Source organism: Rhamphochromis longiceps, linkage group LG6, assembly GCF_057381845.1.
Source record: "Rhamphochromis longiceps isolate RC_006_pf linkage group LG6, R_longiceps_female_GT1.1, whole genome shotgun sequence".
NCBI lineage: Eukaryota > Metazoa > Chordata > Actinopteri > Cichliformes > Cichlidae > Rhamphochromis > Rhamphochromis longiceps.
In genome coordinates, this window is record NC_140562.1 from 29,798,840 (window position 1) to 29,908,668 (window position 109,829).

A 109,829-nucleotide genomic window follows, 5' to 3' on the forward strand; every position below is an offset into this window, starting at 1 on the left:
GAGCCTATTGGGATAAATTTCTCAAATATGACACTTATGCCTGGAAAATGTTAAAAGAACATAGTCAGCAACTATTAGACAGCAACAACACTAGGAATGAATTTGGCTGAATTTATTCAAATTCATTTCAATTTTTTTGTCTAAAGTCGTTAGATCTTTAACAGTTTTAGGACATTGCTGACCACGAAAAGGAGGTTTATTTGTTTGAGCTGACACAGATGTTTTTTCCCCAATGATGATAATGATTATTCTGTTCTTTTGATAATGTAAGAGCCTTTGTGGATATAATGAACAAAACATAAGTCTGTTATGTAATTAAGTTTAATCCGCAACCTTACCTTTGGTAAAATTCTGCCAGATTCCTCTGAAAATAAAAAAGAATCCAATAATCAATTGTCAGAGTTTATGCTTAGAGTGGTTAAATTACATCAACATGCCCCAGAATGAATGAGCAGCTTGTTTTACTACCGTAGCGTTGGAGGCTACAAAGTTTAAACCATTATAACAAATTTCTTTCTCACTGTGGCAAAATGTTCCTTTTCATGCTCAATTTCACAATGAAGCTTAGTGTTGGGAACTCTCCGTTAGTAAGCGACTTATTATTCTGACTTTATGAATTTCAGGGGTTTCTGTCAGTTATTCTGTAACATAGGTGGTAGAGTCATGTGTGCAGGTAACAGCTGAGCCTGTGTTTCTGTGTCTGATCAGTTAAAAAGCAGCATGCATAAACTGAGTTAATGACTGAGGTTATTGTTCATTTAGGCACAGTAATAACTCCGTGGGAATGCCAGTTACCCAAATCTCACTGCCCCCTCATTACAAAACACCCGGCCTGACGTTAGCCAGGGTACATTTCATAATGGGCACTGGATAGGGCATTCAGTGAACACACTAATAAGCTGCTTATTAAACTGGTATATGAAACAAAACAAATAATGTTCTGGCTTGAAATCTTTTTACATTTCGGAAACAAGAAAGAAACCTTGAGTTAGTATGTGTGTCTTAACTGGAAGCTGATAATAATGTTAGCCCAGATACATCAAACGCAGCTGGAGATTGGCTTCCCAAACCAGTTTCTGTCATATCTCTCATATCTCACTGTTTCCTCTCCCTGATCTCATACTAATTTACCCGCACTAGGCTACATTGTTCTGCTGTTGCATCCACATGTTCACCCAGTATGCCACAGCGATCCCCATTCTTCCCACCGTGTCCTCATGCTGTCACTCCTTATAATCTGTACACGAAGGGGGTGTACCTCATTTGTCCGTCCGTCCCAGTTCATCAAAGACCCTTGATCCCCAGTGCTGTGGTCTACATTCCCCTAATGATCAGTCACAGTTGGAGTCCAGCCTAGTCAGAATGGCTTGGAAGTGATAATAGTGATGGGAAAGGGAGTTTTTCAGAACGCAAGCTGAACAAGAGATGACAGTGTGTGTGTGTGTGTGTGTGTGTGTGTGTGTGTGTGTGTGTGTGTGTGTGTGTGTGTGTGTGTGTGTGTGTGTGTGAGAGAGAGAGAGAGAGAGAGAGAGAGAAAGAAAGAAAGAAAGAAAGAAAGAAAGAAAGAAAGAAAGAAAGAAAGAAAGAAAGAAAAAGCAATAATACAGATTCAGGGCAAGCTTGAAATACAGGAGTGTGTATTAAAGAAAAAGAGATATTGGATGAGTTGGACTCCACTTTAGTCAGTATATCCCGCAGACAATCCTATTGTCTGCATGTGTGTGTGTGTGTGTGTGTGTGTGTGTGTGTGTGTGTGTGTGTGTGTGTGTGTGTGTGTGTGTGTGTGTGTGTGTGTGTGTGTGTGTGTGTGTTACTGAGCCATTTCCCAGCCTGTAAGCTGATTAAAGAAAAGGTGTGCTCAGCAGAAAACTTTAGTTAGGCTCTGCACAGAGTAGTTGCCACCTTACAGCCAAAGTCAGGCACAGCTTTATAAACACCCTGCGTGTCATATAATAACATAAGCGCACTAAAGCTGCCGTTAAAGAGAGAGAAAAGGAATGCAGTACACTTTAACTGGATTTGCAGTGCTCTAATCCAACACAGTTATTTAAGCATATACAGAAGACAGTAACAAATTAAAAGAGATACTAGTCCGCCATGCGCCCCAGAACAGTTTTAGTGATCTTTGCTCAGATGTCTGGATTCATACAATAAAAAAAAAAAGCACCCCTCCACAGCAAAACCCATCTGTTCTTTGATTGGATAGGTAAATTTGTGATTGACATGACATTGGCCAATCAGATGAAAGGAAGAAAAATAGAGTCAAAATTCGTACTTGTAACTTGAAACTTGAGTGCAGACTTTCTCACATAGTTTTTTGGCTAAGTCCACACACAAATTCTTTTTACACATTCAAATCCTGATTTACAAGTACAAAACTGATTTACAAGTACAAAACTGATTTACAAGTACAAAATATTTATGACCACAATTTGAGCCCATACAGATGAGTGCAATGAGTTCTGAGGACTGCAGCGTCGTCTGATTCATCCTCATTTTCATACTCGTATGGCCTGTTTTTAGATGTCATCACTTCAAGTATATTCCATTTTTTCTTTCATTTGTTTCTCACTTGCATAATAATGAACATATATTTATTTTAAAAAAAAACCTTTATACCATTATTTTTTAAAACCTCTGATAGCTGAAAGGGAAACAGAAGCTGACATTATCTTTTAAAAACAACAAATCCTGCTATGCAAATGCCAAGTGTCCTAACATGTTTTTTTCCCTCTTAACAATTATTTAAAAATGTTCTTTCTTGTCTGTTCGCTGTAGTATTTCAACAGAGATGAGAAAGAGTTATGAAAATACAAATGAAAACATGTCAGTATAGCCCTCAGCGTTTCGCACAGTGAAAACAGACAATGATTCATTGCAGCAGTAATATGAATGAGTTGTTTGAAATGCTCTAAAATATTAGTGTATAAAATAAACAATGCTAAACAATGTCAATCACTCTGCCATTCCCCTCTCCTCCATCTGTGCTCTTTTGCTTTCATTCAGACTGACTGGCTGGAGGCCAAACAACCTGACTGCTCCAAACACTTCTACATCAGCAGACCTGTCACCATGGCAACAAGACCCACGGCCTGGCAGGAGCAGTGCCCTGTCAACTTACTTGACGAGTCGGTCAATGAGTCTTGGGCGAGGGGTGACAACTTCCCTCTGAAAGGCTTAAAGGCACCCAAGGCAGAACCCGAGGAGGATATAGACACCCTGGAGCCTGATGCTCAGGTCAATACTCAGCGGGAGAAAGAGACTATCTCAAAAATCAAAACAGCTGATGCGACTAAAATGGAAAATGAAGGAGCTGCGAGAATAAGGGAGACAGAGGAAGCAGTGATGGGATCAGAGCAAGTTCCTAAAAACCTATCAGGAGGACTAAAGACTCAAGAGGAACCTGAAGTTGAGTTATGCGAGGAAGTTTTCCCGCCTACACTTTCCTTGGGTGCCTTATCAGCAGGAGTACACCGTGACAAAGAGGGCTTTTCCAGCCCTGAGGGTGAGGTGGCAGAGTGTATCAGTGATGTTGATGTCATTTCAGACCCAACAGAAGACATTACTTCTTTAGATAGCCAGAATAGTCGAGAATGGTTAAAGGCATCTCAGATGACTGAACCAGCTGATCAGAAGACATATAAACCATCTGTAACAGATGTAATAAGTACCGGTATAGTGGAAAATAATGTGTTACGACCTGCTCACCCTTCTTGCTCTGACATTAACATTACAGATGACGCGCATACTGTGAGTTCCCCTCCTTTTGCAGATGAAAGTGAGGAAGAAGAGGAAGTGGGCATTGCTATTATGGAACTGAACACATTAAATATCAACAGCAAGTCTTTCCAACCTTTATATTTAGCTTCCACTAATCAAGAGACAGACTCAGCTTTGCATGCAAAACCCTCAGATAAACACCAGGAGGGGCTGTTGTTAAAGAACCAACGTGAACCTGCCCTCAGAGGTGTAAACCAGGAAGCAGGACAACAGGTGCCTGGCCAGGGATCTCCACCTTTGTCGACCGTTGCCATGGAGCCGTCCAATCCAGGTGGGGCTGCTTCTGCTACAGGCTTTGCTTGCGTTGTTGCTGTGAGAGAAAGGCACAGCAGGGCGGGGGAAAGAACAGAGGGAGAAAATGAGCAAACAGGTGGGGAGGAAGGGCAGAAAGAGAGCGGACTTAAAAGGAACAAGCCAGCTGGGCAGCAACACAGCGGGGGACTGTTGAGATATTCACAAACAGTCCAAATACAAGAGCCGGAGATAGAAAAATATAGCTGTGGTGTGTCTCTGAAGCACAGCAACCACACCAGGATGGAGAATGACTCATGTGACGATAGCCAGAGTGACAGTGGCGTATCAGCTGATTTCTCCCCGTCCAACACTTTGGAGAGCTTTCCATCAACTGTATCCAGAGAGACTCCCATTGAGAGGGAGATCCGAAGGGCTATAGAGCGGGAACATAGCCTGAGAAGATCCAGAGGGCTTCCAAATCTACGCATCACTCCAGAGTATGTAGAGGTTCCCTTAAGAAAAACTGTTCTTTCCAATTCAGTAGCTGCGAAGACTGAGTGGTGTCAGGACAAAGATAGAGAGTTTGCTGGCAAAAAGATGCTGTATGAGATTCAAACGGAGACCCAGAGGGAGCAGGATCTGGTCAAGCTTGGGAAAATTCCAGGTTTTTATGATAAAGGCACAGTTCGACAAATAAGGGAGAAGAAACAGATCTATGAGACCTTTCAGACACCCAGTGACTCAACTTTTACAGCCTCAACCAGTCGCAGGGCCCCATCGGTTTCTTCTGTCAGCAATGGTTCAACTCCCAAGAAGCAGGAAGACATCTCATCACAGGTGTCCACCACAGAAGACACACGTGTCGAGAAGAGACACAGTTTGGATCTTCTTAGCCCGACACAGACCCCAAACTCTCCCATAGGACGGAGTGTAACCAAAAACACTCTTCAAGGACCGGGTATCTCACAGGGGACAAGTCGACAAGTCATAATCTTAGAGAACAACCTGAAGAACACAACACCGAAGAAACACCAAGACAAATCAGAGGGTATTACTGTTGTCGACTCTGGAAGTCCTTACATCTTATTGTCACAGAAAGGAGGGAATGAAAAAGTAACAGAAAAAAGACAAGAAAAGGAGGAGGTGGAGGATTTAGTACCCAAGGAGAACCCCTTTTTCAAGCTGCGCTCTTCAAATAATTTAGTGAAAGTGAAGGAGGATATCCAGGAGGCCCAGAAGAGGGAGAAGGAGCTTCGCAAGCAGAGGATTAGTCTGTATGGGGGCAGTGGTGGTGTTGGTGGTACACAAGGACAAGGAGGGGGAGAAAGAGAGGGAGGAAGGCCAGTCAGCATGGAGTTAAAGAGTCCTGTGCTGTCATTAAACGGACTGTCCGTTGCTGACGCACCTGGGTCATCATCCAAAGGAGAAACTGGACCCTCAGCAGGTTAGTGTAGGCCTGTGTTGGTCTCTGGGTGAGCATGTGTGTAAGGGTGTAATTGATTCTGTTTGTGCCCGCCTGCTCACATAGGCTGGTGTGTGTGTATGACTGGTTGAGCGTGGGTGTGTGTGTCATTTTTATATCCGTGGCTAGATGATGAAAACCCCCTGAAACAGCTCAGTGAGCACATTATTTCATTTTCCTTATGGTCAGTGGAAAACCTCAAAACAGCTTTCGAATCTACTGTTAGCTATTATGAGCAATAACTTTGCACCGGAGCCCATAAGCTGGCCGGCCAGAAAATAAAATTCTGTAACTCAACAAAAAATGTAGCACCTAACCTGTCATATTAATTGTGAAAAGCTGAGGCAGGGAAAAACCTGGCTCATATTTCAACGCTATTGTGTCAGGGAAGAAAGGAGCTGGCTGAAAGAGTCCAATCTGGGAATTAAGTCCGAAATCAGCATTCAAAAAGTGGATATAATCTGATACAGAGTTTGTGCATGTGTGTGCGTGTGTGTAGACTATTGCTGCCTATAGTGTATCTCTGGGAAATTTTGTTTGCCTGTATTATACAGTAGTGATTTCCAGGTGGGGTACTTGCTATTGTGTCAGCAATCCAGGGATCTTTATATGCTTGGTTTAAATAGTCAAGTAAGAAAATGGGCTAAATAGTTTAAATAATAAGTTAGTGACCTTAAATAAAGGGAGAAAAACAACTGCTAAATAGCCAATTTAGCCAAAGATAAATAGCTGAAATCAATACAGTTACAATAAAGATGAAACATATATTTATATATTTATAGATATTTATATATTATTTTTAAAGATATGGGTTTCGGTAGAGAGTTTAGTTTTGAGCTATATATATGTCTGTAACGTACATCTATACTATTAGATGGGTGGATATTCATATTAAACATAGTTTGAGTTAGTAACGTTAGCTTATAGCTTTAGCTAAGATGAAAGCTAAGGTTAGCTTAAAGCTTTTCCACCTGAGCCAAAATTTCAGGCTCCTCTGAACGCTTGATTTCAAACTTCTGTTTTTCCTTCTCCAGCTCTGCATGATGTTAAAAACAGGATACTGTTATATGGTCATTTCAAAACCAGCCCTGGCAGTGAGCATCGCCCTGCTAACAGAAGGCTCAAACCTTCTGTTGGGGCAAAGATTAAGATAGAGAATAAGGATTATTTTGAACTGTGAATGACGCAAAGCTACTCCAGTAGAGTCCAAGAATAAAAATATGAATAACACAAGTAGAGATTTATAAAAACAGTGCTTAATAATTCAAATTACAAACATTTGATACATGATTTTGAAGGGCATTTTGAAAGAGTGCTTGGCTGTGATACATCAGAAAAAAAAGACTGGGAGGCGTTGCTCTACAGTATGTTTCAGTGTGTTTTTTTGTCTGTGTTGTGTTGCCATGAAGGCTGATTTGTGATTACGTCAGAATGAATGACTTAAAACATTGTTGGTTTAACAATGAGTGACATAAACTGACCAGGGTGTGTCCACAAAGCACGCCGGACGGTAACTGAAGGTCGTGCAAAGTGCAGCTGCATATTGCTTTACACATCAGGCTTTATTGCCCTTCTGTTTCTTAATTACCGCTGCCTGCTTTTAGTTTCTGTTTCTCCACGTTCATGAACAGATTTCTTTCCGTCTGTTCCCTCTGCAATCCTCTGTCTCTTCTCATTTCTCTCTGCTGCCTCACGATGTTCAATCTTAATTTGATTCAGTGTTCACACTGTGGTGCTCAAACAACATCACAGGGGCACTTCTCCCTCACTGCTGTTCTTTCTTCATCTGCTTTTCTCTTCTCTTCCAGCACGCCTGTCAGTCAGCAAGTCATTTGTGTGGCCCCCGGTCCAGGCTGAAGACGAGAAGATTAACCGGCCAGAGGTGTGTCAGTGTTACAGTGTTACATTAATTTGTCACGCATCTGTCTGTTTAAAACTGCTCTGGACTGTAATGTGTCAAATGGAGAAAGTCTTGTGGGAGGATGTCAGCATCTCTTTTGCACCAAATATGGGACGCAAATATCTGATAACATGCTGAACACACAGTGAGGCTCTTATCTTTATAGATAAGGGATGAAGGCAAACAGCCCTGAGACTGAGAGAGAGCAAGAGAGAGAGGGAAGGAACGTGTCTGTAGAGTGTGTGTATGTGCGCACACTTGAGCAGTCAATAGCAGGCAAAGAGGAAAGTCAATTGACAATCCCACTGATTTGTGTTACCTTCCTTGTGGGTCTTGCATCTCTTTGATACTCTGGTATCTCTGATTAAAGCGGAGTGCTGCTTCGTGGCTTGAGCTGTTTAATTCAGTTTGGCATTGATGTGCTGGGGTTTAGCTGCATGGTTCAGTCTGACATTAGCAGCATTTTGCCCTCTTTCCTCTCACTTCCTCATAGACCCTCCCTCTCTTTCTCTCTCTGCTGGTTGATTATCTGTGCACAGACCTAGTTCCTGATTAAAGTTCAGAGATACATGAAGGATTGCAGGGCAAATTGGCCTCACTTGTTGACTTAGTCATACAGAACATGGCCTTGGATCACAGTCGCATTAACCTTCCTTTGACTTACAGAGCTAATGATGCTCATCCAAAGATATGTCCTCAAGAGGAAGCAAATTCATCCCTTTCTTTTCGCTCCCTCCGTGTTGGCTTTTTGGTTTGGTCTCCCACTCCAACATACTTTTGAATTCTCTTTCTTTTTCTGCTCCTACTCTTCCAACTTACTGCCTGCCTCTTCTTTTACCATGCAATCACCACTTACTCCTGTTCACTTTTTGTTCTCCTTTTCATTCAGCTCCCCCAGAGTCCTCGTACCCCTAGACAGAAGTCTCCTCTAGTGCTGCGCTGGGAATCAGGTCTGATCAATGGACACAACAACAAGGATTTGGACTGAGAAAGGTCTTTTTACAGAGACCTGCAGATGGGAATAAGGAACAACGATGAAGAGGAAGAAGGAGGGAACGTGGAGTGAGAAAGAGGTCAGGGATTGAGGCTAGAAAAGGGGTCGGGAGTATTGGGAGCAAGGAACATGATTTGTGGTGGACTAAAAAAAACCCTGAAGAGTCCTTCAGCAAAGAAGCGATGTGAATGGAGAACGTGGGGCACCTATAAGTAGATAAGCTCATGGCCTGCTTCAGGTGCTGAAAACCCTTAAGACTAATGAATGTAAAAAGACAATAAAAATAAAAATAATATGTAGGAGAAAAGAAGAATTTAGGAGATTTTCAAACAATCAGGAACTCCTTCATCTGTGGATTTCTTATGTTTTGAAAAAACAATGTGTCATCAAGAGTCTTATGTGCTTAACAATATCTACATAGAGGAAATAATTTGGTTTATTACACATGTAAACACCTTATGCAATCTGATACAACAGCCATGTAATAAACCCTATCTTTGCCTAGCTCTGTCTCCTGACTTTTTATTGACTCTGTCAGAATGCTGTTGGTTTTTTTTATTGAACTCTTTGGCCATTTTGAAGATTGCAGTTAGAGACCAGTGATATTTGATTGCATTATAAAATAATTACTTCAGCAATATATTTGCAATGACCAATCTTGAGCTAATCTACATGGCCACTCTACTGGGAACTCAGGATTTACTGGGATTTTTTTGCTGAGAACAGAATTTTCCAGTTCTACCATGGTTATCCAATACCCTTCAGAACACTGGAGCTTAATCATTCTCTCGACCCTTGACGAGTTCAAAGTACTGATAAAATATTATGTAACCGAAGAGTGCAAACTGCTATTCTGAATTTAGATTTCATATTTTGTACAAGTTGTACCTCCTTGGTTTTAATGTGCTCAAGTTTTCTGTTTTTATGTGATTGATTTTAATTTCCTTTTCATCTTTTTTAATTGAATCCTTTATTGAAAATATGCAAGCGATATAAATTAGCACCTCTCAGTGATAATTTGCTACAGGTTTATAGGCAAGGCAAGGCAAGGCAAGGCAAGGCAAGTTTATTTGTATAGCACAATTCAATAACAAGGTGATTCAAAGTGCTTTACAGAGACATTAGAAACAAGAACAAATAAAAAGCATGATTTAAAATTGATTAAAACAAGCAAATAAACTAACTAACTAATTAACAAACAAACAAACAAACAAACAAAACAGTATATAAAATCAAAACAGATAAAATCAGAACAGTAGATAAAATCAGTAGTTAAATGTAAGTTTTGAAATTTAAGCTTAAAAGTATTTGATTACATACCCAAGGGGTTCCTAGTAAATTGCTAACTAAAAAATGTAGTGTGCATAGACCAGTGATCTGAGTCAGAGGTGGACTGAAACAATAAGTCTACCCAGACAACAGTGCTTGCAAACCAACAGACTTCTAATTTCAACACTATGTTGTGTTTTGAATGGGCTGTTGTAATATCAGAGTGTCATTTTGTGATTATTGTGTCCAGGTTTGACTTTAATGATATTATTGTAATTGTCCTTTATCATCTTATGGCACTGAAGATACAAGTGAAGGGAGGTGTAGCCTGGGTCTGAATCCCAGCTGTCAAATCTCACAGTTATTGTCAATACAGGTACACAGCGCCAACCTTGGTGCTATTTGTTCACTATTTACATAGGATAAAAGTCATTCAGTTTACAAAAGCAAATATTTGGCACTAACAAACCTCAACACTGAGTTATTAAGGTATGCTGAGCCCTTAATGAGCCTTTAAACACTCAGGAATACATCAAACAGAGCACGTACTACACAGATGTAAGTCCAGACATCAGAAATTTTAAGGCCAAAATGTCCCTTAGGCCACAGGTAAAAATATCTACGACATTCCTCCAGCAATCTATTTTATTGCACCAAATATCTCACTCACATATAATTTTTCTTGTTACTATTCATGAATAAGTACTGGAAGCTGAATTTAAGGGCAAAAAAAAGCATGTTTATAAAAAGTAGAAAGTTGTGAGTTTGTGAGCTGAATTATGACATAAAAGTCATTCACTGATGAGAGGACAGTGGAAAGAAAAATACTCAAATACATGTTCAAATACAGGTGTTCATTGTTCTACATGCGCATGCAAATTAGTCTGTAGTTCATACAAAACTTGTTCAAATTAAAGGGATTAACTGGTAAAGTGTCACGGTTAGCTGCTGTTTTAAGAATTTACCTGTCTTATAGGAATGCTTGGCATTTTCCGTTCATTTAAAAGGCCATTTTCTTTCCCACATTACCCTTATTATTCTTTGCATGTTTAAATCTGTGAAATACAATTTTAAAAATCTGTGAACGTTACCCTCTGTACTGCTCATCTATTCTACTGCGTTCATCTTCTTAACCCGACATGCCTCATAAATGCCAAAGAACTTCTGGGTTTGGAAGATCTTTTCTTGAATTAAGCAGCACGACTGCCCTGGTGGACCTTCCTGTGGGTGTAGATGAGTGTAGATGAGCTGAGATCATGCTTTAGTGACCTTCCAGTCTCCTTTAAATAATTTATCACCTCATTCTGACTGGACGCAGCCCAGTGACATTGCGGGCACATTATTATGGTGGAGCCACGGGAACTAAAGTGCTCAAAATTATTAATAAGTTCAACTTCTCACTGTGCTGCACAACGCTGGAAGAAACTACCTGATGTTATTTTAAATGTCTCAATCATCTGTACATTATTAAATCATAACATTAAAAAAATATTTTTCAATCTGGATGGTGATATATAGCCATTAATATTACTTATTATTTTAATCTATGTGTTGTTTTCGTTCTTTAAAGTGCTTTTCTTGTTTTAAATTTAGTGATCAAACTTTCTTTATTATAAATCTTTCTTTCACTCTTCTATATGTTATTTTTTTAAGTATAATTATTTCACCTTTATACTTTATTCTAGTTTTTCTTATCATTATAAATCTTATTTATTTTTAATTTTGGCCTCTTTACCATTTCTTGTCCTTACAGGTTTTAGGCTTTATAAACATATATTTGAATTAATGTGTGTTAATTAATTCTTTTTTTGCAGTATGCTCATTCTGCCTTGGTGTACGGAAGGCACTCCACAAATAAAACCTTGCATTGCTTTGGCAACTTTCCTTGTTTTGCCATGTTGCCAAGCTGTTCTGGCGTATTACCAAAGGCTATGGTATTGAACTGAGGAGAAAACCTCCTACAAGATCAAAGATCAACACTATAATTAGATTTGTAAAACACAGTTTGCTTTGCTACCTCAGAATAAAAAGTAAACCATCAAAGATGTTTCTCTCTATGTTATGTGAAAGCGTCAAAGCCGGCCAGGCAAGTTTCATTTTACATTTTATCAGTCATTCTGATATGTAATCTGACTTTTTCGAAGTTGTGCTGCATACCCATGTATCACAAGCTCATTATCAAGTCATTTCCATGATATTTCGTTATCTCTGGCTTCCAAAGTCCTCTTGGCACAAAGTCATCGTGGCAGCATTGTGTGAGACTGTCCATGTTTAGAGGATTAGTCACTGCTCTTGTAATAACTCTTTGTCAAGAGGACAAAAGTATAAGAAGACATGAAGGGCATTATGAGCTATTTACCTTGTAAGAATTTGCTGCTTTATGCCCTTTAAACAAAAGTTTTTACATTTTGCCATTCATAGTTTTAGACTATGTCAAGTTTTCACACAAAATGCGATTACCTTATAGAACTGTTAGAAATAAACCCAGCCAATACTACATGAAGTGAACTTAGTCTAGACTAGCAACAACAATATTCCAGCTGTTTTAAAGCAAATCTATGTATTTAGTTCTTTATTAGCTCATCCAGCCAAATGACCCATACGCTCATGCCACAGCAAGGCCTTTAATAGAAGCCGTGGATTTAATCAAACATGCACACAAGGATCACCAAATGGGTTTTCAATCAAACTGCCCTTAAGATCAAAGTAAAATTTGTAATTGTACTGACAATAACAATAATAGATTCCACCTTTGCCTCGTCTTTTCTTAACAGCCCCTGTGGCTGTAGTCATGGAAAACATGAATTTACCTGGGTAGGATTATCCAGTGGGCATGGGTCCATGCACAGTTTGGGCCCACTCAATAAGCAAATTCTCTTAAACTTGAGATCTTGAAATCATATATTATTATTTTTTAAAAACATAGATATATTTCTTTATCATAAGAAAATTATATCATGGGTACAGTTGTTTGTATTTCATCTGCCTCTTTCTCCCCTGCACTCCCGAGCTGAATAGTTTCTCCCAAACTCAGCCGTGACTGGTAGAGTGTAACCAAAATGAATGAAACAAACAAAAATCAGATTTCCAAACTAGAAAAAATGAAAGCTTTTGTGGAAATTGCCATTTTTAAAAAAAATCAGGATGCAAATTTCCAGTTTACTTTAAAGGTGCTGAACACTTTAGCAGCAGCTCACAGTCACTGTGAACATCACCTGAGACTTTGGTTTGAGCAAGAGCTGCTAAGTAATGACTCTGGTTGGAGTGAAATGAAGAGGCCAGCCTGCCCTCATCAGTGGAAGTCCTTCTGCCCTTCACAACTGTAGGAATAAATATCCGGGGAGTATTTCTCTCTTTGTTTATTCCATTTCTAAGTGGATCCCAAAATGCTGCTTTTTAAGAGAAAAGCTCTCTGAGGTCTACTTGCACGTGAATAATTGTTTAAACACTTGAGGCTGTGAACATGAGCAGATTGAGGGAAAGAAGAGCTACTTTTCCTGTTAGGCAATGTGTAAACCACTACACTTTGGAAAAGCTCAGGCTACTTCATTATCCAATCATTGACCACTTTAAAGCATACTTAATAAACACTTTAAAGAGTTCAACAAAGGTGTAACTGTTACTTTTTTGAGAAAAATACATTTATGACTATTCTGTATTGGCGTGGGCCCACCACACATTTTTGGCCAGGTTTGTGTAACTCGATGACCCGGGTGTGGACCTCACATGTGTACCAATTAGTCAGTTTAATACAATTCCCAATTCAAACACAATAGCGGGCGTTTGATGACAGATACTGGAGTCACCAGGCACAGTCTCCATGTGTCATACGTTTGTGTACCATGAATAGATAACGCAGAGGTTTCAGAAATTATTCTCCAAGGTTTGGAGGCCTATCTCCACCCACCACCACTTCCCCTGCCGGTGGCGGACTCCCTCAGGTGTCGGTGTGTTGGTGGTTCTTTGTGTCTGGGGGTGGGCGTCCGGGTACACACCGGCTCACTCCTTGGCGGCCGCTTGTCGGGGCCTGGGGCCTGGGGCTCGCTCGGGCCCCTTTGGAGGTGGGGTGCCCCCGGCCTCTCGGCCTGGGGCTCGGTCACTCAGGCACAGCTGGGGGCCGGCGGAGCTCACGGGCGCGTCACTGCAACTCCCCCTGACTTCTGCTCCGCGGCTGCTGGGCGAGCCCTCATCTGGGACTCTCCTCAGCTCTTACTGGAACAGTGGCGCGGCTGCCCCTCTGTTGGTCTTCCATGGTCTCTTGTGTTCTGGGGGCCTCTGGATGTCTGGAGTTTTGATCTCCTCCATACCCGCTTCACACCCTGGAGGACGGGGCTGTGGCCCCCCCACACTCCCTAGCAGATCATTACATGGAGAAACCTTTGGAATGCAAGCATGCTGATCCACACAGGTATGCACACATGGGTATTCACAGACGCGGACTAAAGCTTTCTTGGCTGCTGCCTCAAAGCACACTGTGCGCTGTCTATCTTGCGTGCTGCACAATATCGTTTATTATTTAGTAAATATTGATATCTATGACTAGCTAGTTTATTGTGATGGTGCTTTGTTTTCTCTATTATTATGTTACTCTTTGTTGTTTGCTGTCTCCTCTGTTTGTTTTTTTTGTTTGTTTTTTTTTTTTCTCCATACAGGTGACCCAGGAGTTCTTTTTTTTTTTTCTCTCTCTTCCCCCCCCTTCTCACCGTCTCTTCTCCCCTTTGGTTTTCTTTCTTTCTCTCCCCCTCTTTCTCTCATTCATTCCCCCTGTCCTATTTATTTAAAAAAAAAAAAAAAAAAAAAAAAAAAATGACAAAGGATGAACTGAAGCTCTGCCATCACGTAATGTCGCATACTGCTGTTTCTGATGTCATTTAAAAAAGAAAAAAAAAAAAAAAAAAAAAAAGAAATTATTCTTTTGATTTCATTACATGCGGGCCTTTGGGTGGGTGTGTTCCATTGTATTGATGTTTGGGAGAGGAGGGGATAAATGGCATAGCTGAGTCACAGAGAATAAACATTTATTTTACACCTTGATATTACATAAACCCACTTGATTTCGTTCCGTCTGTTTACCGAGAGGAGGAGTGGACCTATTTAATGTGTGTTCACTGCAAACACATCTCAGTCTTGAAATAAGATAGTCTTCTAATGAATGAGCAAGTAGGCTCATTACTCACGGGTTACTGATTAATATCTATTAATAAAGTTCACTGTGCTGTCAGTTAAAAATACTTTTAAAGGTTGTGGAATATAGTTAGGCTTAGCGACTCACATTTGCCTTTGGACTTGTAGCATACTGTAAAACATTAAATAAGTTGTGTTTTTGAGTGTTCCCATGAGTCACTGAAAGATACGGGTGAACTGGCAATCACTGGCCTTGAGCTAAATTAGTCAGAAAATGTCAGAAGCAGCAGCATATTGTTTTGGAATAATCTGTTGAAGGTAATCATGCACCGCTTACCTTACTTTACACCTCAAATACATATCAAGTGCATTGCATCACATTAAATGAAAATATGAACCTAAAGCTCCCTCATATTTGGTCCAGCATCTCCGAAAGGACAAATATCATCAGTATCAAGATTCAGGATGTCATTTCATATCAGCCTGACTCATAATTCACAGTGTTACATATGGTAACAAGGTGAGGCATGTGGGCAATTTAAGGTGCCACTTAAGTTCATGACCATGTTGAACTGGCATCACTGAGGCATCGAATTGTTATTCTGCCTCTCATTTGAACAGATTTGCTCAATGCTGTTGTCTGGATCTGAATATCTAAGCTGTACATGCACGCGCTTGCTTGTGACCACACGGGAGTAAGGTATGACTCAGATATTAATATGAGCCGGACAAACAGACAGCGTTTTCAGCCTTTGAGTCCATCCTCGCTTCTCATGTGTGTTTCCCAGGGTGCATGAAGGGGAAGTGAAATGATACATTCTCTGCTCTGTGCACGCTGTGGTAAAAATGTAATAAAACTAAGGTCTAAGACCGAGTTGGCTTCTCACCGCTTTCTGAGATACGGTGACAGCTTGTCTGTGCCAAATTATTGTCCACCATAAAACCTGCATAAACAGGTGAGAGGTGTAGCTCCCTCCTGAGGCCTTTTACTTTCTTGCTTTTACTTACTCTCAGCACGCTCACTCTCAAACATATATATGAGGGCTCATAATGATCATAGCCCTCGTCCTATCGTCACATGCCATAAAAGTAAGACTTGTAGTTCTCGAGTTACATGAGCGCTTGGCTTCATGCATGTCAGGCTCATAACCGGTCACATAACAGGTCCCGTGTTCGGGGACCTGTTATGTCACCATAAAGGAGATCGGCTTGACAAATTTCAGTTGTTCTGTTGTCCTGCAAGATGATTTAAACATTGAAAAGTTACAGAAACAGTGCCCTCTACAGAACATCTAACAAAACTACAGCAGATCAGTTAACTTTTTGGTTGCCTTTTCCTTCACACTCATTATGCAATGTATCATAAATACATGCAACACACCATTAGTCCGTGTCCTGACCTGTACCCGGTTATAAATGCAGATATATAACAAACCAAGGTTGCAAGATTAGGCAACCTGCTTGAATTTTTTACTTAGAAAAGTTTTGAGGATTTGGTAAGCTCTACACAAATAAACACCTTTTTTGAGAAAGTAAATATTGTGCTGGCATATACTGTAAGCCTGTCAAATGCACTATGAAATGCTGTAAATTATAATAAACGTGAAGCCTGTGCAGTCGGACACGGAAGATTATTATAAGATGACACAGATACACATGAGACATGGCATCTGTCAAAACAATCTCATATGACGAGCTTGAGTTTTAGACTAAACTCCATCTGATGGTGAAGATCCTGTATAATAATTCTAATCTCCAGAGCACTTTCCAAACAGACCTTGACGTGAGAGTTTTCTGTCAGCGGCTTTTTTCCAAGATCAAGGCTAAACTTTCAACGTAAAAACATCGCAGCTTGTGAAACAGTCGTGAGACGATATTTGTCAGTTTCTTTTATCATTATTATCATTATGATAATAAAAGACACATTTAAATCTTTTCAGTTTTGCTCTTATTTTATTACAATTATTTACAACCAAACATTAAAAAAAAAAAATCAAAAATGCTTCCAGAAGAAAACAAGCCTCATAACAGCAATAATAAAATCGCTATTTAGACTGGCTCAGTTATTAGAAACATTAAACAAGCATCACATCCTGTCTAATTGTACAATTACTGCTGCATTTGAAATAGGAACTGAGGAAATATCCTTTCCTGTCTTGCTGTGTAACCTTCAACTGATGCTACATCGATAAACTATGATAATAAACACACACACACGCAGGCACACTCACACACGCGCTCACGGAGAAAGAGGGGGAGGGGTGGCGGCAAACATTTCTAATGGATCTGTGTTGTGAATGTTGAAAGAGGGTTCCAGAGAGGGGCTCTGGATGTCGCTTCGGTGTCCCTGCTGACCCAGTCCTGCGCACAAACAAACACCAACAGACAACCTATTAAAGATCTAAGCTTGATGTAATTTCCTGTGGCATAGTTCATATCCTATCTACTGCTTTCACTGCTAAAAATATTTTCATGTTTGCTCATAGCTACCAGCAACTTAGCATGTCAGGATGGCTAAAACAGCACAACAAACACCTTAGGTGGTTTCACAATGGAATATATTATATTAGTCATTCCTCCAGATATAGTCCTCTTAAAAACCATATGTGGTCTGGCACTTTGTTGAATCCTGTGTAATTTGTGTTGTTTTCTTACAATCATTGATCTTTTCTCCTAAATTTGATCTTAAAATTTAAGAAAAATAAGGACAGATTTACATGAATATTTTACCAAAGTGACTGACTTATCAGACTTCCAGATTGTGAATTTTGTGCCATATATTTCACAAGCACATATCACGCTGTTATATTAGAGATTTCATAATTTTTAGTCAGTTATACTCCTAAATCCCAGGACTAAACTCATGGTGTGGAAGGAAATGTTCAGCCTTGGTGGAGTTACGTTCCTTGCTTGTTCCTCATTTGTCCCTTGTTCTATCCCATGACATTAAAGTTCCCTTTTTCACAGTTTGGAACGTAGCCATATTTCAGATAAGCTGCTTGTGTTTTTGCAGTTCTGTGTTTCATTTCTGTCTTTCAGGCCTCCCCTCCTCCAGACTCATAGCTCCTTAGCTAATGAAACAGTTTCACATCAGAGGATTCTGACCAACATGAAATGATCATCTCTGTCTCGTTGTGCAGCAACAGAGTGTAATAATATGAGTCATAATCAAAATATAATACAAAAAAAATCATTTCTGAATCCTGATTAAACTACTGCTGCTTAAGAAGCAGATGAGATGGAGACACATCTCCTTTTTGGTAATGGTTGGTTACTTTTTGCATCATCTGGTGACAGCCGCATTCTGTCCTCTTAGATGGCTTCGGCGCATATCAGCGAGAGCCTGGAGAGAGACTTTAGCCTGATGAGAGCCCTTCATTAAGCTAATTAATGAAAGTGATTGCAGCTAATGAAACACATGCTCAAACACAGTGTAACAGCGCTAATGAGGAATACTGTAGGTGTGGGTTTGAGGTGACAGCATGCTTGGGAGGGGGTGTTGTTGATTAGCTATAGTGTGTGTGTGTGTGTGTGTGTGTGTGTGTGTGTGTGTGTGTGTGTGTGTGTGTGTGTGTGTGTGTGTGTGTGTGTGTGTGTGTGTGTGTGTGTGTGCGCGTGTGTTTAAAGCGACCAGATTCTTGAAGTTTACCATAGTTTGTCAGAGTAAATCTAGAGCAGAAACAAAAAAGTCCTGGAAATACCAGAAATTCCAAAAGAAAGAGGCAGAACTGCATTAGAGAGAGCTGAGTCTAAGGGGCAGGGATAGCTCAGTAGGTAAAGTGGTCGCCCCATGATCGGAAGGTCGGCGGTTCGAATCCACTTAACGGCTACCCTGAGGTACCCCTGAGCAAGGTACCGTCCCTACACACTGCTCCCCGGGCGCCTGCTTAGTGGGCTGCCCACTGCTTCACTGAGTGAATGGGTCAAATGCAGAGAAAAACAAGTAATTTCCCCATGGGGATCAATAAAGTATCCATTATTATTAAACTGACCTATTTCTACGTCCCTGTGAAGGTTAGCATGAAGTTTTGCTATTGCAAAGTCTACCATGATTAAAGGATTGGTTTACTGTGCAGTACATGGTATAGTGTATTTTATTTTTGTTAATAAATCCAATTTAAAGTATCAGATAATTCACATTTATAACAAACTTCATAGGTGTGAAAACTTGTCTCTATAAAAGCAGAAGTTTTGACTTTGTGTGGAGCATTCTAGTATGTTAACACAATGTTCCCAGCAGTGGAAGTCCCAGCAAAGTCACCCCAAGGTCAGACCACCAAAAGCTTTTCTACAGATCTCAATTGGCACATATGACTTGTTTGGAAGGGTTCATGGCATGGCTGCACAGCTTAGATTTGTTATGTTGCATCTGAAAAAACAAATGAGACCAAAGTGGAGATGTCTGACCATGGACAGCACCATTTTTGGCGAAAACCAAACCAAGAATATCAGAACGCACACCTAATACCGACTGTTAACCACAATGATGGAGGGTATATTTGCATATATTTGTATTTGCAGCCATGGGACCTGGACACCTTGGAGTCATTGAGTCAACTATGAATCTTTCTGTATACTGAAGTGTTGTAGAGTTAAATGCGAGGCCATCTGTCTGACAGCCAAAATATGGCTGAAAATGGTTCATGTAACAAGGCAATGATCCCAACAACAAGTGGTGGAAAAAGAAAAGACTCGAGGTTTTGAAGTAGCCCAGTCAAAGTGAAACATTTTGCCAGGCCCTTAAAAGAGCTGTTCATAAATAACTGCACAAAAACCTAACCATACTGAAAGAGCATTGTTAAAAAGAGTGAAACAAAATTCCCCCAGAGGAATGTGTGAGACTGATGAAGTAATATAGAAACTAGTTACTTCAAGTTATTTCTTCCTGGTTCTACGAGTTACTGAGTGAGTTCAGTTGGTTTTTCACAGGAGTGCAGAGTCATGTAAAAACTTTCTTTTTGACATGACAGAGGCTAACTGTTGGTTTGACTAGCGGTTTAACACAAAGCCAGACAACCTTATCGTTTAGCTCACAATCCTCTGACAGAAAGGAAAGAACAAGGGCAAATATTTTTTCCATTTGATGACTCTCCTGAGAATTTATATTAGCAGCTGGAGGTTTAGGTGATGTTAATACTTACCTCAGAAGGGAAGGTTGTACGTGTGAGTGTAATGTCTGAGGAAAAAGAATAATAAACAAGCTCACATTAGTCACATTATCAATCAGTCATTAGTACTCGTCTCATTAAGCTGATTACTCCTGCAATGCTTTGTGCCTGTGAGAATTTGGATGAATGAGACGTGAATAAAAACAGAATAAGCTTGAAATCCTGAAGGGGAAATTTGGTTCTGAAGGGAAATTCTCACCAACTATATGATCCTTCGCATGAACCTGAGACCAGAACTGTGTATCCTCCCTAAAATGTATTACACAAAAATGTATTACAACAATATCCAAGGCATTGTATGTTGCCGTCTTCAAAGAAGTAGCTTTTTTCTTTTGTATTTCTCATTATAACTTCATTTTTAGACCGATTAAGAAAACCAGTACCTTTTCTGTCTTTCTTCTGCTCTTGCTTTCACTTTAAAAGTGGGTGAAATGAATAGGAAAAGAGAAATTAATGCCTTTCACAAACGAAGGCAATTAAATCAGCATGAAAACATAGCTTGAAGCATCAGAGTATTTATAACAAAGCAGAAGCTTTTGTGTGAAATACCTTTCCTGTGCACCACTATGATCACGACTGCCAAAGAACAGAGGATCAACACCGCGGCTGACAAAGAGCCCACAACGAGAGGCCAGTCCAGATTTAATGAATCTGCAAACATCAAACTAGTATTAATATTAAATACTTAAAAAACCCAGTTGTGAAGAATGTAAAGTATTACAACAGATTTGATTTAAAGTGCTAGTATCATTTTCCAATGCAATGGAGAGCTCCATTCCAATGTGAAGAAGAAAAAAAATGTAGTTTTTAGTTTATTGAAAAAGATGCATTTTGTATTTTGATAAATTCTAAAAAATAAATAAATTATAAATGTAATAAATTAAGTTTAACAGATTCAGATTAAATTACATCCTTTCGCAAAAGAACCTGTCGCATCTGCAACAAGCTTTGCAGACATTTTCCTGGTTACCACAGTCATGTGGCCTTTATGGTAATACCATCATGTTTATGGGCTCTTATGGACTGCTCTGCATACTGAAAAGTGACTCTAAGGTGGACTAATGTGTTATTATGTGAGGATCCGGTAGGGAGACCAGTTGAAGTCTTGCAGAACTTTTAGGTATGAGAACAACAACAACAAAAAAGGCATGCTAATAGCCTACCTGTTGATGTTGGTGGTGGGGAATTCCCTTAAATATAAAAAAAGGGAGAATCAGCTGCAGTTTCTCTAAAGGTCAGTCCACTCACATACCATTAGAAGTGTAAGTCCGTACCTTTGGTTACAGTTAAAGGGTTGCTGTGCTCAGACTTGCTCCATGTCTCTCCCAGTAGGACACTGTACTGGCACTGGTATAGAGCCACTGGAGAGTCCTGGACAGGCAGTGGGAAGGTGGCTTGATGCGCGAAAATGTTTGCCTGAAATGTTGCAACAGGAAATTCACCATCCACCAGGTAGAGAGAGAACACAGCGCCGGGGTATGCAGCAGACCCTATGCACAGTAAATGCCACACATCTGTCTGCTGTTCAAGGTGAAGATTGGGCGCCGGCAGGATGTCTGGGAGCACGTGAAATAAGAGCAAATAGTATTCAGATAATTAAATGACTGGATTACTAATTAGGCAGAAAACAAATGACAAAAATTGAATAGATGCAACAATATTTACAAGTCTTAGTCCTCTTGTGTTAATGTTCTACCTAAAGGAATGAATCCATTACCTGAAATACAATTTTTTGGTCTAAAATATTTACAAGTACCACATTAACATGTAAAAAACATCACAGAAGAAAGGCTTCAAAAAGTCATACGTCTTCACCTGTAATGGTGATTGGAACTATGTTGCTCACAGTGGAATTAACCAGTCCGCTTTCTTTGGTCATTTGATAGAGGCAGGTGTACTCTCCCTCCTCTCCTCCCCTGACTGGCCCCACAGTGAAGACTCCCGGCTGCAGCTGGAAGTTTGATACCTGGCTAGCCCGGGGCTGCTGGATAACAGATGCCGTCCCTGTTTGTTTAGCGGTCCTCAGCAAAAGGAAGCTTGTCGGTTTGTTTGACTGCGACTGTGGATGGGCCGGGACTGTGCAGCTGAAGGACAGCAGGTCCCCGCGTTTGACCTCACCTGAGGAAGGCTCTACAGACAAGACTGGAGGTGGGAGGGAGGTGTCTACATGACAGAAAAGGAATGGAGACAGTAGGGGGAAGCCATTATCTCTCCATGTTTTGTTACTAGATTAATTCTAGACTCTCAATAAAAATAAAAGCTGCAACAACAAAAAAAGAAAAAGAAGATAGGCCAGCGTCTGGTTTGTCAGACTTCCTTTTGTAACTGTCAACAGTTTAAGCCGGTAGATATTGTGTTTCATGGGTTTCCGTGTGTGGGGGTGTGTGGTTTCTCTATGAAGAGCAGGATGTAACTACCACTATACACACCCACAGAGAGGAGGACAATAAGAGACCGCAGAGAGCACCTGCATTCAGCAATGTGTTTGCTGTGCTGGAGTGGAAGCGGATGGGAGTGTTTATTGTTTTAAACCACATGTGGAATCACTACCGATTAACCCAGCCGATTAACACAGAAAACGTATTTGTTCCGTTTTGAATACAATGAAAAACGACAGCCTCGACCACATCCGACTCATTGACCCATGTCATCTTAATTCTCCCTTTTTTTAATTAAAAATAAATTCATATAATATGAAGTGTGCGAAGGATGTGTTTTTCTTTTTAAATCAGAACCAAGTCTCTGTTAAAGCAAAAGAAGGTCAAAATCAGAGCTGTAAATAAGAGTTTCCATCAAACACACAAACCATTTTGGTCCTCCAGTTGCAAATATGGACTGAATGCGCTGTAGTGACCCTCCTGGCTCCTGTACAGACAGCAGAAAAGTTTACTCTGGCCTGGGACCCATTCTTGTATCCTAATAGTAAACTGAACTTCTCCAACATGAGAGGGCAGATCCCGAGAATCCACCTCAATAGAATAAAACAAAAAGAAAGCAATAAAATCGCTGCAGCTCAGGAGGAACTCAACACGCTCCAAAAATATGCATTCATTTGAAAAAAGAACATATTAAACTACCTTTTTTCTCCTCTCGTAAAGCATGAACAAAACCCCAGTGTAACCCTCGGGGGCTCGGCAGACCAGGACCACGGAGTCCTTTGACTTCGAATAGATCTCCAGGGTAGGAGCCTGAAGAGTGACCGAGGTCGTGGAAGCAGAAAGTCGTCCTATAAAGTAACAGTAAGGTTATAACATTTAGCAGGAATCAGCTAAATCTCAAAAATGTGTCTTCGAATGGAGCAACAGGTTTCTTAACACACATGGGAAAACACAGCGGTCATTACAAGATGTGTCGACATTCACTTTTTACCAAGCTTGTGATTACAGCTAAACCAAAATCAGTTGTGAAACTCTAGATAGGAAACTCTAGATAGATAGGATGCCTAAATATTAGGTACAATTATAGGCTCGAAAAGACATTTTTGTGTGTGTCAAAACTTAAAAATTTAATGGAAATCAAACATCGATTACTTTTTACTCCTAGCAGACATTTAACAGATCTTCTACCAGGCACATATCATAGTGATTGTTAATCTTAACAAATCAAAATTTGACAAAAACACTATACTAAGAAACATCTACTGCGTGAAACTTACCCCAAAGTTGGAGAGAGACCAGTAACAGAGTACATGCCCAGGATGATCGTCCACCACTAACTGAGTGCATCCTTAACGCATCAGCAAGACCGACTGAAGTGAAGAAAACACCTACATAGGCTATGTATCTCTCTCGCTCCTTCTTTTTCTCTCTCACTTGGCCGCTCTGTGTTTTCTTAATGCATATGACATCCTCTTGAGAAGCAATGGGGGAAGTAAACACACTTCCTTTTTTAGACTTCACAGATCACATGTGTGTTGTGATGGGAAGAAACAGCTGGCCAGCAGTGCAGTAAACCACAAACTTAAGAAGAAAATATCTCTAGGTACATAAACTGAATCCTCAGAAATCGAATGTGACGAGGATGTCAAGGGAACAAAGCACACAGCTGCTACTACCTGTACTAAATGAAGGTTGTGGTTTCGGTGAAGGTGCTCCTGTGTCACAGAGTTTCTATTTCTGATATTACAGAAACAGGTGTTTTGCTAATCTGATGCTGAAAGTCCTAAAACTGCTGCCAGTGAGAGAAGTATAACAGAAGGGACTTTGGGACCAGAGTTTTCCATCTGTCCACCAGATGGCCCTGGACTTTTATCCCTGTTTAGTCACCTGACTGCCTTCTCAAGAAGCAGCAACTACTGATCTCCTGATCTTATCTACCCACTAACACAGCTGTTCCCAGTTTTCCCTGTTATCCCTGTTTGTGCTGCTGTCTGTCATAAAACTCTATTCCTGCCACTTTGCTATGTGCTTTTACTGTACCTATTTGAACAGGATGAATCAAAGTAGCCAAAAAAAAAACCTAGCCTAAAAACAGTTTAAAAGTGTGGGGAGAGCTTTGAACAGCCACATCTGCAGATGATGGTAGAAAAGTGATGGAGGGGGGGATTAATCCAAGAAGTGCAGGAAACATGATGTTTATAAACTGAATCAACATCTCCAAACTTGACTATGTTAGTCACGGAAGAGCCCTACTTCATTACTCATTCGTCAAAGGAAGATTAGGCCTGCTAACATTTCATACAAATAGATATGCAGGAGCAGTAAATGCATTCATTCAAAACGAAGAGTCCTGAACAGCAGTTTAAACTTTTATTGGTGTTCAGTCATTTTTTTGTCTAAATAAAACACAAACTTCTTTGTTTACTGGAAGGTGAAAAAACTGTCTCTTCCTTGTAGTATAAGTGCAAACTTGCACTCCAGTTTGTCTGGCGTAGCAATTTATAAGTGAGTGTAGCCATATTGTGTTACTTGGGGTATGTTGTAACTTGACAATAAATTTATAGACAAGAAGAAGAATAAGCTACACCCTTATTCACAATGGGTAATCCTGTCACTCCTGATGCAGAACCATAGGGATGTGTCTCCTTCCAGAATCAAACCAGGGACCTATTGCTTGTTAGATACACTATGGAGCCACTGGCAGATGACTTGTATAATAAATTTAAACTTCATGAATAAAGTTGTGCTCTTCCCCTCACCCCGTTCCTTTAGTAGAACTGATTCACGAGGGAGAGAAATTCCACCAAACTGTCCACCACCAGCATCGCTCGTCCTCTGCGTGCAGCAGGCATCGACATCCACAAGGTTTGCGTCACACGTGGACATGCACTGCTGCAGTTTTTCAAACGATGTCGTGTGTCTGCTGTGGATCAAATGAAACGACAGGAAAGAACAAAGACAAAAACGGACAAAGAAGTCAGCCTGCTGATATTTGTGAAGCAGCTCAAAGAGGTGTTTGAAGTCTGTGACGAGGACTCTGACATGTTTTATGTGCCCTGAACGCCTGGTTCAGCTGGCTACTGAGTGTGGGTAAGAGGAACAGGCAAAAACAAGTGATGTGGAAATTACAGGAAGTGTATATTTTGCATTTATTCTTTTCATTTGTTGTGGGAGACAACCACCATAATAGTCTGAGCTGTATATCATATTTTCTGTCTCAAAATTTTGGACTTATGTTCAATGGAAATAATAGAATAACTAAATGACCGAGAGAAAGTACAGAACGTTATGCTCCTTAGAAATTCATTTCAGAGTCTTACAAGCACATAAATTTAGGTTGGAGAATGAGGGTGCAAACTGATTCCCTTTTTAAGTCTCTTTAATTTAACTGGAAAAAAAGCAATAATGAAAGGACACGAGCTGACGCAAACCCGCTGAGCTATGTGCTGTGTGATTACTCTGAATTATCCCAGCAGGCAACTATAAGGCAATAAAGAACACTGCTTCATCTAATGATTAGTTTGTCGTATATTAATCTGCTTATAGTAATAGAGATATACTATATACTATAGATATAGATATACTGTATAGATACACTATAGATATAGTATAGATCAGTTTTACAAGTCTGTTAACATCTTATTATTTCCAGTGAACAAAAAACAGTGACCAAACCTATTAAAGTATTGCACGTGTATTGATATAAGTGTTTGGCATTTAAAAACAAGAAACTGCAGCAGTGAAAAAGCATAGGGAGGCCGTGTGTGACATCAACACCACAAAATCTGATAGTGTTTGTGAGGTGGTGAGGCAAAGAGAAGAGAGAACAATGTACATAAAAACAGGAATGAAAAGCAAAGTGAAAGAGAACAACGAGGGGTGGCTGTGGCTCAGTAGGTAGAGCAGTCAGTGGTTTGATCCAGTGTGCTCCAGCCTACCTGCCTGAGTAACCTTGGGCAAGACAATGAAGCCAGAGTGTGAATGTTGGATAAAGAAAGCATGCTGGGTGAATGAGGTTTGTAGTTAGAGCTTTTTGAGTACTTAAGCAGTCGTATTATGTGTAACGTTTGGGAAAATTTCATCTTCTTTTTTACAAATTGTGTCCATACAAGAGCGATGACGCTTAATCTTTAATAAAGATGTTTATGGATACTACAATATTTTTTTTTTTTTTTTTTTTTTTTTTTAAATGACATCAGAAACAGCAGTATGCGACATTACGTGATGGCAGAGCTTCAGTTCATCCTTTGTCATTTTTTTTTTTTTTTTTTTTTTTTTTTTTTAATAAATAGGACAGGGGGAATGAATGAGAGAAAGAGGGGGAGAGAAAGAAAGAAAACCAAAGGGGAGAAGAGACGGTGAGAAGGGGGGGGAAGAGAGAGAAAAAAAAAAAAAAAGAACTCCTGGGTCACCTGTATGGAGAAAAAAAAAAAAAAAAAAAAACAAACAAACAGAGGAGACAGCAAACAACAAAGAGTAACATAATAATAGAGAAAACAAAGCACCATCACAATAAACTAGCTAGTCATAGATATCAATATTTACTAAATAATAAACGATATTGTGCAGCACGCAAGATAGACAGCGCACAGTGTGCTTTGAGGCAGCAGCCAAGAAAGCTTTAGTCCGCGTCTGTGAATACCCATGTGTGCATACCTGTGTGGATCAGCATGCTTGCATTCCAAAGGTTTCTCCATGTAATGATCTGCTAGGGAGTGTGGGGGGGCCACAGCCCCGTCCTCCAGGGTGTGAAGCAGGTATGGAGGAGATCAAAACTCCAGACATCCAGAGGCCCCCAGAACACAAGAGACCATGGAAGACCAACAGAGGGGCAGCCGCGCCACTGTTCCAGTAAGAGCTGAGGAGAGTCCCAGATGAGGGCTCGCCCAGCAGCCGCGGAGCAGAAGTCAGGGGGAGTTGCAGTGACGCGCCCGTGAGCTCCGCCGGCCCCCAGCTGTGCCTGAGTGACCGAGCCCCAGGCCGAGAGGCCTACAATATTTTGAATAACTAAATTTATTTATTCTTGTGTGTTTGCGATCACTGTCTTTGGTTCCTGAGTGTTGGAACATTGTGGAGACAGTGATTAGCTCCTGCGGGAAGCCTTTCACTGACCTGGATAATGGAGTCGAAGGATGAAGTGATGCAATTTATAACTCAATGTGGGTACAGACATGTGGGTACATTCTGTACAAATACACTGCACCCTGCAGTCCATAATATTTCACAACTGTGATATGTTTTCAGTCACTATTTCATAAAATTGCTCTGGGGTTTTTTTTTATATATATATCAAGATTTGACCTCGAAACCTTTGTAAAGAAAGAGAATTTGACACAACACAAAACTGCATCTTTTTATGATCATGTTATCAAAAACAGATATGCCACAGACGCGAAGACATGAATCACACATATTCTTTTAAAGGGGGTTCACAGTGCCAGGAAGTTCTCAGTTTCACTGCATGTGTTATTTTCTAATGTCACTGGCCTATATGAATAAATCCCAGCGGATGCTTTGCCACAATCTGACCTACTATTGTGCACTCTTGGTGACTCTCTCCCTGTTGCACTGTCCCCAGAAAACATGCGCTTACATAATCGTCCAGTTTTCTGACCTCTTGTCTTTCCCCTTCTCTGTCTTTTAACGCTGAGACCAAATGGAATAAAATAATAAAGGACCTAAATGGTTATTGAAAATGACTTTAAAGAAGTGAAAATTGAGTTTGATCAGAGCAGACCTTGCTCTTGCCATTCATATCATTTTTTGCATTTGTTTATTTCAACGTAATGTTTGTTCCATGCATTTGTTTAGGTTTAAAATGACTAAACTTTATTTTTATTCTAGTCTGCAGACAAACTGACTCTAAAGCACTTCTTAGAGGTAGACCACTGCTTCATTTGTTCTTTCGCATGACCCCTGTTATTATTACCCCTGCTACCCCTAATGTACCAAAAATAGAATATCACAGTTATATTATTACTGATATGTTGTTGGGTCAAGGAGTTTTAACAAGTGTTTGTCTCATTCTTGTGATATAAAAGCAGTAAACCGTCATATAGATATCTTTGTTTGTGACAGTAAACGTGCAGTTTTAATATTTTAACATCACGTATCATTTTGTGGGGTTTTTTTTCTTTTTTTGATTGACAAAACAATCATGTAATCATGCACTGCACACAGTAGTTAGCTCCACATTTGAAAATTAACAAGACAATATTTTATGCATGACTAACGAAACCAGCTCGCACTGGAACGGTTCGCAGCCGAGTGTGAAGCAGCGGGAATGAGGATCAGCACCTCCAAATCTGAGGCCATGGTTCTCAGCCGGAAAAGGGTGGAGTGCCCACTCCGGGTCGGGGATGAGTTCCTGCCCCAAGTGGAGGAGTTCAAGTATCTCGGGGTCTTGTTTGCGAGTGATGGGAGAAGGGAGCCGGAGATCGACAGACGGATTGGGGCTGCAGCTGCAGTAATGCGACCCGGCCTCGGATAAAGCGGATGAAGATGGATGGATGGATGGATGACTAACGAAACCAATGGAATATTGCTTTTGCCCGTTACTCTATAGTTCATATTGCTGTTGATACAGAGAACCTTTACAGTAGTTTGCTTCCCTATGAAGAGCCCTGGTGCCATATTGAAAGTGAGGATGAGTCATTTACAGATAACAGTATTTATCAGCCACCTCTCTATCTGGGAGACCAAATGGTGAAACATTTGGCAGTGGGAGGCAAGGACTTGCATTTAACACACAGAAACACACTGGTGCAAACACACACATGCAAATGCATCCAGAAATTACTGAGGTTGTTTTGAATAGCACTTGATATCATAGGTGAAATTCTTTGCATTTATATATGCAATCTGTTATCCGACCGCGGCTGTAAATAACCACTGGGTAACGGATGAGGAGGACCGAAAACCTTAGAGTTTTTTTAATCAACGTTGCATAACATTGTAACAGAGCTAATTATTCTAATCACATCTGTGCTTTTCTTTTCTATACAACAACATTTTTGCATTTTTTTGTACTTTTTGCATCCACTTTCCTTCTGCACTTTTTCCCCACAAATTATATGCAACTTCATTTTCCAGAAAGCAGGTTTGTTGCCCCTGAGATGAGGGGAAACTGTTTTTGGTTCAAGAAAGAGAGCTAAGGCAAGTTGGGCATAACATGTTTTCAAACTTTAAGTCTGATGTCATGCGCCTACAGCTGTCTGGGTTTCATTTCCTCGCTCACACAGTCAGTGTCAAACCACATATCGGAGCACACAACTTTCCCAGTCTTTACGAACATGAAATCCCAGTTAGAGATTTATTTTTTGCTATGAGCACTTGTCGAATCAATCAGTGAGGTAGGGCCATACAGGAGATGGTGATCACTGGACATCGCAGAACCATTTTTAATATATAGGCTATGTTTATCTTCTCTGGACAGTAAGGCAGTGGTAAGATTGTCAGAAATTTCCTCTGCGCTGAACAATTTACTGTATCAGACAGTATTTAAATGCAGTTAATCCAAATGAAGCTTAAACACTAAACACTATTAAGTGGGCTATCATTTGTTATTTTGTGACTGGTCACAGTGATGGAAAAATGCTTGTCACAGTTAATAATAATAATAATAATAATAATAATAATAATAATAATAATAATAATAATAATAAGGGATTGCATTTATATAGCGCTTTTCAAGATTGGGATATTGTTGGAAAATACTGGGAATATTTGTGTGAAGATGAGCCTGAAACAACTTTAAGAGTTTAAATTTAAAATGAGTGTTCGAACACAGGGGCAGTACAGTGGTTAGCACTGTTGCTGCACAGCAAGAAGGTCCTGAGTTCAATTCCACCCATGCAAACTCTTTCTGTGCGGAGTTTGCATGGGTTCCCTCTGGGTACTCTTGCTTCCTCCCACTGTCCAAAGACATGCACTTAGTTGGGATAGGTTAATTGATTAATCTAAATTGCTCATAGGTGTGAATGTGAGTGTGAATGGTTGTCTGTCTCTGTGTGTTAGCCCTGCGACAGACTGGTGACCTGTCCAGGGTGTACCCCTATGACAGCTGGGATAGACTCCAGCTCCCCCCCCGACCCTGAAAAGGATAAGTGGAAATGAATGGATGGATGTTTGAACACAGTGTCATGGTACGTGCTCTGTGGTATGTAGGACCCAAATGCAGGACACTCAGATGGAGGAATAACCTCAAAATGCAGCTTTATTTTCTGGAGACACTTTTCAAGAACTTCACAAACCCAAAACCTCAAGAAACTAAAAAATAAGGAACATGAGCTAGAAACCACAACCAGGGGCCCGTTCTTCGTACGTCGCTTACTACATCCAAGATCAAATGACACATCCAAGATCAAATCATCGCGCTAACCGTGAGCTCGCTAATCCGGTTCCCCGAACACACCTGCTGTTGACGATTAGTACAGCTGGACGCAGTAATGTGACATCACTGGGTGTCGTAAAAGGGGCTACGCATCGATAGTAGAAACATTGATCGGCAACCCTCTGATTGGTCGGCGAAAATGTCGAAGGAGCGCGCTCGGCTCGGTATTTTTCGGCAGCAGAGCAAGAACTCCTGAGTGAGGGATTTCAGGAGTTTCAGAGTTTAATCAGAACGCAAGGGAACACTGCAAAGGCTGCAAAAGCAAGGAGAGAGGGCTGGCAGAAAGTTGCTGACAAATTAAACTCGTAAGTAATTTAATAATAATAATAATAATAATATATTGGATTTATATAGCGCTTTTCAAGGCACCCAAAGCGCTTTACAATGCCACTATTCATTCACTCTCACATTCACACACTGGTGGAGGCAGCTACGGTTGTAGCCACAGCTGCCCTGGGGCAGACTGACAGAAGCGAGGCTGCCATATTGCGCCATCGGCCCCTCTGGCCAACACCAGTAGGCGGTAGGGTAGATTTATTATATTACACTATATTATCCAATATTATATTACATTATATTATATTGTTATATTATATCCTCTTTCACATTAGAGCCACAACAGGACCCACTAGAACATGGGAACAAGTAAAAGTGAAATATAAGAATATTCTACAGAATGGTAATATTTATCACTTATATTGCTTTTCGTCTCTTGGAAAGAGAGCCTGAAATAATCTGTTTGTTTGTTTATAACAGCAACCAAGAAAAGGGCAGAGCAAAAAAAGACAGGTGGTGGTCCTGCACCCCCTCGTCAACAAGTTGGTTAGGTAAATAATATCCTCACGGGAAAATCGATATCTCTCAATGAGCACACTGTCGCGCTGAGCTAAAGGATCCTGTCTGTCCCGCAATATACGCTGAATTCTGAGGACTCTCCTTATCAATCTTGCACCTTCCGCAATGGGTTGGTCGCGTATACGGACAGGACATGGCTGCGACAGGCTTCCCAAATCCACCTTCGCTTTTATAGCCGTGGTCTCTCATCTTGATTACACGAAGTAATTTACAATTACTACTCTGAAATATGAATTACATCTGTAATAATCACATACATGTAATAGAATGTTAATAGTACATTTCCCTTTTTTAGGAAATGACCTGTATGTATCTGTGTGACATCAATAAAAGGATCAAGTGCTGCATTATCTTCAGTTACATTGATGTTATTTATTTATCGCTGTTGCTTTCGTATAAATGAAGCGGACATACCTGCGTGGCCGCGATCTAATCCTGTTTACATAAAGTAAACCTGCTCCCGAGCAGGTTTACGCTTACGGCTCTGTTGCTATGACAGCAAGTCCCGGATGAGCTTCGGGGAACCGACTGATCCAGGATCACGCGAAATCGTCAACAATCTAATCCGGCTAACCTACTTAGCGAGGTACGAAGAACGGGCCCCAGGACCGCAGCAAGAGAACACACGTGTGCGTGCGTGCGTATGTATGTGCGATGGTTAACGACAAAACACAGCACAAGGAAAACAGGGCTTAAATACAAACCGGAGTAATCAGAGAATGAGCCACAGAAGGAGAGCACAGCTGGGAGTAGTCAGACATAACGGGACCAAGGGGAACTAGATACACCGCACGCAGAACTGGGACTATCAAAATAAAGCAGGAAACATGAGACAATTCAAAAAGATCTGGACTTGACACTGAGAGACAGACTGAAGCATGTGACACTAAAAAAACGAAACTAGAAGCAAGAACAACAAATATAACATGAACAGAAAATTAAACACAAAACATTGGGTCACAGACCAGTGCATTTTACTCTAAAATATCTTCACAGATTGAAACCAGGTTCAATTCTGAAGGAAGGTTTATAAGAGTGAGCGGTGAGCCCTGTTACGATGTATGGTTCAGAGCTGGTGGCTGAGCTGAAGATGCTCAAAGTTTGGGAGAGAGCAGGATGGACAGTATTAGGAATGAGTTCATCAGAGAAACAGCTCAGGTTAAGCAGTTTGAAGACAAAGTTAGAGGCCGAGATGGTTTGAACATGTGCAGAGGAACAAGTATAGTGCATTTATTGGACAACGGATGATGAAGATGGAGCTGTGAGGCAGGAGGGAAATATGCATAGGGTTGGCGTGACAGAAGAGGCCGTGAGAAAGTCATGTCTAGATTCAGATATTTATCTTTTTCTTTAGCTGTATTTTCTCCCTGTCCCTATCCCCGGTGGATTCCAGCTTCTCTCATTAATAAAAAAAAAACCTGAATGATAATATTTTTCGAGTGAACTATCATTAAAAATATTTTTTCCCATCATGCTTTTTAAGATATACAAATGGTCCACATTGGCATGCATAATCCGCTCTGAGTTTAGGGTTAGACTCAGAGTTTGTTGAGCATATTTCTTTCTCAGTATAAACACTTTGTGCTCATTAGTCTCCATCCAGCACTGAGTGAGCTCTGCATTCTTTGGCTGGACTTTTACACTTAGTGACCACTTGATACAAGCCATGTTTAAGCATATATTCATACACTCAGTGCTGTGTTCTGTATACATTTAGTGTGATGGCATGCCACACATGGTAAGCTCCACACCTCATCACCCGTTGATTCACTTTAGTTTAATTTACAGTCACTACTTTAAAATATTCTATTTATTGTTCAATATCGTTTCTTTATTAAATGTATTCATTTTTCCATCACACCTTCCAATGTTTATATGGCGTGCACACATATTAACCTTGCAAGGTCAAAGTTCTGTTTTATGTTATATTAATACATCTTTCTTTGTTTGAGTTACCTGGGGGTTGGTGTCTCCTCCTGTCTGGCAAAAGGTGTGGCAAAGGGCTGGGAGACCTGAAGTACTGCTGACAGCCTAATTGGATTGCACCACATGCTTCATTGCCTGGGGGGTGTTTCATGTTTGTTTAAATGTTTTGTATTAGTTGGTTATATGGCAGCCATCTTGTTTTCCCCCGTGTGTGTCATTTGGTTTAGCTAAACCAGTATTTAAGTCCCCCTGTGTGTCATTTCAGCAGGTCAGTTTACCATATGTTTGTTTGAGGTTTTGTTAATTATTATCTTGAGTTTAGTCTGTTGAGTTGACCTCTTTTATTGGTCTGCCTGTTTAAGTTTTGGCTTTGTTAAATATATTTTCATATTTTTGGGTCAATAAAACCCGTTTTTTGAATTAAAACCACCGGTGTCCTTTATGCTTTACTGCTTGGTCCCTGACATTTAGATACAGAACAAAGCCAAGTGTCACATCTTAATATAAAAAGTAATACAATTATACAATAGTTCTTTTTATTCTCTTGAGCACATACAGATTTTGGCATCATGGGTAAAACTGGTTAACCTCTAATTTGACTGTTCACTCAGATAACATTTGTAAAGTGTTTTTTAACAAGTCGTCTTTCCCGTATGTTTCTTCAGGTTAAGGCGTTAGGAAATTCCTGCTCCCTTTATCTCATGGAAAGCTCAACTTCGAAGACTTCTGTTATGAAAGGTAAGAATGACCATAAATATGACACCTGCTGGACTACATTAACGTACGTGTGTGTGTGTGTGTGTGTGTGTGTGCGCAGACAATAGACACACACACACTGCTACCTCTGTAAATATAACATAAATATCATTTTACATTTAAAATAAGAAGAAAACATTCAGATTTGCAACTATTCTGCAGTGGATTTAATGTTGCTGTTGCTTGTACTGCACAGTTCTGTCCACATGGTGGCAGCCTTCAGTTGCACGTGCTTATGGTAGACACATGTGGAAGACAAACTTTCTGTCAGCATCACTGGGCTCTAAGATTAGCTTAAATCCTTTCACCTGTTTATTGGTGTTTCTAAGTTAACTATTTGAACAAAATTAAACAAGATAAAAGATAAATGGGTTTAGAGGGCAGCACGGTGGCATGATGGTTAGCACTGTTGCCTCACAGCAACAAGGTCCTCAGTTAGACTCCACCTGTCTGCAACTTTTCTGTGTGGATTTTGCATGCAGACATGCAGTTAGTGGGGTTAGATTATCTGGTGATTCTAAATTGCCCCATAGGTGAGAATGTGAGTGTGAATGGTTGTCTATCGCTCTGTGTTAGCCATGTGTCAGAGTGACAACCTGACCAGGTTGTACCCCGCTTCTCGCTCTATGGGATTCCCCCCCACAACCGTGATAAGCAGAAGAGATTGGATGAATAAAACTGATATGCCATTGCATTTTTATTTTATTTATTTTACTTCCTCCTGTGAGAGGTGCAGTCTAATTGCACTCAATTACGTTTAGATTTTTCATTTGCTCCTTGTCACTTTCATTATTGTTCACTGTCATTTCTTTTGTTTGACTAAGTCTGAAGCAGAGGCCTGGAAACAATGCCATATCCGGTGTATTTGTTTACTGACTGGAAACTGAAGGGAAACCTGTTGCACTTTACTCATATTTCACAAATTCCTGTTTGTACTACCAGTCTCTGAAGCTCTAACAACACGGGTGCTTTCAGTTCCAATGTGTTGTATGTTGTTTCTTCATTTCAATTGACGATTTTTGTCAAAGCTGACTCTTTTGTGTACGTCATGTAACTTGATTCCACAAGTTTAGGGAAGTCCTGTCATTGCTATCAGTAAAGTATTTCAATAGAGAAGTGCTCTTGAAATATTCACACTGTGAAATGCAATACTGTGGCTGCGCTCGGTTTCTTTGATGGGCAGCAGAAAAGAACTTCCTTTTTTGTTGTAAATGCTGTCTCATTGCACACTTCTCTGTAAAGCTTCTCTTATAAAGGATTTCCTGCCATACAGTTTGTGACTCCAGGAAGACGTTTTATTTGATCCACGATCGCTTTGCTTGTCTTTTGGTCCACTCAGTGACAGGTAGGTGTGATTTGCTGTTTGCAGGTATGGTTTGACCATCATCATACCAAATTATCATTCTCAGGTACGCAAGTATTTGTTGTTGTAGCTTTGCATTGTAAAGGCAAACAATAATTTTTTTTAATCTTTTTTCTTAACGTTTATTCTTGCATTATATTATTCACATGTACACTTTGAGGTGGACCAACTTTAAAAATATTTATTTTTTATTTGCATTGATGTAGCACAGAAATATACACTATCACGGCCATGAAAGTCATGCCACACACCCACACAGTCATCACTGCATCAATTAAAACTGTCACAGATATTATTATACATCTGTCAGAGGAACAGGCTTTGCACAGTATTAGGTGCACTGTACTGGAAACCACTTTTCTCCAATTTACTGTTAACTCATATTTATTTTAGTCTTTTGTATACTTTTATATGCCTTCTCTTTACCCTTTACCACATTTCGGTGCTGTTTGAGGGTCTGTTTACAGTTGCTGAAAGGAGAACAACTTGACAGGCCTGTATACATAATTGATCTGATGTAAGGTAGAATCGATCCCTCTGAGCAGCACAGAAGCTCGCTTACAGGCATCTCAAGATGAGTCTTTGCTGTTACTACTGAAATATTATGTTTTACACAAAGAATCTCATCTTTTTACGCTATTTTAATGTTTTTTTTTTTATGTTTCCAATGAAATAAATCCCTTTAAATTTTGAATTGCTGCATGAAGTAGCAGCCAGGGCCTTTAGACTCAGTGAAAGCCATAGCAAGTTGATGCTATAGTATTACCTTTCAGTTGTAGTACATATCTGTTTAATCAGCAGGTGAAGTCTCTACTCTATCTATCAGTACTGGTCTGCAATGAGTTTATCTAATTTTCCGATTGAAAGCTTTTTTGTTTCTCGATATAAACAGAGCCATCTAATGTTGTCACTGATACCTATCATCTTACCTTGTTATCAATTTAAAGAGGGACCGTTTTCCTCTTTTGTTCGATAAAAATATATTGAATGTAGTGCTGTCAAGAGATTAAAAAAAAATAGAGATTAATTAATTATGATTTTTAATTAATTGATCTAATTAATCTCTTTTTTAATCTCACCTAAAAATAGCTGAGGAAAGCCCTCAACTTATTGTGGCAGACCAAAAGACTGATATAACAAAGAAAGTGACTTTATAAAGTCATTTATTGTTTAACAAACGTTAAACAGATGCAACCATTTACATACTGTTGTATTCTTTTGTAAAATAAGTGGAAAAATAAATACAAATAAAATCAAATAAATTAAGTGCTGCAAGTTAGCACATCAGAGTTGCTCTTTTCTGAGCAATACAGCACTGAAATTCCTCTGCTTCAGATAATGAAAAATAAAACTGACATTGCAGTGCTGCAAGTTAGCACATCAAAGTATTCTTCCATCACAAAAAAAAGTGCTGAACATCAAGCAATCTATTCTAGTAGGCTACAAATGACACAGCAGCTATGCTGACCACATGTGTCTCATTTCTTCTTCCTCAGCCAGTCGCTAAGACACACCAGCCTGGTAACATTTTCTGGAAGCAAGGCTGCCCTTTTCTTTTGCACTATGTGGCCTGCAAGGCTAAAGAGTCTCTCACAGGGTACAGAGGTAGCTGGGGAGGCCAGGTACTTTTGTGCTAGGACTGACAGCTTTTCATAGACTCCTGAGTGAGCATACCACCACTGCAGGGGACAGTCATCAATACTGATGCTGGGTTCTGCTCTGTAGCGCTGCAGCTCTCCAGACTCAATTCCATCTTCTGAGTCAGAGTCAGACCCCAGAAGGAGTTCGCTCCTCCTCTTCTTCTGAGCTGGTCCATCATCCTCTGTGGAGGGCTGGAGACTATCTGCTCTTCTGGGCTCTGCTGCCTGGAGCATATTCTCCAGAATGGTCCACACCTGAATGAATGAATGAATGAATGATTGTGATTAAAACTAAGTGCTTTTTATTTTATTTTATTTAATCTTGTAAAGAACTTTGTGTTCCATATAATAAATAAAAGTTTGATTTGATAATGAATTGGACTCATTAGTCCAGCTTAACCTTATTGTCCTACCTGTTCCCTCTTTTCTCTTGGAAGACATTTCAAATCCTTAAACCGTGGATCCAATGCTGTGGCCACCTCGAACCATATCTCGTTGCCATTAGCTCGTCGTGCTGCCAGATCCTTCTGGAAGGCATTCTTGAACTTCACCACGTAGGCAGGATCATCATCAGTAATGTCCATGACACGGTACAGATGGCGAAAAGCAGGCAGCACTACAGAGCAAGAGACGTAGGCCTCGCCCAGCAGCTCTGTCACATACCTGCAGAGGTGGAGAGGTTTGCTAAATAAACCTAGCTGGATTCATTTAAATCAAAGTGTAACTGATTTCCAATTTAATTGTCCTTAAAAGTTCCTTGTTATGTTCATTAATTTTGATTTTACACATGTAACAGTAGTTTATATAATTAAAATGGGAAGGTGTTTATTTGAACTTACTTGCATGGTTCAAGCAGGAGCTCCAGCCTCTGCAGTTTCGCCCACTCAGCTTCGGTTGGCAAGACCAACCTGTGGTTCTGTTGGTCCAACGTAGCCTGGACAGCCTCTCGGTTACATAGGAGGCGTGAGACCATTGCGAGAGTCGAGTTCCACCTGGTGGGTACATCCTGTATAAGTTGATCGCTCTTCTTTCCGAGTGCTACTTGTTGTTGGTTAAGTTCTGTGGTACTCGCAGGGCTTTGTTTAAAATGACCAACAATCTTGCGGCACTTTGCCAGTACACCGACAAAACCACTGCTATCGAGACATACCGTGATGGTCCTCTGGAGAATGTGAGCATTGCAGGCGATGTGCTCATATGGAAGTGCTCTCATAGCAGCCAGCATGTTTGCTGCGCTGTCTGTGCCAATGGTGGATATCTTGTTTTCAATACCCCAGTCATTTGCTACCTTGAGGAACTGTTCGGCGCATTTATCAGCAAAGTGCCTGGTTTCTGTTCTCATGACGGTCAGTGCAAATGAGTTGAGGTTCCACTCACTATCAATAAAGTGTCCAGTCACCCCAAAATAGCTGTGGTTGCCAGCTGAGGTCCAGTGATCTCCGGTTATAGCAACACAGTTGGGAGAATCCTCCGCCAAAATCTCAAGTTTGTTTTTCTTTTCGCCGTCGTACATTTTGCTGATTTTGGTCGTTACTGTAGTCCTGCACGGCGGCTTGTATGACGGGTCATTGGACGCAATTTGCAACACCTCTGTCAATCCTTCGTCCTCTACTATATTTATCGGCCTACAGTTCATCGCTATCCACTTGGCAATAACATTAGTCAGCCTGTCGGTCGCAGACTTGCTCATACGAGGGGTATTCTCTAGTTTTGTTTGGCGAAAAGCTTTGCTCTGGCTTGCTATATTGCTAACGTCTTCACTGCTAGCTGTTGCTGCACTCGCGGCTGGGTGCTTTGCGTTGAGGTGATAGGCCAAACTTGAGCTGCTTCGGTGGTAAGCAAACTCCTTCTTACACTCTAGGCAGACCACTTTACCTTTGTCAATGGTGCCGTCGGGGCGTTTATGAAATACAAATTTCCCGTTCATTGGGCCAACAACTCTCAGATGCGCCTCCATATCCACACTGTAAGCTAATCACCACTTCTCACCTTGACCTCACGACGTGACTCCACCCCCAACAAGTCAAGCACAAGGAGCCCAGCACATAAAAACGGATTTTATAACATAGCAACTCTCATACAAAATCAATGACGTCAAGAGATTAAAAATTAGATTAACGAGATTAAAAAACATAACGCGCTAAATAGCATTGTAATTAATTAATCGCAATTAACGCGATAATTTGACACCCCTAATTGAATGTTTGTGAAATTTTATTTATGATCCACAAAAGTTTAGATATCTTATGGCCTTATGGGCAAAAATGTTCACGAGTAAAGTTTTGTTCCCATAACATGGAGAAAGACCAGAATGCCAGAGCTCACCAGCCTGTGTGTGTGTGTGTGTGTGTGTGTGTGTGTGTGTGTGTCTCAGGAGAGGAGAAGGATGGAGGAAAGGTGAGAATTGTGTCATTATTGCCAGAGACGTTGTAGGAAAGGATTTATTAGCCTGTTCTGTCCAGCTCCTCTGGCTCCTTGGCTTCACATACTTGGACGTACACAAATGTGCGCACCGACACACACGCACACACATACACATACATGCACACAGTAAGTAAGTGTCCAACCAGGTGCTTAGTGTTCCACTTTAATCTGTCTATGCCATGTTGCCAAATTCCATTTCAGCACCTGCTTTGGCCATGCTGAGTCTTTGCCCTGCAATCAAATTGTGTGTGTGTGTGTGTGTGTTTTGACTAAGCCTATATGCTCAGCTTGTGAGCGAACGAGACAGAGATCAGGATCAATAGAGCAAAAGCTGGGTGAAGCCTATAAATAACACATTTAATGGAACGGAGCAAAAGACAGAAATCAAATCACTTATTTAAACATGTTGTCTCACTGCAGTATGCACGAACAAAAGAGAGTGAAAGCATGATTATAAATATAAATGTCCAAATAATAATAGTGTTAGTGTTTTGCAGTAAGCTATAAACTTATTCCTGGCATGTTACAGTGGTCACGGTTACTGCTTTAGGAAGGAATACCTTTCAGCAGCATCTCTGAAGAAGTGCTTAAACTAGTTCAATTAATCAACTTGTGTTGTGAAATTGAAATTTCATTTGTATTTAACTGAAACCTGATTTCTATAGAAATATTCTGCCTGTGAATATAACACACCAGATTATTGGTACAGGAAACGTTTTGGTTTTGATTGCATGCAGTACTTTGACTTCGAGAGCAAATTTTCTTATCTTAAAAGAATCCTGAAAGCACTGGTTACAACTTCTTGTTATCTTTTTCAAACATATTCATGCTCTTAAAAAATGATGCACTAAATAACTGCTGGGTATAAGTCCAAAAATAATGCCAGCCGAAGAGGCTAAGTTGATGGTTTTTCAGACTGGTTGCAAACCTACCCTGCCATCATCCTCTTACAGTTGCATTCAGGCATGTACGGTAAGCCTCAAGTACAGTACAAAACCATGTTGTTAGCAGATACAAACAACAGCTCTTTTAACCAGCAGGAAACCTCAGAAACTCATCTTGAAAATGTGAGAAAACTCTGTTCTGGCCCATTTTTTGCCAAACGACTGCAGAAAAATAATCAATTATTTACCCCTCCTGTGTCGCCACATGGAGCGATGTTAATTTTTTTCTGCTCAGGGTTCTTAGCAGGTTGGGGGAATCATCTGTGCCCTATGCCTCTAATCCACTTTCCTGTCAAAGCTCATCTGCTCTCTCTCTGCGTGTGATCGATATCTCCTGCCTATTTTGTTTGATCAGTGTGCTGTTGGTGATCGTGCATCCTGCCTGTGTTATCGTCTGAGAAAATTATCTTTGAGTGTGTGTGTGACTGTCTAGGCTCCAGAAGTGTGGTTTGCAGGTCAGATATAAGCATGAAATTTGTTGCGTCCTGTCACCTTCTCTCTAATTTATTTTTTACCCTTAATTTTTATCGCCTGCTCTTTGCTTGATGCATGAATTATCCATCACTCTGCTGCACTTCCTGCTGTTTTTTTCATAATTTGCTCTTCGCTTGTCTCTTTCTCTCATTCTCTGTTATTAATTGCCTCGCTTCCTTTTTTTCTCTGAACCACTCATTTCCCCTCGGTTTTCCCATTGCCTCTCCCCGTGCTACATCATTTGATTTCTCCATCTCTTCCCTCATCCATCATCTTCTGCCTTTCCTTCCCTTCTCCCTCCCTCCTCATTAGCACTTCAGATGAACACTGAGAAGTAGATAGCCTTGCCAGTATGTGCAGTCATTTCATGGTCTGATTAAAGAACTGAGAGAAGGGAGGGAAGAAAGGGAAGTCGGGCAGGGATGCAATATTAGAGAGAATCATTGAGAGAGCAAAAGTATCAACTGCTAAAGTTGAAATACAAAAAAGGGGGGGGTCTAAAATGGGAATCAGGAAGAAACAGAGAGAAAGTGAAAGAAGATATTTGTTTTTGAACATTGCCCGTGCATGATGGGAAACCTATACAGAAGCAACGTCTCTATCACTGTCTGCAATATGCACACTTCCTTCTAACAAAGCGTCACCTTCCTCTGAGCTGTTTTGGGTCTTTGTTTGTGAGCAGAAGTTTGATTAAAGGTCAGCACCACCTTCTTCACATTGTGTTCATGGTTTTGTTAATGTACCTTTTTTTTATATCCTCCTTCGAAATCAGCAGATCAGTGAAGCAAAAAGCTTGTCATTCATGAGCTTATCACAGTGCAAGAGAATAGACCATGAGCATTTTAAGTGCTGAATTTGACTACTACGCTAATGCACTGTTTAAAGGAGCACTAGACAAATGAGAACTTTGCTGACTGAGATTGCTCTTGAAAAAACCTAATAGTTGTTTTTACAAATGTATGACTTGTAAAGGGTTTTGCTTGACAAGAAATTTTTGCGGCCATCGAAATTACAGCTTCCCGTAAAAAGCTAAAGTAAAAGTATAATGTTGTTTTAACACCTCAAAGCCTGTCAGGGAGGAGCTCATTATGTGAGTTTGGCAAGAGAGCTTGCTTTTCACACACATGTTTCAGGGGGTTTTTTAGTCTAGAAATGCTTGTTGTCTGTTTTTTCATGTTATGTTATCTTGGTTCTAAGTGTTGTTGAGGTAATTATATATATATATATATATATATATATATATATAGAGAGAGAGAGAGAGAGAGAGAGAGAGAGAGAGAGAGAGAGAGAGAGAGAGAGAGAGAGAGAGAGAGAGAGAGAGAGAGAGAGAGAGATCCCTTTTCTTTACTCACCTTTGTCACTCACTGTGTGTTTGTACACTACTCTGCATAATCATTAGTTATTATTTACCCTTCCTCCCATCACCCCTAATCAGTTGAGGCAAATGGCCGCCCCTCCCTGAGCCTGGTTCTGCTGGAGGTTTCTTCCTGTTAAAAGGGGGTTTTTCCTTCCCACTGTCACCAAGTGCTTGCTCAAATAGGGTTGTTTGATTTAGGGTTTCTCTCTCTTATTGTAGGGGGTTTACCTTACAATATAAAGCACCTTGAGGTGCCTGCTGTTGTGATTTGCTGCTATATAAATAAAACTGAACTGCATTGAACACTGAATTGAATTTTCCTGCATAAATATAACTGTAGTTTCTTTTAAGCAAGATCACAGTCATTCCCTCACCGAGAGGAGCAAGAGGTTGGGTGGTTAAACTTACTTGTACTTGGACCAAAAGCATCATAAATATGTTAAAGAGTTATCATACATGTTGAGTAAGGCACTGACAAACGCTCATTAAGTGAAATGCATTTTCAAATTTTTTGCATAAATATGTAAAAAGCCATTTTGGCTTAAAAACCCATAAAATATAAAAAGTCCCCTTATTTGTCATTTGTCCCCTCAGACTGTCTGTACAAGCCATTCAGATTCAGACGCAGTGTTAGGTGGTTACATCTCCCAGCAGGATTAAGTACACATAGCTCAATATGAGTAGCCAACAGTGTGTAACATAAGAAGCTAAAATGTACAGAATAACTTAATTCTTTTGTCCTAAAGAGGAGTTGGAAATTTGATTTGACTGTAGCTAAAAGTTACAGTGGGTGTGACCTTGTCTAATATTTTCTCATCAGTGTTTATAACAGGACTCTTGTTCTTGTTGCAATATATTAGATAAGGATATAAAAACTGTACTAAAATTATGCTCAGTCTTTATTGCTGATGTGCCAAAAAATGATGATGTGTTTATTTGTAGTGGATGAAACATTTTAGTTTTCAGTGTATCTGAACATGTTCTATGTTTTGGCTCGCTCTCTCTCTCTCTCTCTCTGAGTGTTTTTCAGTGTGTGATGTTAGTCTGAAATTAACGTTTTCTGACCACATAAAAGCCACACCATTGACCGATGAGTGTTCTGACAGCCGTGGGAAGCTTACATTATGTGGTGTCACATTGCGATGCATTTCGCGTGATGTGATTTGATAGCACATTGTGACGAGCTGTCTTCTAGATTTGCATTTTCCTTGTGATCAGAGATCTGCGCCTTTTCTCAGCTGCCACGATTAATATCATTTTTGAATTTTTGCTAAACACAGATGTCATCATGTGCCATATACAAATGTGAAGGGCAAAAAATGCCTTCATGTCATCAAGAGGAACGATTTAAACAGAGAAATTTTAAAAAGATAAAACAAAGATAATTCAGCTTATCTTAAATCTATTGCATTCCTTTTCTTGTGTTAACTTTTTAATTTAATTCAGGTAGTTTTCAAAATTTATACTACTAAACAATTTTTCTTACCAAAGGACATTTATACAATATTTTTGGGGGGTGTGAGTGGGGTTTGCTTTTCTAAGTTGGTCAAACTTAAAGTGATTTGAGGTGTTTAGCTTCCAAACATTTCACAGAAATCAGAAAGCTGTTCATAATGTAATGATGATCGATTGGAATCTCCACTCAACATGTTATATATATTTTTTTTAATGATGCTTTTTTGGCAAGATAGGCAGATCGCCACATATTTACCTTTACCTTTTCAACCACCGACGTTTTTTTGCATACAGAGCTGAGAAAGCAAGCTTGTTTTGACCTCTGGTTTTTCACTTGTCTGTAGCAGTTTTGTGTCCAGGTGTGACATTTTATCTTTCTCTGACAGAAATCCCCATATTACACATTGTTTAAATATTTGGATATTAATATTAATACGACTTGCCTATGATACAGGATTGTTTAGTCTGTAATTTTAGTCTATTGTTAGCTTGTTGCCTCTTTGTGAGCCAGATTTACTTTTCAAATGGTCAGACAGCATGTACCATAACCCTAACTACTTTTTTTATCAAGGATTAGCCAACGTATATTTTCCAGCACAATAGAAGAATTTGGTGAAGCAATTTGTCAGTCTGTCAGCTTCAGACAAGATTTCTGAGACCAGAGGTTTTCTGGCTTCACTTTATAGTCTACTAAAAATAATCTGAGTTCTATCGACCAGTTAGTTTGGTACTATGCTTGTAACAGAATATGTGGAGGGCAGAAGTGAAATTGCATCAGTGATATAACTTAGTACAAACCCTTTTTTTCTAAAATATCTAAGTTCAAATACAACAACTGACCTACACACACATCTGTTATTGGTACTAGCTACTGGAACAACAGGAAGATGCAAAAAATTAGTTGTTGTACCCAGAGGCGCAAAAGGATTCTTAGATTGGTTTAAAACACACCGATATTCATCTCATACGGCTTAAAGCTAAAATCTATTGGTATTGATTACATTCATTTGTTTCATTGATTGACTACAGTGTATTGACTTTGTGTGCATCCAAAGGAAGTTATGGAAAGGAGTACGCCTGTGAATGCTGACTATGTGAGCTTGTCTTGGTTGGTCTGCATAAGGAAATGATTATAAGTTGCCTGTACTGGGGAAAAAATGGGATGTATTGGGTTAAGTTTGAATTGATGGATGTGAAGGAATGAAAGTCTGGAAAGAGATAAGAGCATCAGTCAGAAGTGAATTTTTAAAAAAAAGACCAGAAAGAAAAGAAATCTGGTGTGACCTGAGTGGACTTAGAGAGCTACGAGAAGAGCAGAGTCAGAAAACACCTTTATCTAACATACAGTATTAATGAGCCCTTTGGCCTGGGGCTGTGAGTGACAGAACTCATTAGTACAAGTGACACGCATCAGTTCTCACTTCCAAATCAGCCACTGGCTTTCCTCTTGAACCAAGGATATAATCAAGATGAACAATGTGGAGGTCTGCACTGCGGCTGTTTTAGAACAACTATTCAAGTTATTCAAATTTTAAGACTTCCACAGTATGTATTAAATAACACTTCAACATGTCATGAGATCTAGATGCTGAAAGCTATGTTTTTGTCTGCTTTTGACTGACACCTGAAATAGCGTGCCCACATTTTCTGAATTTGGAAAAACTCACGTGATCAAATGGGGAAAAAACACAAATCTTGTATGGAAAACATGCCCATTTTTTTTAAAAACTCATCGATCACACAGCTTCAGAAGTTTGGAAAATATCCTTGAGTAAAGCAGCAAGTTAACACAAACATTGTAGAGTTTAAAAGAAGTACTGCAGGGTGTAATCAATAGATTCCATCAATGAAGAAATGCAGCAGAGCATCCTAATGAAAACAGGCCGAGATGGATGTTGCTGCAAAACTCAACCTGTTCAAAGCATGGCACTCATTGCTCTCACCATTAGACATCATATTCCCAGTAGAATTTCAGTGGGCGCACAATAGGCTGACTAGAAATCAGGGAATTATAAGATGTGGATTAGTAAGAACATGAGCACTGCTGCCACCCAGCTTTTGGCAACAGTGTGTGGGTCTTATTTGGTTAATTAAAGTTTTGAAAGACTCTCGTATATTTGCAAACCCACACATACACACACAATCTGGAATAGAGGCCCAGCAGAGACCCACCAATGACAGTCAAGGACACACTGCCACCAACTCGACATGATTATCCTGTAACTATTCTGCTGTAAGGGAGGACTGCTAATGAACAGAAACACCATGTCTCTGTTTCTCTCCATCTTTGTTTCTCCCTCCTCTTTCTCTCATGCAAATATTGCCTTTTTTCCATGGTCTCACTGACTCGCAGTGGCTATAAATCTTATAAACAAGTTGCACTTGCTCTTTTCAAGCCAAATCCCCAGTTGAATATAGCACATATACCACAGTATATATGCTGTAAATATAGATGTGCTCAATCCTTTTCAACCTCGTTTCTTTTCATTAATAGCCTCATGATTTCTGTTGACTTCTCCATCTTTCTTCTTTCCCCTGATCACCTCCGAAGCCACATTTCACAGCATCCCTATCATCTGGGGCATATACAAGTAATTCTCAACTCCACATTGTGATAAATGATGTGTTTCATTGGGGTTTGATTATCTCAGGCAGTACCAACATATCAGTACTTTGTTTATATGCGTCTCTCTGGGCTGTTTTCACTGTGTTATGAATATCAGAGCTGCAATCTTAAACAAGTTACAAACTCCTCCAAAGATGTTTCAAATGTTTTTAGAGCAACATTCATATCGCTGCAAAGAGAATATCAAATCACGTTGCACCTTAAACTTGAGGCACTTTGGAAGACGACTGCAACCAAGGCAACGAGCGAAGCTAGAGCCAAAGAGGAAGCAGAGCAGTGTGGTTTGATGGCATGTATTTGTGCTGTTCCTCTTCAGCTAGTTATTGTGGAAGTTGATGTGACCTTGTTCTGACTTTGAGCAGGCTCTGAGTTCCTCTCATATGCCGATGTTTGTGTTATGACAGGACCAGACCGTCTGTTAGTAGAAAGAGGTCACCTCCTGCCAGCAGCATCTGGGAGGAGAGCATGAAGCATGAGCTGTTAGACACACACACGCAGCACATTTGGAAGATGCACATATACATTTCGCTTCATACATCCATTGATTTCTGTGTGGACACTGATGCTAAGAAATGCCATGATGCAAGCATGTTGACAGACATGAGTCAGGTATTCAAAACAAGTTGCACAGGCTGTCAGAAAGATTTAATTTTTCACCTTAAACACATCTTTGTAGTGCAATGTCAACATTTTGTGTGTGTGTGTCCAACACTTTATAACTTGGCCCATGACTACAAGTGTAGTTCCCCTGTAGTTAAATAGAATTTCAGTACATTTCATTTGAAATTATAATGTAATTATACTTACCTACAAATCCTTAAGGTTAGGTACACTAGAATAAGCGGGTAACAAGTCCTTTTTTTTTACAGGAAACAAAGAAATAATTATTCTGTTAAGTAGTTTCCAAGGAATTTTATATAACGTGTGAATAACTTTAGCTAGTACATGAGTCATTTTTATTTGTGCAACTTTATGTGTTTTACAGGAAAGAAATGATAATTACATCGGAGGTCATTTTAAGTGGAGGCTAAACTGTAGGTATTTTACAGGGAATGACACAAAAATTATACCCTAAGTAATTTTAAGTACAAAACAAACACATTTCCCACATCTTACATTGTAAGTACGCTGTCCTGTTTGGGGCCCGGGCTCTATTATCGAGTGCATTAACCTTGCCTAGCTTCCAGGCATTTTACATGAAAGGTAACATTTCTTTCCCGTACACTCCTTTTGAAAGTCATGTCTGAACAGTGAAAAGGAAAGAAAAATAACTGAAATAACTTGGCTCCATTATTATAAGGTCACAAGGCTTGTAAATTTTGATGACATTTATTTTTTCTTTTAAGTTGGTAAGGAAAAACAGCCCTCATCACATTGCTAAATAAGGACATTTGAATAATAGAACATTTCACATACACATGGATGCTTGACAGAGACTCAGGCAGGAGTCTACGTTGGATATGATGTTTGCACACTCAACACTGTGACCTGTAGTGAGAGTAGGGAGCAAGCGGAAGAGAGTCTGGAGAGGTGGAGGTATGCACTGGAGAGAAGAATGAATGTCAATAGAAGCAGATGGAAGGAGATGGAAAGGTGAATGATTTGTAGACAAAGTTGGGGAGGCAAGGCTGAAGTGGTTTGTATATGTGCAAAGGAGGTATAGTGAATATATCAGACAAAGGACGCTGAAGACGGAGCTGCGAGGAAGCAAAAAAATGTGCAGATGGTTGAAGTTACAGAAGAGGAGAATGTTATGTTGTCACGAGCATCTGAAAAAAGAAGTGTGTGTGTGTGCACGTCTGGGTCACTTTTATGTGTTTATTTCCAAAAAACTTCTCTTTCTTCATGTTTTTGGGTGATTCTCTCTTTAGTCACTGTAAGGCTGAGGACTGAGCAGACATGTAAAATTGCACAGCCGTTCAGTGTTCTTCTTCCAGTGAGTCAAGAAGAAAGAAGAAACTGTGTTCAGCAAAACCCCAAAACAAGCTTGTGCATGTAAATCATGCATGATGTTGCAACGTAAGCATGGATCTGCTGACCTACGTTCTCATGCACATCTATGTAAAATAATATCTACAGTATTATACAGAGTTGGAACAAGGATTAACATCAGCTATATGTATAAATATCACCTGTATCTACATTATTTTTCCTATATCCACTAAAAGGTTTGCCAAGATAAACGTTAAATTAAATACTGCATTAAGTGCTATAGCATATATGAATACTTGTGTATGCAATACACATGCACATGCACAAGAGTTGACAAACACAATCGAAATACTAGTTCGCTCAAACAGTTTTTTATTATATTTGAATGATACTAACAAATGCGGCTTAGCATTACTTCAAGCTGACCACAAAGTCAGTCTAAGCTGTCCTCCCAGCATATTGGATAATTTCAGTGCCAGCTAACATCAATTGATTGCTTCCTTGATGCCTTTATGAATCCAAATTCTGCCATATAGAGGTATTACACATTACACTTACACAAATATGTAAGTTGTCAGGCCACAGGAATAGACACAATATGCCCTGGTGAGTAAATATAACATCATTTAAACTCCACAGGGTCATTTTGACATTTGAGATTTTGATTTGATTTGATTTGAGATTTCTTCTGATTAGTAGTATGTATGAAGTAGTACATGAAAACACCTTTTTCTTCCAGGCAGCTCACCATATCTTGTAACTGATAAAATTCTGTTAATGACTGACAGCTATTTATCCAGCTTTAAATACCAGTTTTGTTTGTAGTTATTTTAGTTAAGTGATACTGTTTGGCCTCTCTTCATCGCATTTCCTCATTTTGTGGTGATGTTTCCTCCATGAGGTCAGTTATTTCTACTTTTCTAATACCATGTTGTTGTTGTTTTGCTTGTTTTGGCATTAATTCAAATCATTGCGTACAGGTGGCCATACATCCTTGGCCACCTGTCTGTCTAAAAATTGTTGAATGAAACAGTTTACTGTCCTCCATGTTTTCTCCCTTCCCGTGTCAGAGGTCTCGTCAAAGCTTTGTTCAGCCCATCCTCCCTCACTGTGCCCCCATATCTGAGCCAAAATTTCTTATGATGCTCAAGCGCAGTGTGCAAAACATTTCAGCCCTCTCCACGAACCCCTTTTGCTTTACATGTCACTGTGCAGCTCATGTGTGTATAACTTGGTTCAGTCAGGGATTGACTCTACTAACTCTTTAGATCCAAAGATTCCCTCCCTCTCACCCCCATTTTTGTGACTTTCATCCACAGCTCATGCTTTGTGCTTCCCAGTAGTGATCACCATGCACATTTTTTCCTCCATCGCCAGTTTCTTTCTGTCTTTCTCATTTCTCCTTCATTCTGTTTGTTTAATCAGGTCGCAGATTGCCCTGTGATGTGTGGACTGAATAGAAAAGCTGTCACAAGAACTCAGTTCTGGATCAGTACCTCCTTCTCCCACTCTCTGTTTTTTCCCTCTTTCCTACACAACTATAATTGTACACTCCCACTCCCACAAGCCATAGCATTGCATCACACTTGAAGGCTGAGACACTGGAAAAATAATGATAAGAACCAAAAATCTTTAAACAATTTGCACTGGAATTGTTTTAAATTCAGGAAGACATCTGTAAATAAAACTGAATTGCATAATGTAATCAGGTGGTAGCAAAATTAGGGCTGGGAATAGATAAGGATTTAGCATTCTGATTCCATTATCGATTCTCATAGGGTTGGCTCTACTTAGAGAGTCACGACCATCGCTAAGCAGCATATCAAAGACATTACATTTGTACAAACTAATTGCATGCTGTGTGGCCAAATGTTTATGCCTGTTGGAGGTATCTCCCCTCGTTGTTGTGATCAGAGTTGGGGTCATTACTCAAAAAAGAAATGTATTGCACATATTACACAAAACACATTACATAATGAGAAAACACATGCAATCTTTCTCTTAAGCCAGCAGCTCAGGCCAAAAATAAAACCCCACACAAAGAGACTAAAGTAAATCTACTGTAAAAAAAAAAAATGTACAGGTACAGAGGTGCAGCCTGACTGCTCATCAGTTTGTTACCTGTTGAAGTTCAGAGTCTGGCTGCTGGACTGAGGTGAGCAAACACTCAACTTTAATGTCACTCTGGGTTCTTGTCTAGCTTAGAGTTAGCATGCTGTCTGTGGAGTTGCTTGCAAAGAGCTGAAGCTGTGTTAGCAGCATAATACAGTTGTTTTCACTTTACCATTGCACTCTGATCCTTTTGTACAATAAAAATAAAGGTAATGTCCATATCCACACTCAAGACTGCACTGAACTGAAATTTACGGAGCCCCTCTGATGACATGGTCCAAAAAACAAATAAATTGTGGCCACAAAATACTACTTAGTAGGCACGAAATGGGTATAATGTGCCCACGAAATACTTATTTGTGCCCACGAAATACTATTTCGAGGGCATGAAATAGGTATAACGTGCGCACGAAATGCTAATTTGTGGGCACGAAACACTTGACCGATAACCGTGATCCTTCCCAGGCCCTTGCAGTTGGTTGACATTAAAATCTATCCCGGCGTCCAGGTCGTACTTACATCTGTAAAGCAACTGGGTTCCCAATATCCTGTTTAAATGTCTCTCCGTAATAGTGGTTCCTTGCATTGCCAGGCTTTTCAAAATGCATTTGTAGCTCATTCCCAGCCTAAAATAAAACTCAATCATTCTGTCTCTGTCCATGGTGTATAGGTTTAGCCTACTCTTATGCTTATGTCTCTACGCAGCTGTCCAGGAATTGTATCAATATGATGTGCGCACGTTATCTATTTCGTTGCCACAAATGCATAATTCGTTGCCACGTTATACCCAATTCGTGCCCACAAATTAGCAGGCACGAAGTAGTATTTTGTGGCCACAATTTATTTATTTTTTTGGACCATGTCATCAGAGGGGCTCCGTAGAAATTTTTTAGCGGAGGAACAAAATTGAACCAATAAGCAAGGAGACAAAAAATTCCAAGAAATTGGTTAACTGGGAACTGGTACTCTGGGAAAAAAAAAAAACAGTTCTCGATTTCTATCCCTCAACAAAATATTACTCTTATAGTGACAACTATAAAATCCAAGCGATCAAAATACAAAATAAGATTCTATTCATCATCTATACATTATTTTCTTCTTACTATGCAAGTATCTCCATGCCATCACTGGAAGAAATGCCAAGCTGCAACACACAATAAATATACTCATTCGAGAGTAATACGCATTAATCTGTCTATTAGATTTAATTGCTCAATATCCAAAGGTGTCGGAACGCCGTTCCAAACAGTTTTGACTCATTTTAACCTGCTGGTACCACATCCTGGTTTTGCACATTATTAAACCTCAGGTTTGCAGTATAACCGCAAGAGAAGTTTTGCACAATCAGTTTCAGCCGGTGTTTTTTTGTCCTCTGTAGCATCACAACATGGCAGTGCAGAAAAAAATGCAATAACCTCAGTGATGACTCAAATATGTTCTCCACATGAGCAAGAAATATAAAAAGGATTTTCCTTGTGATCACTGCCACTTTACTGTGTCAGCATCCAGGTGTCTTTCAACACCAATACTGTGAGGCTTTTGTGGAAGTAAAAGAAAAACGCTTCCCATGTTGAGCAGACCGAATGATGTCTGTGTTCATCTTTAGGCAGATGCAGAGTGCATACACCGGACTCAGTTCAAGCCGTGCACGTTCATACTGTGTGATGTGTTCGGTTTGTTTGCAGCAACTGTAAAGCACCACAAATAGGTGAAAATCACAGTTCTCTTCATGTTTGATGAAAAGTGTGATAGTTAATAAATTAATATTCATGGGTCACTATGGGTTATGGCCTCTCACCTGACCTGATTGCAAATGTGTATTGGTTTGGTTAATTGGCCACAGTAACCTAAAAATAAAAAAGTAACCTAAAAATCTGACATTGTTACAGCACTAGTGTCCATTTAGGGTAAGGACTAAAGCTCAAAGGCTGTTTGTGTTTGTATATCCACTTCTCTTTGTTCTTCTCTTTCCACAGTGTATTTGTATTCCATGACCTTCGCCAATGACTCCTTTCATGGTTCAGTGTTTTTTTTCCCCCGTCTGTCAGGCTAATTAGCAGCCATTGTCTAGCTGCATTGTTCCGCTCAGTTCGCACCCTCCCTACCCAGAGTAACCTTTAAAAAGAGGAAGTAAAAACCTCCTATAAACACCAAACATCCTTCTTTTTCTGCTTCTTCTTATTCATTTTTGACCTGCGATTCCACCATGGGCAGTCAGTCAGATCCTTCACTTTGTCTCTCTCTTGCTCGCTTTCCTGTAATCAGACTTGTCTGTATCTCCACCTTCTCCCTTCCTCATTGATTCGTCTGTCTCCCGCTGTCCCAGTGGTGTGGCAGTTTGATAGATGGATGGTCAGGACACGTATTGATCATAAGGATTTGATGTGTTGTCAGTCACCTGTTTGCAGGGCCTACTCAGCATACTGACAGAGTATCAGTGTTAGTTATCACTCACTGATAGGGGGGAAAAAGCAGTGACTTTACTTCACCACAGGTTGCAGCGTGTTATATTTGATACATTTTAAACATCCAGCAGTACCATTTCGCTGCCTTCATGCAGGGATCAGAAATTAGAGCTCGAGGTATGAAACCTTAATTGTGGGGCTTGTTAGATGACTTATAATATTATTCTATGTTAGTTTGCACATAATTGAAAGATAGATGCAATAATCCATCCATGTTTTCTGTACAACATACAAATTTTATCAAACCAAACCAAAGTTTTTCTCTTAAGGTTACCTAACTGCCAGCGTAAACATAACTTTAAAAGTCAAATAAAATCTGCAAAGAAGAAGCAGGAATAGCAGAAAGCAAAAGTTTGCTTCCCCTGTAAGCTTTACTTAACAGTTTTGCATTTTTTACTGAAGGCACTTTAACCTGCAAAATTACATTTTTAGTTGTATAACACTGACAGGACCCTGTGACCTACTGAACCAGGACAAGAAAGAGTTTAATGTCTGTTTCCAGGTAAATGTAAATTAGTGCTTCCACTGCAATGTGCAGTCATTTGCATGGTTGCCACATACACTGTCAAAGTGTGTCTGTGTGTATATGTGCAGTTGCATATCTGCATATCTATCCAGCAAGACAGTAAAAATGACCAACTCCTCACCATTTCCTGAACAGCTTTTAATTTACGGTTTTGTACATTCTGGACGTACACTCAGGTCATCCATCGGCCTGTCAGGCTCCACTGTGCCATGACAAATGGATGAATTCTCGCCATGTAAACAGAAATCAATATATCGAGTTTTCCACAGAGGCAACACTGACCCAGTGACCTGATTTCACTCCTGTAACACGTCTGGGTTATTTTCATAGTATTTTAACTGCAGGATTCCTTGAAAACATTTTCAGCGTTGGCTGATCTTTTCTGTGTAAAAGTAATAAAAGTAAGCTGGTAAATTCCTGGTTGGACGTTCTCTTAATATAAATGTGTGGTTTTCATGACAGGAAATCTTCCCTGCGATTTCCTGTCATTCGTTTCGCAGAAGCTTTTGTGACATCGCCAACTCTTTTTTCAACCGATTTTCCAAACCTTATGAATTTATTCCACTTTATTATGCAAAAAGTAAAAGAAATCATTTCCAAGAAGATTAAGTCAAGTAATCGATTCATTGTTTCAACTCTTCGTGATTTAGTAAAAAGAAGGGGAAAAATTAAATATCGTGTTGAATAGCGTCTTTTTCCTGGTGTTTGCATGTGTTTCCTGTGCATGCTGGAAAGCCTCCAGGTCGTCTGCTTTCCTCCCACGATTCAAAGACTTCCATGTTGGATTAACTGGTGACTAAAATGGCCACAGGTGTGACTGTGAAACTGAATAGGTGTCTGCCTCTTTTTGTTAGCCTTAAGATATACTGGTGACCTGGCACCTGCCTCCCGACTCATGAAAGCTGGGATAGGCTCCAGCCCACCACAGCTTCGCAGTCCCAGATATGGCCCACGTGTATGTCTCTGTGCTCTTCTTTTCATGGTTTGGCTTGACTTGTCACGCTCATATTCTACATTTTTATTCACATGTATTCATAGCCTCACTGTTTATATCAGCCCTTCGGATAGCACGAAAATGTTGCAGCAGATTTCATCCTTTTCAGTCTACCATTAGCTCACTCACACTCTGCCTGACCCCTTTCTCTCAACACCTTCTCTGCCAGCATTTCCATTATAGTGACTCTCACAAAACTGCACTTAGTGCTTTAATGTTGTCAGACCTCAGGTTTTATATAATGAACTCCTCCTCCTGTATCATGATAGCAGACTGTTGTGTCTGTAGGACAGAATTAAAAAGGTACCTGTAGTTCTGCAGCATGACCTTAAATTATATTAAAGTTTGTAACAGATGAGTTTGTGATCTTGCACAGGCTTATTTAAATTATTATAATTGGGGGAAAGGGGATAATAATGGGACATCCCCTTGACAGTACAGCAGTACTGTAAATGTGACAGTACAGTAAATTTATTTTAGGATGATGCATGAAAACAGGACAACGGGGCCCACTACCACCAAACAGATGGTCCTTTGATAACATTAAGCAGAAAATAGGTGAGCAGGTTTTAGAAAACAACGTCCAGGCTCACAAACCAGAGGGTGGGGCTCATCTGCGACGGGAAAGTAGCAGTGATAACATAGAGAAACTGGGCTGAAACCGTTTTTAGCATGAAACATGAAAACTCAATAAAAAGAAAAGCTCAGTGAAATATCAATCGGCTTCACTCAGTCCTCATTCTATCATTCTGCGATCAAACCAGACCCGATGTCCACCTAAAGGGACAAAAGATTAAAAGAATGATGGAGTATGTTTCTTTGAAATAAAATCTGAATATCAAAAAATGTTTTCTTCTGGTCTTATGAAAATGTGCCACCATGTCCAAAGCTTGTGTTTCTGCACTTAGCAGCAGAGTTATTGGCATTCAAAGCACTCAGCGCAAATAAGCTGCCCACCAACAACCGCCACCCCCCGCCAAACAGTACTGCTGCCTCGTCTACTTTTCGCGAGCTTCTCGTGCTCTCCTTTTCCTCCCTTGTTCTCCGCACCCTCGTACTCCCTCTCTCTATCTTCTCCACCCCCACCCTCTCCCTCTATCATTCATCTGGCTGCACTGCGAATCCCAGCAGCTGGTTGAGAATCCCCACAGAGCTGTTTCAGCTCAACATACACATTTGTTAGGTGTTAGGTTTGTGCTTTTTTTTTTTTAAAATACCCACAATGTGTTTGTGCATTAGAAATATAATTTGGATCCATACACCACCATATCCCCTTTTCCACCTCCTCTAATTGCTTTACTCTTGCACCTGCTTTCAGTCCATTAAACCCAGTTACAGAAACTAATGTGATGATTTTGAGCTCGATCTTCCCCTTACTAAAAAGTATTACTATAACCATTTGTGAAGGTATGTAGTTGAAACCAACCCTCTTGTCCCTAAGTATGTGCTGCTGAGGCAGGTAGACATGAATAGAATTGTAAATGGCTTCTCTGAAAAGAAGGAAAGGGGCCAACTCTCTAACAAATTGCATGTAAACAAATAGCCACAGACCACTGGCTGAGCAACTGCCAGCATCCTCGAGAAGTAAAGAGGAGAAAGAAGAAGACTATACGGTGCATTCCTTTCCCCATAATCTGATTTATTTGGCTGCTTTAATGTAAATCATATCTATTCTTCTTTTTGCCTCTTTCTGACCACCTCTCCCCTTGTTTTTCATCACTGTGTTATTCTAAGACTACATGCATGGGAGACAGAGAGAGAAGCAAAGTATGAGTCACAAAGCTCACACTGAAACACTGAAAATATGTCAACAAGCAGAAGAGAGAGTCAAAGACAGTGAGGAGGTAATAGGTCCACTGGAATTTCCTTGTAATTTTAGCAGGATTAAGATCTGGCTCAGCTGCCTGCAGCTCATGCCAAGAGCTGCTGAGTCCAGTTACCAGAACAAAACGTGGAGTGGTGAAACTTTAGCAAACACCATACAAACAGAAGCATGCACACAGATACTGTATCACCATTTTATCATTAGAGAATATAGCTTGTCTGTGTAAGGAAATACAGCCACAGGCATTTAAAAATAGAGACACAGAGGACTTGCCATCTTTCTGAAGTTGAATCAGCAGGGGTATTTTTTGTTATAGGTGGCAGTAGAGTATGATTTATGTTTAGGCTGCATGGGGAACTAGTTGGTTATATTTTAGGTAGCCAGCCAGGGAGGTTCTCATGTGTCAATAATAATAATGGTAGTTGTTGATTTGGGCCAAATGAAGCAGCATAATAAAAAAACAGCTCATCTCATCTTTCTTTTTCTTTTTTGTTAAGAAAATGTAGCCAGATAAACTGGTAGTTCAGGCTTTTTTGCTGGATCAGAATAGCACTATGACTTACAACAACAAACACTCAACACATTTTTATTCCAGGCTGTCAAAAACTGTTGTTCTGTCAGTTGCCTCTGACATCTCACAGATTTGGCCAGTGGTGCCTTCACATGCTGGTTATTTCTATATTGCACACCTAGAGATAAAATCTGTTTTAAGAGAGGAAAAAATGATCAGCTTGTTACTTGGTTAGGTTTAAAATAAACCTTGTTTTAAATTGTTAATATGACGCTTAGCCACTGCATTTAAAAATGGACCGCATATGATAATCTGGGAGTGAGAGACCCTTTCAATATTGTCATATCTCTGTGCGTCACAGAAACGACACCTAAGGGTACCTTGATTTTATCTTTGAGACACCAGAAGCTTTGACAAAACAGCAGTATTTGATTCCCTGGGAATGAGAACCGGCTAGATCAGCCCATATACTATAAAGGCTCTGAACTTTGTTATCCTACAGTCAGAAATATATGATTTTTTTCATCATTTGTTAAATATTATGCAATCTGAGCTAATTTCATTACAGTGCTGGTAAGTTTCCTTTAATCTTACTTTGGCATAAGTCCTCTTGGGGACACTGCAAAGTCTTCTGTGCAGTCTACAGAGCAGACTATTGAGTTGAGTTTTAATGTAGAATTACTCAACTATTAAGAAATAAGTAACCAAAAGTAAACAACACACCAGTTTGTTTCTGTATTTCTGTCTCTTATAAGAGACTCTGAGGCAGTGGCCGACTCACAATACAAGTAAGGAGTAAAGCATGGAGTGGAAGTTGTGAGAATGATTCAGATATTCTGTGGAGCTAAGCTAATAATGGTCCACGTTATAGAGAGCCCACTCACAGGCCATTTTTCCGACATATATAGAATTTTTGGAAGTTACATAAGAGAGCAGAGGAAATGGCATGACTGGAAAAAAAATTGTTTTGTCAAATGTTAAAGCAAAAATAGTTTTAGCATAGCATCATTTTTGAGAGGATTTTCTGTGCCGCCAAGCTTTATTTCTTCACATCCCATAAATGAAATGCAAACATGTCAGTCGCCTACACTGATTTTTCTGAAGCCCAAGCCATATGAGGTATGTTGCCTACAATGGCTGTTTTGTCTGACCAGCCCCCGAAACATTCTGTTTAACAACACAGAACTGAGTAACTCAGTGAGGGGTTATTTTTCTTAAAAATTAATTTTCTATCATATAATCATTTTATTGTATCTGCTGTCTGCTCCTCTGCTCGAAAAATACATTACAGCCAAGATATTTCCTGACCTCATTAAGTGAAATGAACAACCAGTGCCTCCAGTTTCTTTTCTATCCCCTCTCTCCTTCTCACTCATGCTTCCTGTGTTAAATTTGATCTTCTTTTCCGCTATGACTAACCAGCACATCTTGTATTTTTGACCTATCTCATGCAACCTGCTGCATCACCGAATGCAAACTGTTTCAGTTTTAGTGACAACCGTCACCTTCCTCCCCCTCTTCACAGCCCACACATGCTCTGGCCTCTTCTTCACCGGGAGTCCGACTTTTAGGCAGGCCGGGCTTCATATGCAAATATAGCCTGAGTGGGCGGCAGCCTAGAGCCGAGTGTGCAGCAATGTGAGAACTCTTACAAGCCCCGCCCACAGCAGCCAGTTGCTAAGCGACCACCTGCAAGGAGGCGGGAGCGAGGAGGAGAAGGAGGAGGGGCCATGAATTCAACAACTGTTGCCCGATCTGAGCTCTCGCTGTGTGAATGCGAGTCAGCCGGCGAACAAGTGAGCGAGAGAAAGTGTGTGAGGTGCAGAGAGAGAGTGTGTGTGTGTGTTTGCGCGTGCACGCGTTTGTCAAAAGAGAGAGAGAGAGTCTGCGCTGGTGCGGGGAAAGCCAGTGCAGTGTTTTTAAAGAGAAAGACACAGCCTGCCTCGCTCCTCTGCCTCTCCGTGGACTATACCACTACCGGGGACTCACCCTTTGGACTATTCCGTCGTTTCCGCCTCCTGCCCTCACACTTGCCTTTGAAGGGAACACCTGTGCGCGTGAAAGCCAAGACAACGGACTTAGCCCTGGTAAACAGGGCGACTGGATGACTTCAGTGGAACACGGTTTGGCTGGTGGAAAGAGGGAGACTGCCGATCATGGACTCCCCGCACTAGTTAACGGGGTAAGAGACCAGGGAGTGCAGCAAGCCTGCTGAAATGTGAGGGTGATAAAAGATGACTTGACAGAATGAGAACAAAACACAGAAAGAGGTCTGCAGGGAGAAGCTGCGGTTTAATGGAAGAAAAGCAGTTTACGCGTTGGGGGAAAGACAGCTGAGTTAAAGGGGAGTTAAGGGGGGTGATGCTTCAGCGGCGGTCCATTGTCCCCCGGTTTGTGTGTTTGAATGTGAGTGTTGCACGTAGTTGACCCTGCCTCACAGCTTGCCTGTCTGTGTTGCTCAGCTATTGGTGTCATGCCTGCACACTCCTGTCTCCTCTCTTCTTTTTCCTCTCTCTGCTTTCCTGTCTCCCCCCTCCTCCTGTCATATTCCCTCTGCTTCATTTGCATCCCAGCATCTCTCCCTGAGGGTAATGGGATTAATTGGAAACTAGGGTAGCTGGAAGGAGACACGGAGAATGACAGAGAGAGGGATGAAAAAACATGTGAAGTGAATGTCCAGGTGTAGTTTATTTTAAAAAGAAAGAAAGAAAGAAACGGAAAGAACAGCAGATAAATGTGACAAAGTTGTTTTCTACAGTTGTGTTTATAAATGTCAAATAAATGTATCTATCTAATCATTATCATCATCATTTTGCGGCATTTCATACTTAAAAATTCCCATCAGCTGATATGAGCCAAAGTTCATTAATAACATCCCACAAAACTACAGATTGCCTGTCACATGACCACTGCACATATACAAACTTCTCTTTTTATACATTTAAATTGTTTGCAAATGCTATGATTTATTTAAGCACGCACACTTAAAATACATGGAGAATCCTTCCTGATATTTTTTTGCACACGTTCGTGTTTGCTGTAACTTTTGAGCGTATTTATTCAACTCTCCAAAAATAGAAAGGCAAGGGGAGTTTTATTTCTATTGTCAGTGGCAACATATACATGACGTCAGACTCTGTAGTCACTTTGAATACACCTGCTGCTCTGTGACTGGACGTTACATAATGTGATTTGCCCTCTCTTAGTTGAGCAGGAAAGTTGCTGTCGATTCCACCCGGACCAAAAGAAACGAAAACATTCTCCGAAGATCTTTCTACTGAAAAGACAAATGTGTTTAAGGGCATACACTTTAACACATTTGCTTTTTACAGTAATTTGATGTTTGTTTCCATCACCAAAACCGTCTCATAGCCAAGTATTTGTACCAGTGCACCTGTATTTCTCAGGGACTAGAATAACTAGATTAACATGCAGTTCTGAGCTGTACTCGGTGAATGAAAGCTAATCTCCAGGAGTCACAGTCACTCCTCTTACACAATTTCTTCCGGGCCTTCCAACACACTGCTACTGAGAGAAAAGACACAACAATCGACAGACAAAACGAGCAATTATCTAAACAGGACCATTCATTCTGTAGCTTCTTTGTCACTGAGATCATGTACTCTAGGTTTAAAAATAAATGAAGCTCCCCTGGCTCTCACCATTTAACAGTTATAAGTGTTTTAAAGTTACTTTTTAAAAACAGATAATAGGGTTTTAATGCAACCGCCTATGACAGGGGCTAGACCACCTGCTGAGTGTCTGCCAAACAGCACGCTGAAATGCCTCCGTTCAATAGCCGACAGCAAGTGGGCTCACGAGCTGCCAGTTAAGAGAAAGACAATGCACTATGTTGAAGAAGGATGGTGTCCTTTTCCCCCCTTCTTTTCTTTGGACGCGAGTTTGATGACTCATAAAACACTCTAGACACAACACTCTCAAGCTGTGAAATAACGAACCTGAACAGTAAATTGGACAGCGAGTGTTAAGTGCTTGTGAAACTCCAAATGAGTCAGTTTTTCCTCTTTTCTGGAAAGATAACTAACTTCTCTTTTTGTTGGTGACGATGATAATTCAAGGGAAGCATTAATCAGTGGATTGCAACGCTGAGGACAAAAAGATGAAACAGTCATCAGATTTGATGGTTTATTAATTGTTTAAGTATATAATGGATAAAAATATGATTGAGAGTAATTATTTTCTCCTTTTTTTTCGTGTTTTATATCTCTGGGTTTTAGACTGATAAAGCAGTCGTTTGAATTTGCCGCATCTCTTACAGTCATTGACTGGAGTACTTACAGGAAAGCATGCGTGGTTTTGATATGACTTCTGCCAGCTAATGCCAACTCCTTTGTTTTGTTTGGCAGGAGCACATAGCACATGTCAAACCAAGGGCAAATGAGCTAATTCACAACTACCCACTTTGTGTGACAGCTTCTCATAATTGCACTTCCTCGTAACATATACCTTGGGTTAAACTTAAATGATTGTGACAGATGCTTACACAACTATTTTCATTTTAACAGTTTCATTTTTCAAGATGAAACAGACGGTCACTGGGCTTTAATCACTGCTCAAATTGGACCTGCTTTTTATATCGTTGTCATTATATATAAGATATATTTTTATTATTATTTATCATTATGAAGTGTTTGAAAACCGACACACATGCTTTATTGGTAAATATCAGTGTCACCAGCAACAGTGAGAAACAACATTTAACTAAAACTAAACTGATGTCCTTAGTTTTATGTTTTTTTTCAGTGTAGTGAAATTTATCAACTCTGCAAGCTTCAGGAGGCTTTGGTGCATGTTGAAATGAGGATGTGTACATGAGATGAAGTATTGTTTCTATTATGATATCTTATCTATCTGAACTTGTCCCTGATGCCAAACCCCCACATTATATTAAAAATAGAAAACTAACACAGAAACTGAAGATAAACCAAATTTGCACTTTTCTAGTTTCGAGCTTTGGCTTCAAGGGTCTGCTGGTACCAAGTACTGTAGGTAACCAACATGTACACAAAAGTCTTCCTGTCCAAAAAAAAAAACCCCTGCCTGATGATAAAAAAGGGATGTCAGGATACCAGGAAAGTAGTAGTTTGCACCAATACCAATTAAAACTGCACGATTTTTGATACCCAATTAAATACCGAAACCAAATGATCATTCCACGTATTTAAACATAAACTCATTTATTAATTTTGAACGTGTTGACATGGTGATGGCAGATGTTTATTTAAATTGTTGACATTGTATTTTGTTGAGTTAACACCGAGTCAAATGTTAGGATGGTTGCCGAGTAGCCTGCTGATGTTACTACAAGGTATAACATTAATTAAGTTTCCATAAGAGTTTATATACTGTTGCCCACTGCAAACATTTAAGCCTGTGGCTGTTTTCTCAATGTATCACAGTCACAAGTGTCACATTAAGTAATGTCCATTTTTTTGCCCCAGTGGACCAATTGTTAAAATAAAAGAAAAAAGAAATTTCTATAGAAAATAGTGAAAAAACAGGAACTTTTTTCAGTGTGTTAATTTTTATTGTTTATCTCTAGTTTTGGTGCAGAGTGAATGGCAATCAGGAAGGCCTTTTAAAAGTTGTAAAACTTGTGAAAATACATTGAAGTTCAATATTTGTGCCCTCCTTCACTAAAGCCATCCAGTGAACCAGACTGGAGTCTTTGCCAGACTTAATCTGGCCCCCGGGCCTTATGTTTGACAACCCTACTATATGTAGAATAAAATTGTGTTACATGGCTATAGTAAAAACTTTTCAGTCATGTTGAAACATCTGACTGAAGCTTGAAGTTAAAATGAGAGCATCTGCCAACATAAAAATAAAGTTGAGTCACTTGAAACGTCACCAAACTGCTCCTCCCTTGCTCTTAGCTTCCTTCATGTCATTTAGTCTTTCAAGTCAAAGCGATATTTAATCCAAATATCAGATCAGTGCATCTTCAACAAAAACTAAACCAAAACTAAACATTGTCAACCAAATAAATAAATACACTGAGATAAGCCAAGTCGCTCTAAAACACTTCAAACTCAACTGAATCGAAACTAAAAATTCAAAATTAAAACTAATGACAAATATAACTCTGATCAGAATCATATAGCAGTCGTTTTTACAAGCTGCTTGTCCTCACTGTTTTGTCACTTTACAGACATGCAGTTCTCAAATTTATGAACACAATGAACTCTGGCACATTAATCATGGGATGTATTTCAGGTTCTCCCTGTTTTTATTAACTGAACGTACCTTGAACCGTCTAAACGGAATCGGATTTCATCTTCATTCAGTCAATTCAGAAATACAGAAGCAAATACTGACACATGCACAGCGTTTTAACTCTAGGGGCGTTCGCGTTTCACTGAACGTACCTCCACAGAGTCTCCAGTGTGCGTCTGCAGTCCCTCCCTACAGTGTCCTTTGTCCAGTGTGGCATTTCTTGTAACTCAAGTAGCTACCTGAAACAAACGTCTTTTTTCCCCCCCATGTTTCAGTTATGGTTATGGCCTGGTGATGAATGCGCAAGAAGACAGTGAGGCTGTAAAGAGTCTCATGGTTTCCTCATGTTTCAGCATTTCAGTTAGACGTGTGTGTATTTGTGTGTTTAATTCACACAGCATTTCAAACAGCGTTGACCTAAACAAACAGAGTTTAAACATGAGTCAGATATGATTCAGGAAGAATAATGCTTACTGTTGAATCTGAGTAAGGCAGTTACACAGGCAGAAACATGCACATTAAACACAACGAGCAGATGTTTAAGGAATACATGTAGGTGTGGCTGCAACTGTCTCTCATCAACTCAAGGAAAACCGAATGGTTATTTGCTTCATAGATTAACCTAGTGATAATTTTGTGCGCCCCCCCCCCCCCCCCCCCCCCAAAAAAAATAAATAAATAAATGAGGCTACAAAGACGATCATCAAACAAAGGTTAAAAAAAATTTATTATTTGCTAACAAGTTATTTCACCATTTATTTATTTGTAACTGTAGCCTTTTAAGTTCTTATAAAGCCTTTTTGCACTCCATCTGTACCAGAGCTGCTTCTCTGACAGGATCAGAGGCTCAAGGTAATCAAAGCACCAGACGGCAACAGTCAAAATGCTGCATATCAAAGCGAAAGCTTAACTTTTCAGGTTTTAGGTGAATACTTTTGTGGCGCTAACAAACGAGGAGCAAATAGATGTTTGGAGAATAGAGAGTAAACTGAACAAAGAGCGAGAAATGGGGGGGGGGGGGGGGGGGGAGCCTCTGCAGAGAAACGCCTCTTATCTCTGTGGCTCAGTCTGACAAACGCAAGCAGGGAGACACTGCAGCTCTCAGTCTGGATTTCCCATCCTGCTCTTCTCCTTCAATCCCATTTTCCATTTTCTCTTCCATCTTGCCCCCTTTCATTCTGCCTCTCACTCTTCTACTTATCCTCCGGTCCTTTTACTGCTGACTCACTCTAAATCAAAGCTTCATTGGTTTGGATCGATCCACTCGACAGCAGTTCGTGCGTCTGCTCATCCAAACCCTCTTCAAAGTGGCGTAGCACTCCATCTTTGTTAAGCCTTCTCTTTGTACCGCACGACACTTGTTTTGCTCAATAAGACAACAAAAAGGTGGTTACTGTCGAACTAGTTATTCCACAAACCTGCAGCTGGAACAACACCTTTTTAAAGCCTTATTGAGACGTATAATCCCTTTAATCTGGCTTTGCTCATATGACATCCCACAAATATGTTCTTTAAATATCCTTAAAGGGTGGTACCCAGAAAAAGATCCTACTCTCTTAAAGTCATTACAAACTGCAATGTCTCCTGAATAAAATTAAACTTCAAATGATTGAAATATGTAAAGCAGTCGACTTGAATCAAGACTTATGTTTAAACCAGTCGTCGCCTTCTTTTAACATCACTTAATTCTTGAAATGCATGGCTGTCAACATAATTCTCCTCTTTACCAGAAGAGCAGATTAATGATTTGTTCAGCACTAAAATGGTATCGACCTTCAGCACTCAGCATAGACTAAATTGGCGCGAGAAGATGTGAATCTCTTTAATTGTGGTCATAATAACGTTGTAGTTGTTTTCCAACCTGCTGAATGAGAGACTGAAGTTGCTGTCACTATTTGTGTGAGTGTTTTGCATATGTGCATTGTGAGCTTTTATTATGCACAAGGATGTATTGTAGCCATGTGTTAATTATACTGAAAAAGACTCATTCAGTGTGCTTACAGCAAACTTTTTTTGGAAGAAATGTATGAGAGTGCACAGCTGCAGATGCAGAGTGAACACGCTTGATTTGGAGAATATTGTTGCCTAAGGCAAAGTGTGAATGCGCTAACGGTTTGTTTAAAATGTAACCAGTCTTTTCTTTTAACATTATAGGCAAAATAGTCCTGAAATTGCTTTAGAAAAAACATCTCAATTTTGCCATCTTGTTAGCACAAACCATCCTTGAAAGCAATTGAAATGGGAAAAGTTGCACTGTGACAGCTCTTTCTGAGGTTTAAAGAAATTTTACTAGGCTGTACACAAATTCTGAAAAGAAGGGTACTCTATCGTTCGCCTTCACTGACGCTGACACTGCTCGGGTTAAAAAGATGTAGAGACCATTCTGTGGGAGTCATCAATTTGTCCTTAATGTTCCCTCAGCTCATAACCCATAATAAGGTACCTGGACTGAGTGGTCACTTAGCAGTCTGGATTTTTGCAAAAACTTGCTAACAGCGCAAAGCGCCGATTAATTTAGTCGATACCTCCTCAGAGAGCCGCACCTCTGCTCATGATCGGCCTGCTTGTTGTTGTTGCCTCAGGGTCCAACATAACGACACTCTGGGGTCCTCTTCAGCTACAGCAGGCATCTTTCTTCTGCTAGGCTTTACTGCCCAGGCAAAGCAAATACAGTACTTGTAGCATACCCCAAGATAGGTTTACCACCACCGGATTCCACCTTCCTTCTTTTCTAGGACAACACCCAGATTCTGTAAAATCAAGACTGTTCAGATATCCCTATGTTCTTTATGCAAACGAGATACCAATCTCTCCCGTACGTCTTTAAAATCATTTCAAGTTCATAGGTTAAATGTATTTTTAACAAACCTGAGCTTTTTTGATCATAAAGCTTCCGTTTGTACTGGGATCCAAGACTTAGAGCTGTGAGTACATTGTTTTCTCGATAACTGAAACCAAATCATTGATTCACCGCCCGGCGTGTTGAGGTTTTCAAAGGTAAACTTAAACTTTTACTCAGCTCTTTTGCCAGCTTGAATATGTCTTCTGAAGCCTCTCTAGGACTGGGTTTGTGTTTTTTAACACCGTTTGATTGTGTACTTTAATCATGATGATTTACTATAGTTATAATTAATAGAGTTGATCTTTTTGTGCTGTACTCACTCTGTTTTATTGCCTTTATTCCCATTTTACCTGATTGAGTCGCTTTTGCATCTTGTATGTGGATGGGTCTTTTGACTTCATGTCACAACACTGGGAAAATGCTGGGTGTGAATATTAGTAGCAACACTTTGTGTAATTGTATAACAAGAACACATCTGGATGTTTCTCTCCTTTCTTATAATCTGTTACACACCCGCATTTTGTAATGAGAGATTACTGTGCACTGTTTGCCTCCCTGGTAACTAATACTCTAGTATTACAAGGGTAATGGCTGTGCAGTAATATCATTTGTATGTCACTGTGTTTTTTTTATTGCTTAATCTTCTGAAATGTTGCTCAACAACTCTAGCACAAAAAGCACATGACTCAGTGTTGTGAGTTTCAGGGTTGCGCACTGGCATTATGTCATGCAGTCTCAGCTGAAAAACTAATGTCACTACCAAGCTCAGCTGAAAGTTTATGATTGTAAAATTATTATGTTTATTTAAAAAAAACTCAAAAGTTTTGAAAGGAATAGCAGTGCTTATTTTAGTTGGTTTAATTTACATTTGGTTGCTCTCTATTTTTTTCCCCTTTTGTTTCTCTCTGCTGTTCATTTTCTGTCTTCTTATCTCTTTACTCCTCGCTGCTTAGATTGTTGCAGTGAATATAAATAATGTCTGATATTAGTGCATTCTCTTCCTTTTCTTATACATGACTGATTCTGCACAATTCTGTCTGTATTTCAAAATGTTTAGTAGCATGTAATGGCATACTTAAAAACACTACTTATTATAAATAAATGACAATCAATCGACTTTATGTTAGCACATCTACAGTGATTTGTAGTTGGCTAGTTTGTTTTCAAACCCTGTATGGTTACTAGACATGGCTTTACTAAGGGATGGCTGGATGATGAGCATACACACAAATACTGTAACACACAGGAAACTATCTTTAGCTTGCAAACAAATACACTTACTGTATAGTCTGCAGTGAACAGAAACCTCAACTAACAAAAGGCCTTGCAGGAAGGTACTGATTGTTCTCTCGCCTTCATCTCTCCATCTTGCTCTGTTGCTGATGTTGGCCTCGCTTGGGAGAAGAGCAGGAAAGGAACGATAGGACGTCTGTATTTTAACTGGGTCAGACCCCTGCAGCAACAGGCTCACGAAGAGATCAGAAAGTATTTTTCCAGTTTGATTTAAATATTGAGATCTGTGTATGACAACGTTCGTGCTGTGCAGTATTACAGCAGAAGCTGGATGCGTACAACATTGTTTAAATTGTTTTTAATGTTTATTTTTGGGGGGAGGTATTGATAATTTATGAATAATATGACTGATTTGGTCAAATCAAACATTTAATATCTGGATTTTAAAAAAGATCCTCTTTTGGCCAAATGTGCCAAATGAGATGTGAAGGCATGCCAGCCTTCAGATCGAACAGCTACATTTAAAAGTACAGCAGATCTTGGCATCCTCAGTTCGTCAGTTCAAAGCCAGTGGCAGTTCAGATGCTGTTTGGCAGGCCAGCTTTATTTTTTTATTTTTTTGCTTCAGGGATTCGAGCAACTCAAAATGCTCGGTAGGCTCATGTTTTGGCAGTTGAAGCCCCCTGGCTGTTCTGGAGCAGGCGGGTATAAACAGAAGCGTTCAGTAAACGCATACAAACATGCACTCATAGGCAAAGCTCCTTCCTTAATCATCACTTTTTAGCAGTCTCATCAGGGTAGCTCAAAGTGACATGTAGAGTACAAAGTGTTTCTGGTTGAAGAAGCAAACACTGTAGGATGTAACTGTCCAGCAGCATCTTTGTCTCGAGTTTGCAGCCCAAATGATACCACGTGATCTTCCTGGATGAACTGAATGCCGAGGATGCGTTGGCACCAAATTAATTTCATTGTGAATATTATGAATACACTCTTTAGTAGTAATACATCAGAGGGAGAGCTTGGGTTGAGCAGGTTGGAGACATGGTTAGTGAGGCGAGGCTGAGATGGTGGGGGCATGTTGAATATGGAGATGCCAAACATGGGGAAAGGTGGAAGATTGCAGATGACTTTCATGGCTGTGGTGAAGGAGGACATGAAGTCAGATGATCCACTGTTTTGGTGACCCCCCCCCCCCACAAAGATGATCTCTTGGCAAGTTTACGTTTTTCTCCCCGCAAACCAATATTTCATTATTTCATATTTAATTTGACTGTTCTGATTGGACCTTTCTGCACATTAATCAGTTACAGTTAAATCTCCCAAATGTATCCACAACTGTGGCGATGAAGTGAAATTATTTTTTTACATGTCTGTATGGAGATCTGGTGTCGGTTATATGCCGTCTTCATGCACCATATCACCTAATTAAAAGGGCAAGTCATGTGGTTTCTCTTTGTCATTTTGGCAGCTTGTATGTCTCCAAGTTACTTTCATTTCCTCTGGTCTTATCTTTAGGTTTGTATTCAGCGTATAACCCATATTGTCTCACATTTCGGTACCAAAATGAATGTAAATGACACAAAAAAGGCAGCGTGTCAAAATGTTTACTTTGGACAAAGTTTATTATTACGCCTTTATTACCACAACAATGCATGGTGTTCCGAGTAAAGTAAAGCTTTCCAGTTAATGTCAGTATAACACTGTAGTGTTGATGGTATATTCTTTGCATGGGCGTGATTTCTGACATTTCCAGCCTCTGCTGAGGAGCATTTGAAAAACCTTCTCTTGTCTCTTCACAGCAGGTGTCACGTCGCCCACTGTGTTAGCTTGTTCGGTTTTCTGAATTGTTGCAGAACAGAGTACCGAGAGTGGGGCTGCCTGCTTCCTTGCCGCACACTGTTTCTCTTTCTCTGCTGCAGGGAAGGAATGCTAAAGAGACCTTTATCCTTTGTTTTATTCTCTGTGACTCACACCCCATGTTGGCTCTTTGTGATGATGCAGTGCCTCAGTTTGTGTTGTAAATGGATAGGCTACTTTTTTTTATTTACTTCTCCATAAGCATACATGCAAAATCCTTCCTCATAATTTTATAATCATCTGAAACTTTGTTTTCCAGTGGACTTACATGCATAATTAGTCTTTGTTTATTAATGCTTTATAACAGCATTGTAATTTTCACAAGACCTTTTAAGTACAAACAGCATTTATCTTCTGTTATAGAATTGATTTACAGCATTTAAAGGAAAGTTATACAGTATGCAGTGTGATTTTAACTATTTTTCAGCTGTTAAACTCTTTGACCATCAAAATAAAACCGTTAAGCTGCTCTTGCACAGTCCATCCATCCATCCATAACGGTTATTGAGTTAGGGTCAACAGTCCATCACAGGCCTAATTTATACATTAACATAATATGCGTGCCTTTGGACTGTGGAAGAAAGCCAAAGCATCATTGAAGCACTACACAGAAAGGCTTTTGTTTGAACCTGCAGAATGCTTTGTGACAGTTATCACCACTACATCACACTTCATCAAATGAAGCAATGGAGATATTCTGTGGAAACTTTGGGTATACTGTAGCTCCTCACTATTTCTGGTTTGAATCCAAATAAGCACATAGAGTTTTTGAGAGCGAGAGAGGTGCAGAGATTCTTTAATCCTTTGTTTGCAATGTTGTTACAAACTAACCTGACTATCCTCTGCTGTGTTGCCTGTCCTCCTGTCTTGCATCTCTTTTATTCCCATGGCTCATTCTTTGACTAATCTCATCCTCATACACACTGTACTGCTAGCTCCTTTCCAGTCTCTCATTGCATTGTTGCATTATTCCTTCACCTCCCTCGTTAGCTCGTTATTCACTCTCCCACCCACTTTTCCAATTTCCTGACTCTCTAAAACATATTACTTACCCTGCTCTCTCTTCTCGTTATCCACCTCTTCACCTGCCCCTCATTCTTTGTCCTGCTCCTCCATGTTTCAGCTGTTCGGTCATGCTGAGATAAGGCTTTGTTCTCTGTTGCATTAGACCAGATTTTTGGAGGGTGAAACAAGAAGGAGTGAGACCCATGACCTCTGGCCCATCACCCTTTCACCCCCGTAGACCTCCAGACCCCCCTGGTGTGAACTTAGGATGATTCCCACAGTGAAGGAATTTACTAAGTGGGAAATCAAATGACTGAACAGCCCTGCTAAAAACAGTGAACTCAACACGAACTCCACTGTCTAATATATAAAACATTATTCAGATATAAACAACTGCAAAACATTGAATGCCTCTGGTTGCATTTGCTCATTTTTGATTCTTCCTACTTGCAGATTTATGGTATATTATCTAGATACACTATCGTGCTCTGCACTGTAAAGGAGTAAAAATATTTCCATGATTTGCCATAATATAGTCAGTTAAATTGTTTGACCTCTTTATGCCTGAAGGTGAAAATAACTGTGACAGTGGTGGTATTCGTGAGAGTTACAGCTTTAGAAGACCTGAAATGTCAGACGACCCATAAAAGCATTCAATTTTTTACAGTTTTGCCCCCTTGGGCATTGTGGCTACTAAGCAAATAGGTGAGAGCCCTCCACTGGATAATCACTGCAGTGATTCTTATGTTTTGACTGGAAACAGGTTATTTAACCTTCAGTGATGCAGTGAGTAGTTTCTCATTGTAAAGAGACATGGACATGAACATTGTCATGGAAAACCTTTTACTGTGGCTTAGACGGGTCACGTTAGTGGCCTGCGTCAGATAAAAAAAACAACTTAAAGATGTTGCTGAAACTGCATGAATATAGGTTAAGAACTGTCCGATTTAATTTTTTTAATGATCGCAATTGGAGAAAATTTTGTGAGATTAAATCAGAAAATATCAGCAGTACTGTGTTTGAGTGTGAGCATTTTCACACTTACAAAGGGAATAAACAGCTGTTTAGCCTTAAGAAAAGCACTTATCAGTCAAATTAATCAGAAAAAGGCTTCAGTTTGTCAGGGCACATTAAGATTCTACTCTGAAGGGATGGAAAAAGGTCACATGGGCAGATGAGTCCAGATTTACCCTTTTCCAGAGTGATGGGCACATTAGAGTATGACGAGAAGCAGATAATGCCTTGTCCCTGTCCTACAAGCCTGTAGGGGCAGGATTATGATCTGGCATTGTTCAGATCATAATCTAAAGTCTAATGTTATGGCCCCAAATAAACGGAGGTCAGAATACCTGAATATGGTATCACAGATGGCTTGGCCACAACAAAGTCTAGATTTTAACTCCACTGACAGTTTTGGGGATGTAGAAATATATGTTTTGACATTAGATAAGCTTATGGAAATGATGCCGGTGTGTATGCATTCATTGTCTACTTCTGATAGCTTCAAAACACAAAAGTCTCTGATACTGAGGCCTGGAGGTGGTTCAGTTGAGGTCCAAAAATGCTTTAAATTCTCTGGTACAAACTCTAAAGATCATACTTTGATGTTTTAAACTTAAGACATTTGGGATATCATTCAGGGCAAATATTTTGTTTATCTTGTCTTTCGCTACTAATAATTGTGTGGCCTTGTTCAAACTGATGCTAATCTGTGCTTGTCCCCTTCTGGCTTCTGCAGGGTGCTGAGGAGGATCAGGTTTGTCCGGTCATCATGTGCACGCGGGCCTATCCTGACCCCGTCCGTGAGTGCCAGCTGTTCCCAGAAGAGGTGGAGGAGCCTGAGGAGGAGGTGGCAGACGAAGGCAAGGAGAGGGAATCGGACAGAGACAGCGCTGTGGAAAGCACTCAGGGTTCGGAAACCTCAGACGGGCTCACCAGACTGGGAGACAAGGAAGACACACTAGGGGATCTCTTTTTTCCCGGGGAGAAGTAAGCAGTCTTGGGTCATTTTTAACTTACACATTCTGTTTTTGTCACTGATTCGTGATCACTTCACTTTCAGGTTCATTCAGATGTCTTTTAGTTTGTTTCACAGACTTTGCTCTGTGTTGTTTCTTTGAGCTTGATGCTCCTGTTTTGTTATATTCTCTAAAATTCCTAAGTCTGACAGCCACTGCCAGTTCCTCTATTTAATGCATTTATTCTCATGAGAAATATAAGTTCTAGAGTCAAAGTAAAGTAGGATCTGTTACCATAAAAGTGCCATTATTTGCATTACTTGCATATGAAGCAGTTTTGTTTATTTGGATGCAGTTAGAGCTCCGGCAGCACTTAGCATATACAGAACGACTTTATTACTTGACCCGACTGGAGCTTTACCATCTTCAGACTATAATCTCTTCTCTGTGCACACTGGGAGAAGTGGATGAAGTTGAGCTAGAAACTTCTCCATTTCAATTTATATCGAAAATAAAGACAACTTCAGATTATGGAGCCAACATCTCCCTCTCTTTCTTCAGGTGCGGTCAGACCAGTATCTCTGTGACCTCTGACCTGTCAACACGTTCGTCGGCTTCTCTGTACGAGGAGCAGTTTGAAGACTACGGAGAAGGGGAGGAGCCGGACTACACTCCCAGCAGCCCTTGTCCGGACGACGAGGCTCGTACCAACGGTTATTCCGACCTTGGCTCATCTGTGCCCTCGAGGTGGGAGCGAGCTAAAGAAAAACATTTTTTTTCATGTTGGGGTACTCGTAACTATAAGACTACATTCTACATTCATAACTATATTCAGTGTTAATGCTGATCCTCAATGTAGTGAAAATCGTGACATTAAAAAACATACTTGTACAGTGGGGCAAAAAAGTATTTAGTCAGCCACCGATTGTGCAAGTTCCCCCACCTAAAATGATGACAGAGGTCAGTAATTTGCACCAGAGGTACACTTCAACTGTGAGAGACAGAATGTGAAAAAAAAAAATCCATGAATCCACATGGTAGGATTTGTAAAGAATTTATTCGTAAATCAGGGTGGAAAATAAGTATTTGGTCAATAACAAAAATACAACTCAATACTTTGTAACATAACCTTTGTTGGCAATAACAGAGGTCAAACGTTTACTATAGGTCTTTACCAGGTTTGCACACACAGTAGCTGGTATTTTGGCCCATTCCTCCATGCAGATCTTCTCGAGAGCAGTGATGTTTTGGGGCTGTCGCCGAGAAACACGGACTTTCAACTCCCGCCACAGAGTTTCTATGGGGTTGAGGTCTGGAGACTGGCTAGGCCACTCCAGGACTTTCAAATGCTTCTTACGGAGCCACTCCTTTGTTGCCCGGGCGGTGTGTTTTGGATCATTGTCATGTTGGAAGACCCAGCCTCGTTTCATCTTCAAAGTTCTCACTGATGGAAGGAGGTTTTGGCTCAAAATCTCACGATACATGGCCCCATTCATTCTGTCCTTAACACGGATCAGTCGTCCTGTCCCCTTGGCAGAAAAACAGCCCCATAGCATGATGTTTCCACCCCCATGCTTCACAGTAGGTATGGTGTTCTTGGGATGCAACTCAGTATTCTTCTTCCTCCAAACACGACGAGTTGAGTTTATACCAAAAAGTTCTACTTTGGTTTCATCTGACCACATGACATTCTCCCAATCCTCTGCTGTATCATCCATGTGCTCTCTGGCAAACTTCAGACGGGCCTGGACATGCACTGGCTTCAGCAGCGGAACACGTCTGGCACTGCGGGATTTGATTCCCTGCCGTTGTAGTGTGTTACTGATGGTGACCTTTGTTACTTTGGTCCCAGCTCTCTGCAGGTCATTCACCAGGTCCCCCCGTGTGGTTCTGGGATCTTTGCTCACCGTTCTCATGATCATTTTGACCCCACGGGATGAGATCTTGCGTGGAGCCCCAGATCGAGGGAGATTATCAGTGGTCTTGTATGTCTTCCATTTTCTGATGATTGCTCCCACAGTTGATTTTTTCACACCAAGCTGCTTGCCTATTGTAGATTCACTCTTCCCAGTCTGGTGCAGGTCTACAATACTTTTCCTGGTGTCCTTCGAAAGCTCTTTGGTCTTGGCCATGGCGGAGTTTGGAGTCTGACTGTTTGAGGCTGTGGACAGGTGTCTTTTATACAGATGATGAGTTCAAACAGGTGCCATTCATACAGGTAACGAGTGGGGGACAGAAAAGCTTCTTACAGAAGACGTTACAGGTCTGTGAGAGCCAGAGATTTTCCTTGTTTGAGGTGACCAAATACTTATTTTCCACCCTAATTTACGAATAAATTCTTTACAAATCCTACCATGTGGATTCATGGATTTTTTTTTCCACATTCTGTCTCTCACAGTTGAAGTGTACCTCTGGTGCAAATTACTGACCTCTTTCATCATTTTAGGTGGGGGAACTTGCACAATCGGTGGCTGACTAAATACTTTTTTGCCCCACTGTAGCTATTTTGTGGATTCGGGTGTTTTCAGTCCCACTGGGACAGGTATATGAGATCAAGCACCTGACCGTGGAGTCTGCCTTTGCAAACATTTGTGAAAGAATGGGTCATTCTAAAGAGCTCTCTGAGGCATTTTGCTGTAACAGGAATCCACCATTGCTACAAGTTGGTTTGTGAAATTTCCTCCCTTCTACAGATTCCACAATCACTTGTAAGAGATATTTATTCAAAGCTGACACATTTAGGAACCACAGCAACTCGGCCACAAACTGGGAGACCACATAAAGTTACAGAGCAAGGTTGCCAAGTGCTGAGGTGCATAGTGTTTAAAAGTCGCCAACGCTGTGCTGGCTCAATAGCTTAAGAGTTCCAAACCTCCTCTGGCATTAACATCAGCACAAATACTGTGTGCTGGGAGCTTCACGGCATTAGTTTTCATGACAGAGCAGTTCCTGTAGGTGTAACGTGTAGCAGACCCATTTCTTTTATTCATTGTAGTCTATTATTCATCAGGTCCCAGTTGAATCTTATTTCAACAATTGACTGCTTTTATATGGACAGTGTTGTTTTGGACATTCATTGTGGTGGAGTTGTCTGCTAAAAGACCCGACATGTTACAATATTGGTACTGCGGGTGCTGCACAGATCTTTGCAGCGCCAGATATGACAGCACACTCTTGTATGACGCAGTGTCAAAGGTATGCAGCCAGGAACCAGTAATTTGGCTCACTTTTGTTCATGTTTGTGCTGTTGCTGGCTTTTTTAGCTTAGACCCTGTTGTGGAAAGACAACAGTGAAAGTGAAGCAGCAGGGAAAGAAGCATTCTTTTTTTCTTTTTGTGTTTTATTTTCTATTTTTGATGGGGGGTTTTTTCCACTCGTCTTTTTCTTCGTAGTGAAACCTGCCGTGGTTTCCTCTTTCCTGTTCTAGCCATCTTTTTAACCAACAAAATTCAGCTTGCGCGTAGCATGTGGCTCGTTGGCAACTTGATCTTGCTTTGTTTGAGAACTGTGTGCAAACTTGGGGTTGGTTGGATTCCTATAATCTCTGCTTTGCCTAAAATCTGTGGAAATGGGAACAAATGTGGAACCAGAAATCCTGCATCAGTCAAATGCTTGAACATTAAAACATCACAAACACGTGCTCCTGCCTGCATCATCAAAAGAAACTATAAATCTGCAAACATTGAATTAAGTCATTTTATTTGAGCTTTCTTATACTAATTGCTGCACAAACTAAAGGGTTTACCAAAACAGTGATGACAAATTGATAATTTTATGTCCTGATGTGTTTGACATAGAGTGATTCGAAAGAATTAACCCTCTGTAAGTGTCTCATTATTGCTATGATTCAGTATTCCTACTAAATCACTTGGGGCAAAGGGAACCACAGACTGGGAGGGTGCAGTCTCTGTCCTAGAATAGTACCAACTTCATATTATTCAGAGTTTTGACTGTAGCACTGTAGCTTAGGAGTTTTTGCCCTTAAGGCCACATTAATATTCATCAAAAGCCCGTGTTTAATGGGATTACGTCTCCCAGCTGAAAGACTGGCTTTACAGCACCATGCTCCTTTCACACATACCAAGCAGATAAAACTTATCAAATGGAGTTGGCAGGGAGATTTAAATTCAAAATGAGGCCCAGATTTACAAGAACTTTTAGACAGCTCAGAACAGCAAAGACATTTGAATAACCGTCTGCAAAAAGTACAATTTCTAGTTTCTAGTCAAGATATTGATCTTAAAGTAAAAAAAAAAAAGAAGAAGATTAGAGGAATGCTTAAAACTTAATGTCGAACTGTTTTGACTTTTTTAGGAGTAACGAACACGATTTCACAAAGTTATTCCGAACTACATGAAGATTGTGCGGTTTATGTTCAGATCAGACCTTAAAAGTGATAATCCAGCAATAGATGGGCAACAATGTTGTTATTTTTTGTTTTCGTGAGAGGTTCAATTTAATTCAGTTTTACTTATATAGCTCCAAATAACAACAACAGTTGTCAAGATGCTTTATATTGTAAGGTAAATAACCTACAATAATCCAAATAATAACTAATGATTAAATGTAAATAAGGTCCAGAGTGCATCATTCGCTATTTCTTGATAAATGGTCTGATTGGTTTCAGTAACTGTGTCTATGTTACTGTGTGTCTTTGTGTTGATAGTGCGGGTCAGACTCCTCGTAAGGTGCGTCACCATTACACCGGAGAAATGACGGATGTCTACTGTTCTCAGTGCAGTAAAAAGGTCAACCTGCTAAATGACCTGGATGCTCGCCTCAAAAACCTGAAAGCAAACAGGTAGGACACGCATAACGCATACACACAGTGATGTCATCTTATAATTTAATAATTTCCAAAAATCCTTCGTAGTCTGCAATTTTCCCAGGCAGAGTACACATTTCCCACTAGCAGAAGCTTCGAAACAAGAGCACACATGCCTTGTTTCTTTGGAAATTAGAGTTATTTATCCTGGCAGGTAATTTGTCTAAACATAGAAGACAATAATTCATTTATACAAGAGACAGGAAGGATCCACCCTACTGTTACGTGAGAAGAAACAGATGCTGTCAGCTCGTAAGTGAACTATCCCGAATTTAAAGTGTATTCATCCACTCACATTGTACTGACCCAGGAGACACTGTTATCTGTGGCTCTTTTTCTTAAACTGTCATTTAATGTGAATGATCTCACATTGTTACAGAGTCTTAAATGATTCCTCGCCTGGTTTCACACATGACTGAACACATCATCTCTCCACATGCTCACACACAAACTCTAATTGATCGTTATGTAAGGCTGTCACTCCTGAGCTTACCTCACCGCCCATTGTAATAGGGAAACTATTATTAGAAACATAATCCGCAGTGACCATTAATAACTGTACAGTCCACCTGGAAACACAAATACACACATGCACAGGCATCCAGACGCACACTTTTTAGAAAATTCAACTAAGAAAAATGTCTTAGAGTACAATTTGAAACATGGATGTTGGACTCTATGGGGGTTAGTCCCTCGTAGATACTGCAATAGAGAAGGCTTAAAAGATTTAAAGAATTACTTGTTTATATTCTTCTCCTATGGTCAGAGTTCATTAAGGGTTAACCATTTAAGCACAACATAAAGTTGCTTAGACAATGTTTTATGTTTTGTAAACAGGCTCTTAAATTGTCACCCGGATAGTTTTTTCATTTGGTGTGTCAATCACCGAAGTTTAGCTGCCATGCTGGCGGGTAAATGTTTTTACCAAAATAGAAATGTAATAAAATCCAAAGCTGAAATTCTCGAATGCATTGTGAGACGTGCTGCTTCTGTTCCCTGTCGTCTGTGTCAGCGTTTGAAAAACACACCCACATCCACATACAGTTATTTTTCATGTTTTCGTGTATCCGACCCTGACAAGCACAAGCCAGTCGCAGGCAGAGTAGTGTTAGGTCTTCACAGAAGGGCTGTGTTAATAAAGGGGTATTAATTTAGAGACTGAGTTTGATGAGGTTCAGGATGGTAAAGAATTGAACAGGTTATCCAAACCTTCAGATTTTTGTCTGAGCTCTTATTATATTTAATAGCAAATACATTCAAGTAATTTAAGGCTGTAAAACATATGCTTGGATTGGTGAATGCGTTCATCTATTACCTGCTTATAATGCTATTTTGGGATTCTGTTTTATAAACAATGCTACAGATGATTGTTGTTTATTTTTCAATTTTGTACGTAAGAATGCTGGTAAATTACAGACTGAATGAGCTTTTAGATAAAGTCTCGTACTGTAACATATGTTTGCAATTTGTGTAGATAAAAAATATATAGGGAATAAATTTCAAACCTTTCACATGAATTTACATTTGTTTCTACTGAATGTAAAGTCATGGTAAATGGCCTGTATTTGTATAGCGCTTTACTTAGTCCCTATGGACCCCAAAGCGCTTTACACTACATTCAGTCATTCACCCATTCACACACACATTCACACACTGGTGTATCATGGGGGGAAAAATCTTCAAACCACTCTGTACAGTCCTGTGAAAAACTTATCATACCCTTACTTCTCCCACAGCACCTAAGAGGCAAAGTCACTGCCAGGCGCTGCTTATCAAACACACCTGATTAACTGATCACCAGGAAGTGTGAGCACCTCTGTAAAAGCAGAGGCTTTGGCACTTTGCTAGGCTGGTGCATTCAGGTCTGTGGCAGTGATGCATCTTAGTGACACAATTTTTGCTGCCCATCAATCTGAGAAGGATTTTAAAGCCATTTCCAAATCATGTCAAGTCCATTATTCTGAAAGGAGATGCATTCAAAACAGCTGCCATTCTTCCCAGGAGGGATAAATTCACCCCAAAATAAGAGGAATTGCAAAAATATTTTTTAAAAAAACCTTAGAGCTACATCTCAGACTCTGAACAAACCACAAACGCCTCAAAACAACTGCCAAGCACAGAGGTAGAGGGATGATGGTCTGGGCTTGTTTTTCTTTTAAGAACTGGGCACCTTGGAGTCATGAGTTGGTGTGAGTTTAACTGAAACATTAGCTGTAAGGAAACAGTGCATCTTGTTCTTAAACTGTTAGCAAGGAGAAACTGTATGACATCATCACACATAAGCCCCATAGTCATACTGTAGAGACAACAGTGATCATTTTTTGCACAGAATAGGCTGTTTTTATAAAAATGGTCGAATTGCACTCTATTCTGCTGCGTTAACTTTGTTTATCCTCCAGCCTTGAAAGCCTAGTGTTTTGTGCCAGGACTTAATGATGATGTTCGCTTTATATCAGTGTCAGCTGTCAACTGGGTAACCCTGCAGTGTGTTTGCTCATTTTTATTAATCTAATGTGAATCCCAGGCACATCATACAGAAACTCTTTGGGCCTTTGTCCCCCCTCTAGAGCTGACAGAAAGCCCTGTTCACCAAGGGCTAAAATAATATTAATAGTGACCTTCAGCGATCATTTTTCCAATGCTTCCTACTCTCTCTCGCACTAAATGGCTAAAATTAGTGGTTACATCCACTGTATTGTTGAGCTATGTGTCTGGACAGATGATGATGATTGACTGAAAAGAATCTGAAATCTTGTTCTTCTCCTTGTAGCCCCAACAGGAAAATCTCCAGCACTGCTTTTGGAAGGTAGGCTTTTCACCTTTGCATTTGTGTCCACATGCATGTGCTTCTGTGCGTTACAGGCAAAGTCACTCAGTTGTCCTCTGCGTGTTTATGCATTATACAGCCTGCCCTACACGTGCTTGTGCGATCTTGTTGACATAGTGACGTACACAGAGCAAGATTATCAACTAGTGCTTCCTGATCTCTCAGCTGTCCTATCACTGCAAACACTAAATAGGTTAATTACTAACTAGTTATTCAAAGAATTATAGAGCCAAGAACACTGTACAAACTTTTGTTTTTTGTCTCAGAGCTGAGGAAACGAGTTTGACATCATCTTTTTTTAGTGGCAGGAGTGGCCCACTACATGGACTGTTGGTCTGTAGTGGGTGAGATGTTTTGTATCTAGGCTTTTGTCCTATTTTCAGCCACAGAAATTGAGTTATAGTGACAGAGTGAAAATGGCCTGTCGGGCCTGATCTATGTATTCAATATAAGGCTTGGCTGTCTCCCTGTTCTTCTTACTTTCTCCTCTGTCTGGTTTGATGGCTGCTTTCACTTTATGGCTCTCTTTAACTGTTCTTCTGCCCTTTCTCCTTTTTGTTTCCTCTCCTCTCTGTTGCTAATCTCAGTAATAGGCCAGCAGCTTGTTTTTCCCACGTTATTCCATCAGTTTACAATGGGGAAGCTAAAAACTACATTATGACATAAATATCACAGCCAGATGTACACACACCTGTGTGGGTGTGAGTGTGAGAATGCTCATGTTAATCCTGTTTGCAGCAGCTTCTTTTCTTTGGCACTGTAGTGTCCTATATCTGGGTTACCTTGCAGCAGCTTCGCTGCAGAAACATAAACACCCAGAACCGGTCATTGCCTGGATCTATTCCGAGCATATTCTCTAAGCTGTTATCTGTTTGTTCGAGCAGGCAGCTGCTCCACAACAGCAACTTGAGCAGCAGTAACGGCAGCACAGAGGACCTTTTCCGAGACAGCATCGACTCCTGCGACACCGACATCAATGAGAAGGTATGACTTTATGTTTCCTTCTGTTAGTTTGCTCCATGTGGTGATTTGTATGACTGCGTTTTTTTTAAACAAAAGTCGATTCCTCATTGGATGTGATCATGTCAGATCTAGTATTTTCAGTGGAAGTGAAAAACTGAGATACTAAACACTCACCTCCAGCATGTTAAAAATGCAACATTTACTAATTTCTGTCAGTTCTTACATTTGCAAACCTAAGTTAAAAAGAAAACATTATGAATCTGTTTTCAATTACAAACTTGCCCTGTTAACTTTATTACCTAATTTAGATGCATGGGATGCATAGGATTGTAACATTTAATTTAGTTTCTGGTGTAATTTCACAGTTTGTTTTTCTCTCAGGTCACTTCTCTTGAGAAGAAGGTGGCAGAACTGGAGAATGAGATCGTGCTGAACAGTGACCTCAAGTCCAAACTGAAGCAGGAGAACACTCAGCTAGTGCACAGGTAGAGGACTTTGTTTCCCCTTTGTACTAGTCTTATCTTAACATAAGCATAAAATTATGTAACATGCATGTAATTTATACATACACATCTCTTCACTGACAACACTATTTATGCTCATATATGCTATACTCGCTGTACATGCCAACATACTTAAAGTGCTGCTGTATATTTGCATTTGCACTTCTGTATATAGACTGTTCTCTTCCAGCTAACTGCATTTCACTGGCTTTGTACAATCCTCAGCACAGTCTCATTAAAGTTGAATCTAGTCTAATTTATAGCAGCACAAAAGAAAATGAAGGGCAGATAATTTGACTGAAATTACTCATGTAAAATTGCAGCAGCATTTAGTCATTTCCAAAGTAAGCTTGGTTTTAATGCTTTGCAACAAAAAAATAAATCATGTTGTCTGATGCGTTCATCATCGTCATCATCAGGGTTCATGAGCTGGAGGAGCAGCTGAAAGACCAAGAGACCCGGGCAGAGCAAAGTGTGCAGGAGGGCCTGAGACGCCACAGAGAGGCTTACAGCAAGCTGGAGAGAGACAGGAACACACAGATAGAGCTGCTGACCAACCGGTGAGAAACACACAGTTGCACAATTTGCTGAGCACATTTCCCAATTATTTGTGCATTATCTTTTTTTATGTAAATATGTGAAACTCATTATAGTTCAATAATAATCGGAGAGAATTAGACACCGACCATATCTTGGATAATGATGTTTATGTCCCTGCTCGCTTAAGAAAATAAATGCAAAATGGAGAACTAAATGCTTAACAGCTCTGAGAGTCCTCCCAGGGTTTTAGTCATCTGCCTCTGGACAGCTACAGCATGTATTTTACCCAAACCAGTGCCTTAGCTGACTGTGTGCCACACTATAGAAATGCACGCTGACATAAGGGATTTTGTGTCTGTAGAGTTAAGCAGCTGGAGGAGGAGAATAATGAGATGTCCCTTAACATGAACCGACTCAAGTCGCAGACAGAGAAGCTGGATGAGGTAAGTGTTGCTTACGTTTCCGGCTGTATTTCCTGTGTTGGTCATTTAACCTTTTAAAGCCAGATGTATTATAGTTGATACATGGGTCTTTGTGAGTTTTTGAGACTTTTACACCATCAGTATACTTTTTTTTTTTCTGAAAAACCAAAAGAAATTGCACAATGCATTTTTAATGAACAAATTGCAACAACAAAAAACCACCTTATGTGGAAAATATGATACATGTTAAAACTCATATTTGCAAATTATTATGTAATTTATTTTTTAAAACATTTTGTCAGAAGGTGCAGTAAACACTCTATTTTCCAAAAAATTATTTTTCTGCCATTTATTTCATGGCTTAGGCTTTAAAAGGTTAAGTAGTTGTCTGTCATCGGTTGTGTGTGTGTGAATCTCTGCAGTTTGGTGTCTGTTTCTCTTGCGAACGCGGCGGGTTTTCTCATTTCTATCCACGCCTGTGAGCACAGCGACAACTCCTTCAACATTCACAAAGCCAAAGAGAGACGCCAGTAATTATATCTGTGGAGATAGCGTCTTAGTTTTGAACCACACCTCATTTATGAACTTGTATCTATGCAAATGACACCAAACCCGACTCTAGCTTACAAAATGTTGTGCAAGCAATTTATCACAGAATATAAATGCAAACTTTATCTTGGTGCTAAAACTTGTTTGCTCAACAGAAATGCACTCCCATGACCCTGAATACCAAACACACAGATAAATAAAGGAAAATAAAGTTCAAACTATAGCTGTGTGTATATATGGCTATCCTTAGGAGAAGCAAAGGATGACAGATAAGCTGGAGGATACCAGCCTGCGCCTGAAGGATGAGATGGATCTTTACAAGAAAATGATGGACAAACTGAAACAAAATAGACATCAGTTCCAGAAAGAAAAGGATGCCATGCAGGAGGTAGGAGGAAGTATTTTATGTAACCAGACACACACAGCAAGGTGTGATTGTTTGTTATGTTGCTCATTCAGTTTCTCTGTAACCAGTCTCTCGCAGCATTTATGTCAACTCATACACTTACACCTACAATATGCTGCCTCTGCACATTATATAACGTTTTTCATTCGTTCTTTCTGTGCTGCATAGCTGATAGAGGACCTGCGTCGAGAGCTGGAACACTTGCAGGTCTTCAAGCTGGATGCAGAGAGGTCAGGCCGGAGGCCAAGCTCCTCCACGGGGCTCTCAGACTTCAACAACAGGAGCAGGGAGGTGGAGCTAGAGCATGAAGTCAAGAGGCTCAAACAGGTACTGATGAAATGCTCTGTTGGGCATAGGCAGTTCAGCGAGTATTGTTGCTAATGAATGTGCTTTAAGACTGTTTGTTATGAATAATGAACAATAAGAATATGAAACAGTGTTTAAAACTTTCTACAATCCTTCAGTCAATGTATGTAAGCAATCTAAGGATTTTCAAAAATATCTAAATGCTGTTTTGATTTGATCGTATGACAGAAATGAGGAGTTTCTGCTTTTTGAAATGTGTTTATGTGGAGCTTTTCATGCATGTGGAGGTGGTAGATGCACAGAAGTAAGAAGTACAGATTAAGCTGCCACAGACTGAATGTAACGTAATGTATGAATATATATTTACAGATTATTCATGTTTCATTTGATTAGAGTAGCAGTTCATGTACCCTGGCTTCTTAGACTTGATTGATTCAGCGTTGAATGTGAATATTTTTGACTGATTTTATAAGTTATTGGCTCATATGTATATGTTTCCACTGTCTATCACGCTGAATGATGCATTCAGTACAGTAATCGCCCCTAGAAATAGAAATTCAGCTCAAAAAAATACACTGTTATCACATACAGTTTTACAACTTTTCATGAGCACCTTTTGTATTTTAACTTTTTCTGAAGTACACCTCCACAACGTTTAACACAGCTAACTGGCTGCCAGAGGAACATAAACCTTTCTGCTTGTGTACATGAAGCTGTTTTTGTGGCTACAACCAAAAGATGAAAATTGAGCATATAGTGTCACAGACTACATTCAGCCAGAATACATTGTTGTGCATTAGAACTGCTGTGATCCCCCGATGTACTGTGCCGATCTTTTAACCATTAAAGAGAAGTTCAGCATTGCTAAATGCCGTGCCAGCTGCAGAGGATATGTGATCTTTATCTTTTCCTTAAGATCTGTTTGTCTGACATTTTGCCTGCTACAGTTACAAGGCAGATCTTATTGTTGCAGTCCTGTTAAGTGGCCAGACCTGGTGTAAAGCAAACATTAGAGATAAGCAAGTAGATGAAAGTGTTTTTCAGATGTCCTCTCAGATAAGATGCATAAAAGCAGTTGTGCAGAAGCTTTTGTGTGACTTTTTATCACGAGTTCATATGCATTAGAAATGTCGCTTTGATGTTCCTAAGCCAGACAAAGGCACCATAAAAATCTGGAGTTATCAAACCCACGTGGCCTTGAGGTAACTTTTAAATGGCACAGCCGGCCAGAACTGCTGATTCATTCAGTGTCCGTTTTATCAGTGACTTAACATGATACGGTCCATGTCCTCCTGGCTTCGAGCCAAACTTGTCACACCTTGCAAGCAAGCAAGTAAAGGAGTAATAGCAGTAGTTTCATTCTGCCTTTGTGTCCTGTCTTTCTCTAAATCTGCTCCTCCCAGCAGAGTTACCAGCATGTCTTTTGAATTCGGACAAGTAATAAAACTGTCTGTGTTTTATATGTGATGGATCACGGCCTCTGTTCACCCACGAGAAGGATGAATTCACTCTCTTATGCTTGCCTGTGCACCTTTTTGTAAATGTCTGTGTGTGTGTGTCCAGCGATTTGTGTCCCAGGACTTTCTTCCCCCTGAATACCAGCACCTGGTGTTGACTGGGGCTCGGCTCCGTCCCGGTCTGATGGTAAAATTGCCTCCGTGACCTCTGACCTACCGATTAACCACTAATCACGACAATGGAGTAGAGTGAAGTTGTCCATGCTGACCGGGCGCTGCAGTTCCCTCACTAATGTTTAAGGATAGACTTAAGGGAAACGCAAACTGACCTCTTGTCAGCAGTTTAAGGCAACTTGATTGTGGAGCTTTCATAACACACCAGAAAAAGCAGGGAAGAGTTTGTTCTGTAACACGCATAACCCATGTTACATCTCGTAGGTGCTGCAAACATAGACGTGCATTGCTGAGTTTGCTGCTACCAACCGCAGTGCTTTGTCAAATGGGTTGAGTGTGGCTTGAGTAGTGGTCTTTTCTTTTTTTTAAAAAGTCATTTTAGTGCACTTTTATGGCCTAGGAACTTATCTTGTCCTTTCTCGCTCTCTGTCCTCCACCTCCTCCCCTGATTTTGCATTTTAGGAGAACCAGAAGCTTAGAGAGCAGAACGAGGACCTGAACGGTCAGATCATCAGCCTCAGCCTGCATGAAGCCAAGAATTTGTTTGCCACACAGACCAAGGCTCAGTCTCTAGCTGCTGAGATCGATAATGCCTCCAGAGACCAGGTAAAATCAGTTATGCAGACTTGTAACAAAGAACATGAACACCCCTGCGGCTACAATGTGATTTTTTTATTTTTTATTTTTTATTTTTTTAATATTCTGAGTCTTACTGACAGCTTCCAGACAGGGTTTTATCTCAGTGCTTACAGGTTCCTTAGTTACAGTGAGAAATAGCTGTTTTTCAGGCCATATCACAGCAGTACGATGTTATGCATCTACCTCTGTTTTACAATTAAATCTATATCTGCATAATGAGGAGAGCATTACTATGAGTTATCATATTTCTGTGCAGTTTTTAAAATGTTATTTTCATTCCTTGTTTTCAGAGGAGTTCAGTGCATTAGTTAGATTTTTTTCAACATTGGCATTACTTTTTTGGTTGGTTGGTTAAAAGTTTTATTTTTTCTAAAATTATAATACAGTCAACAGCCACTTTATTAGGTACACCTTGCTAGTGACATTGAAATTGCCTCGATTCTTCGTGGCACAGATTCAACAAGGTGACAGAAACATTCCTCAGATTTTGGTCCATGTTGAAATGATAGCATCACAAAGCTGATGCAGGTTTTTTGCTACATCAAAAAGTTGCCCTAATGGATGCAGATGTGGTAACTGTGGTGGCCATTTGAGTACAGTGAGCTCATTGTCATGTAACTGAATCATAGTAACATTTTTTTTTTCTAATGAATAAACATGTATTGTACATATTTCTCCCTAGTTAATGGAAGCCCTGAAGGAGCAAGAGGAGATCAATTTACGTCTGCGGCAGTACATGGACAAAATCATCCTGAACATCCTGGACCACAACCCCTCCATTCTAGAGATAAAGAACTAGCAGCGACTCAACTGGAATGAGCAGCGTTCCTGATCTTGGGAGAGTGAGGATCATTCCAGTTGTCTGATCAGAGCAGGGTGACCTGAATCGGGGGGAAAGTGTACAGAAAAACAGAGCCAGTCTTACGTAAACAGACATGCATCGCCCCCTGCTGTTTGTGCCAAGAAGAGCGTCTCTTCAGGATGGTAGAAGGGGATTCTGTGTTGAACAAAAGGGAGTTTTCTCAGCCAGTGATTGTTCACTGACTGGTTATGCTACTGTGACTGTTCTACTCATTTGATCACATTTTTATTCTGTCTATGCTGTGAGCTGGAGTTGAAGTCACAAGATTGATCTCTTGTGAAAACTCCAGGAATATTCAGTGTCCAACGTGCTTTGAAGATTCACTTGATTTAGTACACTGGACATGAAAACTGGAGGAAAAAAAAAGAAAATGTAAACAGCTTTATCCTGAAGCTGTTTGGCATGGCGTAGAGAGGCACAATAAGACAGTAGAGCAACATGACAAGCAGACTTTAAATCCAGAGTGAGACAGGCCAGGCCACTGTTGCCAGTCTCTGAGTGCGTGTGATGACATATTTGGACAAGTATGTGCTGAAAGAAGGTCAAGAAGCGAGGCACAAGTGGTCAGAGAGAGAAAAAGAGTGATGCCCACATTATAAATTGAAGACGATGAATTAAGGAAGAGCGTTGACCCTAAACAGGTGGGGATGTTACATGATAGGCCAGGTATGCTACCAAAAGAGGCTTTTTGTGAAGTCGATGAAGGTACACTGAAAGTGAAATTTCGTTTTTCGTTCACTCTTGCGCACGTCTTCCACGAAACCACACTTCGTACATCAATCAGTCCTAAAGCGGTGAACAGTTTTCACTGAGAAATGGCCCTTAGTTGGTACAGACGAGTCGCTGAGTGTCGCGTTATGGCGCTGAAGCTGCAACCAAGGAGTGTCTTCAAACTGTAACTTCCATGGCTGCTATTTGCTAGCTAAACTTGAGCTTGATAAAAAGTCACTGTTGCTTTGTAATAGACCCCAAATGATGTTGCACAGAAATATAAAGATGTGAATGTACAGCGTGAGGTGGAGTGACTGGTAGCCATTGTAACGTGGTTTACCAAGTTGTCTTTTCATGTTCAGTGACTTGGATACCGGATGTGAGCGTGCACAGGAGACTCACTTTTTGGTACAAAAGACTTGATTTGTCACATTTGCACCTACAGCAGGTTGCAGATTGTAGTTTAAGCCCCAATGACTCTGAAGCCCTCTTAAACTGTAAATATCACGAATGTACGATTCCTTATTAACTTTCTGTGTGGCCAAAAAAGCAGTTTTCCATTGAAACTGGTTAATACATTTGGCAACATGTGTACAGTATTTAGTACTGTTATATGGAGGGCATTGTTTTCAGAGGGGAAACAATTACAATCTCATGTATTATGTAATTATTCTAAACTTGAGTTTTGCTTCCTTGCACAAAAAAAGGTTTTGTTTCCTTTTGCATGGTCACATTTACTTCTGTCTGTGCCTTTTGAGGACATTTTTCGAGGTAATCTCGCTATAGATTTACGCTGTTTTTGGGAAAGTGCGTTTTCTGTCTATGTATGACATTTTCATGACTTGTAAATGTTGTAATTATCTAGTGATAATTTGTATTTTATGTGCCACTCACCAATCTTTTTTCAGATTGATACTGAGAAAACACTTTTATACAGATTAATCAAGAAACTAATTGTTGTTGCTTAGCTGTCCTGTTTGCAGTATAGCACAAGACTGTGACGTATGCAAGCCAGTTTATCTTCTTTTCTTTCCTTTTTTTATATAAACACAGTGAGCAATGATTTTTGAGTTTTTTTTCAAGGTTTTTGTTAGATTCAGTAAGTCCACTGATTTTCAATCAGTTTCAAAGTGGGTTTTTATATATGGTTGTTTACTGTCTTCCTAACTTAAACGGTGACTATTATGAGCAATATTAACTTATTACCTGTACCTGCTGATCTGTGTCCTGTTTTGCATCTTAAATCTTTTCACTTTTAATCCACTTATGCCATTCTTCAAGTAAAAAAACAAAAATTCAAGACACACTGAGCTGTAAAAACTGTCACAAACTCATGGCTTTTAGCTTTCTGTTATTAGGACGATCCGATTGGATGCAGTCATCTTAAATAGCAATAAAAAATGGCTTTGGCAGTGATGTTGTCTCATGAAATTTCTGTTATTTTCATTTGAATTCAGCTATAGTTTCTAAAACATAAACATTGTGCCTAAAGTGTATGCTGCTGCTGTCTTAGCTGCCATTATGTACTTTGCTGTAAATAAAAGTGTTTGCGCTGGCATGAAAATAGTCATGTCGCCAAATGAGAATGTTTTAACTTTAATGTTTTATTTTATGTGTTTGTGTGTATTGTGTATTCTCATATGGGAAATCTTAAAATGCAAGATTTACAACCTTTTGTAAAAGGGCAGCACTGCGCTGTTTAGTTATGTATGGTCAATACCCATGTAAGCCCAGGCATTGAGGGAAAAAAAACCCCAAAAATAATTATTAAATAAATCTTCCTTACAATATTATTTTGGAGCAACGACAGAAAAAACATTTCTATCTGATTTGACTGTGACTGGTGCTTTTATACATGTAGTTTTACCTAATTTGACTAATTACATTACAGTTAATTTAGGTGTTATTAGAGATTTTGCGGATTATAAATGCCAGTTATTGTTTTATGTATTTATTTCATTCATTTATTTATTTGTATACATTAGTTTTATTTTTAGATTTTATTCTTTATCTTCTTTCATTTATATATTTATTTGTACCTGCTCTCGGAGCAGTATTTGTGTACTCTGGCGCCTCCTATCGGCGAACTGCGCAGCTTCATTTGATCAGCTGGGTGCTGCACGCGGCTGGTGTGCCCGACACAGCGGTGCAGGTAAGAGTTAAATTAAAATTAAGCATAATGTGAGTGATGTTTTAAGGTAAACTTGCATGTGAACGCATAACTTGGTGCTTTCCGTGTATGTTATCTGCTCCCTGTTGTTTTCTTCCCACAGGAAGCTCACAAACTTTTAGCAGCCGGCATGACGATAGCTGTTGATAACGGCGCTAAAGTTGTTAGCCCGCTAACAGAAAACAGGGCGCCTACATTCACTGGGGTTAAAAGAGCACAAAGCTAGCTAAGTGTCAGTATGTTTGGTTATTGTTAAGGTAAAATTGTTTACGATTTAAATTATTTGTTTAGTTTTTTTATTAATACCAATGAAAATAACTATTTAACAAAAAAAGTAAGAAAGGTGTTGACTGAAAAGGTTTAGGCTGAAAGTTTAGCTTAATGGACCGCCATTGTTTTCACAGAGACACAGAGCCATTGTTTTCACAGAGACACACCAACTAAATTTCACCAAAAACAATCATTAGTCAGTATATGCACTAGACAAAAAATGAATTGCACAGTTTTAAGTCCTCATTAAAACCATTCCCCAAGTTTAGACTTTTTATATAGTACTGTGCAAAAGCTTTGAGCCACCCCATCTTTTTTTGGTATTGTAAAAGGAAAAATACGGAGCCCCGCAGGGGACATGGGAGGAAAAAAAATTAAGACGGACTTGCGAGATCTCGCAAAACAAACTCGGGATCTCGCAAAAGTTTTAGCCGCATTCTTCCCGTTAGCTCGAAGCTAACGGGAGGTCGAGACCTACTACAGCCGGGTGGAACACCGCTTTCCCGGCACATCGTGCCTCGACCTCCCGGTTGGCTTCGAGCCGGCGTCCGAAGAATGCGGCTAAAAGATTAACTTATTGATATTATTGGCTAAATTTCATATACATAAGTCGAAATTTTCTAACGCAAAACCATCCTTTCGGTGCTTTTTAAATGAAACCAAACAATATGTTAAAACCATACAACATTCTCAAAATCAAAAAGCTGTCAAAACCGTAAACCTATGTTCCCTGTTCAATATTATGTGATTCTATAATAGACTGTGTCTATTTGGCTTTTTTATACGAACCCCCTGACATTGTGTTTGCTATTTTGTGCTTTGTCAATAAAAAAAAAAGAAAAAAAGAATGCGGCTAAAAGTTTTGCGAGATCTCGGAAAAGTCCGTCTTAATTTTTTTTTTCTCCCATGTCCCCTGCGGGGCTCCGTAGAAAAAGAATGAGATGGGTGCAGAGATGTATTGAGCATGTGCAAACATAAATGGAAAAAACAGTATAAGAGGCAAAAACAGGCTTTTTACAATTAATGAAAGTCAATAATGGTATGGATGTCTCTTTTAGACAGATTTTCTTGTAATTTCTTTAAGTGGTCTTCAGGAGTAGTTTTCCAGGCATCCTGAAGGACACCCAAAAGCTTTTGGATGTTGGCTAGCTTTTGTTCCCTCCTCTGACAAATTGATCGCACATTGTTTCAATACTGTTGAGGTCCAAGCTCTGGGAAGGCCAATCCATGACAGATACTGTTTCACTGTGGGTGGGGGGGATTTTTAGTTCCATGTGGCGTTTACTTCATTGGCAGTGTGTTTGGGATTATTGTCATGCTGAAAAATGAAGCTACTGCTAATCAGACGATATCCAGATTTGTCAGCTCAAAGCTGCCTATTCACACTAAAAGTAAATGTTTGTGAATCAGACTTTAATACAGGAAATATGTTTAGAAACGTCACTAAAACCAACAGTCCTTAGTATAAAGGGAAGGAGACTTGTCAGTAATTTACATTTGAAAGTATTGTGTTCTCAGTGTCAGTCACTGTAAGAATTAGATAATCTCTTTGATATGTAAATAACCTGAGGTCTGTTGGTGCCGTTAATGACATGTTTTCATTATTAACTAAAGTCTCTAAAGAAGTCAAAGTATAACATTTGGGTCACTTTTGGTCTAATCACACTCAACTGACACAAATCATGTAAGAAATTCAGCCAATCTCTTCCATCTGTTTCACAGGTGAAGCGATGCCTCAGGCTTGTATGAACTTTGAGCCTAACAGAAGGGGAACCTATCACAACAGCCGTAAAACCAATGATCTGATCAACAACACAGGTTTGGTTAATGGAGCAGTTGTTTACAATGGATGCTCAGCTTCTGCCAGCAGAATCAGTAGGAGCACACCAGCTGGCACACAGCATGGTCCTAAACCCACATACAGGATTAACGATTATTTTAACTATGGCTACAAAGGCAAGAGTACAAAAGCAGCACCCTCAGGGACCCTCAAGAAACAAGGATGCAAAATTCCAGCTCTCTGTGATGCCCCAGCATCTGATGGAAACGGCAGTGAAGATCTCCTGAGTGGTAACTCAGCCAAAGTTAGTGCTCCACCCAGTAACATTGACCAAAAGGTACCAGATCCCAGCCTATCGGCGTCAGGGAAGAAGAAAAGGTGGAGGAGATCGAGACACAAGAAGAGGTGCATCACTTATCTTAATCTTAAAGTTCTCAAGTCCAGCCTATATATACCTATATGTGTTGATTCTACTTAAAATCAACACGTTTTTTTAATGGTTTTGCAGTGGACCATTAATAACAGCCCTAGAGTAGCAAGATTTACTACTGCAGAGGCCCTGAGACAGATAAGTAATACGTAATGCTCAGCTGATGGAGATGAGTCAAGTTTACTCCCTTCTGCATAAAAACAAATACAAACATTTGTGAAAGAATGGGTTGTTCTAAAGACCTCATTAAATCTGAGTGGGGTACTGTAATAGGATGCCACTTTTGTAATAAATCAGTTAAGTTTGTAAAGTTCTTCCCTCATAAATTACGAACCATTGCAACTCAGCCCTGAAGTACAGAACAAGGTGCATAAAAGTCAACTGTAAAGTTTGATGGAGGAGGGATAATGCTATGGGGTTGTTTTTTAGGGTTAGCCAGGGTCCTTTACTTCAAGCAAGGGGGGTTCTCAATTCTATGCTTCCAGATTTATGGGAACAGCCTAGGGAATGCCATTCCAGTGGGACTGTGCACAGAGCGAGGGGGATTCAGATGTGTCCATAGATTGAATATGTGAAATTATAAAAGCTCCTGTAGTGCAGACAATTTCACACTATAATTTTGTATTGGAAACAGTCATTAAAAGTATTCCTGTACAAAAATTATACTCATGAAGTAGAAGAATAAATGCTTTCAGTCCCAACTTGAGTGAAGTTTCAGATGAGACGACAGAAAATTGAATGCTTTAGTTATTATTTTAGATAACTGCTTATCTTGCTGTGAGTAACATGTGAGAGTGATATCAATATTCTTGTGCATATCTGTCTCTTAAATCTCCAGCCAGCACAGTATGAACACTAAAAACATAATAGTTAGGCTCAAATCTGTCTGTAGATTTACACACAGAGACTTAAGGGATATCATTGTGTCCAGGTAAAAAGCATAAATCATTGTGAATCCATTTCACTTGTTTCGGTGCAAATTAAAGTGATAACAGATGCATCGGAGCGACATAAACATGTACATGAGCAGCCCGCTGGAGGTTAATTCTTTGCACAAAGGAGCAGATAACCGTCCTGCTGCCCTTCTATCACCCTGACCAGCTGCTCTTGTATAAACAGCCCATCTTCCCATAACCCTTTAATGCTTGAGACTGAGTGGAGAGATGCATCAAAGCTTCTTCTGGATGTGAAGAATGAGTTGTGCATATTGTACTGAATTATTATATTCAGTGAAAACGTATGGGAATGGTAAATTATTTTTTTCATCTCATTCACATAATGACAGCAAGAATTAAAGCATAAAAATACTCTATAATACTCATAAATATAACTTTATTTGTATAGCATTTTTTTTAAAGCACACAGTTACAGTAATTCCAACATTAATGGTTTTGTGCACACATCAGATGTAAACTGTGGCGAAAAATACTGCCACTAACAACCAGAAATGTATTTCAAATATGTAATTAAGTTCCCTTCCCTCTGATTATGGAACACTTTAATTCAGCGGTCCCCAACCCTCGGACCGGTACCGGGCCGCGAGAGTTGAGGCTCAGGTGTGAAATGTATAGTTTTCAGGGTTTTTATCGGTTTTCAGCGTTATTTCGTTATCGTTTTTATCGTTTACTCGGTTTTCCTTGGTCTTTTCGCATGTGTTATGAATAAATTTTCTTTTTTTCGGTACCGGTACTAGTTTTAGTTTGTTGTATTTATCCGCGACACCTTAAAGGCCGGTCCGTGAAAATATTGTCGGGCATAAACCGGTCCGTGGCGCAAAAAAGGTTGGGGACCGCTGCTTTAATTAACATGAGCCCTCTTGCAGAGACAAAGAAGTCGTCTACCCGGAAATTCTTTCACCCGCACCCATAGAAGCGGAGGAAGACTGGGGAAAAGAGATCCAGGAGGGCACGCGCTCTGACTGGAAAAACATGTGTTTTGGGGTCAGACCTTATGGTAAAGAAAAAAACATTTTCATGACATCTACTCTCTTTACAGTACTGAATTTAAATGTCTTAGTTATTATATACATGCATATGTAATAAGTTATAAATTTATGTTGCTGTAAGGTTGATTACTGAATATATCTTCACCACTGAGGTCAAACAAGGAAATTTTAAAGTTTACCTGATGTGTATTAATAGTAGTAGTAGTCATTACCTTTTCTGTCATAAAGGAAAACTGCTGAAACCAAAGTCCTTAGAGAAGCGAGTCTTGCCACACAGAGCCACTTTGAAATGGCTCATTGCAGTTATAAAGTGTTATCTACATTTCCTTTCATTTAAATGGTCAAATGTGCATAAAAGTGCCAGGATATATACTAAATTAAAAATGAATATTAGAAACAGCAAGTTTCAGTCCTTCAGCATCCTGTTTTCATTGAAGCTGATGTAGGTGTCAGTACTACTTTTAGGATTCAGGCTATGACGTGTGTTGCTGCCTGTTTCAGGTCCAGAAGACGTCCTCCGTTTTGCTTTGCAGGACCTGACACTGAAGCAAAGGGACACAGCGGCCCTGCCCGTGTCAGCCAGTTACACACCAGCGGTGTACCACCCGCACCCCCTGATATGGTCCCGTCACATCATTCCCACTGAGCCAGACCAATTCGCAGACGCTGACTAGTAAGCTGGGCGTATGCCTATATGTTAGAATAATGGTTGATATGAGAATTAACAACATCTGTTTCTAAAATATTTGTTTCATTCTCATTTGGTTTAGTGGAAAACATTAAATTTAACTTTATTGGTAAAAGATTGTGCGGTGGAGTCTAGGTTACCATCTGGTTGTTTTTTATTGTAGGTTCTATTTTATATTTAAAATTCAGGTTTTATATTTGTTTTATATTACAACAAAATACTTTGGATTTTGTGATCTTAAAGGATGGTTTTATTACAACTACTACTTTTAGTTTCATTGCTGCAGTTAGTGCTGTTTCTCACACAGGTCATGCATTTCCTGTTTCGTTTTCATCTTATATTTCCATTCTTTTTCTTGTCTGTGCTAAAAGAGCAAAATACTAGTTTTAACTGTTTCTTTGTGTTTTAAAATGCCTGAAGTTAATACCATGTTGTTATGAGTTGCTCATTTGAGCTGAAAGATCTGTTTAATCTGTTTATAAACACCCCCTGTTCACAGCAAGTACATGAAGTAACTATTTTATTTTGACACTCATGGAATAGTCGATTTAACCAAGAAAGTATGGTTTGATTATGTAATAAGAACGTGATTTTCTGGTTGTTCATATCATTTTTATTACCATAATAAATCACATTTTCTTCTAACTTGTGCTTAAACCCTGCATTTTTTCATCGCCACTGTCAAAAAATGTTATTAAACAAGAAGGCCCACCTTCTTTTCACCATTTAACCACAAACAAATGGATTTGAAACCTTACCATCTGTTGCTACTTAACGGCTCTTTAGAAGCAATAATGGCTTCTGGCCACTAGATGGCAGAGTGGATATAAGATTTTGCATTCTGCTAGTTATTTCCATACACCTCAGGGAGTTCAATGGGTTCATTCCCAAGGACTTGAGAGACAGAGGCATTTACTTGCATAGTGCTCAGCCCATTTCTCCCTGGTGTTGAATTCAGAATGCAATAAGACACTGAGCTGATTATTGCCATTTAGTTGTACTAAATATGTTTACAGATATTTTTATAATCAAATGGGTCCATTTAAAATGTTTTAATATGAAGTAGCAATTAGTAACAAGTAACAATTTTCATAATGCTTTTTTTCTTTAAACACAATAGTAGATCTGAAATGAATCAATCAAAACCTGTTCAAGTGCAGATTTTCAGCTCTAATTCAAGCAGCTGAACAGAAATACTGCCTCAGGTGTTGAGGAATTACCACCATCTATACCCCGTCCCCTATTTTCGGGGACTCAAATGTATTTAGACAAATTAACTTAACAAATATTTTAGATTTCTTTGTTGAGGATCCTTCACAAGCAGTGACTGCCTGAAATTTGGAATTCATAAACATGACCAAGTAATAGGTTTCCTCCTTTGTGATCCTTTGCCAAACCTATACTGAGGCTGTCTTCAGTGTTTGTTTGAAGGATTTTAGGCCATTATGTTTGCTTTAAGCGAGTGGAATGCTGTTCTGTCAGGTTCAGATCAGACCAAATAACAGGTTTCCTCCTTTGTGATGCTTTGCCAGACCTATACAGTGACTGTGTTCAGATGTTGTTTGAGGAGCTTTAGGCTCTTTATGTTTCCACTCAAAGCATTCTGTCAGGGACAGATCAGGTAATTGATTGCAGAATAATCCACTTCCTGAAGTTTAAAATGTCCTGGGTTGCTTTCACTGTATATTTAGTTTCATTGTACATTGTCTGTCTAGTAAACTTTGCTACATTTGTCTGAATTTTACCAGCAGTTATATCCCTAAACACAGAATTCATCCTGTGTCTTCTGTGTTTTAGTGACCCAGTGAAAGGCATACATGACCATGCATCACACTGCCTCTAGTGTGTGTTACAGAGTATGTGTCAGATCATGAGCTGTTAAAAGCATACTCCATACTTTACTCTGGTACGGGCAGATCTTAGCTTCCTCTCTTACAGATATTGTTGGATAAATGGCCTTTCATTTTTTGGTTGTTTGTTCTGCAAAATTGCAGATCTGGCATTGCTGTTCAAAAACCCGAGGAGTGGTTTAAATCTTGTAGTGTTTGAAGCCTTCCCTTTATCTCTTTGTGTTATGTTGTTCAGCAGAGGATGAAACTTGTGAATTTTTTTTTCCCATGGAAAGGATCCTGTGATCATCCTCATTGTTGTCTTCCATAAACAATCAGACTTTATTATGTTGCGATGTGCGAAGCTCATGTGAGCTCTTAATTTTTGTACCTGAATTATTTCTATTGTTTCTCCACATTTTCTCCATTATCTTTTTGGTGGTTTTGAGTTCTTTTGTTTGTTTGTTTTTCTTGTTTGTTTTTTTTTAATTCTGAGGATGGCTATTCGACTTGCCTTTTACCTGCCTAATTGATTAAAAAATACAATTAAAATCTCCTTGCCTGTTGATAAACAGCTTTTGAATAAATAGTCCATTACATTTGACCACTTAAAATTAGAACACTAATAAAGTAAATATTAAAAAAATATAATAACAATCTTTTTTAACCCCTTGAATTAAAGCTCAAATTCCATAGTTCAATAACATCATGCCAAGTTCTGCCGAAACATTTCAATACTTTACACCATGTTATTGCTGACGGAGACTGACCAGTCATTGAGCACAACCTAAATACCAATGAAATGGTCATAAAAGTTTCAGACAGTGTCGAAAATGGGAGAAAGGTGGCCTCAAGTTCTTCAAAATATAGAGATGATTCAGTCTGGATGTGTCACTGTTTCAAAGGTTATTGTGTTCCATGTCTCAACAGAACGGAAAAATTTGCACGTTGTCTCCGTGTCTGTGTAGGTCTACTGGGGACTGTTTGTTTGCTACCTAGGGTTTGTGGCATAGGTTAGATTATTTACTTTAAATTATTTAGTTTTATCATAGATATTTTTAGTTTTAGGTTTTTTTTTAGTTTTTATTATAGATATATTATTTATTTTATTTTGTAAATCTGTGAGCTAATGCAGATGTTTTTCTCACCGCGTCCCTATGATGGCCTCATAATAGCCCTAGAAACTGCTCGAATAGCTTGTAGCCTGCACACACCTGAACAGGATTAAGCGATACAAATTGGATGGATGATTTCCTGATTGTTCATTTTAATCTGTGCTTGTCTCCATCTGTTTGAAGCATTCGTTTCCAGGAAGCTGACCCATTCTGAAAGTCATTTTTAATTTACTGTAGCGATCATCACTCTTTGTAAACTTGGCTAACCCTACAGTGAAAATCCCCTGCAAAGCAGAATTCACATATGTTATTTGTTTGATCATAGACAGTTGATAAACACTTGTGGTCACGAATAGCTGCCTTCTGCAAAAAGAATCCAAAAATCCCAAAACAAACTTGGTGTCACTTTGACAAGATGCTCCTTTTGACATGAAATATGTCACTTTCACTGACTTTACATATGATCTTCTTTTCTAAAAATGTGTTTCTACATTCAAAGTCAACCTAAACGTGCTGGGTCTGTACCCAAAGACATCTGTTACTCATAGTCGTGGTGCTCACTTTTAGCTCTGAGGTGCTGCTTCACATTTGTAACCACCATTTGGCTTTCAAGGGATTTCCCTGAATGCTGAAGTAAGCTGTAATAGTTTTGCATTACCATTTTGAGGGGGTGGCGATGGGAGCTCTAATGTTAAGAAATGGCATGTTTGATAACATGTTGTAATCTCTATGAGGGATTAATACATCTATATGTCCCAGTGGACCCTTTACCACATCCTGTATTTGGACAAATAAGTAGATACAAAGAACCAGCCCTGCCCTGCTTGCCCTCCTACGTCCTCATTGTTGTTCATAATTCATCTGTTTTCATTGTTTTCCTTCCTAGAGTTCATCTTTCAATTGAAACAAATTAGATTGACGTTCAAACACTGCACTCGCAGTTCACTGGCCAGCTCACGATATGGGATAATGATGAATTCTTGCCAGATATCCTCTAATTGTTGTAAAAATGTTCTCATGCTGACATGACTCTGGGAAATCAGCCTGAGGTCTTAACAGCTACATTTCTCATATGTGAATCACCCCCCAGTTATTTCATCTGGATCCGGTGTGACCAGTAATTTAGCATTCATCGTCTTTATTGATCTGGCAACATAATGGTTTGTTAGGCTGGCACATGAAGAGACCCAGGAGGAGACAGGAAGCAAGAATGTGGTCAGTTCAATCCCCTGCAGCTAACTAAAGCAAACACACTGCGGTAGTGGATGGATGTTTGTCACAGTACTGACCATAATACTAAGTCAGGGGTCTGACTTTGATAACCTTGTGTATTTATATTTTTCAGTTATTTACTATATGGTCTTCCCAATGTAATTATAATCAATCAAAGAAATAAAAGAAAAATATTTTCATAAAAAAAAAAAAAGTAAATTATATCATAAGATGGCTATAGACATATCATCATAATAATAACATATAATAATTTGATTATAAATTCTCAAAAGTACATTTATTCCTTGTTCCTTCTCATAAAAGTTTTATATGCTGTCTTTTTTGTTTTCATATACCAATAATCAGATATAATCTGCCTCTTTAACTGATGTTCAGAGTTAAATGTCTTAAACTAGTATTTCAGCTGAATACAAAGGAGCATTCAGATTTCATCAAATACATGTGTACACATTTTAGTCTTCTAGTACAAAACCTTGCACACATTATGTAGAGCTCACTTATCTAAGGAATGTTTGAATACGGAAGTTGATTTTTTTTTGTTTTTTTTAAATAGTCACTTACATACAGATGTGTTCCTGTTTGTAAGTAACATTTTCGTGTGTGTGTCTGAAACATGCTGGTTTTGGCTAACGGACATTATTTATTTGCACATCATCTAACCTGATTGTACTCAATTATTGTCCATGTTAATGCAAGCATCCAGCACATTAGCAACATCTGTAAATGACAGAAAATAAGGAAGAGCATATTGAATCAATTTAAGCAACAAATCTGCCAGTCAAAAATATTCATGGATGTACTAATGTTTGTTAATTTAGGCTTTTTCTGCAGGATGAAAATGGAGTATCAATATTTTACAGTATATTGCATTGTATTTGTGAGGTACCTTCCTAGACAGAGGTACTTTTAACTAAGAAATGGAACCAAATATTAAATGTGCAGCATTTTATAACAACATTAGAATAAGTTTTTCAGCTTGCACATCTTTCTTCCTAATCCAAATATTGTTGTTCCACCAGCTGACACAAATTATTCTGTTCCCGTATATATGGTCCCAAGTAAACAATCTGTACTATTTGTTCTATCAATAGGATGCAGACCCGCCTTCCTCTACCTCTAAATTACCTCCCACCATGCATGATAAATTGTACAGCCAGTTCAGAAAGGCATCTAACGCTGTATTCTTCCTTTGTGACTCACCTCCAGTCATTGCTTTTTCATCTCGCTTCAGTGTGTCCGGTCATTTTCTGTGCCTTCTCTTGAGTGATCTTGTAATGATGTGTTGGCAAGTAGAGAACGATGCAGTACCGCCAGAACTAACCACTACAAAAACATAAATCGGCAGTTTTCGGGGTGCAGAGATTCCAGTAAATTTGAACAGATACTAGCAGTCAACTAGTTAAAATTGCTTAAAGATGGAAATTTCAAGACCTGTTGGAAAAATATCCTCAGTTACTTGTGATCTGTGCCAGTTTAATTTAATTTGGGATTTTTATTATTTTGGCAGGATTAAATATAATGACTTGTTGGCATTTTTAAACCTCAACTTTAAGGAAATGGTGGATGGCTTTTATGGTTTGTTTTTGACTGTGAGGATGAGAAGACTCTGTTGAGTTTCCCTGTTGTTAGTTTCTGCAAAGCCACTTGTATCGCTCCCAAAGAAGAAGGCTCATAATTTCCTGTCATTGTGACTTGACCCAGTAGGAAGACAGCCAGAGTGCAGAGATCTGGGTGACAGACCATCAAGAAAAAAACCCACACACAGCCTGTGGAAATAGCTGGCAGTAGTGACTGTAAAGGTTGCAATAGCCTGATGACAAAGCACTCTGTTTCTTAACTTTGTGATGAAATAAAAAGGTTCTGCAATGCTCCAGGCAGTCCTTCCAACTAGGTGAGCTTATTACACACTAAATAATTTCAAAGCTTTAACTCTGAGCAAGGTTATTGATGTTTATATTTCAGAACACGGGCTCTGCAATTAAAGTCTTAGCATGTTAATGTTTATTTTTTGGTGGATTGCTCTGAAAGGAGCCATTGCCACATCTGGTGAGCAGAGGAAAGGCTAATGAATTTTGCTGAGTCAGAGTGATTGGAATTTGCATGGACTGAAATCTTCACCATATGGTGAAACTGGAGCACTGCACAAGTGCTGCAAGCCTGCGTCTGGTAAAATCACTTCCTGAGTGTGAAAGTAATGCTTTTGTAGTCCATTCTTGCGGTAACATGATGACTTTTATTGGAGTACAGTTGAGGAAATACGTATGTTTTAACATTAATCCCTCCTGACATGAATTAAGGCAGCATTTGATGGTTATGATGAGGTCCAGTTTGCTTCAGCGTTATCAAAAAAGTCTGTTTAACATCACACGGCAACACTTTTCCACAAAGAATTCGTAGGACAAAAGGAAAATTTGTCAGTGCCATTCACAAACAATATTAGCTTTGTACTTTGAAATGGTCTCTGCTTATAATACACTATTGTATTCTTGTCATGGCCTGCTCTGCTACATAGCAGTATTTAATCTTAAATTCACCGCATTGTAGTTGTTGCTTCAATAGTCACCTTATACTAAAACTGTAAAAATAAGTGAATACTGTTGTTTGAGTAACAGTCTAAGCAAACTGTGGATGAAAACGTGCACGATAATTATCTCTTCAGCAGCTAGTCGAGCTTTGCTTTCAAGGTGCTGGAAAGCTGAAGCTTTATTTAAACGCCAAATGACGCTGACCTTAATGTTCACTCCATTCCTCTGACCCTTACTACCGGTTTTAGGATGAGGTAACTGAACAGCCTGTAATTAGACTGTTATTCATCACTATGCGGGCATCAGTGATTGCCTGCAGTACCGTGCCAGGCCCAGACAGCGGCAGTGTTTGTCAGCCGTGCACCCACTGGCCCTCTGGCATGTTGGGATGCTGGGCTCGTAGTTTGGCTGGCTGCTACACACCGGCCTGTGGCGACCTGTCTGGCTACTCTGCCTACCTGTTTCTCTTCTACTTGTCTGCCTTTATCTGTCTTCTTACCTGTTTGGTAACCTCTTACTGACAGTCCGTCTTGTCTTTTTGACAGACTACTCTCTTAGCTGTCTCCATGGACATCTGCCGTCCAGTTGCAATTTTTTTGCCTTTCCTCCTGCCTGTCAGTATTGCTGCAGAGGCTGCCCAGCTGTCACTCTTTCCTCCTTGCTGCTCTTCTTTTGTCTGTCTATCTGCCCTGCCGCCTGTCTTGTCGTCTGGCTTCCCAACCGGGGGATGTCTGGAAAGGTGCTGGATAACAAGCACCCTGCAGACCGACCACTCACTAGAACAGAGGCGTGGAGGGAGGGTGAGAGAAAGAGAGGGGGTAGGAGGTGGCTGTGACAGATGAAAGGAGAGATAAATGGAGAAAAAGGAGGAGATGAGTAGGGAGGGAGCACACAGAGTTAAAGAGGGTGTGGAGAGCAATCCTGAGAGGCAGAGAATGAGCGAGCACATGAAGATAGACAAGCGTTAAGGAGGAACAGAGGTAGACGACGAAGGCAGGGTGAAGCAGATGGATAGGTGGGAAAGCAGAGCGCAGTGAGTGAAAGCAGTAGTGAGTCGAGGGATCGGGAGACAGACAGACAAGGCATGCTGCTTATTAAGAGGCTTACACACCACGGCTGTTCTGTTATTGAATTAGTGTGCGAGATGTACTGTTAGTCTGAAGAGCAGAACTGTGACTCTATGGGGATTTTACATGCACAAAAACACACATCCTAGCACTCCGTGTCTCTCACATTTTCTCTCACACTCTCTTTTACACATGCACACCCACACAGGCAGTTATCTAGTGTCAGACTCCTGTGCCTCTGCACACAGGCGTTGTGATGAGGCTTGCATCTGAATTACAGATGAGACCATCTAATGTAAAGTGCTGTAGTCAGAGACTCATTTGTATACATAACTTTGACTCTAGTTAATCCCATCAAGACACCCTGGGCCTGTCTTTCTATATAATGCTGTGGTCAAATGCCCTGCTTAAACCCTCTGAACAAATAAACAGGGATACAGGGCATCATCTGAAGCTGTACTCTGAAATGTAAAAATTAGATATGAATCTGTGTAGGATTCAATTAATCAATAAATTTTTTTCTGTCAAGAAAATGTATTCAACAAGCAAAAATGCCCAAAAAATTCTGCTTTCCTACATTTTATAGAAATATACCTTTTTACAGAGGAAGTTTTGGACCGTCTTCAATGAAGGTCCTCAGTTTTTGTTTACTGAGGTTTCATTTACTTCAGACCATCTGGCCAAAGGACCAGTGAGCTTATGCAATAGCAGGGTGTCCATTGTCCATTCCTCCATCCATCTGTTACTACACAGTTTACAAGAATTGCTTGTCCTTAATCTTAAGTGCGTTGGACCAGTGAAATTTTCCTTGTCTGTTAATGTAAAGAAGCCCACACTGTCCTGTAGTTAAAAAAAAAAAAAAAAATTAATTCACAGACATCTCTATAGTTGATAGGTTGCTCTTTTTCTCCATTTAATTATTTACCGATTGCTTAATTACTTTGGTGTAGTCTCAATGGCCATGGGGGAAGTCTTTATCAGTAGAAAAAGTTGAAAACCTTACAGCTAAAACTCCAACAGTGGGGCAGATTAGAGCCTTGCTGGGCCTATTCTGTCAACTTTGTCTTATGTTCGACCCTCCTGTCTTACAATAACCTGCAAATTGCGTTAAGTCTTGACCCAGATGAACTACTGCTTCATTGACATTCTGGTTGTTTATCAAAAAAACCCCACCTTTTTTTTTGGTTATTTTGTTTTTTGGCAGATAAATGACTACCGCCCAGCAGCACTCACCCCCATCATCACAAAGTACTTAGAGCAGCTGGTCCTAGCACACTTCAAATCCTGTCTCCCCCCCACCCTGGACCCCCACCAATTCGCATACCACCAGAACAGGAGCACAGAGGATGCAGTCTCCATCGCACTGCACTCTGTCCTCTCACACCTGGACAACAACAACACCTAAGTCAGAATGCTGTTTATAGACTTCAGTTCAGCATTCAATACAATCCACCCCTCACAACTCATCAGGAAACTGACAGACCTGGCCATCAGTTCCCTCATATGCAAATGGTTACTGGACTTCCTGACCAACCGCCCCCAACATGTCCGGCTGGATAACCGCTGCTCATCTACAATCACAATGAACACTGGTGTACCACAAGGCTGTGTGATGAGCCCTTTCCTCTACTCCCTCTTCACCCACGAATGCAGACCTGCTGATGGTTCCAACACCATCATTACATTTCCAGCTTCAAGTTCCTGGAAGTTCACATCTCCGGGGATCTCATCTGGACGACCAACTGCTCCAAGCTGGTCAAGAAGGCTCACCAGCGCCTCTTCTTCTTGAGGACTCTGAGGAAGAACCACCTGTCCTCAGACATCCTGGTGAACTTCTATCGCTGCACCATCGAGAGCATTCTGACCAACTGTATAACAGTCTGTATGGGAACTGCTCTGCCTCGGACCGGAAGGCGTTGCAGAGGGTTGTGAAAACTGCCCAACGCATCGCCGGAGCACCACTTCCTGCCATAAAGGACATCTACAGGAAGCGGTGTCTGAAAAGGGCTGGGAAAATCATCAAAGACCCCAGTCACCCATCACATGGACTCTTCACCCTCCTGCCCTCTGGGAGGCGCTACAGGAGCCTCCGGACTAAGACCACCAGGTACCGGAACAGCTTCTTCCCCACAGCTGTCAGACTCCTGAACTCTGCTTCCTGACATCTGACCCACACACACCCACAGCCACCTACACACACAATGGACAACTGTACCCTCATACACACAATAATAACATGGACTGAACAACCACTCTCAACCACTAGCACTTTATATAGCCTCTGTAGAAATTATCCACATATCTCACTTACCTTAACTGCACTACTGTATAATTCTGTGTAAATAATCATTCTGTACAATACGATAATTTTTAAATCTACAACTGTTTATAACCTGCATAGTTCACATTTCTGTATAGCTGTATATCTCATATTTCTGTATAGTTTTTCATATTTATATCCTGTACATAGCTTGTACTCACTACAGCCTGTACATACTTATAGTTATAGCATATTCATAACATACTTCATACCGTGTACATTATAACATACCATAATAGACCCATTTCTGTAATATACTCACATATCTATATTATTGCTAATATATATTTGTAATATATCTATATCATGGCTAAAGCACTTCTGGATGGATGCAAACTGCATTTCGTTGCCTTGTACCTGTGACATGTGCAATGACAATAAAGTTGAATTCTATTCTATTCTATAAATTACTATTTAAAAAATAAAGTAGAGATGAGACAATTCAATTCAATTTTATTTATACAGCACCAAATCACAACAACTGTCGCCTCAAGGTGCTTTGTACAGTACAATAGATCCTACAATAGTACATACAGAGAAAAACCCAACAATCATATGACCCCCTATGTGCAAGCACTTTGGCAAAACTGGGAAAGAAAAACTCCCTTTTAACAGGAAGAAACCTCCGGCAGAACCAGGCTCAGGGAGGGGCGGCCATCTGCTGCGACCGGTTGGGGTGAAGGAAGATAGGATAAAACGAGTAGGAGCAGCAGGATTTTGGATGCAACCCAATTCTGGATTTAACAGGGAGCTGATGAAGAGAAGCCAATATAGGAGAAATACGCTCTCTCTTTCTAGTCCCTGTCAGTACTCTTGCTGTAGCATTTTGGATTAACTGAAGGCTTTTCAGGGAGTTTTTAGGACATCCTGATAATAATGAATTACAGTAGTCCAGCCTAGAAGTAATAAATAATACATGAATACATGTATATGTACTAGTATTTCAGCATCACTCTGGGACAGGATGCTTCTAATTTTAGAGAGATTGCGCAGTGGAAGAAAGCAGTTCTACATATTTGCTTAATATGTGCATTGAAGGACATATCCAGGTCAAAAATGACTCCAAGGTTCCTCACAGTGTTACCGGAGGCAAAGGTAACACTGTGGTTTTAAGACATTCCTGCAGTTTAACTATTTGGTGTGTGTTATCTGGCTTCATGGATAGATAGAGATGGGTGTCATCTGCATAGCAGTGAAAATGTATACTATGTCTTCTAATGATACTGCCTAAGGGAAGCATGTATAATGTAAACAGAATTGGTCCTAGCACTGAACCCTGTGGAACTCCATAATTAACTTCAGCATGTGAAGAAGACTCCATTTACAAACTGGACAAATTGGACTCTATTAGATGGATATGATACAAACCACTGCAGCACAGTACCTGTAATGCACACAGCATGCTCTAATCGTTCTAATAGAATATTATGGTCAACAGTATCAAACGCTGCACTGAGGTGTTTCAGGACAAGCACAGAGATGAGTCCACTGTCAGAGGCCATAAGAAGATCATTTGTAACCTTCACTAAAGCTGCGTCTGTGCTGTGATGAGCTCTGAAACCTGACTGAAACTCTTAAAAATAAAATTTCATTTGTGAAGAAACACCCTTCAACCATCTTATGAGTGTTAATGTTAAATACTTTGTCCACTAGAAAGCACTCTACAACTTTCGTGTTGGCAGCGTATTTGGAATGCCACAAACATGAAAACGTGATCCAAAACAGATTTTGCCAGAACATAAACGAGTAATCCACGACAACAGAAAAATTATTATTTTTAGACTTTCAGAGCACACAAAAAATGTGTGGCATATGTTTTTATCTTTTGTGATTTTAAAAATACAGATCCACTGATACAGAAGCTTTTTACTTCACCAAATATCGGTGTTGGCCTTTAAAATTCTATATCGGTCAGGCTTTGCTTATGATTAAGGAAAAGAGGTTAGCTGCGGGTCACTGACCGGTCTTTTGGATCAGTTGCACAATGACTGCCAGCAATTTTCCTCTACTAGTCAGGGATTACTCATTTCTCGTGAATTGCTGGCTGTTGCTTGGTGGTCACCAGCTGATGTCTAGACCTGTGGGACTGGGCCCTAAGCTAGTAATTTCATGATGTTTCATGAGTCTTTTATATGAGTGTACAGTAGATGTAGGTAAAAAAACAGGTGGTTTTTTTCATTGAAATTTCTCACAGATATTTAAACTGAACTCCCTCTGCCTTTCAGTGGAGTGATCACTCAAAGTCTTAGCCTACATGCTATTTTGCTGAGCTTGTAATTTTATGTGTGTGCGTGCATCGACGAGTGAACTGGAAAGGAGGGGAGCAGCAGGGGGATTTTGTATCACCGTCTACGTGTCTTTGATCATCAGGGAAGAACCCAAAGTCTTCATTTTCTACATTGCTCTGTGAAGCAGTAAGAGGAGTTGCAACTAGCTAGCTTGCACCTCCCACACCCATTTCTACAATACACAGACTCTGTGCATCATACATCACACAGGAATCTGCCCTTTTAAAGATGAATTACATCCACTTTCCTGTCTCTGCCTCTCCCTTCTTCTAATGCACACAGGAACAGGCTAATACATGATCAGGGCCAAGGTTCTTCAACTTTTCTGCCATCCATTCAGAAAAATAACCCCTTTTTTTTTTGTTCCACCAATCTTACTCCCTCGTCTGTCTCAGGCCATGTGTTCTCTTTCCATGCCTTTTGTAGCTGTGGTCATTGGAGCCATCTTTGCAGCTGTATCTACAGTCATAACCAACTTTCCGAAGGGGAAGGCCCATCAGACAGCACATAACAAAGGAATGTGACCTCACTGTCACAGCTGATAGAGTTATCTGTGGCCTTGTGTGTTGCAGTGGCTGGTGGTGAATTTCAGCTGTTTGCGACTTGATTAGATTTCAGGTAGTCTTTCAATACAAGCTTGGTATACTGTGGAGGTTCTCACATTGAGTGATCCCTCCCCATGACCTACAGTGTAATATATTTCTTTACTCTTGGGCTAAAGTCAAATACTGTGTGGCAGTGTCATGATGGCTACAAAAATGCTTTTATTTGGATATGAGAGGCCACATCCTTCATTTGTACAGGAGCTACAGGATTCCTTTGAAGTTTTAAGAAGTATTAAAGTTTATTTCTTTAGAAAGAACAAAACTAAAATTGAGTATAACATTAGTGCAGACAGGCTGTAAATTCAGTCACAGTCCCTTAAAATCAACTATCTCAGTGCCAGGTGATGGATCAGCTGATGCCCTTTTATTGGCATTTGGCAAATATCATGCAGTGCACACTATTTAACATGCTTCAGCCTGCTGGCAATTGTTCTCTATCTGCAAGCTGCTTTGAGGCCCACCTCCACCCCAGCTCCTCCTCTCTTTGCTATCGGATGATTTGCTATCTGAATTCTTTGCTGGGGTCTTGCTGCTGTGCTCTCTGCCTCTGCCAATCCATGTATCCACATGAAAGTATGGAAAGGTGTGAGAGACTCCTCAAATATAAATGACTGCAAATGGAAATTAATCATGTTTTTTGTCTTTAGTGGCCCAACTGAAGCGAATCAATTGTCTTAAATAGTATACCGGTATGTTACTTTGTGGATTTTGGGTTACATTTGATTTCACATAGCATGTTATTTACACTGTCATAAACAAAAGAGAGCAAAGGAAGCTTGCAAGAATGGGAAATACAAACCTAATGGCACATGACTCCAAGATGAACTATACCAGGAACAGCTCGAGACAACTTCCAAGATGTGCCAAAAGAACATGGGCTTTTCACTGACTGCTACACTGAGGACTGAAGTATTGGGGGTTCTGCAAATGATAACTCTGCACAAGTCAACAGGCATCCTTCACACACTTTTCAAGGCAATGTTTCCTGCCTTAGAACATGTAAGACTTTCCCTGTGACAGAGCTAAAAGACAATGCATTAGGTCTGAAATTGTTTGTCTGTTGTAAAGTAATAGTTGTTCTTAGTTTTAGTCTTTAAATGATTAATTTAATTTTTGAAAAAAGTATATTGCACATATTGAAAGCAGCCGGTTGTTGAGGTGGTCTGGGCATCTGATTAGGATGCCTCCTGGGCGAAGTGTTCTGAGCACGTCTCTCTCGGCCTGCCTGGGGAGGTGGAGGAGGTGACTGGGGAAGGGAGGAAAAAACGGTGGAAAAGGGGTGCTTAGGCTGCTGCCCTTGTGACCCAGCTCTGGATAAGCAGTAGAAAAATGGGTGGACGGATGTATAGCGCTTGCTACTTTTGCTACTACTGTGAATTAAAACAGTGGCTGTTGGCACGCCATGCATGCAAGTTTTAAGTCTGACTTGGTCGCTTCTTTCAGGATCATACACATAGGAGTGTAAAGATGTGATCACGGTTTTATGGTTTATCAAGTCTGTCACTTATGTCTCTTTATGAAGCAATCAGGAAAGTAATTTTGAAGTTAAAGTCCTAATATTGATTCATATGTCATTTTAGCAACATATATTATTGTGCGCTCTCAAGAAATTACTTGTAGTTTCGGCTTGGTGTCCATTAACGTTGTCAAGTGAGGCTTATGTATGACGTTTATATATCTCCTTAGGACAAGCTCCAAAGTTTCCATGTTTCTTCCTTTAGCTCCAGATGCATGATGTCATCCTTTTCAAGTTCTGAGGCACATTAAAAAGTGCTCGCATTAGATCCGGCTCTAAAAGTACCAGATCTTAAAGGGTTAACATACATGCACAACTCTCTAAAGGCTCACTTTGGTTAATCAAAACCATTCTTTCATTATGTGCTGTATAAATCACTTTGTAGCCGTCTGTCAGCAAAGTATACAAAGAGGAATAGGATCCCCCACATAGTAATTAACGTGGATATGGTTTGACATAAACCCCTGTCAAAGATCTCTCTTAACACTGATGGAAAACAGAGCTGTCTGCCTCTGAATTTTTGGCACAGCGTGAGCAGAAAAGTGGGCATCTTGTGGAACGACACCTCTGTGCCTGTGGCATTGTAACCTGGCACCAGCTGCAGAGAGATGGCAGCAGGATGGCAGTGTAGCAGGCAGACAAACAGAGGGAGCGGGCACTGTATCCAGGACAAGCAAGGTCGCCGCCAGGTTGATTGAGTGCTTGTAGGCGTAGGTGACCTCCTTCGCTTCCCCTTAGTGGCAGAAGACAGGAGAATGAGGGGAGGATGAAGCAGGAGAGGAGAGGAGGGAGCTAAGATTTTGTATTGCTGCTGTCTGTCCCACTTTCACCCTCCCCTCTCTCACA

At 40.0% G+C, this 109,829-nt stretch overlaps 5 protein-coding genes across 8 annotated transcripts in view; 3 read left to right on the top strand and 2 right to left on the bottom strand.

Annotated features, from left to right (window-relative positions):
- The window catches only part of misp3 (MISP family member 3), a 9,144-nt gene extending 278 nt beyond the window's left edge, over positions 1 to 8,866 (top strand). For both annotated transcript variants that reach the window (XM_085408629.1, XM_085408630.1), the window contains exons 2-4: positions 3,007 to 5,458; positions 7,285 to 7,358; positions 8,266 to 8,866. In XM_085408629.1, the coding sequence (XP_085264755.1) occupies positions 3,073 to 5,458; positions 7,285 to 7,358; positions 8,266 to 8,364 (2,559 nt within the window). In that variant the 5' untranslated portion in view covers positions 3,007 to 3,072 and the 3' untranslated portion in view covers positions 8,365 to 8,866. The remainder of the gene's footprint in view (positions 1 to 3,006; positions 5,459 to 7,284; positions 7,359 to 8,265) is intronic.
- Positions 8,867 to 16,724: 7,858 nt separating this feature from the next.
- On the bottom strand, positions 16,725 to 23,751 carry LOC146668262 (uncharacterized). The gene is made up of 11 exons (XM_085410160.1): positions 23,587 to 23,751; positions 23,009 to 23,157; positions 22,738 to 22,900; positions 21,747 to 22,094; positions 21,206 to 21,487; positions 21,095 to 21,121; positions 20,481 to 20,582; positions 20,315 to 20,345; positions 20,131 to 20,180; positions 19,905 to 19,939; positions 16,725 to 17,124 (listed from the first exon to the last, which is right to left on the bottom strand). The coding sequence occupies exons 1-11, from the start codon at positions 23,654 to 23,656 to the stop codon at positions 17,041 to 17,043; spliced, it is 1,341 nt and encodes a 446-aa protein (XP_085266286.1). The 5' UTR covers positions 23,657 to 23,751; the 3' UTR covers positions 16,725 to 17,040.
- Positions 23,752 to 36,999: 13,248 nt separating this feature from the next.
- Positions 37,000 to 39,214, bottom strand: LOC146668263 (E3 SUMO-protein ligase ZBED1-like). The gene is made up of 3 exons (XM_085410161.1): positions 38,081 to 39,214; positions 37,655 to 37,904; positions 37,000 to 37,496 (listed from the first exon to the last, which is right to left on the bottom strand). The coding sequence occupies exons 1-3, from the start codon at positions 39,196 to 39,198 to the stop codon at positions 37,080 to 37,082; spliced, it is 1,785 nt and encodes a 594-aa protein (XP_085266287.1). The 5' UTR covers positions 39,199 to 39,214; the 3' UTR covers positions 37,000 to 37,079.
- Positions 39,215 to 58,621: 19,407 nt separating this feature from the next.
- rab11fip4b (RAB11 family interacting protein 4 (class II) b) lies at positions 58,622 to 88,896 on the top strand. Of its 2 annotated transcripts, XM_085410163.1 has the most exons (14): positions 58,622 to 59,068; positions 71,799 to 72,049; positions 72,580 to 72,765; positions 76,685 to 76,819; positions 79,614 to 79,649; positions 80,555 to 80,654; positions 81,015 to 81,118; positions 81,556 to 81,696; positions 82,038 to 82,119; positions 82,898 to 83,035; positions 83,222 to 83,380; positions 84,923 to 85,003; positions 85,453 to 85,596; positions 86,312 to 88,896. In XM_085410163.1, exons 1-14 carry the CDS (start codon positions 58,661 to 58,663, stop codon positions 86,426 to 86,428), a joined length of 2,082 nt encoding a protein of 693 aa, XP_085266289.1. In that variant the 5' UTR covers positions 58,622 to 58,660; the 3' UTR covers positions 86,429 to 88,896. The 2 variants fall into 2 exon arrangements, with proteins under 2 accessions (XP_085266289.1, XP_085266288.1); XM_085410162.1 differs by lacking the exon at positions 84,923 to 85,003 and having other exon boundaries at positions 86,312 to 88,889.
- A 401-nt stretch (positions 88,897 to 89,297) lies between these two features.
- LOC146668265 (uncharacterized) lies at positions 89,298 to 95,130 on the top strand. 2 transcript variants are annotated; one of them, XM_085410164.1, is made up of 4 exons: positions 89,298 to 89,354; positions 91,365 to 91,827; positions 93,675 to 93,805; positions 94,299 to 95,130. In XM_085410164.1, the coding sequence occupies exons 2-4, from the start codon at positions 91,373 to 91,375 to the stop codon at positions 94,469 to 94,471; spliced, it is 759 nt and encodes a 252-aa protein (XP_085266290.1). In that variant the 5' UTR covers positions 89,298 to 89,354; positions 91,365 to 91,372; the 3' UTR covers positions 94,472 to 95,130. The 2 variants fall into 2 exon arrangements, with proteins under 2 accessions (XP_085266290.1, XP_085266291.1); XM_085410165.1 differs by having other exon boundaries at positions 94,331 to 95,130.
- Positions 95,131 to 109,829: the final 14,699 nt, after the last annotated feature.

Excerpts from the sequence above, each read along its gene's own strand:
- LOC146668262 (XM_085410160.1), bottom strand. The coding sequence starts at position 23,656 with ATGCACTCAGTTAGTGGTGGACGATCATCCTGGGCATGTACTCTGTTA. Across the intron at positions 21,488-21,746 it reads AGTTCCAATCACCATTACAG|ACATCCTGCCGGCGCCCAAT; the intron begins GTGAAGACGTAT and ends ACGTGCTCCCAG. Across the intron at positions 20,181-20,314 it reads GCAGAAGAAAGACAGAAAAG|GGAGGATACACAGTTCTGGT; the intron begins GTACTGGTTTTC and ends AATACATTTTAG.
- LOC146668263 (XM_085410161.1), bottom strand. The coding sequence starts at position 39,198 with ATGGAGGCGCATCTGAGAGTTGTTGGCCCAATGAACGGGAAATTTGTA. Across the intron at positions 37,905-38,080 it reads CTCCTGCTTGAACCATGCAA|GTATGTGACAGAGCTGCTGG; the intron begins GTAAGTTCAAAT and ends CCACCTCTGCAG. Across the intron at positions 37,497-37,654 it reads CAAGAGAAAAGAGGGAACAG|GTGTGGACCATTCTGGAGAA; the intron begins GTAGGACAATAA and ends TCATTCATTCAG.
- rab11fip4b (XM_085410163.1), top strand. The coding sequence starts at position 58,661 with ATGCGAGTCAGCCGGCGAACAAGTGAGCGAGAGAAAGTGTGTGAGGTG. Across the intron at positions 59,069-71,798 it reads TCCCCGCACTAGTTAACGGG|GGTGCTGAGGAGGATCAGGT; the intron begins GTAAGAGACCAG and ends TGGCTTCTGCAG. Across the intron at positions 83,036-83,221 it reads AAAAGGATGCCATGCAGGAG|CTGATAGAGGACCTGCGTCG; the intron begins GTAGGAGGAAGT and ends TGTGCTGCATAG.
- LOC146668265 (XM_085410164.1), top strand. The coding sequence starts at position 91,373 with ATGCCTCAGGCTTGTATGAACTTTGAGCCTAACAGAAGGGGAACCTAT. Across the intron at positions 91,828-93,674 it reads AGATCGAGACACAAGAAGAG|AGACAAAGAAGTCGTCTACC; the intron begins GTGCATCACTTA and ends GCCCTCTTGCAG. Across the intron at positions 93,806-94,298 it reads TTTTGGGGTCAGACCTTATG|GTCCAGAAGACGTCCTCCGT; the intron begins GTAAAGAAAAAA and ends TGCCTGTTTCAG.